This window comes from Aulonocara sp. 'chitande type north' Nkhata Bay, linkage group LG17, assembly GCF_057382095.1.
Source record: "Aulonocara sp. 'chitande type north' Nkhata Bay isolate Kocher_YH1m ecotype deep benthic linkage group LG17, A_spYH_male_GT1.1, whole genome shotgun sequence".
In the NCBI taxonomy this organism is placed as follows: domain Eukaryota; kingdom Metazoa; phylum Chordata; class Actinopteri; order Cichliformes; family Cichlidae; genus Aulonocara; species Aulonocara sp. 'chitande type north' Nkhata Bay.
In genome coordinates this window covers 215,717-359,895 of record NC_141360.1, presented here as the reverse complement: position 1 = coordinate 359,895, position 144,179 = coordinate 215,717, and the positions used below count along the sequence as shown (strand labels likewise).

General features: G+C 43.2%; 6 protein-coding genes and 1 pseudogene across 9 annotated transcripts; 4 read left to right on the top strand and 3 right to left on the bottom strand.

Moving 5' to 3' along the window:
- Nucleotides 1-67,324: 67,324 nt before the first annotated feature.
- Nucleotides 67,325-73,560, top strand: LOC147309369 (uncharacterized). Of its 3 annotated transcripts, none has more exons than XM_086269037.1 (4): nt 67,325-67,402; nt 70,575-70,967; nt 71,520-71,636; nt 72,146-73,560. In XM_086269037.1, exons 1-4 carry the CDS (start codon nt 67,325-67,327, stop codon nt 73,220-73,222), a joined length of 1,665 nt encoding a protein of 554 aa, XP_086125163.1. In that variant the 3' UTR covers nt 73,223-73,560. The 3 variants fall into 3 exon arrangements, with proteins under 3 accessions (XP_086125163.1, XP_086125164.1, XP_086125162.1); XM_086269038.1 differs by lacking the exon at nt 67,325-67,402 and adding an exon at nt 69,700-70,191; XM_086269036.1 differs by lacking the exons at nt 67,325-67,402; nt 71,520-71,636.
- A 14,537-nt stretch (nt 73,561-88,097) lies between these two features.
- On the top strand, nt 88,098-88,762 carry LOC147309368 (uncharacterized; annotated as a pseudogene).
- A 2,990-nt stretch (nt 88,763-91,752) lies between these two features.
- phax (phosphorylated adaptor for RNA export) lies at nt 91,753-93,712 on the bottom strand. The gene has a single exon (XM_086269053.1). The coding sequence runs from the start codon at nt 93,343-93,345 to the stop codon at nt 92,116-92,118; it is 1,230 nt and encodes a 409-aa protein (XP_086125179.1). The 5' UTR covers nt 93,346-93,712; the 3' UTR covers nt 91,753-92,115.
- Nucleotides 93,713-94,022: 310 nt separating this feature from the next.
- Nucleotides 94,023-102,594, top strand: pmpcb (peptidase, mitochondrial processing subunit beta). Its single transcript, XM_086269051.1, has 13 exons — nt 94,023-94,174; nt 94,472-94,609; nt 94,829-94,915; nt 95,124-95,253; nt 95,352-95,550; nt 95,644-95,723; nt 95,877-95,989; nt 100,502-100,645; nt 100,806-100,966; nt 101,066-101,151; nt 101,223-101,311; nt 101,946-102,021; nt 102,423-102,594. The coding sequence occupies exons 1-13, from the start codon at nt 94,091-94,093 to the stop codon at nt 102,485-102,487; spliced, it is 1,452 nt and encodes a 483-aa protein (XP_086125177.1). The 5' UTR covers nt 94,023-94,090; the 3' UTR covers nt 102,488-102,594.
- Nucleotides 102,533-111,594, bottom strand: dnajc2 (DnaJ (Hsp40) homolog, subfamily C, member 2). Its single transcript, XM_086269050.1, has 16 exons — nt 111,162-111,594; nt 109,708-109,898; nt 108,229-108,304; nt 108,039-108,137; nt 107,733-107,955; nt 107,580-107,645; nt 107,413-107,504; nt 107,164-107,285; nt 106,432-106,581; nt 106,260-106,348; nt 105,682-105,751; nt 105,409-105,587; nt 105,235-105,335; nt 105,033-105,143; nt 102,813-102,973; nt 102,533-102,689 (listed from the first exon to the last, which is right to left on the bottom strand). The coding sequence occupies exons 1-16, from the start codon at nt 111,214-111,216 to the stop codon at nt 102,621-102,623; spliced, it is 1,854 nt and encodes a 617-aa protein (XP_086125176.1). The 5' UTR covers nt 111,217-111,594; the 3' UTR covers nt 102,533-102,620.
- Nucleotides 111,222-115,856, top strand: psmc2 (proteasome 26S subunit, ATPase 2). The gene is made up of 13 exons (XM_086269052.1): nt 111,222-111,608; nt 111,707-111,778; nt 112,033-112,070; nt 112,161-112,242; nt 113,264-113,363; nt 113,543-113,674; nt 113,767-113,839; nt 113,920-114,015; nt 114,112-114,276; nt 114,366-114,453; nt 114,562-114,764; nt 114,845-114,941; nt 115,597-115,856. The coding sequence occupies exons 2-13, from the start codon at nt 111,709-111,711 to the stop codon at nt 115,752-115,754; spliced, it is 1,302 nt and encodes a 433-aa protein (XP_086125178.1). The 5' UTR covers nt 111,222-111,608; nt 111,707-111,708; the 3' UTR covers nt 115,755-115,856.
- On the bottom strand, nt 115,804-128,855 carry slc26a5 (solute carrier family 26 member 5). Of its 2 annotated transcripts, none has more exons than XM_086269048.1 (18): nt 128,703-128,855; nt 127,484-127,748; nt 126,329-126,468; nt 126,028-126,138; nt 122,443-122,624; nt 122,113-122,277; nt 121,798-122,033; nt 121,549-121,696; nt 120,970-121,083; nt 120,781-120,858; nt 120,596-120,691; nt 120,235-120,341; nt 120,055-120,124; nt 119,888-119,980; nt 118,391-118,495; nt 118,064-118,264; nt 117,887-117,941; nt 115,804-116,532 (listed from the first exon to the last, which is right to left on the bottom strand). In XM_086269048.1, the coding sequence occupies exons 2-18, from the start codon at nt 127,651-127,653 to the stop codon at nt 116,384-116,386; spliced, it is 2,220 nt and encodes a 739-aa protein (XP_086125174.1). In that variant the 5' UTR covers nt 127,654-127,748; nt 128,703-128,855; the 3' UTR covers nt 115,804-116,383. The 2 variants fall into 2 exon arrangements, with proteins under 2 accessions (XP_086125174.1, XP_086125175.1); XM_086269049.1 differs by having other exon boundaries at nt 118,064-118,225.
- Nucleotides 128,856-144,179: the final 15,324 nt, after the last annotated feature.

The following is a 144,179-nucleotide window of genomic DNA, read 5'->3' as shown; positions in this document are numbered from 1 at the left end:
CAGTATATGATGACCAATGACTGTGAAAGCTGCTAAATCTGCCTTCCTATCAGGTCTTATTTTGACTAATTGCCACAAGCCCGTGCCCTTTTTAACATTTTAACCCTGTGATTAATCCTTGTGCCATTGCATAAAAGGAGGCTTCTCTAGCCCTCTGTGAAAGTTTTTTAAGGAATTTTATTGATAAAATCACTACTTTAAGGGCCCCATTTTTATCAGTAGTCTCACATCAAGTTCCAGTTTCTAAATGCTCTGCTGTCTTTCAGCAGTTTGAGCCTGTGTCTCTTTCGGATGTAAAGGAAATAATTGACCACTTAACAATCTCCAACTCACATGTTATTCTTCCTGCCCGTATTTTTAAGGAAGCGCTGAATACTATTGGGTCTTATATTTTATTAATATTGAATGCATTACTGTCCTCAGGCTGTGTACTGACTGCCTTCAAGCATGCTGTTGTTCAACCCGTTATTAAGAAAAACTAATCTTGACTCCAGTGTTCTTTCAAATTATATGTTGATTTCTGGAAAAAGTGGTCTGTAAACAACTTCAGACCTTCTTAGATACCAAAGGTATTACTGAAAAGTTCCAGTCTGGCTTCAAGCCTCAACATAGTACTGAGACAGCTCTGTTAAGAGTTTTTAATGATGTCCTTTTATCCACTGATTCAGGTTGCGCTGTAGTTTTAGTCTACTGGATCTGACTTCTGCGTTTGACACAGTAGATCATAACATTCTATTATCAAGGTTAGATCAAATAGCTGGTCTTAAGGGCACAGCCTTATCATGGTTTAAATCTTATCTTTCAGAGAGCTCATTCTCTATCACTATGGGGCAATACTCCTCCTCCTCTGCTCCTTTTCTCTGTGGTGTGCCCCAGGGGTCTGTTTTGGGCCCTATGTTATTCTCTCTGTACATGTTGCCCTTGAGATCTATTTTCCAAAGATATAATATTTCTTGCCATTGCTATGCCAATGACATTCAAATTTCCAAACATTGATTCTGTTCATCTGGACGTAGCTGTCACAAACTTGTAGTAGGGACTCAAGAGAAGAGCGGTTTGACGTCTCCAAAAACTATTTACAGCACCAGTGCACGATATATACAGTGAAGGGAAATCCAAACTCCAGGGAATCACGGGGAAGCTCTCTCACACTCGCTCACGTCTTCTTGCCCAAACTTACACACGCTCACACGGCAGGGAGGTCACAGGTCCGGGGAGGAAAGTCTGAAAGGGAAGTCACTCACGAATCACAAGAATACTAGGCACAGGTTCACAGGAGCTGGGAGAATCACTGACGTCTGTAGTACAATCATCCAGCGACGAGAGGATCTGTGTACCAGCCTCAAATAGTGCTCCAGGTGATGACAGCTGATTGTTGTCAGGTGTGTGAGCCAATGGCGGGAGCCCACAGTGAGCTCCGCCCAGGGAGGGAGGGAGAGAGAGAGAGAGAGAGAGAGAGAGAGAGAGAGAGAGAGAGGGAGAAAACCAAACAAACACATGCAGCCTTGTGGGGCTGGCCGGGCAGGCACGGAAACCAAATTAGAGAAACAAGTATAATAAATAATTTCCCCCAGGGATCAATAAAGTATTCTGATTCTGATTCTGATCTACTGTGGTTAAATCTAGCTTCTATCAGCTACATCAGATTTCTAAAGCTAAGCCTTTTCTCTCCCCCAAGGACCTTGAAAAGCTTATTCATACATTCATTACCTCTAGACTGGACCATTGTAACTCCCTTTATTTAGACCTCCCTCACTCCTCTCTCTACCGTTTGCATTAGTACAGAACGCTGCTGCACGCCTTTATCGGGTGCCAGAATGCATGATCATATGACTCCGGTTTTAGCTGCCTTACACTGGCTTCCTGTGAAATTTTGCATTGATTTTAAAATTCTTTTACTCACTTATAAAATCTTAAACAACACTGCCCCTAGCTATTTAACAGAACTTCTTCATTTGTATAATCCTAAAAAAGCACTAAGATCTTCAAACCAGATGCTCTTAATGCAACCCAAGTCTAGGCTGAAAACAGGAGGTGATCGTGCCTTTGCTATTGCAGCACCTAGACTGTGGAACAATCTCCCTATTGCCATTCGCTCTTCTGAGTCTATTCAGTCTTTTAAATCTCACTTAAAGACTCATCTTTTCACTTTGGCGCTGACTTAAGATAGTTTGACTATCATTTGGTTGGCTTCTAAGTTTGTCTTGTCTTGTGTTGCTGTTTGGCAAATTTGTCTTATTTTATTTATTTCCTAAATTGTGAAAAACTTTGATCAAAACTGTTGTTTTTAAATGTACTATATAAATAAATTTCGGTTTGATTTTTGATTTTAATGTTGGGCAATTAATTATATAGCTACTTCTTCAAAAAAAGTTACTGGGTTTTGCAAACAACAAAGTTTTTTGCCGCTATTTACCTAAAAATGCAGCCAAGGTGTTTTTAAATAAACACTTCAAACTATTTACAGAACAATCAGCTGTTCTGCATCAAATCTGATGCCACTCAAATTATTTGTGCCACTCCAAAAAATAATTTCTGTCCACTATGAGATGAAGGAGAACAACAGCCTGATACCTGCAGGCCTGACAGCAGCAGATGTGTCACTGCTGTAACACCTGTAACACTCAGCAGTCGCCTCATTGTTCTGACACACACAACACTACTGACTACACTACACACTCACTACACACTAACTACACACTAACTACACACTAACTACACAAGATTTGCGCTAAACGTCGCAAATCTTTCACATCTCAAAACACCGCCGTCACTCCTAAAACTTCCCCCTCCCTAAACAACTAAATGCCATGTTGCCATATCATTAGTTGGGGGGGCCGTCCTGGAGGTTGACAGCACAGCACTTCATAGTTCAATGGGTCAGGGGGCTGACCACGTGGAAGGTGGCGAAGCAGGTATGGCTGGCCACACTCGAGCGGCTTGGCAAGCGGGTGGCTTGGCTGGCGGCCGTCGGCGACGTGGGCGAGACCCGTCGGGCGGCTTGGCTGGCGGCCGGCGGCGACGTGGACGAGACCCGTCGGGCGGCTTTGCTGGCGCCCGTCGGCGACGTGGACGTGACCCTTCAGGTGGTTTGGTGGGTTTCCGTGGACCGGATGTTTTGACAGGCCCTGGAAACAGCCATGCTGGACGTGGACGTGGCTTGGCAGGCGAGACGAGCAGAAGCAAAGCCGGACCATGCGTGGCTGAAGCCGGACCAGGTGAAGGCAGACCAGGCGAAGCTGAAGCCGAAGGCGAAGCTGAAGGTGTTTCTTCTTCACTCACTATGTGTTAATAGACCTCTATGCACTGAATCATACCTGTTATTAATCTCCGTCACTCTTCCACAGCATGTCTTTATCCTGTCTTCCTTCTTTCACCCCAACCGGTTGCAGCAGATGGCCCCGCCCCTGCCTGAGCCTGGTTCTGCCGGAGGTTTCTTCCTCTTTTTCCTTCCCACTTTTGCCAAAGTGCTTGTTCATAGGGGGTCATATGTTTGTTGGACAAAGAAGTGGATAAAGTCCATGAAACATTAAGCTAACATCTTATCAGGAACTTTAAAGGTGATGCTGTTGAGTCTGCATGAAACCTATTTTTGTCCACTTAGTTTCTGCTTTCAGTCAGCCAGGTGAAGGCTGTCTGCTTTTGCTTCTTTCGAGTTATCTGTGCTGCTGACAGACAGATTGCTTCAGGTTCTGACGTGGACTAGATGGACAGAAAGGTCAGTTGTCCACGACCCCATTGTAATACAATGATATCTAATAAGGAAAACAGGATTGCTTGCTTTTTCCCACAAAGGATGGGGGAAATGAAAAGTACAGACTGATGACAGTATCAGAGCTACAAAACCATTATCTCCATTAAATCCTCCCAGTGTGATCCACTGTGTGTGAGCTGGTAACCACGCCAGCCACAGAGAGAAGATAGGAGAGACATTATAGGACCAATCAACCAATTGCCTTCTCGAAGGCTTTTGTAGTCCTTTCATCAGATCGATTTGGCTGGCCCCTAGAGGCACAGCTCATTTGGCACATGATGCACCTACCGACTCTTCTCTACCTGTCATCATTTACATTTTGATAGGTCTCCGCTTATGATGAATACTGATTTTTGTCAAGGTCAAAGCAACAACACCTGCATGAAGATATGAGCAGGAAGGAAGAGGATAAATCAGTGTTGTTGGTGATGGAGGAGGACGGGAGGGGGCAGAGAATGAATGACCAAGTCATGATGAGTGGATAGCTGAAACTGAGAAACTGAGGTGGGATGAAAGGGATGAAAGAAGTAAATAAGTGGATGGAGCAAAGCCAATAAGCATGGAAGTCTAAGTTCTGTTGTACAAAGAAAGGACAGGGATCAAGAAAAAGATGCTGCATAATTGCTTTTGTTGATGACTCAGTTTATGGAGACAGTGATGCCAGATGCATGTGTGGGTCGTGATAATGAAAGCTGCTTTCCACTCTGCTCCAGTCAGCGAGATGAGTACTCTACAAGGTTAGTAGAACAATTTTTAAAAGCAACACCTACTCCTAACAAAACGCACCATGAAATGAACTTATAATAAAATTTGAGGAGGAGAGTAAAACAGCTTTTTGTATTTAGTAATGATCTTGATAAAGTTTGTCTGGTAAATGCAGATATATTAGACTTGAATTTTATATTTTTAAGGCTGATGTTGTTAGTTCAAGGAACCAAATGGTCACATAGTGTCATGGTTCTGGGTCGGTGACCCAGTGTTTTTGATCTTTGTACTCTTATTTTTGATATTATGAATTATGACAGTTTGTGTTTTGGTTTCCCAGTGTTTATTCTGTGCTCCCTCTGTTTTCCGTCGTCCCTGCCTGTGCATCTCCTCTACTGTAGTCAGGTCTCTGTGTTAAGCCCGCGTCTCTGAGTCTGTGTCTTTGCGTGTGTGTTTCCTGTTTTATTTTGAAGTTCTGTGTCTGATCTCAGTGTGTTCAGTTTACGCTTCCTTGTCTCGTCAGTTCTGATTTCCCCCAGCTGTGCTCTCCTTCTGTGTCTCATTCCCCTCGTTACTTCCCAGTGTATTTAAACCCTGTGTTTCTCTCAGTCAGCGTTGCGTTGTCCCTCTTGCTGTGTGGGGCTCCCTGTGAGTTTTAGTTTGTTGTGCCCCAGTTTAGTTTACTTTGTATGCCAGTTTTTCTGTGACCAGCAAATAAAGCTGTGGTTTTGAGTTCATCCCTTGAGTCTGTGAGTCCTGCACTTTGAGTCCTCATCTCCTGCCTGCCACACAGCGTTTCATGACAAATAGACTGAATGCTTGGTAGACTTTGTCCTTTTGATAAAGCTTATGGTTAGGGCTGGATCACGTGATCCTCATCCTTTCCTTAGTTTCACTGTGGTAGGTCAAGGCTGCTGGGGGCTCCCATGGTACACTGACTGTTTTTACTTCGCTCCCCTTTTTTCTCTTACGGTGTGTTTGTACACTCCACATTTAATCATTGGTTTTATTAATCTCGGCCTCTCGTCCACTGTGTCTTTTTTCTTGTCTCCCTCCCCTCACCACTAACCGGTGAGATGGCTCCCCCCTCCGTCAGGCTAGTTCTACCGGAGATTTCTTCCTGTTAAAAGGGAGTTTTTCTTTCCCGCTGTCACTGAGTGCTTGCTCATAGGGGGTCGTTTGACTGTTGCGATTTTCTCTGCATTATTGTAAGGTCTTTACAATAAAAAGTGCCTTGAGGCAACTGTTTTTGTGAATGGGCAATATATTAAAAAAAATTAATTGAACTGAAATTACTCACAGACAGCAGCAATAAGCACCTTTATTTCTGATTTGCCAATGGCATCAAAAAAAGTGTGAGCCAATCGACAGCAAGAGGTTTTATGACACAGAGTCAAGTGGATTTTTTTGCTGAAACTGAAGTATTGTCAGCTCTTGTATTCACATTGTGTGAAATGACATCTTTGTATGTAATCGTGGCACCAGAAGACTTTGGTGTTATGAATGCATGAAGTTAGCCTTTGATAAATTTATAGGTAGAATCTGAATTTTGCATCTGTTAAGCAGTGGCCCGATGGGTCTCGCCCACATCGCCGCCAGCCGCTTGCCAAGCCGCCCGAGTGTGGCCAGCCATACCTGCTTCGCCACCTTCCACGTGGTCAGCCCCCTGACCCATTGAACTATGAACTGCTGTGCTGTCAACCTCCAGGACAGCCCCCCCAACTAATGATATGGCAACATGGCATTTAGTTGTTTAGGGAGGGGGAAGTTTTAGGAGTGACGGCGATGTTTTGAGATGTGAGAGATTTGCGACGTTTAGCGCAAATCTTGTGTAGTGTAGTCAGTAGTTTTGAAATTTGATTCAGAACAGCTGATTGTTCTGTAAATAGTTTTAAATGTTTCTTTATAAAACCGCCTTGGCTGCATTTTTAGGTAAATAGCGGCAAAAAACTTTTCTGAAGAAGTAACTATATAATTAATTGCCCAACATTGGTCATCAGTGTTGGGAAGGTTACTTTTAAAATGTATTCCATTACAGATTACAGAATACATGCCCCAAAATGTATTCTGTAACGTATTCCATTACGTTACTCAATGACAGTAACGTATTCTGAATACTTTGGATTACTTAATATATTATCATGCTTTTTACAACAACATGAATGTACTATTGCTGTGTGATTTATTACTATTACTGAAGGTCCGCGACTCCGAACCGTAGTAAAGGGACCTCTGACTAATACGGCGGGGTCCCTGTCGGCTCGTAGCCGAAAAATAGCTTTACTTTGTTGTGTGGGTCAACTTTTCTTGCGAGAGACAGAGAGAGGCGTTGAAAGACTGCTCCAACGGAACTTATTGTTTTCAGACGAAAACAGGAACACGGTGTACAGTCGAGTCTTAATAGCTTACTTACAACTGGGCTCGTCAGGCACTCTTCTTGGCTGCAGTGGTTATTATTATATTTACATGCTTCCAGCTCCCGTTTTTCCTCGATGACAACTCGTACCTTTCCACTCCCCTTTTTCTCCCTCCTCGCTCACAGACCCATAACGTGTATGGCAGTCCATTCTCCCAGCAGCACGGACTACACTACCCATGATGCTACATTCTTTAGAGCTATGCTTGTAGCATTCTGCCTGTTAGCTTAGCACAACAACAACAACAACAACAACGAAAAGGCGCTCTCTCACCCAGGAAACACACAGTCGCAGAGAGAGAGAGAGCATCGCCCTGTAACCATGGCAACCGTAACGCTGCCGCCTGGAACAACAGAACGTAGCTGTCAAACAAAACCCAAACAGTCCTGACCCGCGACAAAATGAAACAGGAAAGTACCGCAGTGTAATCCATTTATTTCAACAAAGTAACTGTATTCTGAATACCACCTTTTTAAACGGTAACTGTAACGGAATACAGTTACTCATATTTTGTATTTTAAATACGTAACGGCGGTACATGTATTCCGTTACTCCCCAACACTGTTGGTCATCATATACTGTATTTTGCTGACAGAGTTACAGGACTCGCTCCCAGACCACAGACTCATAATACAAGTCAGAGGTTGTTATTTTTACTTCCAATAGTGTTAACATACCACACAGGGTAGACAATCCAATTTTATTTGTAAAGCACTTCAAAATACCCAGCACAGGCCCAAAGTGCTGTGCCGAAAATAAGTTAAAAACAATAGAATTTTAAAAAACCCAGCAAAAATAAATAAATAAAACACACAGTACATAAAAATTAAAACAGCCCTATATTTAAAAAAACAAAACAAGATAAAACAGCATAGAACTAAAAACAACTAAAATAAAACAAAAAAATAAAAACCATCATCTCACGTGGTGTCAAAGGCCAGGGTAAAGAGGTGGGTTTTCAGGAGTGACTTAAAAACAGGTAAAGAACTGGCCTGTCTGATCTCTAAAGGAAGCTCGTTCCACAGTTTCGAAGCTGCTAGAGCAAAAGCACGATCTCCTCTAAGTTTACGCCCAGTCCTGGGTATCTTCGGGAGCAGCTGATCAGCTGACCTGAGAGAGCGGGTGGGTGTATAAGGCTGTAGCAGCTCAGAGAGATAAGATGGAGCTAGGCCATGGAGAGCTTTAAAAGCAAATAAAAGAATTTTAAAATGAATCCTAAAAGAAATGGGCAGCCAGTGATGTGAAGCTAAAATAGGGGAAATGTGCTCAAACTTTCAAGTGCCACTTAAAAGACGAGTTGCGGCATTTTGCACCCTCAGTAAATTAGTAATGTATGAAGCACTGATCCCTATATAAAGGTCATTACAGTAATCCAGCCGAGTGCTAACAAAGGCGTGGATCGCTGTCTCAAAGTGCTGCCGTGAAAGAATTGGCTTTATTTTTGCAGCTGCCTGAGCTGAAAGAAGCTAGATTTTACCACTGCCCTAATCTGACTGTCAAACTTCAGTTCACAGTCCACTTTGACCCCAGGTTTGTGACAGCTGGTTTAACATGCTGGGCAAAGGAATCTAAATATTGGGGGTCTCAGCGGGGCTACCAAAAACCATCACCTCTGTGAGCACGAGGAGAGATCTGAGCCCTTGTGGAGGAGACCTTCTCAATAAATACTCCTGGTCTGATTGGGGAGGGGACCAGAGAAAACTACAGAGTCCCACATTGTTTTGGCAAAGTTGCACACCGATTCAATATTGATTTTAGTGACCTCCGATTGGCGTAACCGGGTGTCAACCACGGTAACCACGAGTTCTTTCCACTTCTTACTCCTGTTCTTAAACCCTGGAACACTTGAAAACCCTGTGAACATTTTATATATAAATCGTTTGTTATCCATCTTATGCTTCTTTTAAAGAAGTCTAAACTGATTTTTTTTGGCGTGATGCTTTTTCAAGTGGCAATTCAAACCCTTGCTGAAGCTTTTATAATGGAAATTCGAAGATTTGTGATATGGCTCAAGAAAAAGGTCAGTTATTCGGGAGGCTAATCATCATAGGCAAATTTTTTTTATTCTGTGCAAAACAATAATTTATGCTTTCTAAATAAAACTAACTTCTAAACTGTGTTTAGAAATTATATATTGAAAATCCCTTTCTCTGTTAAAAAAAAAAGCACTTGGGAAAATAACAAAGCAACAGAGATTTTTCTGTTTTGCCAACTCACAGGATTGTTAGTGAGCTGCAGCTGGGTAAATTCGCCTGCAACAGCTGTAATTATAGTCAGTGAAAGTAAGGATCAAAAAATAAACTTTTACACTGCTAATCATGATTAAAATTGCTGCTCTGGGGTTTTGGAAATTATACTTTTCTGAATTTAGACTCAAAAGTGTTTGCAACCCCTGTCACGGTCGGACGGCCCTTTCCGGACGACCCTGCTTGTGTTTATGTTTTCTGTATATGTGTTTGCTTCTCCCTCCCTGGCCCTCGGGGTTGTTTACGGAAGTGCGCGCCGTGGGAGAGGCGTGTCCTGGCGACTGTCGTCATTGGGAGTCCCCCTTCGCTGTTGCCGGCCCACCTGCAGCTGATTACCTGACCAGTGGTTGGTAATCATTCCTCCAGGCTAGAAAGGGGTATTTAACCTGGACTCACGGCGACAGTCGACGTGGGATTATTACTCCGAACTGGTACAGTCTGTGCGAGCAGTGTGAGTGTGTTATTCGGCTAGCGTGTGGCTAACGCTGGATTTTCCTTCTTCCTCCAGGAGGGGCGAGCGGAGAAGCGAGTTGGGGAGCACACACACGAAGGGAGTTACTACACGGAACGCACTGGGAGCAAGGGACGAGCACGATTGGAAAATTGCACTTTTGAATGGATTGTTGGACTTGTCTGTTTCACTGTAAATAAACGCACTGTGTTTCTGTGAGCAAGAACCGCGCCTGGGTCCCTCTTTTCCGTGACAACCCCAGAGCATTGGGGAGCACTTGGTTTATCACATTATGGCTCATTAATTTGAATCACCAAAAATTATGAGGAAATTTCACCTGTAAGTAACTTTCATCTTAACACCCACTGCTTCCTAATATATATTCCAGTGCTTTGATGAATATGCACATGATATTATAAATATCTCATCACTGCTTATCTTTATTGCCTGCATATGAACGCACATTAAGAGACACCTTCAATTTTTTTGTGCATAGTTTAACAACAATTGTAACCCTCGTGATAAATATCAACATTTTGATGGATGTTGTAGCTGCTATTATCATGAAGAACAATAAACACACACACATTTATCCACACCCTCCCTGTCACTGCATAGCCTTTAGTTTGATTGTGTAATCTAGCTCCATTACAGTCTCCTGCTGTGGAAGTCATCTCAAGGTCTTCTTTAAATTTTTCCCCTTCATTAATTGTAGCGTCCATGTGAAGACCCGAGTCAAGTCCCCAACAGTTCGTTTCACAACATTTAACAGCCGCTGTGTTCCAGTGGCTGATTCTGCTATTACGCCTCTTATGTTTTTGTCATTACAGCTGGAGCACTGCAGCGGGAGGACAGCAGGACTCTTGTTATGCTGCAGGTCTGGTAAATATAACATGTAATATTCCAAAAAGACTGGAACACATTTTTCATAGCGAAATGGACTGGTTCTTTTATAGGGCGTTTCTTCTCTATCTGAGCACTCAAAGCGCTTTATACAACTAATCATTCACCTAATCACTTTTTCTAAACTATTAAGTGCTTATTGTCTAACATTCATACATATTCACACTCCGATGGATCGGAGAGCAATATGGGGTTTTATTGCTGTGACAGCTTCAGTTCAATTCAATTTAATTTTACAGGGAGTGCAGAATTATTAGGCAAATGAGTATTTTGTCCACATCATCCTCTTCATGCATGTTGTCCTACTCCAAGCTGTATAGGCTCGAAAGCCTACTACCAATTAAGTATATTAGGTGATGTGCATCTCTGTAATGAGAAGGGGTGTGGTCTAATAACATCAACACCCTATATCAGGTGTGCATAATTATTAGCCAACGTCCTTTCCTTTGGCAAAATGGGTCAAAAGAAGGACTTGACAGGCTCAGAAAAGTCAAAAATAGTGAGATATCTTGCAGAGGGATGCAGCAGTCTCAAAATTGCAAAGCTTCTGAAGCGTGATCATCGAACAATCAAGCGTTTCATTCAAAATAGTCAACAGGGTCGCAAGAAGCGTGTGGAAAAACCAAGGCGCAAAATAACTGCCCATGAACTGAGAAAAGTCAAGCGTGCAGCTGCCAAGATGCCACTTGCCACCAGTTTGGCCATATTTCAGAGCTGCAACATCACTGGAGTGCCCAAAAGCACAAGGTGTGCAATACTCAGAGACATGGCCAAGGTAAGAAAGGCTGAAAGACGACCACCACTGAACAAGACACACAAGCTGAAACGTCAAGACTGGGCCAAGAAATATCTCAAGACTGGTTTTTCTAAGGTTTTATGGACTGATGAAATGAGAGTGAGTCTTGATGGGCCAGATGGATGGGCCCGTGGCTGGATTGGTAAAGGGCAGAGAGCTCCAGTCCCACTCAGACGCCAGCAAGGTGGAGGTGGAGTACTGGTTTGGGCTGGTATCATCAAAGATGAGCTTGTGGGGCCTTTTCGGGTTGAGGATGGAGTCAAGCTCAACTCCCAGTCCTACTGCCAGTTTCTGGAAGACACCTTCTTCAAGCAGTGGTACAGGAAGAAGTCTGCATCCTTCAAGAAAAACATGATTTTCATGCAGGACAATGCTCCATCACACGCGTCCAAGTACTCCACAGCGTGGCTGCAAGAAAGGGTATAAAAGAAGAAAAACTAATGACATGGCCTCCTTGTTCACCTGATCTGAACCCCATTGAGAACCTGTGGTCCATCATCAAATGTGAGATTTACAAGGAGGGAAAACAGTACACCTCTCTGAACAGTGTCTGGGAGGCTGTGGTTGCTGCTGCACACAATGTTGATGGTGAACAGATCAAAACACTGACAGAATCCATGGATGGCAGGCTTTTGAGTGTCCTTGCAAAGAAAGGTGGCTATATTGGTCGCTGATTTGTTTTTGTTTTGTTTTTGAATGTCAGAAATGTATATTTGTGAATGTGGAGATGTTATATTGGTTTCACTGGTAAAAATAAATAATTGAAATGGGTATATATTTGTTTTTTGTTAAGTTGCCTAATAATTATGCACAGTAATAGTCACCTGCACACACAGATATCCCCCTAAAATAGCTAAAACTAAAAACAAACTAAAAACTACTTCCAAAAACATTCAGCTTTGATATTAATGAGTTTTTTGGGTTCATTGAGAACATGGTTGTTGTTCAATAATAACATTATTCCTCAAAAATACAACTTGCCTAATAACTCTGCACTCCCTGTATTTATACATCGCCAAATCACAACAACAGGTGCCTCAAGGCACTGTATATTGTAAGGTAGACCCTACAATAATACATACAGAGAAAGCCCAACAATCATATGACCCCCATGAACAAGGACTTTGGCGACAGTGAGAAGGAAAAACTCCCTTTTAACAGGAACTTATTTGTTTGCTGTCTGATTTTGTTGTAGTCAGTTATAAAATTTTGTAACCTTGGAATAAGCATTTCTTTCCATCCACAGAAGTCTACCTGACTAAATAAATGGGAAAGAGACACTCTATTGAGTACAAAATGATATAAAAGCTTTTATATAAAGAGTGTTTAATAGTGTGCACCACCATCCTTAATATTCTGGCTTTTGCACTTGCCTGATGTGGTTTTCCACCTGGAGTTTGCCTCAGGTTGTGGTTGTGTGCAGTGGAATCCAGTCTAGGTTTATTCACTTCAAAAAACAAAAGAACATAGGCATTGAAGAAAAAGGTCTTAAAACTTAAAACTCAAATGAAGTAGCTTAGAATATTGAAGAAATGATCTGGAGGACCACACGGGGAGGACACCGTCACCCTGTCTGTCACAGAGAGACCACCCCATTTACATTCTGTGTTATCTTTACCATAACAGACCAGCATTTGTGCAGTGCATCACCGCTCACAAGTGCACAAATCCACAGCACTGTCCACTTGGCTTCGCTCCCACAGAGAATTGAACCCTTAGGACACCTGCTGCACGTGGTGGGTCCACAATAGGACGGGACTCTGTTGCCTCTCAGTTTGCTCCCACCAAGGCCCCATGAACTAAGGACCAGCCACCAGTGGGGCCTCAGTAACCTTCTTTCCCTAACCCTTCTTTTGCTCCTCATATGGCCTCTTCCAGAAATAAATGGCCTTTGAGATTCTACTTAACTCCATAAATAAATAAGATTGAACTGATTTGAATCACTAAGGCACACAAGCACCTCCAACATGGTTATGTGGATATTTGCAGTATATAAATATACAGAGATAATAGATCTAGCACTATTGTGACTAACTGTCATATTGGGACAGCATCACAGTAATCGTGACTATGTCTATGAGGCAGCTGCCTGTGAACCCTGTGGTGGATTTACTATTTTCTACAAGGTCGACTATATAATCATACAAATGATGGCTATTTTCCTGATCATCATTTTAAAACCCTGTGAATAAGCTACTGCACACAGGAAGGATAAATGACAGGATGGAAAGTGCCGTGAGGTAAAGACATCACTGCACTACACGGGAGCAGTGTCATTTGCATCATGCATCTCTATTGTTTGCTTCCAGTCAGCATTCATCAGTCATGCCACAGCAGCCTTCAAGCTCAATAGAAAATGAAGGGAGCAGAGATTACTACAGAGTTTTGCAAGGTGCTGATAGGACGTAAACAATGTGAAGGGAAGAGGACTGAGGAGGAGGGACGGGGAGTCAAGTCATCACCCTACCATGTGCTCATGTATGCTCAGATAATTGTTTCTGTTCTGGGTGGAGTTTAATAAAACAATGAGTCTAAAAGTCTGATTATTTTTATCAGATGCATAAAGTAATATTTAAAGAATTGGTTCTCAAGTAGCACTTTTTGTATTCAACCACTCAAAGCGCTTTATACAACATGCCACATTCACTTTTGTTTCTACCTCTAAATGATTAAACCACCAAATTTCTGATTAGAAGATGACCTGCTCTACCTCCTGAGCCACAGCCAATGCTAAAGATAAAAGTGAGTAATATTTCTTTCTTTTCCCAAGGTAGAACACTGCACAGGCACACGGATGCATATAAACAAAGCTTAGCATATCAGCATCTTCAGTCAGTCAGCCAATAACTTTTAGTATTTCCGAATTAAACAGCTGACGAGGTTGCGTCATTGCAGCTCTGAAACTCTGGAACAGTCTTTTTTAGAAGCCCGTTTCCACTATTTTAAAAAAAAAGTATCCATAATTCAAAATTTAAAGTTATTTTTCTCGAAATTTCAACTTATTAACTCAAAATTTCGAGAAAAGTAACTTGAAATTTCGAGTTAGCGCTGCTAATCAGTAATCTATGTGAATGACGTAATTTACTTGTTACTGGAAGGATATGGCGCAGGGGAATGCACACTGAAAACCGGATCGTGAGCTACCAATGTACAGCAACAAAATGGAGAGTACGTTTGTTGAAAGTAACGCCATGTGATTCAGCTAGCAACACATGGATTTCAGCATTTGTGAAGCCATGCTGAAAATACTCAGCAATTTGTGCATTCATGACTGGCTGTATTACTGGTAGCTTAGCTGTAGCATTTGTAGCTGAGGGCTTCAGCTTCTGGGTAACAAAGAAATTACATCATTCACGTAGAATACTGATTGGCAGCGCCAATGGATCCTTTTTTTTGTGGTGGAAATGGGCTTCCAAAATCTTTCCTTATAGATCAGATCAGATTAGATTAGACCAGATTGGATTAGATCAAGTTCAATTGACAACTGCATCCTCTATAAACATGACTCCAGTATATCATTAAATAACTGTGAAACAAGCCCAACTCATCACCCCTCCTCCCCCATGTTTGGCAGTTGGTATGATGGATTTGTGCTGATAGGCTATAGTGCGGTGTGTGGGACCCAAAATAAAGTTTTCTTCGCTTGCAGGTGAGTGACTTTTGCTAGCAGTGTGAGCGTGGTTGACACTGGACTGGGACAAAAAATGGGCCCGGGCATTTTGACTAGAGACCAGCCCACCAGGTATTACAGGAAAAGCCATAAAGCCTTTGAATGAAAACAAACGCTGTTGTGACAGTGATGTACAGTCTTGTTGGTACATGTCTGAACTCTATACATTTTACATCAGATAAAAACTTTGGTTGTAAGATTCAGATAATTATTTAATAAAAGCTAGATATTTTAAATGAGAATAAGAAAGAAAAGTATTTCCTTGTCCCCCCCTTTCCCTGTTAATGCCCTACCTGCCCCCCTGGCAACACTTTGCTAGACCCGCCCCTGCACAGTTACCAGCTGTCAGCTACTGAGAAAAGGATCCTGGTGTTATTTGTCTCTCAGAAACAGTTCATAACTTCAACTCATTCATGTCACCTAAAAGGTAAACCTGTTTCTCCATCACCTGTTCAGCTCTGATGATCCAGTAAGGACATCTCCTGGTTTCATCTTCATGTTTCCCTCTCACCACATAACCAAACCGACATCATGACCAGCAGCTTTACAGCTGTGGCTCCAGCAAACATCAGCTGATAGTAGAAATTAATGTTAAATAAATTCTGACAATAGCTGATCAAGCTTAAACGTGCTGCTGTTGTTTAACGCGACAACCACTGGTTTCCTCTTTCTGGCGCAAAGTGGCGATAAACAAACAAGAGAGAAAAGCCGATCAGCTGATCATTGATCAGTTTCATGATTGAAGTAGAAACAGGAGAGAGAGGGTGAGAGGATGAGAGAAGAAGAGGCAGCTGTGCAGCAAAGACACAGAATAACTCCAGCTTTGTGTCTTTTTCATTGTAGCTGAAGTCCGGGACAAACTGTTCCTTTTCAGCTCAATACGCAACGCGTAATATTTTCTCTGAATACCAGACGATTCCATTTTTTACAGGACGGTTGGCAACTCTACTAACTAACCTTATGAATAAATCAAGTTCACTATCAGCAACATCATAGCACCCACCCAGTCATGCTAGCTAGCACGCAGTACGAGTTATTGTAACTGACTGTAAAAAGTCAGCACAATGAAAATAATCTCCACCTAAACTTGGTTCATATCTGACCCAGATAGACTGCAGGTCATAACTTCTTACCTGAAGTTCAGTTCACCTGACACTCGGACCGGCGGCCGCCTCGGGTCTCTCCTCCTGCCTCATCCACCTGCTGGCCTCCACCACTTGCTAATGTTACTGAATCTGTGGAAGCTCCGCCATAGCCTCCACCAAACAAATGAGTTATTTTTACACATCTGCCAGCATCTGGCCAATGCACAACCTTTCACTGTTTATACCGTTACAAAAAAACAAAAGAAACCCATCGACCCACCAGGCAAATGCCCGGTATGCCCAATGGCCAGTCCAGCTATGGGTTGACATATGACCTGGTCGCTGGGTTTTTCCTGTTTCCCTGGACATTACATGTTCTGTCCTTGGGGTGAATTTGTTGGAACCCCTGGAAAGATTGTTTCCCACTTGTGAATAATCCTTCTCATTATTGGAAGATGGACTTTAAATTGTTTGGAAATGGCCCAAATTGATTTTCTGAAATCACTGCTAATGTTTTGTCCTTGGGATTGTGTTAACACGTCAAAACACGTCCAGATCAGAAAACTGTTGTTACAGAGAGAGTCCGATTTACTGATTATCCCTGTTGTTATAACCTCAGGATAAAAATGCTCGGAAACTCACGTGCCAGTTTTAGGACGTTTACTGACCACTTTTAGAAACAACCACAGCTAGTCGCACACTTACAGGAAAACTCCGGCAGGGAGAACCCTGAAAATCCTCTGAAGGTTCCGGGGTGCAACGCCCCCAAACATACATTAACAATAACACTGTCTATAACACCTGTAAGGGTATATTCTGATACTACGTACAAGAGAATACGGTGTCCTTTCTGTTTACCATGACTGCAGTTTGAAGCACCGCCATTTTTTGCTTTCATAACAGCTTTGGATATTTTCCTAATCAAAAATACAAACAAACTTGACAAATAGGTGGATCCTTTATTACTTAATAATACCTATAATGAACGTATTACAGAATATGTACAGGCCCCGCTGACTGGTAGTCTTGTTCTGCCTGGTAGTAGAGGTGGGAATCACCATACATCCCACGATACGATATTATCACAATACTTAATGTAACCGGTGTGATTCTGCGTTGTGTCTGATAAAAAAGGTAAAAGAAAGAAAGACCTCCAAGTAAATAATTTGCCCACTCCAGCTCCTCTCCCACAGGGGAATTGTAGGAAAAGGCGGGCTGGCATTTATTTTTACATTAAACATAAAATATGCATTTACACGTAACATATTTGACATAAGATAAAACAAAAACAACAACATGAAATCCGACATACCTGATAAAAAAGGTAAAAGAAAGAAAGACCTCCAAGTAAATAATTTGCCCACTCCAGCTCCTACGACCAAATACAAACAGTGGGGAAGAGGGTTAGCTCAACCCACCACAGCTCCCAAGCTAGCAAGGAGTATATATTCATGCCAGTATTTATGGCGCCTAAAACACATTTATGATACACACATACTACACACTTATAACATCTTACAAAAACAGGCTTAATAATGACAATAACTGAACTAACATCGCAATCATAAACATCAGGGTGGCTAAATATGAATTATGTGTGTTTCAGGGTGTTGGAAAGAAATGACACCCACCTCTCCCACAGGGGAATTGTAGGAAAAGGGGAGAGGCAAAAGGGGTACACTGTATTTATAGTATTGCACCAAAGAAGAAGAAGAAAAGAATGAGGAGGGGCTCTAACTGATAATGAACACAACTACAGGCTTGGAGGTCCTAAAAGTCAGGTATAAAAGGAGCAGTTTGGGGGTTTAGAACACATTTTGTGTAATTGTAAGAATGTGATTTATGACTCTGTTACATTAACGCACGATAGGGCTGGGCGATATGGCCTAAAATTCATATCATGATATAATTTGAAGCATGTGCGGTAACGATATATATCACGATATATTCTTTTCTTCTGTATAACGTATTTTCCACACTATAAGGCGCACTTAAAATCCTCTAATATTCTCAAAAATCGAGAGTGTGCCTTATGTATGAATTCTGGTTGTGCTTACTGACCTCGAACCGATTTTGGCGTGCAGAAATTTGTTAAAAATGTTTTAGTACAACTTTGGTAAGCCACACTGCTTGATGGATTGTCAGAGCATTACGGCTGCTGTGGTGAGGAACTTCGCGGAGTAATCTGGGTCCAAAACTTCGTCCGTTTCAGGTCCCAAAGTCAAACGAACACTGAGAGTTAAAAACGGTCTAAATTATTTCATCTTTAATTAAATCATCAGCGTTCTGCTCTACCAGGTGTAACAATTAAGTTTAACATCCAGGCATCCATGAAAACAGAATTTATTACATTTAACGGAGTTAGAAGTTAGCAGGAAGTTAGCTCGCTAGTTTCCACCTAAACATTTCATAGCATGTTCTGACAGAGATTTTTGAAACTAATTCAAACGTACAGCTCTGCTGCCACTTCCAACATAAATGAAGACAGAAAACTAAACAGCAGTGGCGTTTGCAGGGTTACTGAAGTTGGACTACCTGGCATATAATGATGTGCTACGTGATTGCTAGCGACACAGCTATGTTAACATAACATTAGCACAGTGAACCTGGAGGATGAACGCCAACTTTTTTTCCACTCGATAAAAGTTAACGTGAGGGATTCTGGTGGTCAGGGACAAATGCAGTCGCATAGCAGGATGCTGTACACGGGCCAAACTTCAGTCAGGAGAACAACTGAGATTATTCATCCACAATATGAGGTTAGTCATTCATATACTGCAACAACATGGGAATAGAGCAGCTGCGAGAGAATTAAACATTAATGAATCAATGTTACCGAGGTGGAGGAAGCGCAGTTTTTGGCTTCCCCCATATTTCAAAAGTGCTTCATCTCTTTGCTATGACTGTCGCCATAATTTGCAGATGATAATGGTTTTAGCCGCTGCAATGCTTTCGACCAAAACAGGCGCAGCTTGATGACATCATGCACTATCGCGATAGAGCGATATAGTCTAAATCTCTATTGTTGGCCAAATTTATAACATTTCTATTGTATATCGTTTATATCGCCCACCTCTAACGCACAATACGATATTATTGCAATATTTAAAAATATTTTGCGATATTCAGATTCTGTACATAAAGGTAAACTTGATCAATATTCATTTTATCTAATATCAAAGTCTCACACTCAGTCTTTCTCTCATGTCAGTCAGTTTTATTGTTGACAAACTGAACGGTTTGTATTACAGTCTAGTCCAACTTAACTGAATGCAACCATCTGGTACAATTACAGCTATTCTGAACTATGCAATTTATGAAAACTATGCAGCCCATTCAGCAACTGAAGAATTTGAAAGTAAATTAAAACAAAATAATTTTACAATAAATAAAAAAGTTTTAAACTTAATTAAAATAAAACATGTCTTATATTAAAATAAGTAAACTGTCATGTTTATTGCTGCCAAAAAAACCGTTAAACACATTTGGACAGTGAAGGAATGTCAGGATTCTTGCTCAGAAAAAGGATCAACATGCTCTGAAGTCAGAGCATGTTCCAGTCCACGAAAAAATTGTTTGTAACAAAATATCGATTTCTGCCGTCCCTGTATCGATACATTATTAGCAAACAAAATATCACGATACTACACAGTATCGATTTTTTCCCCCACCCCTACCTGGTAGCAGGTTGGGCAGGACAGAACAAGCCCCACGAGGCCTGCTTTTGGCCATTTCGAGTGATATTACATTTTAATGATTCATATTTTGCCACAGATATAATGACCACCTCTCCCATAGTGAACCCGGGGCAGTTGCCTTTTAGAATAGCATAACATAAGCAGACATTTTGGATAATTCATATAAGCCATGCCTGTAGCAAGAGAGTCATGCACAAGGTCAAAAATCTATTTAGATGTTCCCTAGCAACTGGGCTGCCATGTAAAAAAAAAAACATACAAGAGTTACCATTAGGCTAAATAAATAATAAAAATGCTTTAAAATCTTATCTAGCTGCTAAAAGCTAAAAGAATTTCCAAGAGCTCTGTCTGTTTAGTTGGAGCTGGAGTGGGAATAATTTATAGTCTGTACGAGCAGACATGCTGATAAAAATCCCAGTCAGTGTTCTTAACTCTCCTCCAAATCAGGAACGCGAGTCTAAAGGAACACGAGCAGCTTGTCAACACTCTTCATTTCTGCCTTTGATGTCTCCCAGTTGATGAGCGGCGCGCTCGTCGGCTGCGATGACCCCGTCTCTGCTAACCTCTAAATGACTCTGGCGATCGCTGAGCTTCATCTAAAACGCAGCAGCAGCTGCATTAACACTGAAGAAGTCCTGAACGGTAATCACAGAAACACAGAGCTTCTCACTGAGAACAGATGCCTGTTATTCATCTTGGTCAAGTGATTCATAATCAAACATCACTGTTTAAAGGATTTGTAATAACAAATACTAATCAAACATTATTTGCCATCACCACATTATTGACCATAATTAAATCTCAGACCACATAACATCAGGACCACTGACAATGAACAGCAAGGTCATGTGACAGGCTGGCTATAAAGACAGTATGTGCAAGTCTGCCAGAAGCAGGCAGACCAGGAGAGGGCTGACTGAAGCCCTTTATGCCCTTGTCCCAGATTTTGCACCTTATTTTAAAGCGTTTTAATCAGACACAGATGGAAGGTGGGATAAACATGGATACAACTGCTTTCATACTCTATTCATAAATACTTCCTGTTTTATGCGACAGCAGAATAAGAGGATAGAGGTGGCTTTAACAAATACATCACATCTCATTCATGTCATTTTACTGCACCTCCCTAAACACCAGCTGAATCAGAATTTGTCTTTCACGCCATTCTTGTTCCTCATTTTCTTCCATGAGGCAAAATTACTACAACTGTCTCAGGTGAATAATGATTTACTTATCACCATGGCAACGCTGACAAATCGCAACAGAGTGTTAAAAATACAAGTTGCATGTAGGTCACATGCTTCGACACGAGGATTTCCCAGATCCCAGTGGCCCACGTCGACACACAGACGCTTTCCTGAGCAGCTCGTGCTGCTTAGAAAAAACACCACAGACCTGAGTCACACATGATGGAAAAACTCAGACTGTTTGCACTCTCTGCATGTGTGCTGGTTGGAGATGTGATGAAAAAAACAAACATGTCAGCGGAAGATAAGAAAGTGAATTTCAAGGCAGCTGATGCCATCAGACAAGCAGGCAAATGCTAAAGCAGCATGAAAACAGGCTCGTAGTGCTGCTGATAGACAGGATAAGGGCAGCTGTGTGTGTGTGTGTGATTAGCCTGCTCAATCCACTCACCTCTCTGTCCCCACCAACAGCACATGCAAGACAATGAAGGGAGAATCTGGGGGCCAATGATGGCGCCCCGTTACCATGCCAACCGGAGGCGGTGCTTTTCTATAAAAAGCCAGTAGTTATTTTACATAATTCCAGTCACTTTGGGTTTTCCACCCTGCTCCTTGAGACTAAGGAGCTACGTTACCGAAGCAGGTTTAAGGAGGCACGTCCAATTGCAGCAACCACGATGCCAGCGGCTCCAGCGTCAGCAGCCGTGTCATCTCCACAGGAATGGTAAATGCACTGATTCTTATACAGCGCTTTTCTACTCTCCCGGAGTACTCAAAGCGCTGCATACAACGTGCCTCATTCACACAATCACACCCATTATCTATACGTAGTGCTTTCTAAGTACACACACATTCATACTCCGATGGATGCATCAGAGAGCAAGTTGGGGTTAGTATCTTGCCCAAGGATACTTAACATGCAGACTGGAGAAGCCAAGGATCGAACCACCAACCTTCCGATCAGTAGGTGACCAGCTCTACCTCCTGAGGAGCCTTTTCATCTTCATTCTGTTTGTAGGTGATGACTGGAGACATAGCGCTCTGAAATCACATCGTACCCACCTCAGAAACCACAGGTCAAAAGTTACCGTATGGCTACATGATGTACGATTTGGGGCAGGCGGTCACAATTTATTCACTTCTGAGTTCGAGTTGACCACATCTGCATTTTACTTGTAAGATGGAGAGGCCTCAAACAGAGAAACAGCTGTTCTTCACGGCTTTGTTTGTTGTGAATCTTGTAAGTTTGCCTGCCTCCACGTGTTCAGTCATTCTATCAAACAGACTGTTTTTGATATTTACACTTTCATTTCCCTTACTTCATTTAATATCAAGAGGATTTAACTGCTTGAGCAACTTTGTGTGTCCAGAGGCAACATGCAAGCTGTTACCATTCAGGTCATACGTGGAGAGAGAATGATGCTGCTAGTCTTTGCTGTAGGAGCGACCATGACTTTCACAATCACAGCCTGATTATTCTTTGAGTCACAAGACAAATTTTAGTCTTTATAGTTTTTACTTTAAAAACACTAAAAATTCCTTCAAAGTATTTAAATGTTTCAAATCCATCCAGGATGGGTCTGTGGTCTTTTGAGTTCTCAGAATTGGCTGTTTGGGCAAAAGAATGAAAACACCAGCAAGTTTGATACCATCATCGGGAAGCTCACGGTTCTCCAACAGGAGATTGAGAGACCAGTGTCGGAGTGTTAAGGAACAGCTTGAAATTCTCATGAGTTGTCGCAAAGAAAGAAAAATTACCATCATAATCCGGCTACCCCTTCGGCGCCAGCTGTGGGCTCAAGGCTGGAGCTGAACAAAAACTCCCTGATAACGACTGTGTTTAGACTATTCTTCCCATCCCATGCAAGGCCACCTGGGTTGGCTGGAAGACTGTTTACTTAGCCTGGCAGGGCGAAGGACACTGTCTCAGCTGAACTATGGACACGCACACACATACACATACTGATAAGCACTCACTGACACATCACCCTCCCTACCCCGGATCCAACGCCACCTCCAACGCTTACCTCCCCCATGATGTGGACATCGGGTCAGTTGGAGGCGCAGTCGAAAGATTGCAGGACTGGAGCTCTTTCCCATGTTGCTGTCTGTGTTTATTGTGCTATGGTGTGTTGATATCTGTGCATTCCTGTATTATCCTGTTGTGTTACACATTTCGATGTTTTTCTTTTCCTCGCTACCTAGCCTGACCCGTCTCCCCAATGTGATGTTTGTGTATTGTATGTACGGTCGGCAAGGTCTGTCATCTCAGTTGTGGGCAAAAGACCTAAAACTGACAAATAAAGGCCATCTCATCATCATCATCATCATCACCACATCACTGTGACGATTTTCATGCCAATGCTACTATTTTCATCTACATAGATGACATGTCACTAAGGCTGCGTTCACTCTGCAGGTCTTGATGCTCAATTCAGATTTTTTGATCAAATCCGATTTTTTGTCTGCTTGTTCACACTACAAATAAAATGCGACAGCAAACGCGCTCTAGTGTGAACGCTCAAAGCGGCCGCATGCGCAAAAGAAGACGTCACACACAACGCGCTCTGTTTAGACCCAGAGCAAACAGTGTTGTTTGACTGATGGCCTTAATATAAAGATTTCGGACTTTACGTTTCCCAATTTTGCTTTAAGTTATTTTGTTATTTACATTTGGCCTAATAATGATCCTATAAATATGTACGGTGGCCCCTAGGTTTGGCTGAGATTAAAGTTATTAGATTAGATTAGATTAAATAAAACTTTATTAATCCCCCGGGTGTGTTCCTCCGGGATTTTCACACAGCTGAATAAACGTCAAACAGAAAACTGATTAAACAGAAGTGTGAGACGGTCGAAAGTTTACTCCAGTGTCCTGTTATATTTTAGATAGCAAGGAGCAGACGGCTGAGTTTATTAAACTCCACCGAGACAGCGGTGACGCAAATCTGAAGGCTGGATCGTCCAATTTCCCCAGCCTACCCAACCTTCTGAGGACCCGGCCCACGTAGACCGCGAAGGCCGGGTCCTCAGGAGGATGCAGCCCATGAATTTGGACACGACCATTGATTGCAGGGTCAGTCCGTATAAAAAGAAGCTGGCGTTCTCTTGGATTATTCCTCCCGTGCGTCTGGCGAAAAGTAGCAGTTAATGCTAGCACATGGCTGCAGATCGATCAGTAAGTGAGCAGATTGCATGACAGCTACGGGTAGTAGTGATGTGCGATACCACTGATTTTCTTTCCGATCCGATACCAAGTAATATTTAGGGTGGTATCGACGATACTGATCCCATACTGATACAGGACATCAGATTACTTGTTCTTATCACTTAATAATGCAGAGTTCATCATATAGAAATAAAAAACTGAAGTTGTGCTATTTGAACACGTTGCCTGCCTGCAGCTCTAAAGGACTCCGTGAGAGACGTCTGTCTCGCCCTAGCAGCACCTGTCCCTCTCCTCCTCTTCAGTTCGTCTCAACATAAGCCCAGCAGGATTACAGCACAGTCGGCAACCCTAATAGACAATATATTTACTAATGAAATAGAAAATAGAACCATAAGTGGTCTCCTAATTAATGACATCAGTGATCATCTACCTGTTTTTATAGTGCATAACAGCAATTACAGGAAGGTTAAACAGCAAAACACAATAAAATACAAACGAGTGAGAACAGAAGAGTCAATAAACGCATTCAAAAGTGATTTACTCAAGCAAGAATGGGAGATGCTGTATAAGGAAAAAAATATTGATAAAGCTTATGAGATTTTTTTAGGAAAATTTAAACTGTTATATAATAGTCATTGCCCAGTAAAGAAATATAGTAAAAAACAAAAATATGCAGAGTGCCCATGGATTACAAAAGGATTGCAAAATGCATGTAAGAAGAAAAATACCTTATACAGAGAATTTATAATGAACAGAAGTACAGAAGCTGAAAATAAATACAAGAAATATAAAAATAAATTAACGAGTATTTTAAGGTCATGTAAAAAGGAATACTATGAAAAATTACTGATTATGAATAAAAATAATATTAAAGGGATCTGGAAAACATTAAATACCATCATCAAAAAGGGCTCGGGGCAGGCAGACTATCCTTCGTATTTTGCAAATAATGATAGAAATATTACTAATATGAGAGATGTGGTAAATGAGTTCAATAAATTCTTTGTAAGTGTTGGGCCAGACTTGGCTGAAACAATTCCTGATATAACAGATTCTGTAGAGAAAGAAACTAGACTCATTGATCGCAATCCTCATTCAATGTTCTTAACGGCAGTAGAAGAAAAGGAAATCATTGATATTGTTGGGAAATTACAAACAAAAAACTCTACAGACTCTGATGACATAGATATGGAAATAGTCAAGAAAGTGATAGAGGGCATTTCCAAACCCTTAACACACATTTGCAATTTGTCCTTACAAACTGGTACATTCCCAAAACAAATGAAAACAGCTAAAGTAACACCACTGTTTAAAAATGGTGACAGACATCAATTCACAAATTATAGGCCTGTCTCTCTACTTTCTCAATTTTCAAAAATACTGGAAAAAGTCTTTAGTAATAGACTTGACAAATTTATAGATAAACACAAAATAATAATGGATAGTCAGTATGGTTTCAGATCAAATAGATCAACATCATTGGCATTAATGGAACTGATCGAAAATATCACCAACAATATAGATAAAAGACAATGTATAGTTAGTGTATTCATTGACCTAAAAAAAGCTTTTGACACAATTAATCATGACATATTACTTGATAAACTGGAGTACTACGGCATTAGAGGAGTGGTGTTAGAATGGGTAAAGAGTTATTTGAGAGACAGGCAGCAATTTGTGAAAATTGGGGAATATCAATCAGAGTGTATGGACATTGTTTGTGGAGTTCCGCAGGGGTCAGTATTGGGACCAAAGCTGTTTATCCTCTATATCAATGATATATGCAGAACATCAGATATACTACAGTTTATTCTATTTGCAGATGATACAAATATTTTTTGTACTGGAGAGAACTTACAGCAGCTTTTGGAAATTGTCACACAAGAAATGATTAAACTGAAAACATGGTTTGATAGAAATAAGCTATCATTAAATTTGGAAAAAACTACATTTATGTTATTCGGAAATTGTAAAAAAGATGCAGGAGCAAAATTATTAGTAAACAATGTTGAAATAGAGCAAGTTTCGGATACAAAATTTCTGGGTGTGATAATAGATAACAAAATCTGCTGGAAACCTCACATAAAGCATATACAAGCCAAACTGTCAAGAAGCATCTCCGTACTAAGTAAAGTTAAATATTTTTTGCCTTCCAAATCACTCCGGGTACTTTATTGTTCACTTATATTGCCATATTTGGAATACTGTGTGGAAATTTGGGGAAACACATATAAAACTGCACTTCAACCAATATGTAAAATTTAAAAAAAAGCAATCAGGATGATTAATAAAGCAGGATTTAGAGACCATACTAACATCATGTTTTTGAAATTAAAAATACTGAAGTTTATGGATCTTATAAAATATAAAACTGCAAAAATTATGTACAAGGCCAGATACAATATGTTACCAGGAAATATACAGAGGATGTTCTATGACAGAGAAGGAGACTATGAATTGAGGGGGAAATTGAATCTAAGGATTCTTAAAGCACGGTCAAAGGTTAAAACCTTTTGTGTCACTATTTATGGGGTAAAACTGTGGAATAGTTTTACTATAGATCTACAGCAATGCTCAGGAATTAGTAAGTTCATGAAAATACTTCGAAAACTGATTTTGGAAGAATATGATACCGATAAAGATGATCACCCATTGTATGTATAAAAATATCAAATTATATCCAAATTATATCAATCACGGTAGCCAAGTTTATATAGGTTCTCCTCGTGTATCGTGTGGAGTATGTGATGATGGGAATTAGGTGAATTATGTGGGATCAATAAGATGTTGAGCAGGGGTAGGAATTAATAAGTATGTTCATACTTCTTCCTACTCCTTTTCAGACCAAACATTGTTACATTATGTCAGACGATTTTGTTTTATTTCATTATATATTTTTTGTTTATCTGAACACATACGTGTGTGTGTGTATATCTACATATATATTCGTATCTGTAAATGAAAATATATGTAGTGTGTATATATTGGTTTTTGTTTTATATGCCTGAAACAAATAAAGATACAATACAATACAATACAATACAATACATACGCTCGTCATATTCTGTGATATGATTTACTCTGAGGTGTTTGACAAGGTTAGTGATGTTGCCACAACCATACATGCCAACCCTCCCGATTTTCCGGGAGAATCCCGAATTTCAGTGCCCCTCCTGAAAATCTCCCGGAGCCACCATTCTCCCGAATTTCTCCCGATTTTCCAGGACAACAAAATTGAAAAACCATGTTGCAGAATTCATAGCGCGGCTCAGCCCAGCCAATTCCAGTTTCCAACAACGGCGGCAGCTACTTAGTTTTAATATCACTCTTATTTCTCTTCCTGGGTCACAAAAAAACTTTTAACATATTTTTAGGTGAGAATGTAGCTGTGTGAACTTCAAACATCTGAGCCGACACATCGTCTTCAAACCCCCACGGTCTTTCACTACTCGGGTTAAACATGATATATAAGTCACTTTGATAACTTAAAAATGTTATTGTTTGGCTTTTTCAGTGTTTTATTTGTTCATGAGTAAATCGGTTTGGCTGAGATTAAAGTTATTAGATTAGATCAAATTAAACTTTATTAATCCCTCAGGAGGGTTCCTCCGGGTTGTCACACAGCTGAATAAACATCAAACAGAAAATGATTAAACAGAAGAGTTTACGTCAGCGCCCGGTTATATTTTAGATAGCAATGAGCAGACGGCAGAGTTTGACTCCACCGAGGAAGCACATGACGTACCACCCGGCTTTAGACCGCGAAGGCCGCGTCCTCAGGTGGAAGCAGCCTCTGAATTTGGACACCCCCGCTGTTTCCGGGCCGGCCAATAATAACGGTGACATTTAACGTATTTTATCCGATAAATAAACCCTGTAAAATGTATTTACCCCCCGCCCCCCGCCCCCAACAGCCCTTTTGAATGTCTCCCTAACGCATCATTCAATCAGAGCTCCCTGACCTGCTGTCCATCTACACCAAGCGGTGCAAGTCCAAAGCTAGGAAGATTATGATGGACCTCTCCCATCCCAACAATGGACTCTTCTCACTGTTGAGGTCTGGGAAGCGCTTCCGCTCCCTTAAGGCCAAAACAGAGAGAATGAGGAGGAGCTTCTTCCCCCAGGCTATTCGGGGCCTGAACCAGGTGTAGGACTGGACTCTCCCAAACACGTCACTATAAGACTGGACTCTCACACACGTCACCACCACACATTTCCTATAATCCTATAATTCCTATAATTTATAATCCTTATCTTTATAATCTCTTCTGCTATTTGCACATTCTTTACTGTAAATTCCTAAGTTAATTTGTAAATTTTTGTAGTAAACTGTAAATTGTAAATATTGTAAAACTTTTCTTCTGTCATTTAATGGTCGGGCATTGTACAGCTACAAGCATTTCACCCCCATGTCATACTGTGTATGGTTGTGTGTGTGTGACAAATAAAATTTGAATTTGAATTTAGTATGGCCACAACACCTCACTCTTGGAGCACTTTTTTGCCACATGTATCGCAAACCATGTCTCAGCTGTTTGTGGAGGTAAAATACGTCCGCACATGACTCCAATTACGCTCAGCCATTGTTGTGAGTGCGCACGCCAGCAGCTGCGACACATTTATACAGCTGTATTTCGCACATGACTATGAAAGGCGGAAGAGGAAGTAGTTCCTTTGAATGTAAACAATCCGAATGTTATAGTTTCTTTCCACTGTGTTCCTGTTAATGATTAACTACAGATTTACTCTAAATTACTAAAATATCGATATTTTAATGTGAGAATCGATTCTAGAACATAAATGAGTGGTATCGGAGGAATCGATATTTCAGGATCGATCCACACATCACTAACAGGTAGGCTCTCGCTTGACCTCAGAGTGTCGGAGTTTATAGTAATATAGTGGCGAACCGTCCTACCTTTGTGAATGTGACCTACAAGCATACTTTAACAACTAAAATTTAGTGGCAAATTGTCCTACCTTTGTTAATCTGAGCTAGAAGCATACTCTGACGGGTGAAATTAAGTGCCAAACCATCCTGGCTTTAAGAATATGAGCTACAAGCATACTCTGATGGGCAACGTTAAGTGGCAAACCATCATACCTACTTTAATTTGTGCTGGAATTACTCTGTGACAGCAGAAATGTGCAGAAACTACCTATGGTAGGACGTTTTGCCAAAGTAGGATGGTTTGTCAGAAAACCGGCCCCGTTGTAGCGCGGCCGTTTCTTTTTCACTCCACTGTCGCAGAGAGAGCTGCTCGAATGATTTCCGCCGGTGCAGTATAGCGCCTCCGGTCCTGGGGTAAGCTGTTCAAACTATTTTTATTAGCACTCACAATTAGAGGAGGCTGAGGTTATATTTATCCTTTGTTTTAGGGTTTGATTGCCACCTTCACCTCTCCGTGGCGAATCGCCCGACCTTTTATTGGAGAATTGAGACGCCTGCCTAGTCACTGTTTGAGGGCTCCTCCTCAGTGGAGCTGCTGTCTTGTCTTGTTTCCAGTTTTGTTAATTGCCGGGTGAACTGTTGTGTTATTTTGCTCCTGCTGTTTTTGCCTTGCCTCGTTGGATTTTTTTTTTTTTTAATTGTTGTTTAGGGCTTACCTTTCTTGGTTTGCCTGGTTTTATTTAGTCCATTCTGGACTATTGTCTGCACCCCTGCTTCTGTGGCTGGCTAGAGTGATCTTCAAATATTGCCTCCGCTGGCTTCTCCCAGTTTGCGGGGAACTACACCGGACTCATCCAGGCTTGGACAATTATAGCCAGCAAAAGCTGTGGTTTGATTAGAGCTGGGCGATAGAACGATAACGATATGTATCGCGATATAACTTTTACTCGATAGAGAAATTAAACTATCGCGATAGGAGATGAAAGCAGCACAGCGGGAGGTGAAACGCTGCCTGAGGGAAGCAAAGGACACCTACAGGAGGAAGGTGGAGCAGAAGTTGGAGAGGAACAATATGAGGGAGGTCTGGAATGGTGTGAAAACCATCACAGGCCACAACACCAAGAAAAGCACAGTGGGGGGGACTGTGGAGAAGGCAAACGAACTCAACAACTTCTTCAACAGGTTTGACCAGCCCACAACCCCCCCACCCTCACCCTCACCTTCACTACAGAGTCCTCTCCCCACTCTCCTGCCTCCCTCGCTTCCCCCCCTTCCTGACACCATGACACCCCCCTCCTCCAATCCCTCTCTCAGCAGCAAGACATCTCCCCCCCTCCCCTCCTCCCAAACATCTCCCAGTGTCACAGTGGATCAGGTCAGGAGGCAACTCAGGAAGCTTCGCCCCAGAAAGGCAGCAGGCCCAGACAAGGTGTGTCCTAGGATGCTAAAGGCGTGTGCTGCTGAACTTGGGGAGCCGCTACAACGAATCTTCAACCTCAGTCTGCGACTGGGGAGAGTGCCCGCCCTATGGAAGACATCCTGCATCGTCCCGGTCCCTAAAAGGAACCGGCCCAATGAGCTGAATGACTTCCGACCGGTGGCACTGACGTCACATCTTATGAAGACTCTAGAGCGGCTCTTCCTCAACCTCCTCCGACCACAGGTACAACATGCCCAGGACCCACTACAGTTTGCATACAAGGCGGGTGTCGGAGTGGAGGATGCCATCCTGTACCTCCTACACAGAGCCCACTCACACCTGGATGGGGGAAAAGGCACGGTCAGGATCCTGTTTCTTGACTTTTCCAGTGCCTTTAATACCATCCGGCCCTGTATGCTTCAGGAAAAACTGAACAGGATGGAGGTGGACCCCTGCCTGGTGGCTTGGATCTCCGACTACCTCACCGACAGACCACAGTACGTCAGGCTGAAGGACATCACGTCTGACACTGTGGTCAGCAGCACAGGAGCACCACAGGGAACTGTGCTGTCCCCTCTTCTCTTCATCCTGTACACCTCTGACTTCTGCTACAACTCTGAATTATGCCATATTCAGAAGTTTGCAGATGACACGGCCATCATGGGGTGTATCTGGGATGATCAGGAAGAGGAGTACAGAAGTCTGGTGAGGAACTTTGTCGCATGGAGTCACACAAACCACCTGCAACTCAACACCTCAAAGACTAAGGAACTGGTTGTGGACTTCGGGAGGTCCAGAGAAGGTCCACTGCCGGTTCAGATAGAGGGGGAGGAGGTGGAGGTGGTCAACAAGTACAAGTACCTCGGGCTGTGGGTGGACAATAAACTGGACTGGTCATGCAACACAGAGCACCTGTATAAAAAAGCCCAAAGCCGACTGTACTTCCTCAGGAGGCTGAGGTCTTTTAACATCTGCAGGAAGCTCCTGAGGATGTTTTACCAGTCAGTGGTTGCTGGAGTACTTTTCTATGCTGTGGTGTGCTGGGGGAGCAGCACAGCAAAGAAGGACTCATGCAGGCTGGAGAAACTGATCAGGAAGGCTAGCTCTGTGGTCGGCATGAAGCTGGACACTCTGGTGACAGTGGCAGAGAAAAGGACATTAAAGAAACTGATGGACATTATGGACAATGCCGGGCATCTTCTGCACACGGCCATAAACAATCAGAAGAGTCTGTTCAGTGACAGGTTGCTTCTCCCCAAGACAAGAACTAACAGACTTAAAAACTCCTTTGTCCCACACGCCATCAGACTGTTTAACTCCTCTCTGGAGGGGAGAGGGAGGGGAAACAGGAGGACAAAGGAGGGGGGAACAACTAAGCTGTAGTGCCTCTGCCTCTGCACCTCACTGTACAATACCTTGTGCAATACTTTTTGTAAATAGTCAACAGTGCAATAGACTCAATACTTGAAATGTGCAATTCACTTGTATTTTTATTTTTTATTCCTATTTATTCTATTTATCCCCTTTGTATATTTTATTTATATTTGTCTCTGTATTTATATGTGTGTGTGTGTGTGTGTGTGTGTGTGTGTGTGTATATATATATATATATATATATATATAACAATTCTGTAACTGTAACTTTGGTCGTTGCTGTGCTTTTTTTTGGAAGTCGAATTTCCCAGAGGAACCCACCCGAGGGATTAATAAAGTTCTATCTTATCTTATCTTATCTTATCTTATCTTAGACCTCGCCGCTCTTGTCCTCTTAAAAAAAAAAAAAAAAAAAAAAAGGTCAACCAATCTAAATTAAGTAGCGCAGAGCCGAACCAATCACAGCCGCCGCGTCACGTCGCGTGACTTGTTACGTACAGCACAAGTGCCAAGCCGCACGTGTGTTTGTTTGGGAAGCAGCCAGCGGGTAATGGAGGAAATGAGTGTGCCGACTAGAAAAATCAACCGAGCGTGACCGAAGAGAAAACAGATGACGGTTCCAACGCCGGAGAGATTGTCGAACGGAAGAGCCATAGAAGTTCCGTAGTGTGAAGGTATTTCGGCTATTTCAAGTCTGACAAAAAACAGAGTAGCGTGCACTGTAAATTGTGCCGAAAGCAAGTCTGGAAATACAATAAACTGGTGCATGCGTCACACTGTGCGCCACGTTATTGTTTCGGTGAAATGAATTTCTACAATACTGTTACTGTTAATTCTACTCTCTGCAGTGTTTAAATGCTTACATATACACACAGTTACTGTCCCTCCACACATACGACTCGGTTCTGCTTCTATGCCCCAGCTTTGTTTACTTTTTCCCACCGAGGCTTCTAGACTTCTGATTGGCCAACATTTCTGCACGGTTAGGAATCTAGCGCCACCTGCTGCTTTGGCATGTTCATAGCAGCGTTTTCCTTCATTTCTGCCTTTATGTGTGGACGGGATTATTTTTTAAAACGAAAACGGAAAATCTCCGTTTTCAAAAATACCCGTGTACGTGTGGACGTAGCCTCAGTCTCTGACTGGAAGCGCTAATTCGTCATTCGGCTTTTGTCAGACTAAAGTAACTGTTAAAACTGTTTGAAAAGCTCAGCTATACAACAAGGAGAGATTGAGAATTTCCTTTTAGTTCTCAGTTTATTTGATATTGACAAAAGTTAGTCAGTTTTGTCTGTTCTTCTGTAAAACAAACTAAGATTTATTTTTAGAATTAATATTTTGTTTCTAAGTGGAATTGACAGTTTAGTCTGTTTCGTTTGTTCTATTTTGAAACTTAAACGCTTTAGCGGCTGCCTTTTGTGTAGTTTGCAATATTTGCCTTTATTTATCTGAAAAAGTCTTGTGTTCCTTAAGTACATCTACCCTGTTGAACTTATTATGGGAAATAAATATTTAAAAACAAGCTGCTGATTATTTCACATTTTACTTGTGAGCAACGGCACATTTAAATCTTACAAATATAGTTATTTGGCTGATATCGTGATAGATATCGTTATCGCCTGAAATGAAAAAAACATATCGTGATATGAAAAAATCTCATATCGCCCAGCTCTAGGTTTGATTTAAGGGGTGCCAGTCTCCAGTTTGCGTTATGTGTGTGTGCGTAGTTTCTTTTATTAAAGCTATGTCATGGTCCTGGGCCATGTTGGCCCAGTGTTCTTAGTTTTCTTGTATGTTTGTATTTTGTTCCCTATTTAGGCCATGTTTCCTGAGTTGCCCTGTTGTGTTGTTCCCTAAGTGTTTTCCCTTCGTGGCTTTTACCCCCTGTGTGCCCCTCTGTGTATTTATGAGCCCTCGTCTCTCTTTGTGTTTTATTCTATGTTTTCCCCAGCCCGTTATGTCTGTGTTCTCCCCGTGCTCTCTCTCCTCCTGTCTGAACCTCTGTACTTCCTGTTTTACTTTGCCCGTCTCCCGTTAGTGTTGTGTTCACTCCTGCCATGTCTTGTTATGATTATCAGTGTCACGTGTGTTCCCCGTGTGCTCCCACTTCCCTCGTTAACCCTCTGTGTATTTATGTCTGCGTTCTGTGTCGCGTTCTCCCTCATGCTGTGTGGATTTCCCTGTGTCTCTGCGAGTGTTAGTTTACTTTTCCCAGTTTAGTTTTGTATTTCCTACGTTCTGCCGTTCCAGCATTAAAGCTGTGATTTTTGAGTTCATCCCCGTGTCTGTGAGTTTTTGCATTTTGGGTCCTCCTCCTGCCTGCCACACAGCGATCCATGACAGAAGAACGCGACCACGACATGGACCCAGCAACTCACAACCCCTCCGCTGAGCTCCGGGAGGATTTGATCTATACGGTGGAGTACCACTGTCAGGAGTGGGAGGCGCTGCCAGGAGACGAACACCGGGAGGTCGTAGCCGTCCGTCTACAGCGGATGGTGTCCGGACTCCCGTAGCTGTTCGGCGCGCTGCACCCCCACATCCGGGACTTCCTTGTTTCCACCGTAGGCGTCCGCCCGGAGCTGCCTCTCCAGTGTGAGGGGTCGGAGGACGTTCAGCCCGGTCCGCTGGAGGATTCGCGGCCCGGCTCATCTCCTCCCCCCTCTCGGCGAAAACGGCGCTCACGCCGCCGCCGCCCTAAAGTTTCTGAGCAAACTCCGGTGGTGAGTGACACTAACTGTTTCTTCCATGCCACTTCCAAGTCGGACCAACTCGGACAATATTCTGTTCCTGAGTCCGCAGTTTTTCACGTCTGTAACTCATCAGAGATGAACAGTAAGTTTGAAAATGACTGTGTTTCCAGGCCTCATAACATTTCTAAGTTCACCTCTGCACCTATTAAGCATGAGACTGAGTTCATTGCCCCCCTAGAGACTGCTGTTCAGGCTGACTTAAAAAACTCTGGCACTGTAGACTCTGTGTGCGTCATCCCAGAGACCGTTAACTCTGTGTCTGGTAATTCTGGGTCAGTTAATCCAGAGTCTGCATTACCTACCCTCACACCCATGTTTGAGAATGACTGTTTTTCCTTTGCTCCTCCCGGGTCAGCAGTAATTGACACACAGACTGATAATCCCACTTTAGAAAAGAAAAAGACTATTTTTGAGTTGCATACTTGTGAACTAAGTGTTAAAACAAACTGTCCTGAGGTTCCTCTTCCTGCTGAAACCAGAGGGGACCCCCTGGAAAATGAACAGTGTGTCTGCCAACCTCCAAAGGCTACACTTTCTGTTTCTCAGGTTGCTTGTGACCCTCTGCCACATTTAGCTTTTCCTGCCTTGTCTGTTAGCTCTGACTCTGTTTCTCCAGGGACAAAGAATGTTGCTCCTCTCGTGTTAACACTAGCTGATGCGAAGTCTGTTAACTCAGGTTTTGAGAACACTAAGACTGTGCATTCAATCACAACTGTTAAGGTTAAGTGCAACAAGTTACCGTCCGTCATGTGTAAACGGCTAGGGGAGCTCAGGTTGACTATTCCTGAGTTAGTTTCTCACCAAGTTGCCTTGGACACCGCCTGCGTTAACTCCCCAACTCCTGTACCTCCTATGTATAAGACTGTGGATGGTGTTTCTTCAGTCCTGAACTATGCTGCTCTCCAACCTGTATATTTAGAAACGGTCTGTGTGAATGCTCCTGTGTCCGCAACGGATCCCTTTGTGCTCGGTATTACTGACTCTGACTCTGCTAAACCTGGATCTTCCTGTGCTATGACTGTTTTAGAGACTGCTACTCCTAACATGGACAGCTTAAGGCCTACAGAGTTGCCAGGAGTGACTCGCCATGACTCTCTGTTCGCTAACACTGCTTTTAGCTCCACATCGGGGCGATCGTGGCTCAAGAGTTGGGAGTTCGCCTTGTAATCGGAAGGTTGCCGGTTCGAGCCCCGGCTTGGACAGTCTCGGTCGTTGTGTCCTTGGGCAAGACACCTCACCCGTTGCCTACTGGTGGTGGTCAGAGGGCCCGGTGGCGCCAGTGTCCGGCAGCCTCGCCTCTGTCAGTGCGCCCCAGGGTGGCTGTGGCTACAATGTAGCTTGCCATCACCAGTGTGTGAATGTGTGCGTGAATGGGTGGATGACTGGATATGTAAAGCGCTTTGAGGTCCTTAGGGACTAGTAAAGCGCTATATAAATACAGGCCATTTACCATTTTACCACTAACTCGATTTTCCCTGTGTCTGTTTCTGTTCCTGTGCTTCGCTCTCCGCCTCCAGTTCCTGTAACCAGGGCAGCGCGGGCCCAGCTTTCCCTTGCTCCCGTACCAGTTCCTCGAGAGAGGGTGGCTGAGGTCCAGCTGGTCCCTGCTTCTGTCCCCAGCCTGGCAGAGGCGCCGTTCATCCCGGCACCCGTACCTGTTCCTCAGGTGGGGTTGATGGACACCCTGCCTTTGCCTGCTCCTGTTCCGGTTCCCCGGGTGAGGTCAGCCGTGACCCTGCCGACTCCTGCACCCGTCTCAGTTCCTCGGGTGGGAGCGACAGAGGTCCAGCTAGCTCCTGCACCTACACCGGCCCCCAGGGTAAAGGCAGCCAGAGCCCAGCTCGTCCCTACACCCGTATCTGTTCCTCGGGTGGGGATGGCTGGTGTTCGGCCAGGCCTAGCACCTGTTCCTGTTCCCAGAAGGAGAGCAACCCAGAGTCAGACACCTGCTCAACCACAAGCGCAACTACCACTTCAACTGGCTTTACTATCCATAACACAGTCTGTAGCTCAGTTGTTTACGCAGTTTCTTGTTTTGTCACCAGTCCAGGCTTTAGCACAGTTAGCAGCTCCATCTCCTGTTCAGTCATCGGTTCCTCTACCTGCTGTTTCGCCATCACTGCGACATGCACCCCTGTCTTTAGCGCAGCCATCAGCTCCACAGTCTGCTCAGTCATCCGCTCCGTTACCGCCTCAGTCCTTTGCCTCATTGCCTGTTAGTTTGTCAGCTCAGTTATTGTCTCTGTCACCAGCTCAGTGCTTAGCCCAGCAACCCGTTCAGTCACTGCCCACCTCAGCTGGAAGCCTTTGTGAGCTTTCTTCACCAGCTGAGGATTACGCGGTGCTGACACACTTTAAACTGACTGTTTGCCCTACACAGCCCCAGCCGTCGCATCCTAAGCCGGCTGCGTGCCCTGTGCCGCTACAGTCAGCGCCCGCAGTGCCAGAGGACCCCGCACCCGCTGGCTCTGCATCCGTCTCAGTTGGGGGTTCAGGAAGACCCCTCCAGCAGCTCCTCGTCTCCGCTGGCGGCTCTGCCCAGCCCGGCCAGCACCTCCTCGTCTCCGCTGGCGGCTCTGCTCAGCCTGGCCAGCACCTCCTCGTCTCCGCTGGAGGGTCCGAGGGGCCCGTTCAGCCTCCTGTCTCCGCTGGAGGGTCCGAGGGGCCCGTTCAGCCTCCATCAGCCTCTGCAGCTCCGCCTGGTCCAGCCTCAGCCTCTGCAGCTCCGCCTGGTCCAGCCTCAGCCTCTGCAGCATCCGAGTCTTCGTCCTCGTCTGGTCCAGCCTCAGCCTCTGCAGCCTCCGAGTCTTCGTCCTCGTCTGGCCCAGCCTCAGCCTCTTCAGCCTCCGAGTCTTCGTCCTCGTCTGGCCCAGCCTCCGAGTCTTCGTCCTCGTCTGGCCCCGCCTCAGAGTCTTCGTCCTCGTCTGGCCCCGCCTCGACTGGTCCTGTGCCCACCGGGCCTCGGCCAGTACGCCTGACACTGGAGAGCCGCCGCTGCCTTCCGCGCGGCCGGCCCCCTGAACTGCTCCGTCGTCGCCGCCGCTGCCTTCCGCGCGGTCGGCCTCCGGACCAGCTCTGTCACCTGTGCCACCCGCCTGGTCGGCCCCCCGACCGTGTGACCCGTGAACTTTTGTGGCGGTGGGCTCTGGGTCGGCCCCCTGAACTTTATTTGAACTATGGTCTTGTGCTCCTGTGTTTTCTGTTGTTCGTTTTTTGTTTCCTGTTCTGGTCCCTCCGTCCTGGTCCCCCGCCTCCCGCCCTGGGTGGGTTGTTTTCTGTTTGTCTTGGTTCTCGGGTTTTGGCTGTCGGGAGCCAGCCCTTGTGGGGGGGGGGGTACTGTCATGGTCCTGGGCCATGTTGGCCCAGTGTTCTTAGTTTTCTTGTATGTTTGCATTTTGTTCCCTATTTAGGCCATGTTTCCTGAGTTGCCCTGTTGTGTTGTTCCCTAAGTGTTTTCCCTTCGTGGCTTTTACCCCCTGTGTGCCCCTCTGTGTATTTATGAGCCCTCGTCTCTCTTTGTGTTTTATTCTATGTTTTCCCCAGCCCGTTATGTCTGTGTTCTCCCCGTGCTCTCTCTCCTCCTGTCTGAACCTCTGTACTTCCTGTTTTACTTTGCCCGTCTCCCGTTAGTGTTGTGTTCACTCCTGCCATGTCTTGTTATGATTATCAGTGTCACGTGTGTTCCCCGTGTGCTCCCACTTCCCTCGTTAACCCTCTGTGTATTTATGTCTGCGTCTCCCTCAGTTCTGTGTCGCGTTCTCCCTCATGCTGCGTGGATTTCCCTGTGTCTCTGCGAGTGTTAGTTTACTTTTCCCAGTTTAGTTTTGTATTTCCTACGTTCTGCCGTTCCAGCATTAAAGCTGTGATTTTTGAGTTCATCCCCGTGTCTGTGAGTTTTTGCATTTTGGGTCCTCCTCCTGCCTGCCACACAGCAATCCATGACAAGCTATTAAAGATTGAAGTGTTAGGTTTTTATTTAGTTTTTTTTTTTTTTTTTTATGTAGCAAGCTTGACGCTCAGTGACCTTTTATTCTTTTAACGTGTTGTTCTGTGTTTTATTTCAGTGAACGGAAGACGTGCCAGCAGCCCTGGAACCTCAGGTGGTGGGTCGTTTTCACACTACAGCCGGCACCCAGTTTACAGCACTGGGTGCCGGCTGTAGTGATTTTCTTTTTCTGTGGTTTTTCTTTTGGGTCCATGGCTGCTGGTAAGCCAAAGTTCCATGATTGTTTTATTGTACCTTTCGGACACTGTCAACAACAACATTACATTTCTTTTTCTTAATATTTTACTCGTTATTTCTTCAGCTATAAATAAAACTGTATTAATATTGGAGCCAGCCTGCCTCAGTGTGCATCCTTGAATCTGTGCGGCCTCTTTTATTTGCGTTTATCTATTTTTCTTAAATATATATTTCCTGGGGGTGAAATTCCCCTAGGTGGCGTTGCCATTTTTATTAGTTTTTATCCAACCCCACCGACCACTTGGTCACAACTGCACAACACAAGGTCCATAAAGACATGGATGAGCAAGTATGGAAGAACCTGACTGGCCTTGTGTCCAACATTAGTATCTGACCTGATATTATAATTCCCATGTTTCCCAGTGCTGTCTGACAGAGCTGTAAAACTTAATGTCATGAAATTAGTATTTTATCCTTTGCATGAAAAGAATGACAGTTTAATACAGTGAAGCTCAGCGTCCTCTCCAAGTCACGTTGTGCAGCTCTGTAAAGTCTTACAGTATTCCCACTCAGTGTTTTGGGCTTTTAGTAATTTTCTGGGGGAGGAAACAAAAGCAATCAGCGGTACTTGTGGGACTGTAGTGGGAACCAATGACTAATATAGCACATAATCCGTCTTTCTTCCAGACTAATATGCTTGCTCTACAGACTATTTTTAGCCCAGCACAATGATTCATTGGTGAATAAAAGAATAATATTTCTCAATATTTCTTTGACCTCACACTTCTAATTCAGATTAACTGAGGATGAGTGCGCTGTAAAGTTTAATTGGGAGGCGTTCTTACCTGCATTCTTCATCAACGGCCAAACTGCAGCTCCATTGAAGCCGTGAGGATTTCTTCACATCACAGCTTATTAATCTCACACTGGTGTTAGCCTGCTGGCACTGACTTAATGAGCCAATTAATGTTAAACAGAGAACTCGAACAGATTAGGGGCAATTCATATAAATGATTCCTTAATTGTGTTGAACATGTAGATATCCTGTACACGCTCCATTCTTCCATTACAGTCAAACTTCTTTGGATGTTTTATATCTTTTCGATATAAAGGTTTATGCTCTAAACGAGGAAAAGATTATATTTCCTGGCAGTGCTTCTACATAAGTAAGAAAAACATGCTGACTGAGCTTATGGGATGTCTCAGCTACTGGTCAAAGTTGCTGAAATCCCAATGTTGGAATATTGTTACTAAGAAACGGAACATCAACAGATTGTGATAAAAGAAAATGTAGCTCTTGTTTTAACACATAGTGTATATTACAAGGAGCTTAATGATATAAGATGGGGAAAAAAAGACAAATTTAAACCAAGAAATGCAAAACTCGGTTTGCAAATATAACTAAAGGCTTAATACAGAGAGCAGAAAATAAATCTTTACAGGTCCTCTGGGTCTGGGATTCGGTTCCCTCTGGCACAGCTGGCTGCCGGCAGAGCCCGCGGGCACGCCACTGCAGCCCCCTCTGGCTTCTGCTCCATGGCTGCTGGGTGACCCTTCGTCTGGGGCTCACCTCAGCCCTTCCCAGGAGGGTGGCACGGATGCCCCTCCAGTGGTCCTCCTTGGGCTCTCGCACTCTGGGGCCTCTGGATGTCCTCCATGCCTGCTTCATGCCCTGGGGGACGGGGCTATGGCTCTCTACACCCTCTAGCAGATCGTTACATGGAGAAACCTTTGGAATACAAGCGCGCTGATGCACACAGGTGTGCACACAAGAGTTCACAGACCCAAACTACACCTTTCTTAGTTGCTACCTCAAAGCGCTGTCGGTCCTGCGTGCTGCACAACAACATTCAATATTTAGTATTTACTGTTAGTTACATTTATTTAGGTTATTGCAATGATTTTGTGTGTAATATGTTGCTCTCTTTTTTTGATTTTTTTTTCTCTCAACAGGTGATCGCGCAGATTTGTTTTTTAAATTCTCTCGCTCCCTCTCCCCCCCCCCCTTTCCGATACCCCAGTCATGTCTGTCCCGTCTGTAATACCTTAAAATAAATAAATAATAATAACAAAGGTGAATCAAATGGACCGATACGGCAAGGCCGTGATGATCCACTTGGTAAAGTGAATCCGTTGGGTATCTTTGTTGGCCTTCATTAAACAATTCTGACGGCTAAAGAACCAAACGGTACAGGCAAAAGAATTACAACGTCCAAATCTTTTTCTCTAAATATAAATATATTATTTATGGAATTCATTTTGTACTCACATTTTTGTACAGGGCTCTGGACTAACTTTTTGCCACGCACCCATATTTTTCTACCGCATTGCTTAAAAACGCAGGTTTACCTGTGCACTTTTTGGGGTGGAAGATTGCTGTCCATAAAGACAATATTGATTTGTAAATGATTAACTAACAATCTTGTGAACACAAAGTTTTTTATTTGGAGCACATTTCTACAAGGAAGTCAAGTTACTGAAAAAGTGCTTGTGCTAAAAGTGCTTTGCACTCTTTGGTAATATTGTAGACAATGTTAAACTTAATCATTACATCAGCCTCCTCTGACGACCTGTTTGCTGCTGCCTGCTGCTGAAAGGCAGTGGGGAGAGGGGACACTTGGGCAGTGCATTTATAGCAGCATATAATAATAATAATGGATTGGATTTATATAGCGCTTTTCTAGGCACCCAAAGCGCTTTACAATGCCACTATTCATTCACTCTCACAAACTGGTGGAGGCAGCTACAGTTGTAGCCACAGCTTCCCTGGGGCAGACTGACAGAAACCAGGCTGCCATATTGCGCCATCGGCTCCTCTGACCAACACCAGTAGGCAAAGTGTCTTGCCCAAGGACACAACGACCAGGACAGAGAGCCCAGGGATTGAACCGGCGACCTTCCGGTTACAGATGCGATTCCCAGGCCCCTGAGCCACGGTCGCCCCGTAATGCGTTTTCTGGATACACTGCTGCTTTTTCAGCGTTCAGCGATTGATGGCACCATGTCAGAGCTGGCTATGAATTTCAGACAGATCAGGCCTTAACTTAACAAATAATGTATCAATCGTTCTTTTCATCTTTTCTCATTACCCACAGCTACATCCACTTCTGTCAAGTGGACCCGAGCTTGAAGGATAAACCGCCCGCAGGGGCGTGCTGGGTGTTTTTTATACATATGTGTATATATATATATATATATATATATATATATATATATATATATATATATATATATATATATATATATATATGTGTGTGTATATATATATATATATATATATATATATATATACATATATATATATATATATATACATACATATATATATATGTACTACGGGCAATACCTACAACCACGATTACCGACACTAACAAGCTGATCTACAATACGGCAGCAGTGATCAGTGAGATGCTTGGCTACAAGTTGAACAGCCACAAGGGGCAGTACCCTCCATGGAGAAGGAGGCTAGAGGGCAAGATCAAAGTAGCACGGAGGGAGGTTAGCCAACTAACGGAGTTGCAGAAAGGTGCGACAAAGAAGGTGCATAAGAAATACAGCAAGCTGTCCATACCTGAGGCCTTGGAAACTGCCAAGCAAAGACTCACAGCCTTGGCCAGCCGCTTGAGGAGGTACACCAGAGAGATAGAAGGCAGGAGAATAAACCAGCTGTTCTCCACAGAACCAGCAAAGGTGTACTCTCAGTGGCAAGGGAACAATAAGAGAACAGCACCACCAAGGCTGGAGACGGAGCAATACTGGAAGCGCATATGGGAGAAGGATGCAACCCATAACGGCAATGCTCAGTGGCTAGAGGATCTGAGGGCAGACCACAGCAACCTCCCTGAACAGGGTCCAGTAACCATCACAGTGGCAGATATCCAAGAAAGGGTCTCCAGTATGAAGAGTTGGACAGCACCAGGGCCCGACATGGTTCACGCCTACTGGCTAAAGAAGCTGACTGCACTCCACGAGCGTCTGGCAGCACAAATGAACCAGCTGCTAGTTAACGAGAGACACCCAGAATGGCTAACCGAAGGTCGGACGGTCCTGATCCCCAAGGACCCCAAGAAGGGACCGGTCCCCTCCAACTACCGACCAATAACCTGCCTCAGTACTACATGGAAGCTCCTGTCAGGCATCATATCGGCTAAGATGAACAGGCACATGGGTCAATACATGAGCGGGACACAGAAAGGAATTGGCAAGAATACCAGAGGCGCAAAACACCAGCTACTGGTAGACAGAACAATCAGCCGAGACTGCAAGACCAGACTGACCAACCTGTGCACTGCCTGGATTGATTACAAGAAGGCCTATGACTCAATGCCACACAGCTGGATACTGGAATGCCTAGAATTGTACAAGATCAATGGGACCCTAAGAGCCTTCATCAGGAACTCAATGGGGATGTGGCGTACAACACTAGAGGCCAACTCCAAGCCCATAGCACAAGTCACCATCAAGTGCGGGATCTACCAAGGAGATGCTCTGTCCCCACTGCTGTTCTGCATAGGCCTGAACCCCCTCAGTGAGATCATTAACAAGACTGGCTACGGATACCGACTACGGAACGGAGCAGTTGTCAGCCACCTCCTGTACATGGATGACATCAAGCTGTATGCCAAGAGTGAACGAGACATCGATTCACTGATCCACACTACCAGGCTATACAGCAATGACATTGGAATGTCGTTCGGACTGGAGAAGTGTAGTCAGAACTGAGGGGATTGAACTACCAGAAGGCAACATTGCAGACATAGAGGACAGTTACAAGTACCTGGGGATCCCGCAGGCCAATGGGAACCATGAAGAGGCCGCTAGAAAAGCTGCAACCACCAAGTACCTGCAGAGGGTCAGGCAAGTCCTGAGGAGTCAGCTGAATGGTAAGAACAAGATCCGGGCCATCAACACGTACGCCCTGCCCGTGATCAGGTACCCTGCTGGGGTAATAGGCTGGCCAAAGGAGCAGATAGAAGCCACTGACATAAAGACAAGAAAGCTCCTTACCATGCATGGAGGGTTTCACCCCAAGTCCAGCACCCTGAGGCTGTACGCTAAGCGGAAGGAAGGGGGCCGGGGACTGGTGAGTGTCAGCACCACAGTCCAGGATGAGACAACGAACATCCAAGAATACATTGGGAAGATGGCCCCAACTGACCGAGTGCTCAGTGAATACCTCAGGCAGCAGAAACCCAAGAAAGAGGAGGAAGACGAGGAACCATCATGGAAGGACAGGCCCCTGCACGGTATGTACCACCGGCAGATAGAGGAGGTGGCTGATATTCAGAAATCCTACCAGTGGCTGGACAAAGCTGGACTGAAAGACAGCACAGAGGCACTAATCATGGCAGCACAAGAACAAGCTCTGAATACAAGATCCATAGAGGCTGGGGTCTATCACACCAGGCAAGACCCCAGGTGCAGGCTGTGTAAAGATGCCCCAGAGACAATCCAGCACATAACAGCAGGGTGCAAGATGCTAGCAGGCAAGGCATACATGGAACGCCATAACCAAGTGGCCGGCATAGTGTACAGGAACATCTGTGCCGAGTATAACCTGGAAGTCCCGAGGTCAAAGTGGGAGATGCCCCCAAGGGTGGTGGAGAATGACCGAGCTAAGATCCTGTGGGACTTCCAGATACAGACGGACAAAATGGTGGTGGCTAACCAACCGGACATAGTGGTGGTAGACAAACAGAAGAAGACGGCCGTAGTGATCGATGTAGCGGTTCCGAATGACAGCAATATCAGGAAGAAGGAACACGAGAAGCTGGAGAAATACCAAGGGCTCAGAGAAGAGCTCGAGAGGATGTGGAGGGTGAAGGTAACGGTGGTCCCCGTGGTAATCGGAGCACTAGGTGCGGTGACTCCCAAGCTAGGCGAGTGGCTCCAGCAGATCCCGGGAATAACATCGGAGATCTCTGTCCAGAAGAGCGCAGTCCTGGGAACAGCTAAGATACTGCGCAGGACCCTCAAGCTCCCAGGCCTCTGGTAGAGGACCCGAGCTTGAAGGATAAACCGCCCGCAGGGGCGTGCTGGGTGTTTTTACATATATATATGTATATATATATATATGTATAGATATATATACATATATCTATACATATGTATATATATATGTATATACATATATATATGTATATATATATATATACATGAGCTGTAGCTCAGGTGGCAGAGCAGGTCAGCCACTAATCAGAAGGTCGGTGGTTCAATCCCAGGCGGCATCCTGGCTGCATGTCAAATATCCTTGGGCAAGATACTAACCCCATGTTTGCCTACTGGTGGTGGTCAGAGGGCCTGGTGGCGCCTGTGTCCGGCAGCCTCGCCTCTGTCAGTGCGCCCCAGGGCAGCTGTGGCTACAATGTAGCTTGCCATTGCCAGTGTGTGAATGTGTGTGTGAATGGGTGAATGACTGAATGTAGTGTAAAGCGCTTTGGGGTCCTATGGACTAGAAAAGCGCTATACAAATGCAGGCCATTTACCATATATATATATGTATATACATATATATATACATATATATAAAAAAAACACCCAACACGCCTCTGCGGGCGGTTTATCCTTCAAGCTCTTCTTCCTGATATTGCTGTCATTCGGAACCGCTACATCGATCACTACGGCCGTTTTCTTCTGTTTGTCTACCACCACTATGTCCGGTTGGTTAGCCACCACCATTTTGTCCGTCTGTATCTGGAAGTCCCACAGGATCTTAGCTCGGTCATTCTCCACCACCCTTGGGGGCATCTCCCACTTTGACCTCGGGACTTCCAGGTTATACTCGGCACAGATGTTCCTGTACACTATGCCGGCCACTTGGTTATGGCGTTCCATGTATGCCTTGCCTGCTAGCATCTTGCACCCTGCTGTTATGTGCTGGATTGTCTCTGGGGCATCTTTACACAGCCTGCACCTGGGGTCTTGCCTGGTGTGATAGACCCCAGCCTCTATGGATCTTGTACTCAGAGCTTGTTCTTGTGCTGCCATGATTAGTGCCTCTGTGCTGTCTTTCAGTCCAGCTTTGTCCAGCCACTGGTAGGATTTCTGGATATCAGCCACCTCCTCTATCTGCCGGTGGTACATACCGTGCAGGGGCCTGTCCTTCCATGATGGTTCCTCGTCTTCCTCCTCTTTCTTGGGTTTCTGCTGCCTGAGGTATTCACTGAGCACTCGGTCAGTTGGGGCCATCTTCCCAATGTATTCTTGGATGTTCGTTGTCTCATCCTGGACTGTGGTGCTGACACTCACCAGTCCCCGGCCCCCTTCCTTCCGCTTAGCGTACAGCCTCAGGGTGCTGGACTTGGGGTGAAACCCTCCATGCATGGTAAGGAGCTTTCTTGTCTTTATGTCAGTGGCTTCTATCTGCTCCTTTGGCCAGCCTATTACCCCAGCAGGGTACCTGATCACGGGCAGGGCGTACGTGTTGATGGCCCGGATCTTGTTCTTACCATTCAGCTGACTCCTCAGGACTTGCCTGACCCTCTGCAGGTACTTGGTGGTTGCAGCTTTTCTAGCGGCCTCTTCATGGTTCCCATTTGCCTGCGGGATCCCCAGGTACTTGTAACTGTCCTCTATGTCTGCAATGTTGCCTTCTGGTAGTTCAATCCCCTCAGTTCTGACTACCTTCCCTCTCTTTGATACCATCCGACTACACTTCTCCAGTCCGAACGACATTCCAATGTCATTGCTGTATAGCCTGGTAGTGTGGATCAGTGAATCGATGTCTCGTTCACTCTTGGCATACAGCTTGATGTCATCCATGTACAGGAGGTGGCTGACAACTACTCCGTTCCGTAGTCGGTATCCGTAGCCAGTCTTGTTAATGATCTCACTGAGGGGGTTCAGGCCTATGCAGAACAGCAGTGGGGACAGAGCATCTCCTTGGTAGATCCCGCACTTGATGGTGACTTGTGCTATGGGCTTGGAGTTGGCCTCTAGTGTTGTATGCCACATCCCCATTGAGTTCCTGATGAAGGCTCTTAGGGTCCCATTGATCTTGTACAATTCTAGGCATTCCAGTATCCAGCTGTGTGGCATTGAGTCATAGGCCTTCTTGTAATCAATCCAGGCAGTGCACAGGTTGGTCAGTCTGGTCTTGCAGTCTCGGCTGATTGTTCTGTCTACCAGTAGCTGGTGTTTTGCGCCTCTGGTATTCTTGCCAATTCCTTTCTGTGTCCCGCTCATGTATTGACCCATGTGCCTGTTCATCTTAGCCGATATGATGCCTGACAGGAGCTTCCATGTAGTACTGAGGCAGGTTATTGGTCGGTAGTTGGAGGGGACCGGTCCCTTCTTGGGGTCCTTGGGGATCAGGACCGTCCGACCTTCGGTTAGCCATTCCGGGTGTCTCTCGTTAACTAGCAGCTGGTTCATTTGTGCTGCCAGACGCTCGTGGAGTGCAGTCAGCTTCTTCAGCCAGTAGGCGTGAACCATGTCGGACCCTGGTGCTGTCCAACTCTTCATACTGGAGACCCTTTCTTGGATATCTGCCACTGTGATGGTTACTGGACCCTGTTCAGGGAGGTTGCTGTGGTCTGCCCTCAGATCCTCTAGCCACTGAGCATTGCCGTTATGGGTTGCATCCTTCTCCCATATGCGCTTCCAGTATTGCTCCGTCTCCAGCCTTGGTGGTGCTGTTCTCTTATTGTTCCCTTGCCACTGAGAGTACACCTTTGCTGGTTCTGTGGAGAACAGCTGGTTTATTCTCCTGCCTTCTATCTCTCTGGTGTACCTCCTCAAGCGGCTGGCCAAGGCTGTGAGTCTTTGCTTGGCAGTTTCCAAGGCCTCAGGTATGGACAGCTTGCTGTATTTCTTATGCACCTTCTTTGTCGCACCTTGCTGCAACTCCGTTAGTTGGCTAACCTCCCTCCGTGCTACTTTGATCTTGCCCTCTAGCCTCCTTCTCCATGGAGGGTACTGCCCCTTGTGGCTGTTCAACTTGTAGCCAAGCATCTCACTGATCACTGCTGCCGTATTGTAGATCAGCTTGTTAGTGTCGGTAATCGTGGTTGTAGGTATTGCCCGTAGTACATATATATATATGTATGTATATATATATATATATATATATATATATATATATATATATATATATACACACACATATATATATATATATATATATATATATATATATATATATATATATATATATATATATATATATATATATATATATATATATATATATACACATATGTATAAAAAACACCCAGCACGCCCCTGCGGGCGGTTTATCCTTCAAGCTCGGGTCCACTTGACAGAAGTGGATGTAGCTGTGGGTAATGAGAAAAGATGAAAAGAACGATTGATACATTATTTGTTAAGTTAAGGCCTGATCTGTCTGAAATTCATAGCCAGCTCTGACATGGTGCCATCAATCGCTGAACGCTGAAAAAGCAGCAGTGTATCCAGAAAACGCATTACGGGGCGACCGTGGCTCAGGGGCCTGGGAATCGCATCTGTAACCGGAAGGTCGCCGGTTCAATCCCTGGGCTCTCTGTCCTGGTCGTTGTGTCCTTGGGCAAGACACTTTGCCTACTGGTGTTGGTCAGAGGAGCCGATGGCGCAATATGGCAGCCTGGTTTCTGTCAGTCTGCCCCAGGGAAGCTGTGGCTACAACTGTAGCTGCCTCCACCAGTTTGTGAGAGTGAATGAATAGTGGCATTGTAAAGCGCTTTGGGTGCCTAGAAAAGCGCTATATAAATCCAATCCATTATTATTATTATATGCTGCTATAAATGCACTGCCCAAGTGTCCCCTCTCCCCACTGCCTTTCAGCAGCAGGCAGCAGCAAACAGGTCGTCAGAGGAGGCTGATGTAATGATTAAGTTTAACATTGTCTACAATATTACCAAAGAGTGCAAAGCACTTTTAGCACAAGCACTTTTTCAGTAACTTGACTTCCTTGTAGAAATGTGCTCCAAATAAAAAACTTTGTGTTCACAAGATTGTTAGTTAATCATTTACAAATCAATATTGTCTTTATGGACAGCAATCTTCCACCCCAAAAAGTGCACAGGTAAACCTGCGTTTTTAAGCAATGCGGTAGAAAAATATGGGTGCGTGGCAAAAAGTTAGTCCAGAGCCCTGTACAAAAATGTGAGTACAAAATGAATTCCATAAATAATATATTTATATTTAGAGAAAAAGATTTGGACGTTGTAATTCTTTTGCCTGTACCGTTTGGTTCTTTAGCCGTCAGAATTGTTTAATGAAGGCCAACAAAGATACCCAACGGATTCACTTTACCAAGTGGATCATCACGGCCTTGCCGTATCGGTCCATTTGATTCACCTTTGTTATTATTATTTATTTATTTTAAGGTATTACAGACGGGACAGACATGACTGGGGTATCGGAAAGGGGGGGGGGGAGAGGGAGCGAGAGAATTTAAAAAACAAATCTGCGCGATCACCTGTTGAGAGAAAAAAAAATCAAAAAAAGAGAGCAACATATTACACACAAAATCATTGCAATAACCTAAATAAATGTAACTAACAGTAAATACTAAATATTGAATGTTGTTGTGCAGCACGCAGGACCGACAGCGCTTTGAGGTAGCAACTAAGAAAGGTGTAGTTTGGGTCTGTGAACTCTTGTGTGCACACCTGTGTGCATCAGCGCGCTTGTATTCCAAAGGTTTCTCCATGTAACGATCTGCTAGAGGGTGTAGAGAGCCATAGCCCCGTCCCCCAGGGCATGAAGCAGGCATGGAGGACATCCAGAGGCCCCAGAGTGCGAGAGCCCAAGGAGGACCACTGGAGGGGCATCCGTGCCACCCTCCTGGGAAGGGCTGAGGTGAGCCCCAGACGAAGGGTCACCCAGCAGCCATGGAGCAGAAGCCAGAGGGGGCTGCAGTGGCGTGCCCGCGGGCTCTGCCGGCAGCCAGCTGTGCCAGAGGGAACCGAATCCCAGACCCAGAGGACCTGTAAAGATTTATTGTTAGTGTCGGTAATCGTGGTTGTAGGTATTGTCCGTAGTGCTGCATTAACATCATCTAGCAGACCTTTTGAGGGTACTTCACGTAATCTTGGTAACCGGCTACGGGGGATACAGGTTTCAAGCTTGGCCATGATCCTATTTTTCAGGTCAGTTCCTCTCGCACTCAACGATCCTTCTCCTATCGCACTTGGGGCTATGTACCCAATCTCGGGTGGGGGTGATGATATCTCCCCCCTGACCTGGCGTCCTGACTCCTCCTTGCCATAGCATTTGTGTTGTACCTCGTCAATCTCTAGCTGTGAGAGCAGTCCCTTCTTTCGAATGTTGGAACACTGAGCTACTAGTTGTTTCGCCGTCATTGTGGATGTTGGATATCGAAGAATCCATAGGTCCCGCATCCTATTCATGTAGCCCCTGCTGCCGGGGTTACTTGCGTAGTAGCATTCCAACAACACCCTGTTTTCGTCTCTTGCCCACCGATGCCTTCTTGTTCCAGTAGCCCACTTTCGTCAGGGTGCCCTGGTTCCTCAACACCTGACGCGGACCTTGTTGATCCGGGCGACGTCCGAGCCGGCATGCCTTCATATTTATCTGTCTCGCTCATGTCTGCGGTAGGCTCACTTAGCATAGGGGGTCTAGCCTTAGGACCCTTAATGGATACAGACGCCCCAGGCAGGAATCGAACTTGCGATTCCTCTGTTCCAAAGTGCCAGACGTGTTCCGCTGCTGAAGCCAGTGCATGTCCAGGCCCGTCTGAAGTTTGCCAGAGAGCACATGGATGATACAGCAGAGGATTGGGAGAATGTCATGTGGTCAGATGAAACCAAAGTAGAACTTTTTGGTATAAACTCAACTCGTCGTGTTTGGAGGAAGAAGAATACTGAGTTGCATCCCAAGAACACCATACCTACTGTGAAGCATGGGGGTGGAAAAATCATGCTATGGGGCTGTTTTTCTGCCAAGGGGACAGGACGACTGATCCGTGTTAAGGACAGAATGAATGGGGCCATGTATCGTGAGATTCTGAGCCAAAACCTCCTTCCATCAGTGAGAACTTTGAAGATGAAACGAGGCTGGGTCTTCCAACATGACAATGATCCAAAACACACCGCCTGGGCAACAAAGGAGTGGCTCCGTAAGAAGCATTTGAAAGTCCTGGAGTGGCCTAGCCAGTCTCCAGACCTCAACCCCATAGAAAATCTGTGGCGGGAGTTGAAAGTCCGTGTTGCTCGGCGACAGCCCCAAAACATCACTGCTCTCGAGAAGATCTGCATGGAGGAATGGGCCAAAATACCAGCTACTGTGTGTGCAAACCTGGTAAAGACCTATAGTAAACGTTTGACCTCTGTTATTGCCAACAAAGGTTATGTTACAAAGTATTGAGTTGTATTTTTGTTATTGACCAAATACTTATTTTCCACCCTGATTTATGAATAAATTCTTTACAAATCCTACCATGTGGATTCATGGATTTTTTTTTCACATTCTGTCTCTCACAGTTGAAGTGTACCTCTGGTGCAAATTACTGACCTCTGTCATCATTTTAAGTGGGGGAACTTGCACAATCGGTGGCTGACTAAATACTTTTTTGCCCCACTGTGTATATATATATATATATGATCAAGCTTAAACGTGCTGCTGTTGTTCAGCCGCTGGTTTCCTCTTTCTGGTGCAAAGTGGGCCAAAAACAAACAAGACAGACGGACTCGCGACAGAAAAGCCGATCAGCTGATCATTGATCAGTTTCATGATTGAAGTAGCAGCAGGAGAGAGAGAGAGAGAGACGCAGTCGCTCCATATATCGGTTGTTAGGCTTAACGCTGGAATGATTTACAAACATTCAGAGATGAACTTACACACTTGCTTTACTTCTCTCTGGGATCACTTCCTCAGAGATGAAATGCTGGTGAGGCTACAAATACACACAGCCGCTCTATCACGTGACCACACTGCTCCCACGTGCTACGGTTATGAGCCGAGTTACGCCGTGTTGCAAGTTTTGTGAGGTGCTTTTTTGATATTTAATGGATCGGATTACATTTTTTATTTCTCTCCGATCCAGTAATTTACGTCAGTATCGGACCGATACGTAATATCGGATCGGTCCATCCCTAATATATATATATATATATATATGAAAGAAAAAAATATGATGACAACATAACAAGAGTTACAACACTGCCAAGTTACACTCTTAAATCCTACTACTTATTCCTGCGTCTTTTGTGATCTTACAAAGCTTCAAACGAGGCGTCGACTATTAAATCAGTCATCGACAATTTTGATAGTCGACGTAATCGTGACTAGTCGACTAATCGTGGCAGCCCTAATAAACAGTGCCAGCTTTGCAGACTTAAACCCGTTTTCTGTTATTTGGATGTCATCTGCAAATTGCACACTGGCCTCCTACTGATACATCCACTGGTGTAAATTACAGTTTCAGGTGAGCAATTTTAGTTGTTTTAAAAAAGAGAGAACTAAAATGTGCTTATTACTACTAGTGAGGGCACCATGCTTAAGGGTGGTATGGTGCAACAGTGGTTGGCGCAGCTGCCTCACAGGAAGAAGGTCCTGAGTTGAGTTTCACCACCAGGGTGGGTTCTCTCTGGGTACTCTGGCTTCCTCCCACAGTCTAAAGACATGAAGTCAGTGGGGTTAGGGTAGTTGCCCCTAGGTGTGAATATGAATGGTTATCCATTTGACTGGTGCTTCTTGCCCTGTGATAGCTGAGATAGGCTGCAACTCTGATAAGTAGAAGAAAGTGGATGGATGTGATAAGTAAATAAAAATGCAACTAAGAAATTATGTTTCTGGAGCTTTCATGTAAGCCATATAAAACTGTCATTCTGAGCAGTCTTAACTAAGACAGTAGTACATCTAACTTAAAATAAGTCCTCTATACAGTTTTATCTTGTACTTAAACTTGTGTTTACAAAAAACCCACAAAAAATCCTTTGTTAGTATAACATACAGTTCATATTCCACGTTTTTAAGGAATCAGTTTGCATGTTTTTGTCTCAGTGACGTTGACTAGTTAGAATTCAGTGTCACATCAGAGTTGCTAGTTCCAGCTTTTATTTATGACTATATGCTTTTGTCTGACCGACTCAACTTGTTTCTCGTGTGCTGTCCCCCTCTGTCTCTTTTCATGCACACGTGTGCTTTTGAAAGCCTCTTGCAGAGCTTACCTGAGGAGGTGGACAGTGTCCTTTCACATATTTGTTAATCACTTGGAATTTGGTCCCCGATCATGCTAAATGAAGGAAGTGATCTTGAAAGGAAACTCACCATATAGGTAAAAACGGTCAGATAAGACAGATGGACCCTGGTAGGCATAGAAAAAAAAATCTACAAAACTCAAAGGGAAAAAAAATCATCATCATCATGTCATCTTTTCATACCGCATAAACGTGCCATTAGTGAATACAAAACCAGCTTTGAACTTAACAGCTAAACTATGGGTGGTTCTTGTTTGTCTGGAGCCAGACCAGATAAAATTTCAGTTAGTCTTCTTCGGCTGTGGATTTAAAAGCAAAGTGATCCCTCTGTGGTCTTTTAATGCTGCCACCTTACAAACAAACATTACTGGGAAAAAAGAGACAACACCAATAAAAAGTCATCATTTTATAGGTCAGACACACTGGAAATGGAAACCATGAAGTTTACTTTCTGTGCCATCTCACAGCATGCATCACAGGCGACCTATATTCTCACTAATGCAGGAGACAAATGTGAGGCATGTGCACTGCCCAGAGCATTACACAAACCATGATGGACCCAAAGCAATTCTGTGAGTCTGGGCGATTACACACTGGTCCACATAATAGAAACCCATTATCAGAGGGCCAGAGAGGAATGACAGGGGAGGGCAAAGTGGCCCAGCAGATTAATGAGATTGCCATCCAGTTTGAGGACACTACCCTCTGGTCCAAGCACAAACATTTATCAGAGAGCAGAGAGGAAAGAGAGACGTCAACAGACTAATGGCAGACAAAAACACTTTCAAAAGGTTTTATAGTTTAAAAACCTAGATCGATAGATAAAGCTACTGCTATGTTTGAGAATGCACTCTAAAACCAGTTTGTAAGACTTAAAGATCAAATAAGCAGACTCGTTTATCTCATGGTTAGAGATTCATTTGAAACTCTTCCTTATAGGAGTTTACCACTTCAGAAAGTTCTGTTAGCTCCAGTTCTGCATTCTGCTTCTGAAATTCTGAGCAGCCCAAAAAGCTTTTCAAGTACATCCATCTTTGTTTCTGTCCTGAGTAACTTTCAATTCAATTTTATTTTATATAGCGCCTAATCACAACAACAGTCACCTCAAGGCACTTTATATTGTACAGTAGACCCTACAATAATACATGCAGAGAAAAACCCAACAATTATATGACCCCCTATGAGCAAGCACTTTGGTGACAGTGGGGAGGAAAAACTCCCTTTTAACAGGAAGAAACCTCCAGCAGAACCAGGCTCAGGGAGGGGCGGGGCCATCTGCTGTGATTGGTTGGGGTGAGAGAAGTAAGACAAGATAGACTATATTGTCTATACACCCTAAAAAATTATTCAGGGGCTTAGTAAATATCATTATAATTCTAAGTTAGATGACCTTGATTAAATCTTTGAAAATCACAAAAGTGTTATCTTGAGTTGAAAATACTGAAAAGAATGCTTAAATTTTCAACACCAGTTTTTGAGTTGAACTGAGCTCTTTTGTTCAAGTTTATTTAAAAGAAAAAATTCTGTATTTGAAACACAGGGTGCATTATTTAAATCTACTCAATATATCTCATAGAAAGTACTCATAATAACTGAGACACTGGTATTCATACTTATCATTGTCTTTAACTTTAATTATTAATGGTTCAAAATCAATATAATTTTGTCCCCCAATACTAACTTAAAACTTCGAGTAAGACTAATGACCTTTGGCATGTACCGCGCGCGAGGAGCATGGCCTCATGGGAGATTTTCTGCACGTTGAACGAGACAGACACACATCCACTGCAGACTTGGTAACGTTTTCAGGTAAGTGACCAATTCTTACATTAGCTGTCTTTATCCACACCGTTCTTTTATAACATGTTCTGAAGAAAGCGTTTGTCATGGTGGCTCACTTTTCGCAGCGTGTTTGTGCACGTTAATTTAAGTTTTCAACCCGTCTTCCAGTCAAGGTGGCGGGAAACCGCGCCCTTTTATCCTTTTACGTTCTGAGTCGCTATCTGCGTTCCGGGTAATTTGACCAGAATGTCCCGGTACCAGCGACCTGACCGTTTAATCGGGGGCATTTTAGGAACCACGTGAAAGCAGGTGTGCTCAGACATTTCTAGAAAATGGCCCTGTTGAGTCGCGGTGCGGGAGCTGCGGTAGTCACGCGGCCTGACTCACTCTGTCAGGAGATGAACAGACGTCATCAATGGCTTTGGTAACTAAGAAGACCTGCCCGCGGAACAGTTCATAGCAGCAACCATGCTGCTTAGCTTTCTTGTTCTATGTGGGGTCTTTCAGAGCATATAAGACGCTGCTTTCAGCTTTGTCCCGAACAGAGCCAGTTTTTGAGAGAACGCTGAGAGGACCGCCCGGGTCAGCAGATTACCTCATCCAGGGCCGGTCCAAAGTACTATGGGGCCTTTAGTCTAAATTTAGACTCGGGGCCCTACTTCCTTTCAGATCCCAGAAAATAATGAAAAAAAAAAAGCTTTGGTCCTTTGGGTCAAGCCAAAAGTACCATCATTTCCAGTATAGTTAATATATAGTTAATTAGTATAGTATAGTTCCAGAAACACTCAGTTTATTTAAATCCAGGTTGAAGACTCACCTATTCTCAGCTGCATTTGAATAAAGCACCAAATCCACACTTTTAAGCTTAAATTTCAAAACTTACATTTAACTACTGATTTTATCTATTTTGATTTTATATACTGTTTTGTTTGTTTGTTAGTTTGTTTTTTTGCTTGCTTTAATCAATTTTAAATCGTGCTTTTTATTTGTCTTTGTTTCTAATGTCTCTGTGAAGCACTTTGAATCACCTTGTTGTTGAATTGTGCTATACAAATAAATTTGCCTTGCCTTGCCTAGTTACTCCCAATTTACATAAATAAATGTTTATTTCAATCCAAGCTAAAATTTATTATAAGAGATGTTGTGGCAGATTACTCAGTGACATGTTTTGTAATGATAAAGTTTTGATTTGTATTTTTTCAGCACCATCTTCACCACCAGGAGAAAAAAATCTGCATCAACTACAAAGTAAAGCAGGTAATTTTACACAGAGGACTTGATGTGTTAAATTTTGGAATGATATGATATTGTTTTATACAAGCTGAGTAGTGGATGGTGATACCACCTAAATATTTATACTGGTTTTGTGGTGGGTTATTTTAGTCATACAAATGCCAAATCTAAATTTTGAGAATTTTTCAGTTCGGTAAATATATTGATGAGTTCATGGTCTGTCATCCAGTGTCACCATACAATCTTTTTATTTATACAGCATGGTGATGTGATTCAGATTATTTCAATGTGGTTAAGTATTGTACTTTGTTCCATGTTGACTTATTTGTAAGTTGTATCCTCCACCTGAATTGGTAGTGAGTATTGGTTATTCAATCAGTTAATCATACAAAAACTGTGTAAATATGGTTATACACCATTCTGTCATCTTCATACTGTGAGACATATTTTCTCACAATTTTTTAGGTCACAGGTGATGAGATGGCAGTGTAAACTCTGCAAACATGAGGAGTCATCAAAAGTGTCACTACTCAAACATTATCGAGTGAAACATGGTACATTTGGTCATGGCTATTCCCAGTGTTGGGTAAGTTACTTTAAAATAGTAACTTAGTTACATTACTAGTTACTTCTCTCAAAAGTAACTCAGTTACTTCAAGTTACTCGTTACTTTCAAAGTAACTAGTTACTAGGGAAAGTAACTTTGGTTTTACTCAGAATTCTCTTGTTAATGTGTTTCTTCCATAACTTTGCCAGTCTTCTAGCTTGCTTACTTGCCACAGTGCACTGTGCCACCTACCAATAGAAAGGAAAAGATAATGTGCATATTTCCACGAGAGAAATCCCACGCCTGGACCGTCATTGACTGCTGCCATGATTCTAGCCTACGTCACAGCGTCATGTGCGCCTTTTACATCCAACACAAAAACTGCAGTCGTGGTGCTTTCGATTGTACTCAGAACTCAGAAATTCTGCCTTCTGAACAGGAAGATGTAGGTAACACCACACTGCAGATGAGCTGCATACAGGGCTGGACTGGGACAGAAAATTGGCCCAGGTATTTTGACTAGAGACTGGCCCACCATTATAGGAAAAATCATAAAGCCTTTGAATGAAAATAAACACTGTTGTGACAGTGATGTTCACTGTTTTGATGGTATATATGCATCAATCTATCAATCGTTTGTTGTAAGATTCAGATAATTATTTTTTAAAAGCGAGACATTTTAAATGAGAATAAGAAAGAAAAGTATTTCTTTGTGCCCCCCTCTCCCTGTTAATGCCCTACCTGCCCCCCTGGCAACACTTTGCTAGACCCGCCCCTGCACAGTTACCAGCTGTCAGCTACTTAGAAAAGGATCCTGGTGTTATTTGTCTCTCAGAAACAGCTCATAACTTCAACTCATTCATGTCACCTAAAAGGTAAACCTGTTTCTCCATCACCTGTTCAGCTCTGATGATTCAGTAAGGACATCTCCTGGTTTCATCTTCATGTTTCCCTCTCACCAGATAACCAAACCGACATCATGACCAGCAGCTTTACAGCTGTGGCTCCAGCAAACATCAGCTGATAGTAGAAATTAATATTAAATAAATTCTAACAACAGCTGATCAAGCTTTAACGTGCTGCTGTTGTTTAGCGCGACATCCGCTGGTTTCCTCTTTCTGGCACAAAGTGGACGATAAACAAACAAGAGAGAAAAGACGATCAGCTGATCATTGATCAGTTTCATGATTGAAGTAGAAACGGGAGAGGGAGGGGGGGAGAATGAGAGAAGAAGAGGCAGCTGTGCAGCAAAGACACAGAATAACTCCAGCTTTGTGTCTTTTTCATTGTAGCTGAATTACGGGACAAACTGTTCCTTTTCAGCTCAATAAGAAACGCGTAATATTTTCTCTGAATACCAGACAGGACGGTTGGCAACTCTAATAACTTATGAACAAAATAAAGTTCAACATCAGTAACATCATAGCACCACCCAGCTGTATAGAAACTCCGTCATGCTAGCTAGCACGCAGTACGGAAAAAGTCAGAATAACGAAAATAAACTCCACCTAAACTTGGTTCATATCTGACCCAGAGAGACTGCAGGTCATAACTTCTTACCTGAAGTTCAGTTCACACTTGGACCGGCGGCTGCCTCGGGTCTCTTTTCCTTCTGCGCCCCTTTCCCTCCTCCACCTGCTGGCCTCCACCACTTGCTAATGTTACTGAATCTGTGGAAGCTCCGCGATAGCCACCACACGAAGTAACGAGTAACGACCCTATCTAAATCCCAGTAACGACTAACGCGTTCCTCATTTTGGCATAATAACTAGTTACCGTGCTCGTTACCACAATAATAACGTAGTTACTGTAACGCGTTACTTAATAACGCGTTAGTCCCAACACTGGCTATTCCATACCCTGTCTTCATTTGAATTGTCCTTGATCTTTTAAGACATGGGGTGCCTTACGCTCACACTTGTCTAGGTCTCACAGTTTGCATGAAACGGAAGAGTGTGAGGTCCTTCCAACTATTAGATGTAAAATCTGTGACTCTTTTTACCCAAACACAAAAGACTATTTTCAACATATAAATTCCCATTTGAAAAGCCATGAAACCATAGAGTGTGTTTTTGATGGTTGAGAGTTTAAGACAAACATTTGTGGGACTTATGCGACTCACAGAAGTCGAAAGCACAGATTTTGTTCATGGAAGCACTTTAAAACTAGCTTGATTTCAAAGCAAACTGTCAGTACATCTAATGAAATCTTCTTACCAGCACTGGAATTGAAAGATCACGAGGATTTGGATGTCACCATTGAACTTGGTTGTGAAAGGGAAACAACAAATGAAATTTTGAAAAATATTGGTGTGCTCTTGTTAAAACTGGAAAGCATCTATAATGTTTCTGGTAAATGTGTGGATGACTTGGTGGAACAGCTCAGTTATATCTGCACATTATCACTTCAGTATATTCCAAAGTCGATAAGTGATATTCTTATTAAGAATAACTGTAATATTGATGAGTCTTTTGTCAGTGAATTGACTGAAAAAATATGTCACTGTAGTCCTTTATGTGCAGCCCTTAGTCCTGATGGTCCCTTTGCTTCAAGATATAAGAGACAGAAATATTTCAAGGAAAACTTCTGTGTTATTGAACCAGTAGAATACTGTTTGGATCCAGAAAAGAATTCCACTTTTCAGTATGTGCCTATTCTTCAGTCCTTGCAGCTGTTACTGAGTAAAGAAGATGTTAACAGTATATTAACTAGACATTTGAACACTTCACAGTTATCCTCTTTCCACGATGGACAATATTTCAAGCAAAACCAACTTTGTGCTATTGAGGACTTAACTATTTCCCTTGTTCTCTATGTGGATGACTTTGAAATTTGTAATCCACTTGGGACTTCAAGAAAAAAAACACAAAGTCACAGCTGTGTACTGGGTACTTGCTGATATACCAACTGAACTGAGATCACAGCTAACATCAATTCAATTGGCTCTCCTGTGTAAGGCAAGTGATGTTAAAACTTTTAGCTATGAAACTGTTCTCGAGCCACTTTTAAAGGATCTCATAACATTAGAGAGAGACGGGATTTTTTGTTCACAGCTTGGTAGATATATCAGGGGCACTGTTTTTTGTGTTTGTGCTGACAATCTTGGCGCTCATTCTCTTAGTGGACTCGTAGAAAGCTTTTCTGGACATTACATCTGTAGATTTTGCCTTGGAGACCATTCGGACTTTCAGCAAAAAGAAGTTCGTTCAGGAGCTTTTCCACCAAGAACAAAAGAGAACTATGATCTACATGTCCAAACCATAAAGGAAAATTCCTCCTCGGTTCATTTTTGTGGTGTGAAGAAAGGTTGTCCATTAACAGGGAAATTAAAATATTTCCATTTTGTCACAGGGTATGTTAATAGGAAAATTGTACTTAGTAGTCAGTATAATCTTTTAATGATATAAGTTTGCATATGGTAGAATGCTGCATGTAATTATTTGTGTGTAGAAGTATATAGTTGGTGGCATATTGAAAGAATGTCTCATCCTAGGAGGTCTGTAACATTCTAGGGTGTTCACCCCCACATCCTAAGAGCATGAGAGAGGTCGTACCTTGTCTTATTGTTTTACGGTAGGATTAACGTAGCTATGTCAGTTTTAGTTTAAGTGCTTCTTTACATATAGATGAACTGTTGGATTTTCCAGGCCAGCAGGTTAAGGGAAGTCGTTTATGGGGCCACACTCTGACCCCACACACACACACACACACACACACACACACACACACACACACTCCAATGTAAGGAACAAACGCTCACTGAAGTATAAATAAAGACCGGGGCAGTTTCTCAGTGCGAGTCTCTCAGTCTGGAGGCTGCCCTTGCTAGCAAGAAGTTCTGTGTGTTTCTCTTCTCTGAGTCTTTACTGAAGAAGTGTTTTAGAATATATTTCTTCACATTATTTGGTCCTTCGTAGCTGGATCAGAAAATATCAGAACTGTTATCTGTGACTCTGTTCCAGGATCCAGCACTGATTCCTGACGCCGTGGGGAGCCAGCACCGAAGCCTGTGCACAGCCCTCTTGGACGAGGAGAGAGCCCCAGGACGTTAAATTCGGGTCTGGGCCGGTGTTATAATCTGGTCCACGGCAGTGGGATTCAGTCCGATGATCTGAACCACCAGTGAGACGTCGGAGAGTGAGAAATACTATTTTGGTATATAAGACGGCCGCAAAGGTTTAAAGAAATGTGATAAAAAAGGAACTGTGTTTCGACCAGTTTTAGAGGTAGCTGAAATTATCTCGTGACAAATTAAAATATGTTTAAGTAAATAAAAACAAATATAAAACGGCCGCAAAGGTTTAAAGTAACGTGATAAATTAGGTTGGGTTCGCCGAAAGGAGCTGAATTAGACTTAGGTTTTAGAGGTAGCCGAAATTACTTCGTGACAAATTGTAAAAGCGCGCAAATGTCTATATGTGTGTGTGTGTCTGGAAGTAAGTTGATTTTACAGCACAATACGCTGCTGAACTACTTCCATTTTTGTTTTCTTTGCTGAGGCTCACGTACTGGTGACAAAGGAGAACGGTTGAGTTTCATCTCATAAAACTGATACCGCTTCACCGTTAGGGTGAAGTTGAAGGCCGTATCAGTAAACCACTCTGAAGTCAAGCGTGCCAGCGACGGCCCAGCAAAATCTTTGAAATTGGGTGATAAACAAGTAAAATTAACAGCTGATGAGGAATGGTTAGAAAAACAACAAACCGGAGCAGGTAAAATAAGTGCAAATAGGTGGAGAAATCCACAAAAAGCAACAAAAAAAACCCAAAACAAAACAACAAAATGCAGATTCTTTAGATTGCCCTGATCAACAACAGCCGGTGCTCCAGACCATTAATTTAACCAGTTGTAAATAGAAATCTGCATTGAGCTTAGGGTTGCTCAAATTCAGTATAATGACATGTGAGATGAAGTAAAATAGGTAAATATTTAAACTAATGATGTGCATAGAGGCATTTGACCTGTTTGAAAGACTGTCGTCGTATTATGAGCCATGGTCGAGATATAGAGCACACCTGTGAAAACAACTAATATGTTGAACCCTGTATGAAACATCTAAAGGTACATGATGGAGAAGCTGAATTGAATATGAAAGTGCAAGACTTTGCCACTGTGGGGCAAAGCACGCGACCACTGTGAAGTTGCGTTGCGGTCTCTTCTGAGCTGATGAGCAAGCTACACATCATCAGATCGAGATCTGGCTGAGAACTCCTCAAAGAGAGGGAAACAGAACTATGATAACTGTGATAACTGGAGTGTGCAGAGTTTCCGTGAGCAGTTTTCCTGCATCTTGACTCATGTGTGTAGAGTGTTCATAGCATCAGCATCATGTTTTTGTTATTTGTTTTGTTGGGTTGAAAAATAGTTAAATAAACTTGTGATCATGCCTATGGATCACCATGGCACATATCATCAGCCATGTGATTTATTTACACAGATTAAAAAGTGAGTGTGAATGTGTCTGACGTCACAGTGCTTCTGTGCACTGTGTAAAAGTAATTGCCTTTGATTATGAGAGCGGTGATTCTGCAGGTCACCAGCTATTTTAAAAAATAAAAAAAAGAGTTCAATGATCGCGCACATCAATGCACTGTTCAGTCAGCTGCAGTGACTAACAACACTGCCTTGCTAGCGTTTGTCATCTCCAGGAAGGTGGAGGAAGCAGAGCTGCCAGAGGAGCTGAAAGGTTTTCTCTGTAAAGCCGCTGACGCGATTCTGAAAATGTGCGCCACTTCAGCAGTGTGTTCCTCTCGCATCGCTGCCTGGCAGACGATGGTTCAGAGGGCAACCTGGCTCCGCCTCCACCTCTGTAGAGGCCCTTCCACTAAAAACGGCTTTTCTTAGGTTTCTGTTCAATATCTTAGCTCCACAGATGTTCTTACCTTGATGGTGGGTGTGAAAACAGGTCAACAACAGAAAAAAAATAGTTATGTTTAAGCTAGAAATGGTAAGTCATGTTTTAAATGTGCAAATTTTGCCTCAGTTGAGACTTCCTGTTTTACAGAGTGGAAATTCCATCGAGAAAAAAAGAGAAGTCATCATCAGATGTCTCATTGACCATCTGGGAGAGGATCCAAGTGCCTTAATCAAAACCTTTGAGGTTGGTGCAATAAATCTGTTTTAGGAATATTAGTAGTTTATTTTAGCTTGTGAGATCATAGAAAAGTTTTAAGATACTGTTCTAAAGAAAAAAAACACTTCAAAGCATACAAAAGAATAGCATTTGCATTTGCTATTGCTATAAGATTTTGGAGCACAGTGTCCACATATTATGAGTACCGGTGATGTCATACAAATGAAACTTTTTGTTTCAATGTTTGGAAATATGTGCGCTTAAAACAGTTGTTTCTCTTTTTAAAGGACGGTGCTGATGCTGTCTTTGTTGAAGAGGCTTTGGCTGAGGAGGTGATGAAGATTTACCTGCTGCAGAATCAAGACAGGTCAGGCGAACCTACTGATGTGGGTATTGTTATTGAAGGCGTTACTGTTCTGGGCAAACTTGGGAATCTGAGCAAAGCCTGTTGCTATCTTTTGGGACTGTGCTATGCTCTGGATCTGAAATACCCCAAGAATTTCAAATGCACATTTGAAGCATTTCAAAAAGTGTTCATGGAGCTGGATCCAGGAAACCTTTCTGTCAAGGTTCAAAGACTGAAAAATGACCTCTGTTCATTGTAGACAAAATTTCACAGGGCTGTTCTTAAAGTGTTAGACTTGTTAAGTGACATGTAATGCTCATCAAAAGGTTCAGTTGCGGCATTACATTGTGTTGACATTCCTGTTCATAAATAATGTTTGTACCATAAACTGTTTTTGTATTAACTTTCCAGATTCACATTAAGGTGTAAATGGGAGAGTATCTTCTGTATGTTTTTTTTTTTTTTTTTTTTTTAGTGCAATCCTTTTTAAAACCTTTTTATTTAAATTATGGATGTTTTTTGGTCACTCTTTAGTTATAATCTTCCCAATTTTTTGGAATCAAAATAAGATGTTCAAAAACTATGTCACAGTGCAAATGTTTTTTTTTTTTCAGGATTTATATTTTTTTGGGATCTTAATTTTATTTTTGTCATTTGACCTTTTCTGAAAAGGTAAAGCACTGCGTTCACTTGAGCCACTTTTATTCTTTGTATGGCAGGTACATTTTTCTTGTTGTTAGCATCAATATGCCAGTTTTACAGAGTTTTATCAAGCATGCCAATTTGGATGCAATTTTATTAAATAAGGCTGTTGTGACTGAAATTTTATCCAAGTTTTATCCACTGAATGTAGAACAGATTTCAGCTCACTGTGTTCAGAGAAGGAATCTGCTAAATGTGTGATTCACAAAAAAGCTGTTTAAAATAAATCATTGTGAACAATGTTGAACTGACGTGGTTCTTTTTTCCTGTGTGTGTGTATAAATAAAATAACCACTTAATTGTAATTAACGTTTTTGCTTAAGTTAACTTAAAAATATTAAGTAAATTGAACCATTATTTAAAAACAAATAATTGTAATGGTGTAGGTTAAATGTGCCAAGCATTTCAGCATTTCCTAATTAATATTTTATGTAGTTTGAACTTTTGGTTACTGTTGTTTTTGTCATGGTCGCTGTGTGGCAGGCAGGATGAGGACCCAAAATGCAAACTCACGGACTCAGGGGATAAACTCAAAATGCAGCTTTATTGCTGACAGGTGACAAACGAAAGCAGTGATACCAAAGCAATACAAAACTAAACTACACTGGGAAAAGCTAATTGTAACATATACCAGAAGACACGGGGAGAACCACACACAGCATGAGGGAGAACGCGACGCCGAACAGAGGGAGACGCAGACAGAAATACACAGAGGGTTAACGAGGAAAGTGGGAACACACGGGGAACACAGCTGACACAGATAACCATAACGAGACAGGGCGGGGTGAACATAACACTGACGGGAGACGGGCAGAGTCAAACAGGAAGTACAGAGGTTCAGACAGGAGGAGGGAGAGCACGGGGAAAACACAGACATACGGGCTGGGGAAACATGGAATAGAACATAAGGAGAGACGAGGGTTCACAGATACACAAAGGGGCACACAGGGGATAAAAGCCACGAAGGGAAAACACTTAGGGAACAACACAACAGGGCAACTCAGGAAACATGGCCTAAATAGGGAACAAAATACAAACATACAAGAAAACTAAGAATACTGGGCCAACATGGCCCAGGACCATGACAGTTTTAACTTACATTTTCAATTGTACTTACTCAATTTTGTATGTTACTGTAACATCTTTAATTGTTCATAACAACTTATTCCATTTTAGTTGGATTTACTCAATTAATAAGGTGTATTTAAGAGATGTGATTGTTTTTGCATTTACTCATTATTTTTGAGTGTAAAAGTGTTGCACCAAAATATTTAAGTAATTATCAGTTTTAGTTCTTAGAGTGTAGAGTGTGCTGTAGCGTACAGTGTACGCTGTAAACTGACTGGTTTCCTTTGCATCAGTCTGCATCTCCCAGTTACTTTTTGTGTTTCCCACACATTTTTTCCCCAGGTGGCAAAAAATGTGCGTTCTCTTTGCAAGCTCGTAACCAGCGCTCTCTGCTGTCAAGGGTGAGTATTGGTTAATGCTCATCATGTGACTGATGCAAGGCGGCTCCTTCTATTTAGCCAAACTGTGATTAATATTTAAATGTTTTTGTTGAGGAGCATCAAAAAAAAGGCATTGGGGCTCCCATCAGGAAAGAAGCAGCTGCTTTTCTTTATCTATCTGCTCACATTCTTTGAGCCAAACAGCTCATCGCTGTTCACACACACACTGTGATCCGTCTCTGCGTGTGACAAAGGATGATTATTTTCTTTGTTCCCTGATTGCCAAGACTCTGGAGAATAATCATTTAAAACCAAAGGTTATTCTAATAGCAAAGGGTTTGGCTTAGGCTGATCCCAGACAATGACTGAGTTGACATTTGTTGCTGGGGCTGTTTGAAAGAGTAACTCTTCTTCTGGAAGAATAACGTGAGGTATGCTGGTTTCGTCTATGAGCATAGTCACCACAGGTTGTGACTAGGGGTGGGTTTTGATTATCAATTTATCAATTAAAATCAATTCTGGCTTGGATAACGTGATATCGATTCATTAAAATCCTGAATCGATTTTTTAATATAAATTTATTTTGCCCAAAACGCCAGAATCTCAGGTTAAACCTCACAAAATGTCAACCAGGGGCGGAGCGTGGGGGTGGCTTACTGGGCTTAAGCCCGGGTTGTTTTGTCAGAAGCCCGGGGTCTTTTGGAGTGTAATTTTTTCATAGTTAGATGCCTGGCTGACAACTGTATAAAACAAAAAGTACACACAATATTCGAAGCACATAATGCACACTGTGGGAATTTACGACTGTGCGTGAATCCCCCCTGATATTGGTATGATCCAAGCTCCGGCACTAAGCGACTGAGCGAGGGGGCGGGGCTGCAGCCAGGTGCTCTTGTGCCTGTGAGTGCGCTGTTGGAGAAACGTAGCCAGCCATACTAAGGAGAGCTTAAGTTTGACCAGGTACCAAAGCAAATCATTCGTACCGTACAAATGACGGTGAATCACGAAAGATTGATATCAAACTGATCACTTGACCAATATTACGTTACTCGCTCTTCAAGTGAATCAACAAATGGCGAAATGAAAAGCCGAACAAATGCTATTTTTTTAGAGTCTTAGCTTACGTGTGTTTATTTCATATTTTCAGTTCTTACCCTCCCTGACTAAATCGGTTTCAGTTATGTACTGAAATATAAGAATGGACATTCGAGGCTTCTTTCAAAGAAAAAACTCAGGTAAATGTTATTTTATATATTATGCTTTGTATGTTGTTCAGTATATTTCTATGCAAAACAAGAGGGTACACAGCAGGATATTCACATTTGTAACCAGATATTTACACTTTAGGGAGAAAACATTTTTACTGTACAACATCAATTTGTTTTAGATAAATATTGAAATATCTTTTGAATTAGTTAAATGTCAGAATAAAGAGAGACAGAGCTTCTATTTTTTATCACTTTCATCAAATTTAGGAGCACATGTACACTAAGTTTGTTAATTAATAAGAAACTCCAGACGATTCCATTCTGAGCTGAAGAAGCTTCTGATAGGTTCGTAGAGTCCATGTGAGTAAACTGGTGGCACAGCTGTGGATGCATATAAGGCAAAACACAGAGCCTGTTTCTGTGACATGGGAACATCAAGAGATGTCAACCAAAACACCAGGAACAGAACTGTGGAGCTCCATAAGTGTGGCTCAGTTTGAATACAATTTGGTGCCATTTACAATTAAGAAATACAGATAGTTTCTCTCTTTACTTTAAAGTTAACAAATATGTTTTTATATTTATCTAAAAAATAAACATTTAGTCTGATTTGATGTTACAATTAAAAAAGTGTTTGTGTTTTGATCTGAAGAGTACATTAATATGTGGTTTCAACTGTATATTTAATGATTGTCAGCACAAAGAGGGAGAGAGAGGAACAGAGAGGGAGATGGAGAATGAGGACAGAACAGAGATGAACAAGAGCAGGTGAGACACACATGTTAGTCAAATGGTTGTTTACCAGAAGTATCACCGTATCACAGGTCCTCATGTATCTCGTACCTAGTGTTTCTTTTTAGGTTTGTTATTTTTCAAATTCTACATTTATTAAGTTATTACGGAGCCCCCCAGGGGACATGGGAGAAAAAAAAATTAGGGAGGGGAAAAAAAAAAATTAGGGAGAAAAAAAAAAATTAAGACGGACTTTTGCGAGATCTCGCAAAAGTATTGCGAGCGCTCGCAAAAGTATTGCGAGATCTCGCAAAAGATCCCGCTGCTTTTTGATAGCGTTTCAGTTGAAGGGTGCGGTGCTACGGTACGGGGCTCCATACGGTGCGGACATGGAGGAGGATTTAGAACATTTCCTGCGGTCAAGAGAGGTCCCACACGACGACATCATGCACATGCAACAAGACAAAGTACGTATAAACAACAAAGCATTAAACACCGCGGTTCAAAAGGCGAGTAACTTGTTGAAAAACCGAGGTCGTATATGCAGGCCTTTAATGTTAATTCTTGTAAATATGTTCAGGTTCATTAAACATAACTCGTTAAGTGCACATATGTTTTGAAATTTCAAATCGTGTCCAAATTCATGGGCTGCATCCTCCCGAGGACTCGGGCTTCGTGGTCTACGTGGGCCGGGTTCTCAGAACGGCTGGGGAAATTGGACGTCTAGCCTTCTGATTAGCGTCACCGCTGTCTCGGTGGAGTGTAATAAGCTCGTCCGTCTGCTCCTTTCTATCTAAAATATAAGACGACACTGGAGTAAATTCTCGACCATCTCGCACTTCTGTTTAATCAGTTTTCTGTGTGACGTTGATTAAGCGCTGTAAAACCAATGTGGAACCCACCCGGGGGATTAATAAAGTTTTATTTTATCGAATTTAATCTAATAACTTTAATCTCAGCCAAACCGTTTTACTCACGAACAAATGAAACACTGAAAAAAGCCAAACATTAACATTTTTAGGTTGTCTAAGTGTTTTATATATTAAGTTTAGCCTGAGTAGCTAAAGTCCGCGGTGATCTGAAAATAATATGCCGGGAGTTGTGCCGTTCTTGGCGGCTTTAGTGACCCTTGAGCTCTCGGCTACCTATCGAGCTGGTGGGTAACAGACATCAAGGAAAACGTCGAAGCACTTTTGCAAATATGCGATATCTTGATAAACCGAGAAGATATTTCAAGTTTATACACCCACGTTCTCCCCTGAAATATGTTTAAAAAAATTTTGTGACCCAGAAAGATTAATAACGGTCATTTTAAAACTTATTAACGGCCGCCATTACCGGAAACTGGAGTTTGGCTGGGCCGCACTTTGAATTCTGGGATATGGGCCACGAAGCACACACCGGACCCATCCTTCAAATTCGGTGAAAAGTGAATGTAATTCTTTGTATTACACCCCCTGGCATATGTTAATTTTGTTCTGGTTGTATACATGTTCTGTATACTGTTTCTTAATAAAGTTCAATAATTAAAAAAAAAATAGGTGAAAAGGAGGACGCATTTGTCTGCTGCATTCGGAGGAGTTTACGAATTTAAAATAGAATCTTTGTAGAGATTGCCAGAATTGTTGTACATTTCTGTGCAAATAAAAAAAGAGGAGTCTACGAAATTGGATAGCCTTCGGTGCATCGCTGTGACATAATCGGTCTACAAAAGCGTCCTCAGGAGGATGCAGCCCATGAATTTGGACAATGTGATAAATACAGTTTAAAAAAAAAAAAAAGAGGTTGCAGCCCATGAATTTGGATGTTGTTATCTGGCTGTGCCATTACCATGGTAACATGGACAGCATGGCACAAAATACTTGGTGGAACTTACCTTACTTATACCTTACTAGCAAAATATTTTTTAGTAACGTAGTATATTGCTACAGGAAAAATGATTCTATGTTTCTTTACCTTCTTTTAAATGTACAAAGATGTCCTTTGTCTGTGGTTAGATTAGTTTAGAAGTGTCTTTTTAGACTTTCCCAGCAAAGACATATTGTTTCGGGGACATATTGTTTTATCTCTCCCAGCTCTCAGCTGACGAGACTAGCACCATATATGGAGTTGTTTATTTTATCTGTTTATTATTTTCTTATCCTGTTCTCACTGTCTCTGTGATTTGTGCCAATAAAAATGCCAAGCCACTGTCCATGGTTGTGGGTTGTTTCCAGCAGCTCACCCGTGTACACGTTAAGCATAAAAAAGTAACTTTGTCTCATTGTGTCTCTATTCCTCCTGGGTTTATTTTGCAGGGTTTTCTCCCAACATATATAAATATCTACTACTATTACTATACTAATACTAACACAGCAACAGTAAAGTAATAAGACAGAAGTTGACAGAGTAACTTTTGATAATGATCATGAACAGTGATTAAGAACTCTATTCTAATACAGTTAGTATTCCATGTGTGCTAGTGTGGCTTCCTAGAGTAAAAGTATATTAATACCATTTCTCTAATGTTTTATGTCTGCAGGTGGATAAGGCAGTGCTGTCCGTCATGACTGATGGACAAATGGCAAAATACATAAGGACATATGGTGACAGACTAGCTGTCCAGTCCTTCTGTCAACAAACTAAGTAAAGCACGGATAAAGAGACTGTTCTGCAGAACCTAAGAGATAAAATTGCGGCACGGAAAGTAAGATCAAAAACCAAAGGAGTGCTGTGTGGTTCATCAGGTGTGTTCCAAAAGCAAAGTGAAGGGATGGCAAGACAGAGAAATACTGCAGCAGAGAAGACCTGCAGAAAAATAGAAATCGGATGGCTTCATTTAAGCAGTAATGAATACCGTCAAGTGAGAACCAGAAATGGTGGAGGAACAAGACATGCAACTGTGGAAAAAACTACAACTGTAGCTAAGATTTTGGAAATGGGAAAGGACCTGTTTTTTTCAGATGGGTACTCGCCAAAAGGGAGAGTTGAAGACTTTGTCATTGATATCTGTGATTTTAAAAGAAATCCGATTGCTTTAGATGACACTGTTGGCAAACTTTATGAACAAACCAAATTGAAGCTCCTGAGATTTTACATTTGCACGAAAGATGAAACATTGTTAACAGTTCAGTCCTCATCTGAAGAGGATTTTTCTGTCAGCATAACTGAAGAAGATTCACCGGTGACATTACTTGGATTTGACAGTGAGACAGATGATTTTGTCCCAGATCTACTTGAACATGGGGATTCATCTGACAGTGACACTGGCAAACAGGTTTGTTAAAATAAGAAAGTTATTATTAAAAATAATGATCACTTTAAAGTTACTGTATTTTGTTGTGTTTAGTAGTGCTCGGTGGTAACATGCGACATTTTCTAATTTTGTTGTACTATTGTACTATTGTACTAGGTTTGACTGTGCAACTGCAATAAAGAGTTGTCTTATTCAAGTGCTTTATGTACATCTACGAATATTTGCACTTCTGAAGGATGAAATTATTCCAGGAATTTGTTGTTGACTTGTGTGGTAAGGTACATTTAATGCATCTGTGAAAGACTTACAGCTTTTTATTCATTAACATGTACAAAATGACTGGCTGCTGAAAAAATAATTGAATTATTTTCGTTTGTGTCTTGTGTTTGTTTTCTGGTTCACAGATTCACAATTTCCAGATGGAACCCAATCCAAAAAAACTGAAATCACTCTGTGAGGCAGTGACAACACAAAGTCCAGAAAAATCCCATCATATGCATTCAACCCCAACAGACATTAAAAACACTGTCGTGGGACAGCGGCAGCAGACTGACTCAAGTGATCATGATTTCCCTGACCACTGCTCTGAAATTATTGATCTGACCAGTATAGTTCCTAACAAATCCTTCAAACTAGAGTCCTGGGACAAACTTCCAGAAGATTTGGAATGTCGTTTTCCACACATAGACGAAGCGGATACGGTTGTATGGAATCCTGAAGAGGATCTTGTCAGAGCAGATGGTGATGACACAGTCGTGATAACCCTGAATTATGTCAACAGTGAGGATCTCAGACAGGTAAGACCATGGACAGTTGTGGTTGATATGGTTCAAGTGTGACAAAATATGGAAATTTATTAATAATCAAATTCAGTAACTTGCATAGTTCTGATTTTAAAAAAGCTGATCATGCATTCCTGCTTGGACAAAATTTAAGCATGTGTGTTATTTTCTGTAATATTCTTTTGGATCTTAAAAGAAATAACTCACAGTACTGTGAAAGAATTGCTCAATTTCTATTAATCAGAATTCATCTCTTGTTTGTTTAAAACTTGATTTTTTTTGCAGCAGTAATACAACATTTTAAGTAGCAATAAGTACATCAAGATCTGATAAAAACCTGTGGGATTCCACTGTAATATGTCTTTTTACTCTTGTAAGTGAGACATGTAGGCTGAAAATAAAGTGGTGTATTTTTGTTCTATTTCTTAATACCTATTGACATATTTTGAAGACTTTTTAAGAACATTCATGACTTAGAATAGGCCAAGGTAGAAGATTGAAGAAGAGTCTTCTAATCTTGAAGGGTTAAGGTGTCTGTTGTCAATTAATGCAATACTTCCTTCTCAGAATGCCGACACAAATGGATTACCTATGGATGGTTTCCTGCTACCATTGTCTTCAGCTAATGGCTTGCCCACACCCCATATGCAGTCAATACAAGAGGAAGCACCCCAGATTGCACAGGTAAGATGGATCAATTCAGGCAACCATAAACACCTACCTTTACATACTGTAGAGATGCCAAAAATGTCATGCTATTTTCTGAGGATATGGCAGTTTGTGGGTCTATTTGAATTAAAAGGATATTGTCAGTTGAGAGACAATTCCAGTGTTTTACATTAACATAAGATTAAACAGGAAATTTAGTCTTGAAATCAAGTTATTTACATAACACAGCAGTGAGACATTGTTTTGGTGTCACTATTGTGTTCTCTTCCTATTTTGCACATAAGTGAGTCTTCTCATACATGTAAAGAACACTTGTATAATTTTCTGTGAGGCATACAAGGACATCCATCAGGCCACAATGTTAATGTTATATATAAATTGTCAGTGCAACCATGGTTTGGGAATGTACAGCCCACTAAAATTAGACAAATAAATTTCAAACTTTTTCAGAACATTGATATTGTGTAATCTGTACAATTCATTTGCATTTCTTATAGAATGTGCATGTTTTGTCTTTTACTCAGGACCATGGACTGAATTTCATTGCACAAGGTTTGCGTTTAGATTCAAGCAACCAACTTTCCCCATCAAATTCAGGAGACCCACAGAGCCCCCTACATGTATCAATTCGCAGGATAAAAGTTGTTGATGATCTTTTGGCTGTATTTATAGACAGTCGCATTCTGAATGTGACTTTAAAGATGAACTTTGTAAATGAAAATGCTGTTGATGATGCTGGGGTGTCAAGGGAGGTTTACACTGCATTTTGGGAGCAATTTTTGGAACAGTGTGAAGGTGAAAATGAACGAGTTCCAAGGCTGAGGCCAGACTTTAGTGAGGCTGAATGGCAAGCAGTTGGGCAGATATGGGTGAAAGGCTTACTAGACCATGGTGTCTTTCCAGTGAGGCTGTCAAGGGCTTTCATTTTAGCCTGCATCCACGGAATGGACTCAGTTGATGTAGACATTCTGATTGCATCGTTTCTCAACTATCTGCCTCCTGTTGAGAGATCAGCTGTTGAGAAGGCTCTCCAAGGCACAATGGATGAAAATGATGAAGAGGACCTGCTTGACCTTTTTACAAGGATGGGTTCCCACTTCCTACCACCTAAGAACAACATGCAGCCTGCCATTGAAACAATGGCTCATAAGGCCATTCTCCAAGAGCCAAAGTATATAATGGATTGCTTCTCCACACCCATGGCACATCTGCAGCTGAAACTGGCAGACAAGGAAAGTGTGTTATCTCTGTATGAGACAAAGAAGGCCACAGGCAAAAGACTAGTGCAGCTATTTGAAGCAACAAAAATCATGCTGTCTCACGGAGAACAAACAACGTTTAACCATCTTCAGCGTTATGTTAAAAACGCTGATGAAACCAAAGCTGAAAAAATCCTGCGCTTCTGCACAGGATCTTCCGTGATATGTGTTGACAAAATTTTGGTGTGCTTTAATGCTGAAACTGGGCTCAACAGAAGGCCTGTTGCTCACACCTGTGGAGCTACCCTTGAAGTGCCATGCACTTACAGTTCTTATCCTGAATTTCGCACAGAGTTCGACAATGTCCTTTCCAGCAATTACTTTGAAATGGACATCATTTGAACTTGATGAGTGTACTAATGGTTAGAGCTGTAATTTTTATTTGTATGATTATCCTTGAGTTCATAAATTCTGTCTTGTTTCATTTTGTCATTGAAGCATTTGATATATTCAGCCGTATAACAAGCAGTCACAAATTTAATTTTCTGATGGTTTAGTTGTATGTTAGGTCAGATTTCACAAGGACTCTTTATTGTTTAAAATTCTTTGAAAATGACCACATCTTTAACTTCTGTTGAAAACAAGGTTTGTGTTTAGCGTTAGAGGGACAGATCACATCAAAATTTGCTGTACACATTGTCATTATTTTCTTTTACTCCAGCCATCAGCCAGAATAAAGGCTCGCTTTTGTTTTAAGTTGATTGTCCTCTCTCTCTCCTTGTCTGCTTTTGGGTACGTTCTCTCAACACACCTGCATACCCCGCAGTGACACACATTGGCTTGCTGTTTATCCATCTAGAATGTTTTGTCGTGAGTTGCCTAGTTTTGGGAGATATTAGCTGTAGAGATCTCTTCCTTGTTGAAAAACAACATGAAGCTACATAAGGACTTTGCTACTAAGCATTAAGTACCATGTGAAACAAGAGAGGGGTAGGCTTGTACAGTCAATATCTCTAAAATTGGGCAACTCACACTAAAACAGTGTGGATTAAGGAATACTACAGCTAGCGAACAGAAAAATTTGTAAATTTGATTTTAGGGTGAAAAGTCCATTAATGTTAGTAAAGAATGTCACTATGGTTGCGAAAGAAGTTATTGAAAGTTAATGATAAGACCCTGTTTACAAATTCTTAAAGCTGATGTGGCCTATAAACATCATCTTGTAACAATAAGTCCTATTTTCCCTTGATTAGCTTCCAAAATGTTTACTAGTTGTTTTGTTAAAAATCATATTGCCATCACAAGTTGTTTTTTTTTTTTGAAAGGACTTTGCCATAATGTGACATACAGATGATTCACAATTCTTTATACTGTCTTATATAATTACAAATTAACAAGCAATGATAATCAGATTTAACAGTTTCTAGGATAAACAAGATTGTAGGCCAGGATTTCTAATTAGATTAAATAGTATATATGGTTAATTATAAAGTATTGCTACATTTTTGACAGATTATGCACTTCTGTCTACCCTTCTCTGAAATTAAAGTGCCTGGGAACACAGGCAGTCAATACACAGATGTTGTCGATATGCTTTTGTCATTTGCAATTTTTTAGTTGTCTGTACTACATAGTCCAAAAATAATTAGAAATTGATTAGATTTCAGTTTATTTGTCCGGTAGTTCAACAACACATATCATCCTTTCAGAAGTGGTGAGTTTTGCAAAAATAGCATTCGAATGAAATTGCTGTTCATCAACAGAACAGGTGGGTGCAAAGAATTTGTTATTCAGCTGATAAAATAAGCTTCAGATAAATTCAGTGACAAAAAAAGAATGTTTATATCTATTAGAAATTCTAAGAGTTCAAAAGGTCTCTATTTAGTTCTTTATTTTTTCAGTTTTGTTTAACCAACATTAAAAAACTAAATGCGTGAGTGTTAATTTAAACATTGATCTAGGGATTTCCACCCATTTAACACGTTATTTATTATATTTTATTTTATATTTTATACATTTTATTTTGTGATGTGATGTGAGCGCAGGTGCAACCCAACAGGCCCCAAACGTTCCTGGCAGCAAGTAAAAATGAAATATAAAAATATAGTCCAAACAGGTAAGGTGTAATTGTATCATGGGCCATAGTGCTTGGTCTGTTTGTCCGATGTAAATCAATTGCAGTTAGAGGCTACATTAATTGTCTTTCTGTAAGCACTTATTGAAATTATCTGAGCACATTACAAGTACATATTTGCTTACTCTGTATGCTCAAATGTGACCCGTTATGGCCACTAGAAAAAAAGCGGAGGCCCGAAAAAAAAGATGGGGGTCCTCCACCACCACCACCACACAGAGGCTGAGCAGTTGGCTTCCACATTTGTGATAATGGGAACACCACAAACGAGTACAGGAGACGTTTCACTTCCTCAGTTTCCTTTATCTCTCACTCACACACGCATGCATCCAGGCACGCAACAAAACATATTTTATTAACTCACCTGGATGAGTCCCATGCAACAAAACTGAAGGAGGTTTTTGTCCAGAAACCCACCATCAAAGTACCCGTTGTCTCTGATGTCTGCAAATAAGGATAACCAGAACTCCAGACACTGGCTGCGAAGAAAACGCCACCAGTATTCAATCCTTTGATTGGCGGTACTTGCTCCCTCCAAGTAACTCTCAGGGGTGTCGTTAGGAGCCACGGGCACAAGGAAACGCTGAAAGCCTCTAACATGGCCATTTTCAGTTCCAAGATCGCCCCTCACAACTCTAGGGCAGCCCTTTAAACGCTGCACCGCTTCTATGTAATACCCCCCGATCACTTTCGGATTACTATTTGTTGTGTATGCATTAAGCCAGATTATTTTTCTCGAGAAACCGTCAATACTACCATTGATACAGATGCCATATGGCTTCAGTTTGTCGTAGGAGTCCATGTGCCAGATGAAATTCGGCCCTTTTGAAAAATAGTTCCTCCGCCTGAAACGTACTGCTTGCCTCAGTGCGACGCCTCGGGGATCCAGCTCCTTCAAAACCAAGCGCACATCCTCTTTCCTCACGCGTAGTCCATGTTCCCTGCATTTAGCGTACATCCATCGGTATCCGTGAAGCTGCCCAGAGTACTGCAATTGGTTGTCTATAAATTCAACCAAGACGGCCAGGTCAGAGTACGCTTTGTGGCAATACTTTTGCGAGCGCTCGCAATACTTTTGCGAGATCTCGCAATACTTTTGCGAGCGCTCGCAATACTTTTGCGAGATCTCGCAAAAGTCCGTCTTAATTTTTTTTTTCTCCCTAATTCTTTTTTTTTTTCCCTCCCTAATTTTTTTTTCTCCCATGTCCCCTGGGGGGCTCCGTAAGTTATGCAGGCTTGTTTGCACAACAAGGCTAAATAATTATATAAACTTTTCTCAATCTAAATAGTGGACTTTGGTAGAATTAAAAAATAAGTGTAGTGCAGGTCTATGATGATTTTTAGTGCTACTATCATCTAGTTCTGATTCTGGTTCTGTCTTGGTTAAGTCCTCAGTAGTCCTGATTTTGAACTGTTGCAGTCCTGTGTTAATTCCGGATCAGTTCTGGGCCTGGTTGAATTGGGGTTTAGTCCTCGTGTCTTGATGCAGCCCCGACTTTGTTCTGCCTCGCTGCTTAATTAAAAAACTAGTCTAAGGTGTCCTGCACATGTGATATAGATTTTTCCCTATATGAAGTCATTCTTTTTTGAACAAAACTCAAAACAGAGCCAATTAATCTTTCAGTCATTTCTACCCCCCCCCCCCCCCCCCCCAAAAAAAAATAAATAAATCCCACATGCATACTACCCTTTAGGGCTAAGCCCCGGGTGTTTCAAATGTCTGGCTCCGCCTCTGATGTCAACAACCACCAAACAGCTAAAACAGTAAAAGAGAGCAGGAACACGGATTCTGCACGGAGACGTAAACACAAAGCTCGGACCCGCCGACAGATCAGGATCAGTGAGATGTCGCCTTTCTCACCGACGGCACGGACACAGTCGGGGCTGAAAGCCGACAGCTCGCTGATTCTGATGTTTCGGCGGTTTTGTGTTTACGCCTGTGTTTTTTTGCTGATTCTAAAGCTGTTAGTTTGATCTCTCTCCAAACGGAACCAGCAGCAAAAGAAGATCCAAACTACGCTTCACATAAACATCATCATGAACTCACTCTTAGTGATAGTAGTGATGTGTCTGTTGCGAACGAAACGGCTCTTAGTTCTGACTCTTTGAAGTGAACGATGCCAACTCCTTATTGGGAGCCGTGGGGGGGTTCTCACCCTCTCTCTCGCACTTTTTTCCCGCTTCACTCCTCACGCAGTCTTGTGCTTTGCTGGGCAGAGGGGGGAGGGGCGGTAGTTACACTGGCAGTAGCACAGGAACAGAGCGGGAGGGAGAGAGAGAGAAAGAGCCAGGGACAACAACGTCACATTAGAAAGGTATAGAGATTGAAAATGTGACGTCACTCAGGGGTAAAACCGCAAAGAATTCTGGGAACTCGTGGCAAGAGGTACTAGCGCACGCAGGCTTTTAATTGAAATCAGTCACACAGCGATAAAAAGAAACACAAAAATGTCAAGAAGCCGTTGTATTATTAACTGCAATAGCCGGTCGCATGACAGCCACGGGAAGCCGACGGGTAAAGAGATCGGTTGTTATCGGATTACGTTGTTGAAGAGAAATTGTTCGAGCCATGTTTCCGAAGTAACAAAGAGGCGACTGGATTGCAGCCATTCAAAGACCAAATATAACGTCCCAGAACACTCCAGCTCACAGGTTAGTCTGCTCCAAGCATTTACACGAAGGTCAGTCTGCTGTTGTAGTTAATGCGTCATTTTCATAACATAATTGGTGATATAGGTTACAAGCAAGTCTGGCGCTGAACAGAAATTGTCGCTCCTTTGTTTATTGTGCATAAATAGTGAATTGTCCTGACACAATATTGTGTTTCGCTTCTGTTATTATGGTACATTGACAAAAACATATACTTTTATTCACAGGGTAAAACAGTTGTTTTGTATCACTAATTGCCCAGTACGATTACAGCATACAGTATTATTGTCACTGCTACATTTCTGTGATGCTACCAGAAATTATTTCCACTGCTAATTAATTACCGTTGAGCTCAAAGGTCCTATTAATAAACGGTTAACGAATCTGTATTTATGACGACGATTTGTGAGACTGGTAAACTTATGATGTGTACGATGGTCTTTACTTTCTACACGGTGCATTTCAAGGTCCTGCACCCATCCGTCGGTAAACTGTACCTGGGCTTGTTGCAGTGACCTGAAGTTACTAAACTTCATGAGTGTATGCACTCACTCCAAGAACCGTATAATTATAAATATGAGCGTGGTGAAAGTTGGGCAGCACGCTAACGTATTTTGTCCCTCTGTGTGCTCGTAAGGGTCTAACACTTTCACTGGTTTGATTTTTTTTCCTCGTATCTTTTCTTTGACTTTCATCAAGTCTGTCTTTGTACGGACCGGCATTGTTCTCCTTCGTTTTGTACATAACTTTTTGGGCGGCAAAGAAAAAGCAAGAATTTATTGGAACCGAAGAATGAACGTTTTGCGGTGCTGCAAATGCTTGCATTTGATGCAGGTACTTGGATTGTTTTGCCACGAGTTCACGGCATGCAATGAGCGAAAGTCACGTGGTCTGTCAATCTCTATAGTAATCATCCACAGCTATTTTCAGTTGCGGATGATAAAGGATTCAGAAAGTTTATTCATGCAGGCCCATATGACAGAGAACATGCATGTTCTTTTTGTTTTCATATTTTAGTTTATATTTAATTGTGTTGTGGTTTGCAGTGTTTTGTGTTGTTTCACTTTAAATTTGTTTAAAAGGAAAGAGCTGAAAATTTAAATAGTTAAAAGTTGAAATGTGAATAGTTGGTTTTTGTATTATATGATTTATTTATTAGATTTTATGTGGAGTGAATAAATAAAAGTATATTTACGGTGGCTCCTACAGACAAAACACGTACAAAACACAACAGAAATGCTCCAGGATGCTAGGGGGCAGTGTTGAGCTTTTGTTACCTCGTGGCTACACAAGCCAGGAAGTACCAACGACCGGATTTGGTGTGTGGTAATAACAGGTAAATGAACATTTTTTTAAATTATTTGAATATATATGAATGCTTGTGTATAAATACACAAACAATACACATATGCTTTCAATTGTGTAATTTAAGTGATCTAGTAGCTCTGTTTTGAAGTTCAGTTAACGCTAGAAATGTGTTTTGTAGTTTGTACGTGTTTTGTCTCTAGGGGCCACCGCATATATTTATATATAAACATATATAAATAAAACCACTTTTTTACATTAGTAATTCCTTTTGTGCATAATTTAAAATTATTGTTAATAATAAATTAATTAAAGCAACAAAACAACCTGAAGAGCCGGTTCTCTAAAAAGAGCTGGAAATCCCATCACTATTCCCTCTGACTTTTCTGTTTTGCTTCCACCACAATAAAATTACACTTCATGCACAGCTCTCTCTCTCTCTCAGTGTCATGATCCTGGGCCATGTTGGCACAGTATTCTTAGTTTTTGTGTGTTTTGTGTTTTGTTCTTTATTTATGTCCTGGTTTCTAGGTTGTTCTGTTAAGTTGTTCCTTATTTGACTTCCCCTTGTGACTTTTACCCCCTGTGTGCCCCTCTGTGTATCTGTGAGCCCTCGTCTCCCCTCCTTGTGTTTTATTCAATGTTTTCCCCAGCCCGTTATGTCTGTGCTCTCTCTCCTCCTGTCTGAACCTCTGTGTACTTCCTGTTTTACTTTGACAGTCTCTCGTCAGTATGCGTCATGTTGCGTTCACTCCTGCCCTGTCTCGTTACGATTATCTGTGTCAGCCGTGCTCCCACTTCCCTCGTTAACCCTCTGTGTATTTATGTCCGCGTCTCCCTCTGTTCTGTGTCGCGTTCTCCCTCATTCATGGCCGTGTGTTTCTCCGTCTATTACGTTATAGTTTCCCAGTTTAGTTTGTATGGTTTTGCTCTCCAACAATAAAGCTGTGAATTTTGAGTTAATTCCTGCCTCCGTGAGTTTGCGATTGGGTCCTCATCCAGCCTGCACACAGCCGAATCATGACACTCAGTGTACTTCAAGAACAGTTTCCCGTCTAAAAATCTGTTTTCTGCATTATTAACTTGCTTGTTACACAAGTCTGCCGTTGTTTACAGGCTGTCGGCCGCTGTTTTTTTCCTTTTACTTACTTCCAACAAACCCTAATTTCTGCTGTTCAATAGGCTACTGATCAAATGTAAACTTTTTAAATTATGCATAATTGCAAAACTCTCAGCTGTGTCTCTAATCAAACCTCTGTAACTTTGCTCTGCTTCACTTCAGCAGCATCAGGTAATGTTCATGTGTTGATTCATGGTTTTCTTTCTTTTTTGATCTAATGCAGAATCTTTTTATAAAATCCAGGCCAGGAAAATCACCTTCATGTTTTTCTGTTTTATCTTCAGCTACTTTGACACAAAGGCATCTGCTGTGATGCTCACACCTTTGATAAAGTCTCACCACAAGTGTCAGCTTTGTTTCTATAGATACAAAAATATGGAAATGTACTGATGCATGATCTGAATTATAATATTTCTGACTGTTTGAGGCAAAATTTCCCAGATTCGAATCGAATCGAATCGAATTGAATCAAATCGAATTGTGGATCAAATCGATTCAGGACCTTGTGAATCAGAATCAAATCCATCCATCCATCCATCCATCCATCTTCATCCGCTTTGTCCGGGGCCGGGTCGCGGGGGCAGCAGCCTAAGCAAAGAGGCCCAGACCTCCCTCTCCCCAGCCACCTCCTCCAGCTTATCCGGGGAACACCAAGGCGTTCCCAGGCCAGCCGAGAGATATAATCTCTCCAGCGTGTCCTGGGTCTGCCCCAGGGCCTCCTCCCGGTGGGACATGCCTGGAACACCTCACCCAGGAGGCGCCCAGGGGGCATCCTTGTCAGATGCCCGAACCACCTCAGCTGGCTCCTTTCCATGTGGAGCAGCAGCTGCTCTACTCTGAGCCCCTCCCGGATGGCCAAACTTCTCACCCTATCTCTAAGTGACTGTCCTGTGCTACAGTCCATGTGCCTGGTCTCTCACACGGGACTGCTTGTGTGTGAGGTACAGTTCCATAATAGCCACTGATCTTTAGTTAACTGTGGGAATTTCACTCACACATCAGACCCATTCACACTCAGTGCCCACTAATATACCTCCACTCATATCTGAATACGAAGCTGCAGCTGTAATCAAACTGCTGACCTCGGCTGTGTCGGCTGTGTTCTTCCAACTGAGCGACACCCGCCCAAAACCACCAACTCAGATTTCCTTTCTTACACAAATCAAGAGAGATATTTTTGTCTTGTGAAATTGTAATTTAGGTCTTCCCATGACACAGCAGAAGTGTTGACCCACTGTATGTCTGAGTATTCAAGTCAAGCCTTTGATCGCAGTTATGTCGCACATGTTTGAAGCTTTGTAATGAGACAGTCATAAATAGCACTGATATAGTTGGCTGCTTAAAAGAGGCCTCCCACGTCACCCCTGAGGAACATCACTGAAAGGAAATGCATCAGAAGATGCCAGTAACAGCTGATCAATGGCTGCATGAAAGGACATCAGTGCAGAGGTGGGACCAAGTCATTGTTTTGCAAGTCTCAAGTAAGTCTCAAGTCTTTATCCTCAAGTCTCAAGTCAAGTCTCAAGTAATGTCAGGCAAGTCAGAGTCGAGTCTCAAGTCACTGGTGTAAAAGTCCGAGTCAAGTCACAAGTCTGAAACTTTGAATTTCAAGTCCTTTCGAGTCTTTAAAAAAAAAAAACGAAAAAAAGCATGTTGCAGTTATGCTAAATGTAAATATTAGACCATGTAATTTTAAAATCTGTGTTTTTCTCAACACATGACAAAATAGTGAACTTAGAAAATATACACAAATTGTGAAATTGCACCTCTTTAAAATGCAGCTCAATTAAACCTAGCTCCAAGAATAATTTTCACCGACAGTTCTGAGATACGCTGCATGTTATTCTTGGATGCGGTTGTAGGACCGGCTTTAAAATCGCATGACAAAAATATCATACACATTAAAAAAAACTGTATCACCAACGTAGCCTGGACAACATTTGCTAGTTAGATGAAGTCAGCTATCTCATCGTAGCATATTTATATGCATATTTATAATTATACGGTTCTTGGAGTGAGTGCATACACTCATGAAGTTTAGTAACTTCAGGTCACTGCAACAAGCCCAGGTACAGTTTACCGACGGATGGGTGCAGGACCTTGAAATGCACCGTGTAGAAAGTAAAGACCATCGTACACATCATAAGTTTACCAGTCTCACAAATCGTCTTCATAAATACAGATTCGTTAACCGTTTATTAATAGGACCTTTGAGCTCAGCGGTAATTAATTAGCAGTGGAAATAATTTCTGGTAGCATCACAGAAATGTAGCAGTGACAATAATATTGTATGTTGTAATCGTACTGGGCAATTAGTGATACAAAAAACCTGTTTTATCCTGTGAATAAAAGTATATGTTTTTGTCAATGTACCATAATAACAGAAGCGAAACGCAATATTGCGTCAGGACAATTCACTATTTATGCACAATAAATAAAGGAGCATAGCGCGACAATTTCTGTTCAGCACCAGACTTGCTTGTAACCTATATCACCAATTATGTTATGAAAATGACGTATTAACTACAACAGCAGACTGACCTTCGTGTAAATGCTTGGAGCAGACTAACCTGTGAGCTGGAGAGTTCTGGGACGTTATATTTGCTCTTTGAATGGCTGCAATCCAGTCGCCTCTTTGTTACTTCGGAAACATGGCTCGAACAATTTCTCTTCAACGACGTAATCCGATAACAACCGATCTCTTTACCTGTCGGCTTCCCGTGGCTGTCATGCGACCGGCTATTGCAGTTAATAATACAACGGCTTCTTGACATTTTTGTGTTTCTTTTTATCGCTGTATAACTGATTTCAATTGAAAGCCTGCGTGCGCTAGTACCGCTTGCCATGAGTTCCCAGAATCCTTTGCGGTTCTACCCGTGAATGACGTCACATTTTCAATCTCTATATAATATGTATGTTAAATTTTATATTTGGGGTAAAATATCAAGTCTTTTCAAGTAAACCGGTTCAAGTCCAATTCAAGTCCCAAGTCATTGGTGTAAAAGTCCAAGTCAAGTCACAAGTCTTAGAACATTTTTTCAAGTCAAGTCTAAAGTCATAAAATTAATGACTCGAGTCTGACTCGAGTCCAAGTCATGTGACTCGAGTCCACACCTCTGCATCAGTGACACTGGAGTTATATCCACACAAAGCGGCTTTGTACTCGCTCAAAAATGTGTTCTCAGGCAGCATTATTATTATTATTAAAATTATATGAAAAGTGATCCTCTTTAGTTTTTTGCTGGTTACTGCTGATCCAAAAACAGACACTCACTCACTGTGGCCAGCTCAATCAACCTACAAAACTGGTCAAATTCACTTATGACCCCCCAAAAATGCTTAAATACACTTAAAAATGCTTGTGACAATAACTAAAGATTATTGAGAAATAAGGAGCGCGAGTGTGAAGCATCTGCTTTTTCACAGAGATGTTTGCAGAGATAAAAGGATAACACTGCAAAGATCATATTGAATATTTCTGTATGCACATGATTGGTTGTATACAGTGTTGGGAAGGTTACTTTTAAAATGTATTCCATTACAGAATACAGATTACATGCCCCAAAATGTATTCTGTAACGTATTCCGTTACGTTACTCAATGACAGTAACGTATTCTGAATACTTTGGATTACTTAATATATTATCATGCTTTTTACAACAACGTGAATGTACTATTGCTGTGTGATTTATTACTATTACTGAAGGTCCGCGACTCCGAACTGTAGTAAAGGGACCTCTGACTAATACGGCGGGGTCCCTGTCGGCTCGTAGCCGAAAAATAGCTTTACTTTGTTGTGTGGGTCAACTTTTCTTGCGAGAGACAGAGAGAGGCGTTGAAAGGCTGCTCCAACGGAACTTATTGTTTTCAGAGGAAAACACGAACACGGTGTACAGTCGAGTCCTAACAGCTTACTTACAGCTGGGCTCGTCAGGCACTCTTCTTGGCTGCAGTGGTTATTATTATATTTACATGCTTCCAGCTCCCGTTTTTCCTCGATGACAACTCGTACCTTTCCACTCCCCTTTTTCTCCCTCCTCGCGCTCACAGACCCATAACGTGTATGGCAGTCCATTCTCCCTGCAACACGGACTACACTACCCATGATGCTACATTCTTTAGAGCTATGCTTGTAGCATTCTGCCTGTTAGCTTAGCACAACAACAACAACAACGAAATGGCGCTCTCTCACCCAGGAAACACGCAGTCGCAGAGAGAGAGAGAGAGCGTCGCCCTGTAACCATGGCAACCGTAACGCTGCCGCCTGGAACAAAAGAGCGTAGCTGTCAAACAAAACCCAAACAGTCCTGACCCGCGACAATATGAAACAGGAAAGTACCGCAGTGTAATCCATTTATTTCAACAAAGTAACTGTATTCTGAATACCACCTTTTTAAACGGTAACTGTAACGGAATACAGTTACTCATATTTTGTATTTTAAATACGTAACGGCGGTACATGTATTCCGTTACTCCCCAACACTGGTTGTATACTCTAAAGGTATCGCAGCATGAGAGCTGATGAGTCCAATAGTCTCTCTGTTCTAAACTAACCGCTAAACTGTGATGGTATATGGAGTCTGCAGTCAGCTGACCACTGAAACCTGACTACTAAGTGTCTGACACTGCAGGCTGACCAAGACTTCACTCCACACTACCCATCAGCTGAGTCAGTGGATCCACATGGATGAGACTGGATCCAGATTAGTTCGTGTCATTTACTCAAACAGCATCAGGAAATGTTTCCAATTGTCTTCTTCTATTATTTTGAATGTATTTTGTAAAGTTATGATGTCAAATGTGTGGTGGAATGAACCGGCAGCTTTTCCAATCTCACTATTGACTGAACATGCTTTAGAGCAGCGGTCCCCAACCCCCGGGCCTCGGACCGGTCCGTGAGTCGTTTGGTACCGGCCGCGAGAGTTGAGGCTCAGGTGTGAAATGTATAGTTTTCAGGGTTTTTATCGGTTTTCAGCGTTATTTTGTTATCGTTTTTATCGTTAACTCGGTTTTCCTGGGTCTTTTCAGTGTGTTATGAATAAATCTTCTTTTTTTCGGTACCGGTACTAGTTTTATTTTGTTGTATTTATCCGCGACACCTTAAAGGCCGGTCCGTGAAAATATTGTCGGGCATAAACCGGTCCATGGTGCAAAAAAGGTTGGGGACCGCTGCTTTAGACTACAGGCCACAACTACATTCATACGGTGCCTGAAGTGGTTGTATGCCTGGTATCTGTGGCCAGTTTGGGATCACCACGTAACCTAATGTGCGTGTTAGGTTACTGTGAGAGGAAATCAGAGAACCCAAAGGAGACCAGGAAGAAATTTCAAATTTCACACAGAAAAGTCAGAAACCCTCTTGCTATGAGCTGACAGATATCGCCCCGTTTCCAAGAGCTTGCTCAGGTGGATCATTGGATTGTTGTTGTTGTTTTCTGTATTATTGTAAAATATAAAGTGCTTTGAGAAAACTGTTGCTGCAATTTGGCACTATATAAATAAAACTGAACTGAACTAAATGATGCTTTTCAAACTTATACTTTCATTGGTTTGATACATCAACACTAATTTTACAGCACTTCAGATAAAAACACGGAAATGTAATTTTGGTGACAAATCCACCTTGTCCTGTACAGTCAGGACTCTCTGATACTAACATGCCTCCCTATAAATACAGCTCTGTGTAGGAGTTTAACTGCAGACAGACAGGTGGACATACAGATGGATCATAGTTAAGATTACAGACTGGATTTTCAAAATAAAATTCACATTTAGAGGGAGGCAGGTTTCATGTAGGTTGAGCAAAGTCTTGGATGGACGAGGTTTGGGTTTCACGTCAGGGCCCCTGATGTGGCACTGGATGAGGTTTTTAATAAGGAGGTGCATGGCAGGTTAAGCTTCTGTAGAACAGCTCATCTGCTCGTCAGAAGGTTGGTGGTCCAGTCCCCAGCTGCTCCAGGCAACATATAACCCCAAGTTGCAAGTTGCTAGAAAGCACGTGAGAATAGAAAATCTGAAAATCGTTGCCAGTTACTGTGAACCCCGCATGAGGTATGAATAGAAAATAAACTAGTAATAAACCATGTGCAGAATATTTCTCAGTAATCAAAGAGGAAAACAGAATCATATTTGGAGAGAAGCCATCCTCAAAGCTGATATACACATGTAGGAATGTGATCCATTGTCTCTTCACCTTTGCTTCAGCCAAAGTGTTGAGCCACTCTGATCACGTTATCTAATTTACTGTCGTTAATTAAAGGTTTGGATAGCTCAGTAGGTAGCGTGGTCGGCCCATGATCGGAAGGTTGGGGGTTCGAATCCACTGAACGGGCACCTGATATACCCCTGAGCAACTGTTAAAGAGTGAAGGTGAAAATTGTAGCCACTGTCTGTTAGACTGAGAATGTCCAACAGAGGAATGGGACGGATGATGGCAGATCCATGGTGTAATTGTGGTTGTGGCATTTCTGCCTCTCCATCAGCGTGTCCAAAATTAGCTCTGATAAACACAGACTGCATTTTACTTCTGGTCAAGTGATTAAAGAAAGTCTTTGCATAGCAGGCAGGGAGCCATTCATTCATAGCACAGCTGGATGATTGTGGGTGGATCTCAAAGACATGCTAATATGCAGCACTCAACATTTCATTTGCTGGAGTGACAGTGCTAACATCACACAGCACTTCCACCCCAGCCTGTCGTGAGATACAGGTCTTTCAATCCCCGTCCTGTTTAATCCAGTGGAAACAGCGTGTTGTATCCAGGCAACAAGTTTGTTGCCAGGTGACAGATACAGAGGTCCCGAGACCAGAGACTGCATGTAACAATTCCATATGAGTAAGGCTTTGAAAATCATGCTTTGATCAGCTTTACCCATTAAACCAAACGATGCATTCACATGCTCCGGCCTGCCTGCGAGCAGAAGAAGTGGCAGTAAAAGTCAATGGCAGGAAACTGATCTCTGCACCTTCTGTGAACCCTTATCTGCTTGCCTAATTGCCACATGGAATCGTGATGTTCGCAGTGACAGCTTATCAGAGGAGATATATCTGCCAGCAAATATGAAAACAGCCATAAGTGGTGGGATTATCAAACATGTTTCTGCCAACACACTGGGCCTTTAATGTGGCAGCCACAAGCAGAGATAATGATCATTTCCAAGAGCTTCAGCTGACAAATCCACCACCACCATTAAAGGCTTTCATTCTTGCCCAGAGCTGTGTGGGGAGACTGTATACTTTTACTTTGATTTAGATGCAGCTGCTTTAGCGGGGGCCATTTGTTTCCTCAGGCATGTTTATGTCAAGTAAGAACTCGGATTTGTTAGGCAAATATTGGAACTGTACGCTAGTTTACTGCTCCTTCTGTAGGTGAAACACCTGCTTTATTAAGCATATATTCTGTACACATATACACAGTACTATGGAACCTTTTAGACTCTTTTATCTTATTGTTTTGGTTTTTCACATTTTTGCTTTCAGCCACCTATTTTTTCATTCCAATGAAAATCCCGTGTGCTGTCAAAAATTTAATTAGCTGGAAAATCCTCCAAAGAATCTGGGAATTGCTTTGAAAAAACAGGAAAGATAAACAGGAAAGACTAAGATTGATCATGACTTTGAATGAATGAGTACTAACATTTAAGCACAAGTGTTAAGAAAGCAAGACTCCTCACTCAGCAGCTACAGTCATGAAAAAGGAAGTTCTCACTGAAAAGCTACACTACTCAAAACTTTTAGAAATCCTCAATTTTTCCACTTTTTTCAAATTGAAAATGGTGCATTTTAATGTCTAATTAAGATAAGATAAGATAAGATAACCTTTATTAGTCCCACACGTGGGAAATTTGTTATTTTAATTGCACTCTGAAATGAAAGCATAGTACAAATAAGCAGTTGGCATTAAAATAGAAACCATGGAATCAATTTATAGGCCAAAGTGTACTCTGATCTTTGACCCATCAGTAGCACCTTTGGCAGATATATATATATATATATATATATATATATATATATATATATATATATATATATATATATATATATATATATATATATATACGAAGGATTGTGTGTGCAATGAACAGGGCAGAGCAGAAATAAACCGGCTGCTAGAGGAGAACAGACTGCTTCAATCACAGTTGCAAAAGACAGAGCTGAATGAAAGTTTCTTAAAGGATGATACTGAAAAAGTAAGATATTACACTGGACTACATTGTTATGCTGTCTTAATGTCCCTCTTCAACACTGTCAAAGATTTCCTGCCAATATCGAAGAAACTGACAGGTTTCCAAATGCTCTTACTCACACTAATGCGTCTGAGACTTGATCTTCCAGTCCAGCATCTTTGTCATCCATTCGATGTGTCCCACAAAACACTGTCTTTTGTCTTCACCGATACCATTGATGTTTTGTATGCCCGCTTAGGAGCACTGGTGCACTGGCCTGAGAGGCACTGTCTGCAGGCGACAATGCCTCCACAGTTTACTGAAACTTTTGGAAAACGAGTAGCCATCATTGTTGACTGTTTTGAGATTCGAACAGAAAGACCATCTAATTTAAAGGCACGTGCACAAACATACTCTCATTACAAGGGTACACACACCATAAATACCTCATCGGGATTACACCCCATGGAGCTATTTCTTTCATTTCCAGGGGATGGGGGGTCGTGCATCAGATAAACACATCACAGAGAGATGTGGCATTCTTCAAAAGCTGTTACCAGGGGACGTAGTATTGGCTGACAGAGGCTTTGACATCAGAAATGCTGTAGGAATGATGTGTGCGGAGGTCAAGATTCCAGCTTTCACAAAAGGCTACTGACACTTGATGCAAGGGACGTTGAACAAACAAGAGCAATTGCCCACCTGAGAATTCATGTTGAGCGAGTAATAGGTAGTTAGCGCAACAAGTTCAAAATGTTACACACTACAATGCCAATCCGATTACTCTTATCATGTGAGGCTGAAGACAACACTTCTTGATAAGATCGTTAAGGTTTGCTGTGTTTTGGTGAATATGTGCCCCAGTGTTGTTGTCAAACCAGGGCCAAATGACACTTGCTCCTGTTGAGTATTCTTAAAGCTGTTTTTTTGGATGTACAGTACATTGTAAATAGTTGTACTTTGTGTGAAGTTGTTTTAATAAAACAAAAAAGAATAGTATATTTGTTTGTTTGTTTTATTCTTGATCTGTTCACATGTACTTAGCAATCACATAAAAATGAAATGCAAACTATTTACATGGTAACACACAGCTGGCATTAATCTTGAACCACAAAATGAAACATTACAGGTTATTTAGAGCAGCACGTTGTTTGGAGAAGTATTTCCCAACAAGTTCAGGAAGGCACACTTTACGAAAGAAGTCTTGTGCTTGCTTTAAGCGCGGTTCCCAGAAATCCACATCAGGGAAGATGCATATCACAGCAAGGTCTCTCTGTGTCCACACAACGCGGTCACAGTGGTCGTCTGGGTTTCCACTACACTTCCTTATTTCATACGGGTCCACATTACGGATGCACGCAATTTTTTCAAAGTACCGTCTCTTGGCGTCTGGACACAATCGGTCGCGATACAGCCCCTTACAGCCCCAGTCTTTTGCGCTGATTTTGAGCATGGTTCTGGCAGTCCCGATTCCAACACTCCAACACTGTGCGCTTGTTCTGCTTCCTGGCCTACTGACGTGGCGCCGCGATCCCACAGTGCACTGCGGCGTGACGTCAACTCCAAAACCCTATATATATGTATATATATATATGTATATATATGGCAGCACAAGAACAAGCTCTGAGCACAAGATCCATAGAGGCCGGGGTCTATCACACCAGGCAAGACCCCAGGTGCAGACTGTGTAAAGATGCCCCAGAGACAATCCAGCACATAACAGCAGGGTGCAAGATGCTAGCAGGCAAGGCATACATGGAACGCCATAACAGAGTGGCCGGCATAGTGTACAGGAACATCTGTGCCGAGTATAACCTGGAAGTCCTGAGGTCAAAATGGGAGATGCCCCCAAGGGTGGTGGAGAATGACCGAGCTAAGATCCTGTGGGACTTCCAGATACAGACGGACAAAATGGTGGTGGCTAACCAACCGGACATAGTGGTGGTAGACAAACAGAAGAAGACGGCCGTAGTGATCGATGTAGCGGTTCCGAATGACAGCAATATCAGGAAGAAGGAACACGAGAAGCTGGAGAAATACCAAGGGCTCAGAGAAGAGCTCGAGAGGATGTGGAGGGTGAAGGTAACGGTGGTCCCCGTGGTAATCGGAGCACTAGGTGCGGTGACTCCCAAGCTAGGCGAGTGGCTCCAGCAGATCCCGGGAATAACATCGGAGATCTCAGTCCAGAAGAGCGCAGTCCTGGGAACAGCTAAGATACTGCAGGACCCTCAAGCTCGGGTCCTCTACCAGAGGCCTGGGAGCTTGAGCTTGTTTTTTTTGTACATATATATAGGGGGGCTGGAGCCTATCCCAGCTGTCTTAGGGCAGGAGGCGGGGTACACCCTGGGCTAACACACAGAGACAGACAACCATTCACACTTAGAAGCGAGACTTTGTAAAACAAAATGTTAGTGAACCTCAACGAAGATTTGTGTCTTCAGATTTCAGGTTTTGGGCCTTTGCAGATGTTGAAAGCACAGCACAGGTTTCACAAATTCTAAAAAAACAAACATATATTTGATTCCTCTGAATCAAACGTGTTTGGTTTTTGCATAACTGTCAAACTAATTTTAATACTAGACAAAGATAACCTGAGTAAATATAAAGTGCAGTTTGTAAATGGTGTATTCATGTATTAAAGAAAAAAATGCTATCCAAACCCACCTGGTCTTATGTGAAAAACTAATTGCTGACGTGTGATCATTGTACTGATGCATGACCTAAATGTGCTTCAGCTTCAGGGCGTGAGCCGATGGTTTTTCAGGATTTTCTTGTAGAAATCATCATTCTTCAGCTGACATTTAGGATTCCTGTTTAAGACACCACTCGTTGAGTAGTGGTGTCGCAAAAAAAAACCCCAAACAAAAGCAGGAACTGACATTTTCATCAGTGCAGAGATGTTTAAGTTGGAGATGAGGATGTCATTTACGAGTACACTCTGTCCTAACCACCTGCATAAAGAATGACAAATGTGAAAGGTCTAACGTGGTGGACGTTTATCATTTGTGGTGCTCAATGGATGAATATATTTATTTTTCATTGTAAAAACAGAATTTCTCCTTTACATTTTCATAATCACGTGTGCCTGATTCTCGCCCTCAGGCCATATGTTTGACACGCCTGAGCCAGGCAGACTGTGTACATTTGTACCAGAGTTATACAAATTAAACAGGACACCTGTGACCTGGTAGTTTAACCTTTACTATAGCAGGCAGCACTTCATATGCATGCAGTTTTGCATTTTTCAGTTTAATTCTTGAGTTATTCTTTTATATTATACGTTTTTATATATGCTGTACGGAACGGTTAAGGGTTCTTTCTATACAGCCTTGGACTAAAAGGGCTCTCCACTCTTGCAGAAGTTGGAACATGGCTGCCATCTAGTGGACACTTCAGCACTTTTACATCAGCCATTCAATGCCTTTGTTTTCTTTGAGAAGCCCCACTTGGTATGAATGTCAGTACAGGAATCCTGATCTGATGATACTAAAACTCACCTTATATAACATTTATGTTATTTTGTGTTTGGAAGTGAGTGCACAAAAAAAGAACCCTACAGTTTTTTAATTCTTTTACCTGAGTCACCACTTTTATTATTTTCCAGACCGAGGTGCATCCATGAAAGTAATAACTCAAGACCTGTTTGTATAATGACACTTACAGCAACAAATGGTTATGAATTTGACTCTCACAACATCATTTTGTTGAGAAGGACTGGTTTTAAAAGGCAAAACAACATTTGAACGGCAAAAGCTCCAATCAACATGTTCATGCTGTAACTATTTGTTAACAGAAGCGCTGCTTTTATTGCTAAGGTTTCAAACAAAAAACAAAAAAGGACACCAGTGTGGATTTTGAATCAATCACATATTCAGTGCTTTCAGTGTTTCATTAACATCGTTGTTCAGACAGCAGGCTATTTTCAAAACACCTCCAGGTCTGCAGCGTTGTAGACCACTGCTGTCTCCTCAGTGCCCACAGCAGCTTCCTCTTGAGCCTCCTCGTCTTCTGCAGCTTCCTCCAGAGACTCCAAAGCCTCGTTGGTATCACTGGCAAAAGTCTCTCTGGAGACGTCATCATGCTCCTGCAGGTTTAGGGTGCCGATGGCCTGCTTCATCTTTTTGGCCACCAAATGTCGCCTCCTCTTCTGGGCAGCCTTCTTGCTCTTGTACTCCTTCACCTGTTCCTCAAAGAATATCTGCTTGATCTGGGCCTTGGTGATACTGGGGGTGTTCTTCAGCAGGTTGAGATACACCCCACCCGGTGTCCGACGCCTGCTGCCGTCCATGGTGTACACACCGCCACTCTCCTCCAGGGTGGCAGTCTCTCCGAGAAGTTCTATGGCTTTTTTCTTGCCAACTACTTTGACAACTCGAGTGATCAGCTCCTTTTTGGGCTCCTGCAGCCTGAACGCAATCTCCTCTATCACCTTATCATCTGGGTCACCTTCTGTGATCTCATAGCGGCCCTTGATGTCCATCTCTGCTCTGGGGCCCAGCCGCTCCTTTGCAGGTCTCTTTCTCTTTGCATCACCTCCTGTGTTCTCCTCTGACCCCCTACCCTTCATGTACTCCTCCAGCTCAGCATCCAGCATGCTCACTTCTCCTCCTTCCTTTGACTGTGCCTCCATCTCCCTCTCCTTCTCCATTATCTTCCGAGCTAGGACGAAATTATAAGTCTCCACATTCCTGGTGGACATGCCAACACCATCCATGCCAAATATGCCAAGTTCTGCAGTGATAGCGTCCTGGCACTGCTCTTGTACTACAGAGCCCCAAATGTTATTCACCTTGCGGCCACCCGTCGTCCCCTGGGCGGGCACAGGGGTCGGCCCTAGCCGGGCGCTGCATGCAGGCGGCTGTGGAGCACTGGACACTTTCTGGCGTTTCCGGCGCCAAACAGCCGCCTCCTCGTCAGAGGACTCCGGGTCACTGTCACTAGACTCTGCCGTCCTACCTGTGCTGCGATAAGCTGCGGCTGGAAGTGTCTGAGCATAGGCTCTGTTCTGGAAAGACTGGCCGCAGAAAGCCGGGGGAACCTGGGGTCGAGCTTCTTGTGCTGCTGTGGCTGGTCCCATCTCAGTATCCGAGCTGGACCCAGAGATCTCTCCATCTTCCAGGTCACCGTCCATGAGATCTCTGCCTCCCGCCATTTCTTGTCTGAAAGCCACACCGAAGCTAATGGCCGTACACTCCTGTTTTATTACATCGGCTAAAGTTGAGGCCACTAATTAGCGTGAACAGCTAACGCTGCACCGTTAGCGGCTAACGACACCGTTGAACCCAACAGAGAATTAATTAAGTCCGGGTTACAGAGGAAATACCTCCAGTGCAGGCTACAGCAGCAGGCCTTCTGCTCTGTATACAGCTGGACTTCAGCCTTGCTCTACTATTTCAGTCACACACTGAACTGCTAGGAAGAAGCTGACAGACCAACTTGAAACTCACAGAAAAAAAATCCGCGCTAGGCTAAACCGACACTTCCGCCTTCAAATTCTGACACCCTTTCAAAATAAACAAAAGCGATTAAACGTTAGAACGTTCGTTATAAACGAACCACGTCAAATATGGTTGAGAAGTATCCTAAATGTAAATATATATTACTTCAATACTTTATTTACAGCTAACGTGCAAACCAATAGGTCACATAGGCAGTTAGTCGTGTGGCAGCAATTTTCATATTTCCATATAATAGGTTGATCAATGTCTGAAATATAAAGTTATTTGTTCAGGTGTGTTTATCTCTGTTTTTTATTGGTTTAAGGAGAGTGTAAGAATAGATTTCTTTGTGCGGTTGTCATCAAATCCTGTGATATTTTTTCCCTACTATGAAAAAAGTAAGTCGTCATCTCCGGCGGATGTTGCGTCAGCAGAACGGCACCGTTACAGATAAACAATATGGCAATGTCCGTACAGTGCCTCACGTCTGCTGGGAGATTTTTCTTACAAAGACATTTACTGAAGAAGAATTCGATAAGCAGGGTAAGAAGAATTGATTCATAGTCATGTTTGGAGTTTCTCATTTAATTGATATGCCCGTGACAGCTGCCAGTGCTCAGTGTCATAGAGGAAAAGCTCTGCGCATGGCCGGCTTGTTTGCGAACAGCTATTTAAGCTAGCTTAGCTATCACGTGATCAACTCTTACTGTGATGTTTGGATGTCCCTGTGTAACAGAACCGCCAATGGGGCAGATTCATTCATTATCGCTGACTGGTAGCAGCAAACGTAACGCTCTAAGTTTTGAAGCGTCATGGTGACTGGCTGTCCTTCTCCCGTAGTTCACTGCTGGACCGCACAGACTCTTGGTTACCCAAGCTGCTCACCAGGTGGCGCTAAATGTTCCTGAAACCAAGGTGACTGCTTTAGAGAACGGACTCCGGGTGGCATCTGAGGACTCGGGGCTCCCCACCTGCACAGTAAGCTGGAAGTAAACAGTTTAAAACAGGCTGCTTTAATACATGCACGTAAATATGTTGTTAAAATACCATAACCATTGTGAAGCAGCCAGCCAAATGTAATAGGCATGACAAAAAATGTTAGCATCTGCTAGCTTTGCCACTACAGGCTGAGATGTGGGGTTGTGGTACAGTAGCAGCAGTTTGTGGAAGCGTATATTAATTCCTGCTTTGTTCCAGGTGGGCTTGTGGATAGATGCCGGGAGTCGCTATGAGAACGAGAGAAATAACGGCACAGCGCACTTTCTGGAGCACATGGCATTTAAGGTGAGATGGCAGCTACGCAGCAAAGTTTTTAAAGCAGTGGTCTTTATTTGAATGTATCTGGCCTATGCAGAGAGGGAAGAATGCATTCTAATAGTTCACAGCAGTATAATAACAAAATAATGACATAAATGTAAAAATTCAGAGTTTCTTTATAAATGAAAGTAACATTCAAGACTTTGTTCACTTTGTCTGTATAAATGTGTGACAGGGCACCAGGAAACGCTCTCAGCTTGATCTGGAGTTGGAGATCGAGAACATGGGGGCTCACCTCAATGCCTACACATCCCGCGAGCAGACTGTTTACTATGCCAAAGCTTTCTCCAAGGATCTTCCGAGAGGTACGGGAGGGCAGAGGGGCTGAATGTTACATGGCAACATCTCAAACGAAAAACCTGGAATGTGTTAAAGCACAATAAAATATCTCTCTGTGTCAAAGCTGTGGAGATTCTGGCTGACATCATCCAGAACAGCACGCTGGGAGAGGCGGAGATCGAGAGGGAGCGAGGGGTGATCCTTCGAGAGATGCAGGAAGTGGAGACCAATCTGCAAGAGGTGGTCTTTGATTATCTGCATGCTACAGCGTACCAGTCCACAGCGCTGGGAAGAACCATCCTGGGCCCCACTGAGAACATCAAGTGAGACCAAACACCTAAAAAACACAAAGTACTCTGAGGTTTGCTGAAAGCATCCTGCACAGCTTAGCTTCCTGCTGTGTGTTTGTGACGCAGGACCATCAACAGAGGAGACCTGGTGGAGTATATCACCGCTCACTATAAAGGACCCAGAATAGTGTTGGCTGCTGCTGGAGGTTAGAGCTGTTTTCTGCTCACGTTTCGTTAACATTTTCTGTAAACCTGCAACAAACAGTCACTGATGCATGAGCACTGCTCAAAGTATGCAATAAATTCTGAACCAGAGTAAAGTTGATCTGATCTCCAGGACTCGCTCCCTCTCTGATCAGGTGTCTGTCATGACGAGCTCATCGATTTGGCCAAGTATCACTTTGGAAAACTTCCCAGCAGACATCAAGGCGAAGCCCCGGCTCTTCCTCCGTGCCATTTCACAGGAAGTGAGGTAAGGCTAACTTTAGTTTCTCACTACTGCATAACGGGGCGTCACATCAGCACAGAGCAGCTACTGTGTTATTTAAAGAATGAGATCGAGTGTATCAGAGTAACACGGTTGTCTCTAAGGTGGATGCAAATGAAGGGTGATGGCTCAGACATGTCCACGTCTTGGAAAATGTTTAAAACACACATATTACTTGAGATGCCTTAAATCTAGTTCAGATGGGTCTACAAGTGAATATGACTTTAGTCAGATGGTACGCGAGTTTCTGCACATTTTTTTTTAATATATTTTTATTAGGATTTTGTTCATAGTAACAGACAATGACAAAAAGAACAAGTACACAAGAACCAGAACAGAACTTAGCTCAGGCAATACAAGATTCTGAGGCACATACAAACCACAACCTCTCCAGGAATCAAAGCAAATCACAGTAAGGCAAGGCAAGGCAAGGCAAGTTTATTTGTATAGCACAATTCAACAACAAGGTGATTCAAAGTGCTTTACAGAGACATTAGAAACAAAAACAAATAAAAAGCATGATTTAAAATTGATTAACACAAGCAAACAAACAAACTAACTAATTAACAAACAAACAACAAACAACAGTATATAAAATCAAAACAGATAAAATCAGAACAGTAGATAAAATCAGTAGTTAAATGTAAGTTTTGAAATTTAAGCTTAAAAGTGTGGATTTGGTGCTTTATTCAAATGCAGCTGAGAACAGGTGAGTCTTCAACCTGGATTTAAATAAACTGAGTGTTTCAGCTGATCTGAGGCTTTCTGGGAGTTTGTTCCAGATATAAGGAGCATAAAAGCTGAATGCAGCTTCTCCGTGTCTGGTTCTGACTCTGGGAACTGATAAAAGACCGGATCCAGATGACCTGAGGGATCTGGATGGTTCATACTGGGTCAGGAGGTCATTGATGTATTTTGGTCCTAAACCATTCAGAGCTTTATAGACCAGCATCAGAACTTTAAAGTCTATCCTCTGACGGACAGGCAGCCAGTGTAAGGACCTCAGAGCTGGACTGATGTGGTCCACTTTTTTGGTCTTAGTGAGGACTCGAGCAGCAGAGTTCTGAATGAGCTGTAGTTGTCTGACTGATTTTTTAGGTAGACCTGTAAAGATGCTGTTACAGTAATCAAGCCTACTAAAGATGAATGCATGGACTAGTTTTTCCAGGTCCTGTTGAGACATCAGATCTTTTATCCTTGATATATTCTTGAGGTGATAGTAAGCTGACTTTGTTATTGTCTTAATGTGTTTTTCTAAGTTTAGGTCTGCATCCATCACTACACCCAAATTTCTCGCCTGGTTTGTGGTTTTTAGATGTATAGATTGAAGTTCTCTGGTGACCTGTAATCGTTTTTCTTTGGCGCCAAAGACTAAGATCAATAAGATCAATAGTCAGGCAAATGAATTCAGACTGGGAAAGCCTCTGCACACGGTTTAGATTTTCAGTCGGACTTGGATCATCCAGTGTGACTGCATCATGCAGGTTCATGCAGGCTGTGCTTTCTAGTTCACACGGCATCAGGCTTTCATTAATGGAAACCTTTTAGATGAAGAAGGCGATAGATGTGTCGGATATTCCCTGAAATGAACGATTATACTGCAGCTGGACATGCTCGGGGAGACGGTGAGATATCGTTTAGAGGAGTAACCAGAACAAGTTTGCTTTCAAGTTGTATTTAAAGTGGTTTAAAAGACGTGTAAAAACAGTCATGAATTCAGTTTCTATATACACATATGCATCCTGTCGTCTGCTGCTCGTCTCACAGATTAGATTTGCTCTTTAACCCAGCTCTGCCTTCAAAACAAAAGCGTTGACAGTTCCCCACTAACTCCTGCCGGCCTGTATCACAGCACTGAGAACTGTAGATACTTCCAGTTAGGGCTGGGCCATATTATACCGTTCACGGTAATACTGGTATAATGTTAGGCAACGATAGGAAAATGAAATATCGCGATAGAATATGAGTAAAACGCGCATGCGCGGTGCCTTTGTTTTCATACGCACATGGCCGATTGTTGAGTGAAACAGATGAACCAGAATTGGTTTGTAAAAATGGTGCAGCTTCAGTGATGTGAAACTGGTTTGGTGTTTGTCCGTCAGATACACGACAAAGCACATTTTTTTGCAGAACATGCAAGCGGCCGTCGTTATTGTCGTATTTGTCGGACTAAGATGCTCTTAAATAGGGATGGGTACCGGTGTCCGGTGCCATGATGGCACCGGTTCTGACAAACGGTAGTAACCAGACCGAAAAGCAGCGCACATTTCGGTGCTTTATTTCGGTGCTTTTTTTCCCTGAGCTGTGATAGACTTCTAGCCAATCATTTTACGTTTCCCAGGATAGTAGGCGGGGCCAGGTACGAACGTTCAGTTAGAGCAGAGCTACAGATTAAAAATGTCCAAGGCGAAGCGGTCAAAAGTCTGGCTGTACTTCACAGCAAAATATGCAAACTCAGCAGCAACAAGTGCTTTAAGCTGATACTGTGATACTGTCAAAGGAGGTAACTCCTCAAATCCGATGAAACACCTGGCGACGCATAGTGTTTTTTTTTAAAGCCGAGAAATGCGCTGTATTTGATAGCTTGCTGCGAGACCTCACACTGTGCACGTTGGGTGGGTTGCCAGTTATCGGACCCGGAGCAACATCCCCCAAAAACCCGAAGAATAGAGTCCTGGCCCCTAGCCCTGCCAGTGTAGCAGAAATGATGAGGATGATGATGCAGCAGCAGCCGTTCTTCTCTGCGTGAGTAGCTTCATGTTGTTCGTGTGTAATTTACGTTGAGTAGGCTAACCACGTTATTACATTAATGCATGTAAGGTGAACTAGCAAACATCATCATAGCTACATGCGGCTGTCTTCTTGTTTGATGGCAGATGCTCCCTTCACCCTGGCCAAAAAGGCTAAAATGACCAAAGAAAAAGTGGGAAACAGCTGAACATGAGAGGTTTTTGGACAAAGTTTGTGTTTTTTTCCATTGTTTAAGCACTGCTTCCAGCCAAGAGTATATACCATATATGCCCCATAGCTGCAGAAAAGGCTAACATTGTTATCTTTTTACAAAAAAAAAAAACAGCTGAACATGAGAGGTTTTTGGACAAAGTTTGTGTTCTCCATTCTTTAAGCACCGGTTCGAGCACCGTTTAAGCACCGGCACCGTTTCAAAAGTACCGATTTGGCACCGGTATCGGATAAAACCTAAACGATACCCATCCCTACTCTTAAATCTGGGAGTAATCTGGGTCCTAAACTCCGTATGCTTCAGGTCAAACGACACTGCAGCATCACTGAGAGTTTAAAAACTGTCTAAATTCTTTCATCTTTAATAAAACGATCAGCATTGCTGCTTTACCAGGTGAAACTATGAAGTTTAACTTCCAGGCATCCATGAAAACAAAATGTATTACATTTAACGGAGTTAGAAGTTAGCAGGAAGCTAGCGGAAGTTAGCTCGCTAGTTTCGCTAGTTACCTAAGCATGATATAGCATGTTCTGACTGAGAGATTTCTGAAAAAAATCAAACGTACAGCTCTGCTATCACTTCCAACATAAATGAAGACAGGAAACTAAACAGCAGTGACGTTTGTAGGGTTACTGAAGTTGGGCTAGCTGGTATATAATGATGTGCTACGTGATCGCTAGCGACACAGCTATGTTAGCATAACATAAACAGTGAAGCTGGAGGACGAACACTAACACTTTTCCACTTATAAAAGTTAACGTGAAGGTTCTTCATGGTTAGAAACAAATGCAATCGCATGGCAGGATGCTGTAAACGGACCAAACTTCAGTCAGGAGAACAACTGAGATAATCCATCCACAATACCAGGTTAGTCATTAATATACTGCAACAACATGGGAATAGAGCAGCTGCCAGAGAATTCAACATTAATGAATCAATGGTACAGAAGTGGAGGAAGCAAGAAGAATGAGTTTAATAAAGTTTGATTTATCTGACTGCTTTGTTTCGCTTAATGTGCCTTATAATCCCGTGCACCTTATGGTCCAAAAAATACGTACTGCACACTGCAGTTTAATGTTGCAAAGCACCTCTTTTTAACTTCAGTGGATATTATACATGGTTATGCTCAGGATATGTCAGCCCATTTCTACTGGAAATGCCTTTTGGTTAAACTTTCAGCAAGGAATTTGCATTTGCACTGTTACATTTTTATAAAGCTTTAATGTACATAAAAACCAGCTTCTTGTTTACGTAAAAATAAATGGAAGGTTGTCTTTTTGTGCTAGTAATGTTGTGGAGGTGTATTTTGTCTCGCATCAATTATATCGTCAGTTATATCGTTATCGCAAAGTTTCAAATATATATCGTGATAAATATTTTTGGCCATATCGCCCTGCTCTACTTCCAGTAGACCTCAGTTAAGTATTTGTGTGCTTTCTATCATTCGTTGACTGTGAAACTGGTGCAGTTTCATTTCAAGTTATTAAAAAAAGCTTTAATTTGGTGAATGCTTCAGGACTCTGTTACGGTTTCAGATCAGAGTCCGTGACGACAAAATGCCACTCGCTCACATCGCCATCGCCGTGGAGGCTGTCGGATGGTCTCACCCCGACACAATCCCACTCATGGTAGCCAACACGCTCATTGGAAACTGGGACCGCTCGTTTGGTGGAGGCGTGGTGAGTACTGAGGAAACCTTGGATGTGGCACGTGTTGTTTTCTCTGTGCTGCTGCTAAATGCTCTTCCTCTTCTTCGCCATCTTTAAATAAAAACTGACCACACATACGTGCTCAGCATTTATTCAGCGAACCGTTTGTTTCTATGTCCTCTGAGTTTAGAATCTATCCAGTAAGCTGGCTCAGATGGCCTGTCAGGGGAACCTGTGCCATAGCTTCCAGTCCTTCAACACCTGCTACACAGACACAGGCCTCTGGGGACTCTACATGGTGTGTGAACCCGGCACCATCAACGACATGATGCACTTTACTCAAATGGAATGGTGAGCGCGCTCAGATCAGTTTAGTCGTCAAAGTTTTAAAGAAGGTTAAACCTGCTGACTGAACGTGTTTAACGCTTGTGTGTCGCTGCTTCCTGTCAGGATTTCTCTTTGTACCAGTGTGACGGAGAGCGAGGTAGCTCGGGCCAAGAACCTGCTCAAGACCAACATGCTGCTGCATCTGGACGGTAAGGCAGCGTGACTGTAGAGCGTGCAGTCGTGCGGCGCCTGGTTTCACGTGTTGATCTGCTTCCTCCAGGATCCACCCCAATCTGCGAGGACATCGGCAGACAGATGCTGTGCTACAGTCGCAGGATCCCTCTGCATGAGCTGGAAGCCCGCATTGATGTGAGTCGACAGGTTCTTCTGCTCTGTCAGTAACTGTTACCGGAAATCCAACTGAGGGCTGCGTTTTGTACAAGTTCATAACTCTGTGTACTCTTAGTATCCAGCAGCTACGGTTGGCTCTGTTATTGCAGCTCAAACTGAGGCCTGTACTTCACTTTTTATTTACCTGGTAACCATGGTAACCTGTTTAGACAGATTATAGTGGTGAGACTGCGTCGCGTCTCCAACACCTCCACGTTGATGCGTCCTTAGCGCGTGGTGTCGCAGAACGTCGCAGCTGAATTCCACCTTTGTGACTGTTGAACGTAGAAAAACTGCAACCAGAGGAGGAAGTGAGATCCCAGGAACGTTGAGCTTTCTGGCACTCGTCACGTGTGCTTATTTGCTGCTTCCATATTTAAAGTTAAAATGCATCATAAGAGTATATTTTTTCATAAGGCCAGGTTTCTTTACATTTAAAGCAGTAAGACCAGAACAATAACAGAGTCACAGTGATAAACTGTGTGAGGCTGAGAAAACCTCAATGTAAATCTGGTAACGTCCCAGCCGGTGTCTTTAAGCACGACCTGAAATAATGTTTGAAAAGCTCTTTTTGCCCTGATCCTCCACCATGTTTGTCTCTGGCTCTCCACAGGCCATCGACGCCAGCACCATAAAGGACGTGTGCACCAAATACATCTACAACAGAGCTCCTGCCATCGCAGCTGTCGGTACGTTTTCAAACACGGGACGCCTGCAGAGGCTGAACCTAACGAAACTCGGAGTGTACGATAAAAGGAAGCCGGCGGCTCAGTGTGGGGAGTGAATCCCAGTTTGAACTCTGCTGGTGATGCAAGTGATCGTCACTGTGACGGCTGAACTATGCAGACTGATGTTTTAGCTTTTAGCCCTGATTTACAATTTTAATCAGTTTTCTGTCGCCTGTAAAGAAAAGAATGGTTTATCAGAACTCTGGGTTTAAATCTTGAGCCAAAACAGGAAGTGAGCGTAGCTTCAAGTGTGACGATGCAGTCAGTCAAAGATCAGAGCGTCTCTGGAACTCAGTCTGTGTTCAAACTCGTGTTTCTGCCTGATGTTAAAGCAGATAAGCAATAAGTTTGTTTGTTCTCAGGTCCAATCGAACAGCTGCCCGACTACAACCAGATCCGCAGTGGGATGTTCTGGATGAGAAGCTGAGCAGGACACGCTGAGGAAGTGGACAAATGCAAAATTTAAGTCGTGTCACGTTATTTTTTCCTTCTTTTTATTATAAAATAAAGACCAACACAATAATGTTAAAATAACAGATTCTATTAACGCGTGGTTCTTGTCATTTTTTATTTTTGGCTGCCACTTGTTCCTGAGCAGCTTTCTTGGCTTTGACCATCTCCACCAGTTCCTGTCAGAGGAAAAAGGAAACGTGTTAGTTCCTCAGTTTGTCGCTGCAGAGTTTCACGCTGCAGTAAAAACACTTTAATGCAAAACACGAGCCTTCTGAGCACAGACCACGGCAGCAGCATACCTTATACCTCTTCATACAGTCCTTCTTGCTTCGTCCACGCACAGCAGCTGCGATCTTCTCCCAGCGCTCAGGCGTGTTGACCGGGTAGGTCTTCAGGGCTTGTTCTAGAAGTTTCTGCTCCTCTGTGGTCCAGGGGGCAGCATTCCCATCACTGCCTGAGGCTGAGGGGCCACACGTGACAACACAATCGTCAGGAACTCTCAAAAGCTCACAGCTGACGACTGAATGTTTTCATTACATCAGCTACTAAATAACGACTGGGACAAAAACGAGCCATCTACAGTAGCTGTGCCCCAAATAGAGACCAGCTCAGCTGCAGTAGGTGTGGTCTAGGGCCGCCACAAACTATTACTTTGATAGTCGACTAATCAGATCATCATCCATTGGACGTACAACGTACAGCTTATTGCACCAGCAGCATCTGCTCTTATTTAACTATCATTAGCTTACAGCTTTAAGTGTTTAAGGTGCTAACTAAAAATAAAGACAAGATGATAGTTTATTAAATTTTAATGAAATCTGCAGATTGTTTCGGTGAAGTTTAATAAACTCCTTGCTATCTAAAATATAACAGGACACCGGAGTATATTCTGGAGCATCTCACACTTCTGATAATCAGCTGTCTGCTTGACGTTTATTCAGCTGTGTAAAAACTATAACTTTAATCTCAGCCAAACCGATTTACTCAGGAACAAATAAAATACTGAAAAAAGGCCAAACAATAACATTTGAAGACGATTTGCCGGGAGTCCGGTGTTCTCACGGCTCTAGTGGGCCTAGCCCCCGGCTAGCTATCGAGCTAGTGGGTAACAGACGTCTCCGAAGACGTCGGAGCGCTTTTGAAAATATGTGGTGTCCTGATAAACTGAGCAGATATTTGAGGTTTACACAGCTACATTCTCGCCTGAAAATATGTTAAACGTTTATTTTGTGACCCAGAAAGAATAATAAGAGTAAAGTTAAAACTAACTAGCTGCCGCCATTGTTGGAAACTGGAATTGGCAAGGCCACGCTATGAATTCTGGGATAGGTGGGCCACGAAGTATACACCTGACCCATCCTTCAAATCTGGGGAAATGAAGGCCGCGTTTGTCAGAGTCTTCGAATTTGTGCAGCCTTTGTCGTGTCGCTGTAACATAATCGGCCTACAAATGCGGGCACAGGAGGATGCGGTTCCTGAATTTGGACGCTGTCACTACCGGATCCGTACCGGAAACCTGATCAGTACTCCGCATGCGCAAATCTTCCGTCACTTCCTCTCGTTGCCAACATTGCGAGAGTTAATGTATTTAAGTGACACGGTTAGCGCCCAGTTAGCTCTTAGCATTTCTCAGCAGCTCTGCCTGCTTTTCGACTGCCCGGGACATTTAAACAATGGAGAATCCGTTTACAAACAAATTCATGCTTTTCTCGTCCCCCGATTGAGCAACAGCGCCGTAAAATAGAAAGAATGGCGCCTACTTACAGACTTAATACTGACTTAGTAATGTGTCACGTGAAGATTCATCAGCCAGATGAAGTGTTTACTGACAACTGACAGTGACAGCGCACATCATCATCACTATTCCAACAATCCTCTCCTCACAGACGAGCATAAACACACTCGACTGTCACTAAATCAGATTTAACACGCGCTTGACGCTAATTCAGTTTACAATAGGGTTCATTCGCTCGGTCAGCAGGTGGCGGTATCCTCGTACCCTGTACTGCACGGTCCAACTTTGCACAGGCGCAGTAAGGATCGGGGAGTCCTGATCCGTAACTATCGTGTTATTTTTCGTTTTTGTCTACATTATATTGAAATGCTTCATTATTGCAAACAATTTAAGAGATATTTATTATTCTTAAAATCTTGAGAGATACTTTGACCCGTAACTATTGTAAAATTGGCTCTGATATGGTGCAGGAAAATGTACAGGCATATTTAAAGTTCAAAGGATGTTAGTAAGATCACCGACTCGTTACACTGTAACATCGTGTTTGATCACAGCAAGCATCACTGGGATGTGTGGTAGCCTGTGTGCTTATGCAGTGAGCTAATGTGTTTCAGTCATTTCACAGAAGCGCTGACGTGTGCGTGTAATCTATTACTGACACGATCAGCACAGGGAGGAGACGTACTTGATAACATTTGATCCACAGCACGTCTTTGACATTCTGCTTGGTGATGGAGCCAATCAGAATCGATCAGGTGTGTGTGTCTACCCCAGCCTCACTTACCATCAAACCTCTCTGAGGGCACAGCGTTGTCGATGGAGGGCGGCACTGATGTGTGCTCCTTCTTGAACTTTTCAAATGCTTTTCTATTTATTTCATCTTTCTGCACCGGATCTGTGGATGAGACCGTAAACAGCAGCAGGTCAAAGCATCCATGCGCCTACAGATAAAACCGTGGTAAGCTGAGGTTTCTTTGTGAGCTTACCGAGTCGTTGCAGGTTCTTGGCTTTGTTAATGACGTCTTTGGCCGTCCTCTTCATGCCGCTGGTGGAGTGCGTGTTCATATAGTCAGCAATAACCTCCCACCTAGGAAACACGAAACAAGCTTTATTGACACACAGTTCCCCGATTGACGCCGGCTGTAATTCCGAGCGCTCACCTGGCGTTGGTTCCAGCAGGGAACAGGTTCACTGCTTTTATGAGCAGCTGGAGGTCCTCTTCGTTCCAGCCCTTCCCCCCGCCTGCTCCCCCGCTGGCCTGCTCAGAGCTGCGAGCCGCCTGCCTGGCCTGGATCTCAGCCTCCCTCTCCTTCTGCAGCTGAGCATTCACCTCCTGCACCTGAGGAAACAGCAGCAACCTGTTTGTCGACGTGCTGGCTCCTGATGGTCTCCGGCTTCAAACCTGAGGCGCTACAAAGAAAAAGTTCCTCTACCTGCTTTTCTACTGCTGCCTTGTTCTCCTCTTTAGAGCCCGAAGCCAACTCTTCATTGAGGGACTGTAGGCTGGAAAGAAACAACACACATGCGTCACATCTCATCAAATGCACTGCTGAAGCTTTATGAAATAATAATTACACTAAATCTTAATTCAAGCCTGTAGTTTGGCACATCATGTCAAACCACCAAGTTCTTCACACTTGTAATGAAACCACAGGCTCTTCTGTGTGCCAGAGAACTGCTCCTGCCTGCAGCTGCAAAGGGTTCCTCTCCAACACTGAAAGCTTTCAGCTGCAGATGAGCAAACCTGACCTGATGTTTCACAGATGATATCCCAGGTCATTCCTTTCATTATATGGTAAGCTGTTTAAATGTAACCAACATTATCAACAGCTTTACGCTCATCCAGGATCATCTCATGGTGGAAACCTGAATCCAGTTTGTTTCTTCAAAGTCGAGCAAGAAAACAAAAAGCATCACGCCCTTTGGCGACGGCGGCCCTTTGGCGACGGCGGCCCTTTGGCGACGGCGGCCCTTTGGCGACGGCGGCCCTTTGGCTAAAACTGACTCGTACCTTGTTAGTTCCAGGCGGTCACAGAGTTTCTCCACTTCCTCCATCATTTTCACACTGTCAGCCTCGTTGTCTGCAAAGTAGTTCCAGTTCTGTGGAGAGGAACAGCATCAGATAGTGAAAATGCACCAAGCAGCAGCAGCACACAAACACGTCTGACACTGTAGGCGCTTACCTTGCACATGGTCCTGAGTTTCTGCCTCTCCTTCTTGATGGCCTTCTTCTGGATCTCCTTCTCTTTCTTGGCCTGCTGGGCAGCCTGCTTGGCTTCCTCTTCCTCCTTCTCCTTTGCCAGCCGAGCTGCCTCCAGCTCCGCCCGCCGGGCCTGTCAGACACGCAGAACCTGAGCCTGTGACCAACTGAAGCTCAGCATCTTCTCACAGCATGAACTGAGCAGCTTTAAGAAGCTTCTTTGACTGGAAATATGTGTATTACCCACAGTGTGAAGCACTGAGTGGTGTTTTTGTCCAAACATGACAATAAGAAAACCAAACTGTCCAATACTGTCCACTGCTCAGATTCTGGTAAACAGAAGCGAACACTATCCACTCTTTAAATTTCATAACAGCTCCAGGTTAAGCTGCTCCTTCGTGATCCAGGTCACAGAGAGGATGGAGGAATTACAGCGCCTGAACCAGGACAGGAAGCTGTGTGAACATTTGTCCTGCAGTAACCCTCCTTCATTTATTGATTTATTTTCCCTTTGTCACGTCTGCACTGGCAGGAATAAACTCAGCATGGATTGTTTTAATCACCTTGTCTAACTAGAGGAGCAGCTAATGTAACACGAACGTCGCAGCTAACAGCACCAACCCAATGAGATGATTCTATGCTGCTAGCTTTACCGTTGGACGTAACAGTCGCACCTTTAGGCCAATCGACCTTCCCCGCCGTGAGTGACACCTACCCTCTCCTTCTCTTCCTGCTCTCTCTTCTTGGCCTCAGCTTTGGCTTTCTTCTCAGACTCCTTCCTGGATTTTTCTTCTTCTTTGAATTTCTTTATTCTAGGGTCGCAGCCGTAGGCAGTATCTGCAGTGAAGCATGACAGACGATGAGTCACACTGCAGCCTCTTTTTACAGACCATCTCTGTACGTGCAGCAGCTATTTGCTCAATACTTCAGGGCTTTGTGTTGCTAATGAAGTGTGTGACTGTACCAACTAGTGTTCGTATTCTGTTCATCTCCTCCTTCTTCCTTTGAGCCCTCGAAGCTCGGTTCTGCTTTTCAATCCATCTCCTCTCATCACGACTACACGGGGGGAGAGTTGACGCGTTAGACGACAGAGGGCTAACACCTGCTTCATCAGGGCAGACGGGAGCTTACCATTCAGCCTTCTCCTTTTCTTCTTCATCCAAGTATGAAAATTCCCTCCAGGAGTCAAAGTTGTACCTTTAACCAAAGAGAAAAGAATGAACCTTTACCCTGTGTTTGTCTCGTTTTTTCATTCAAAGGAGCATCTCTCACTCTTCCACTTACCAAAAAGAGTAAAAATTATCCACTTCTTCAAAAGAGGACTCCGCGGTTCCAAGTTTGGGCACATGTTTCTTGGAAGACCATCTGGCATTTCTCTCAAAAACGGGAGCAAATCCCTCAAAAAAGTTCTCTTTCCCTTCACTCTTGGAAGGCACAGAATTGTCGAAGGTAGGATCTACACTGTCGAAGGCTCTCCTCTTCACGGGGTCGGACAAGATTTCCACAGCTGAGGTTCAACAGGTGGGTCAGTTAGTTCAGCAGATTCCAGAAACAATGTCTGTGTTGACGATTAGTTGCAGCACTGCGTACCTTTAGTGATGCAGGTGAAGTAGTCATTGTCTCCTTCCACGATCTGCTCCCCTGCAGCTTTCCTTTTGTCGGGATGGTGCTTCAGCACAATCGATTTGTCTGCAGATAAACGGCAGAGACTTGGGATCAAACTGCGTCATTACAACAAACCAGAGACATGAAACACGCGTGTAGGTGGGAACATACTCACGGGCAGCTTTGATCTGTTTCTGTGTCGCCTTGTACCTCAGGTGTGGGAGCCCAAGCACAGCATAGTGATCTTGATTCTGACAGGTTACAGGAGAGTATGCTGTGTCACATGACAGTAACGCTCAACGACATTATTGCAGCTCTTAAACTCTTTGGAGTCCCTCAGGGTTCCTGTTCCCCTGACTCTGTTAGCACCAACAGCTACACCTGTTATCAGATCACCGCTTCAAATAATCACTTAGTCCCAACACCGTACAGTAAATATGGGTTTACTTTAAAACATTACATCTGCACCGTCTTCTACAATCCACGTGCGGCCTTTTCGTTCCAGATAAACTCTAAAGTCAAAAGAAAAAACTCGCCTTCACATGTATCCGTCTACTTGTAACTAACGCTTTATTTTTAACGTGGAATACATTTCACTACAGGAAGTGCTCACTGTCGTTTGTAGCGATGAACCAAAACCGTTTAAGTTTGCGAGGCATTTCAGAACTCACCTGTGATTGGGTTTTTCAGCTTCATCTTAATGCAGTGAATCGAAGTCTTAGTGGCACTGACTGCAGGATCTGGCACAGGTGTTAACACCTCACCATGAGATCATTAAACTAATGTTCTGTGACTCACAGATTAGATGCACTACTGCGCTGTAAGCACACGGCACCGTAACCACTGAAACGTCAGGTCAGACTGAGAAGCACAACCAGAAAAGCTTGAAATGGATAATTGTGTGTTTCAGAAACATGACTCAAAGGACTTCACGATGAACCACATTTTAATCTCAGACAATTAAATGAACGACACTGGAAATGCACGCTCCGCTGAGAGAACGAGGCAAAAGCAAGTCCAGCCCTGACGGGGCCTGATGACGTGCTGCATGTGCCTGGTGTGCAACAAACCCAAAGCCCTGAAACAGCAGAAAGTAAAGAGTTCATCCATCAAACTGGATTATTTTCCTCTGTTTGGAAAGCACAACACCGTTAACTGATTCAAACAAAGCAGCGGTTGCTAACGTGAATTATCATCGACTCAGGCATCATTAAAGCACGTCTGTGCAGCGTGTCAGTGCATCCATCAAACACACACACACGGCCAAAGATAAGCGTCCACAGACAGTGAGTATCGAAGGCTTTGGAAAACTGGCTGTGCTGCAAAACACGCACCATCACCGGTTCAACTGAATAGTTTTTCCAGACTGTAAACACATCACAGGGAAGTGGAGAGGGCTGTCAGGAACCTCACTCTGAAATTCCCAACACATTCTACTTTGCTTACAGAGCATGCCCTCAGGTCAGCTGAACAAACTCCCCATCATGTTTTAATAAACAGGATCACAGCAGAACTTTGATGATTTCAGTTTTTGTTACATTTCAGTAAAAATGTTTCATCCATATTTGTTTGTCTTCTAAGACAGAAGAACCGTTTAGTACCGATGTGAAAGCAGGGATCTCTTTGCAAACAGCTGAGATGTATTGTCACATACCTTCCAGTCTTTAGGATCAAGTTTTCGGAGCATGGAGTACTCCTCCAGCTGAAACTCCTCATCTGCAGACTCTTCTGAGGACTCCTCCTCTTCCTCCAGCTCCTGGAAGGAAGACGACACATTTCTGTTTCTCCTCCTTATGTAGGCCTCGAACCACCGACCCACGGGCTCCACCTGAACCTGTGCAGAGGCTGTGAGGAGGAAGAGACATTTTGGTAAATGAAGCATCTTTGCTCCCTTTTTTGTTACTACGACACTGTAAAACTAAGTGTTTCAGTACTTCGAATCATTACTTATCTTAAACTTGAACACTGCCAAGAGATTTTTAGCAAAGCCTCAGGCGTTAATTAGCATGTTAGGGCTAAAGCGTTTGCAACTTTTCAAAGCTTTACATTAGAAAGACTCCAAGGTGGAGGGCTCTGGCAGCTATGGCTGTCTTTTATGTACAGTCTATGATTGACGGCTGGGAAACTAAGAGGCTGTTTGGCAGCAAAGAGCTTCAGAGAGACTAAGCAGACTATGCTCAGAAAGGGTTTTACTGCCAATGTTGAGCAGGTTTACAACATTAGGAAATTGCTGCGGTACTTGGTGTGAAACATGCTGTAAGACAAACACTGAAACATAAAATAAAAATTGAAAGTGCTGAGCAGATTGGTATATACATGAATGCAGCTGATCATCAGTGCAAAAATGGAGCCGATGCAGAGAACACAGGACAGGGTCATATGCTTGAGGTGGGAACAGTCTTATGGTTATTGAAGAACTGAAGCAGAGCTGCAAGCACAGTGCGAGTGTCACAACCATCACTGCCCCAAACATGGTGGAAAGTCTCACTGCGAACTCAGGATCCTCCAAACAAGAACTCCCACAGCTGAGAGGTCCCAAAGGAAGCGCTCCCAGTGACTGACTGAACATGTCGCCTCTCTCTTGCTTTGTCATTTTAAAGCTACAAAAGTATAAAATGCATTATTACTGGAGATGAATCAGCCCTCACCGAGCAGCACCGACATGTGACACGCTGTGCGGCGACACAGTCACAGTTTAACGGCCGTCAGTCAGTAACAGGGAGCGCTGCGTGTGTCCACCTTCACGCCTGTCACAGTCGTTCAGCCCTTACGTAACAGCCAGGTACTGCTCCACATGAAAGGCTGTGAAATTCCAAACTAGTCTGTCATTAATAATAATAATTATAAGTAGAAGCCAACTAACCGGTGAAGCTGGTGAGACGCTCTGGCGGCAGCGAGTGAACCCGGCGACAAACGCCGTTTGGATAACCCGAGACACAACACGGCTAACTAATACAAACGCAGAGACTTTACCGAGCTTCAAATTAGCCGGCAATGTTAGCCTGCTGTGTGCTCTGTTTAGCTGCATGCTAACACGCAGAGCAGCAATCAGTGTGTAAGAGTGCCTGCTCAACTAGCTGCCTCCCTCTGACCTCCTTCAGTGCTTACCGGCAGCTGCTCTGTAGACAACCGTTTCGTCCCCATCCAACGCTTCCAGCAGCATTTTCAAAGCAGGTTACGCGAACATTCAGATGCCCGAATGATCAAGTGAGACCTTTAGAAAGTGCTACAGTCTGTGGCCCGCTCTCTACCACATGGGCCTCCTTGTGCCACTGCCAATCCGAGAACGAGCTCTGCTGTCACACCGCTAAAACCTCCGGGTGTCTCATCGCGCCTCGTCACTTGTAGTTCCGCCGTTTTTGTTTTGGTATTTATCTGTAGATTAAAACCTGGCCCCGCTAGCTAAACATGTCATACAGTTTCTCTAATAATTAGGATGTAAAAATGATACGCACAAGATTCCTGTAGCCCCCAACAGAACAACATGATAATATTATATTTTTTAAACCCGTAAAGCTGGTACATCCTCACTACAATTCCCGCTTGTGTGTTCCGGTAAGTTGCGCATAGCGGCGGAAGTCCAAAGCTGCTGTGTAATTGTAGAGTTTAGCAGTCCTGATTGTTCGTGACCAGACAGTTTGTTCACACGTTAGACATGCCGGACTATCTGGGAGACGACCAAAGGAAGATTAAGGAAGAGGAGAAGGGTGACTCCCCTATTAGAGGTATATCTAAAATCGTTTATTTTAAACCCTAAGATATTATTTCCCGAAAGGAAGCGCCGATATCAGCTAGCAACATTGCTAATGTTAGCTTAGCTCGTTGAAAACAGTTTGCTCCTGCTGAATGTATTTGTTACCATGTTGTTATAAATATGTGTTGATGGTGGAATAAAAAGTCTTGTGTATACTGCATCGCTCAGTCCGACAACAGTGTCGGAGTGCAAACGCATTCATGTGATTGTGATTCTTTTTTAAAGCTTTGGATGAAGGGGACATCGCTCTGCTCAAAACATATGTAAGTATGGCTTTCAAACCACGACACCAAGCAAGTGTCAAGGAAATGATTCCACAGTGAGTGAATGTGTTGCTTGCTGTTCACCACCAGGGTCAGAGTACCTATTCCAGGCAGATCAAACAAGTGGAAGATGACATTCAGCAGCTGCTCAAGAAGATAAACGAGCTGACGGGTGAGCGACGAATTCAGAAGTACATTTGTGCCACAGCAGGGCAGTAAGATGTTCTCAGTAAGCTTCTTACTGGGCTTGGTGATTAAACCGGACATAAGCAATAAAACGGCATTTATTTGAAAAGCTCATTTGCCGAACTAACTTTCTAAACCTTCAAAAATTCCAGCTTAGGAGGCCACTTGTGTCTGACCAGATTTCAAGTACTGGGTCAAACTCAGGGGTTTTACTCTGGCTTTCTTAGATTTTCTTTACTTGGAATTCACCATTACAACTTATAAATGTATTCAGATATTCTCAGTTTCATTTCTAACAACCAACAGTAGTACAGGAAGTATTGGTAGCTCCATAGAAGTGGTTTACACATTAGGCTGACAAGTGGAAGGTCGCTCGTTGATTCCAGCAGGAGACGCAAATCAGAAAAGGCTTCTGAACTAAAAAGCCTGATCCTGAATGAATTTTGTCGCATCCAGAAACGATACAAAATCAGCAAGTTTAGCAAATTGTGCGTCCCAAGTTACAGACACAATGATAACTGCAGCTGCATGGTCCTGTGCATATTAACTGATTATCCTGCAACATGCACAGGACTCAATAACACTGTTGCACAAATACATTTGGACATTTTAGTTTCATTAGGTGCCAGTTAAATCTCATGTATTTTCACTCCTTGATTTAATTATTTGGTGCTTGCACGGCCTGTCACTTCAGATGCAGCTGTCTAGCTGGCCTTTCCCAGCCACCCAGTGCCAGCCTGTACTCTGGGCTAGTTTAACACACAAAGAGAGATCACCTTTTCTACCACAACCCACAGCTATGGGGCCAGTTTAGATTTTAAAAAGGCATGTCTAGTTGACTTTAACTCCAAAAAATGCAAAGGGCTGCATTGTTGTTGAAAATGGATCATCTTAAATTTGGAACGGTTGTCCAGCTTTATCAGAGGAGTATATATGGACGGTTTTGGTACTTTGGAGGGCTGCACAAGATGCTTTGTGTCTGATTTGTTTTTTTTTTAATTGCACAGGCATCAAGGAGTCTGACACAGGCCTGGCTCCACCGGCTCTCTGGGATCTAGCTGCTGACAAGCAGACACTGCAGAGCGAGCAGCCGCTGCAGGTAGCAAGGTAAATGTTCGACTTTAACATCACCAAAATGTAAAGTGTGGTGTTATATCGCTGATCTTCCCTTTGGGATGTTTCGAGCGACATTCCTGTTAATCTGACGGGAATATTCTTAGCTTTCCTACTTCCTTCCACAGCATTTCCATTATGTAGCTTCATGATTCTTTATTTCTTTCTGAAAGATGCACAAAGATCATCAATGCAGACTCTGAGGATCCCAAATACATCATCAACGTCAAACAGTTTGCCAAGTTTGTGGTGGACCTGAGTGACCAGGTGGCTCCAACTGACATCGAGGAGGGCATGAGAGTGGGGTGAGGCAGAAACATGATTTAGAGGTGTTACATAGTTTCCAGAAGGTTCCGTCAGCCGTAAGCTAAGTTTAGTGTCCTTTCTGTTTTTCCAGGGTTGACAGAAACAAGTATCAGATCCACATTCCTCTGCCTCCGAAAATCGACCCCACTGTCACCATGATGCAGGTTGGGAGGCGAGGATACTCTGTGATTGTTTGGTTATCTGTCTGCTTGCATGTGATAACTCCTTGGCCCACTTGCTTTAGGTGGAAGAGAAGCCTGATGTGACCTACAGTGATGTTGGTGGATGCAAGGAGCAGATTGAGAAGCTAAGAGAGGTGGTTGAAACTCCGCTGCTCCATGTGAGTGTTCCAAAGTTAGAACCACCACTGAGGCACGAGTGAAGCAACTGTCTTCTGCACATGGGAGCTCACTTGTCGTCTTTTTCTTCTCACCAGCCTGAGAGGTTTGTCAATCTGGGAATTGAGCCTCCTAAAGGTGTGCTGCTATTCGGGCCCCCCGGAACCGGAAAGACCCTGTGTGCCCGGGCTGTGGCCAACAGAACAGACGCCTGCTTCATCAGAGTCATCGGCTCCGAGCTGGTGCAGAAATACGTGGGAGAGGTGCGCTCACGAAAAGAAAGATTAGCTGCAGTTCAGATCAGGAAGGTTGATTCTCGTAAACGTCTGACTTTTCCTGAACTCGTTCACAGGGCGCCAGGATGGTGCGTGAGCTCTTTGAGATGGCCAGGACCAAAAAGGCCTGTCTGATCTTCTTTGATGAAATTGATGCTATTGGAGGTTAGTCTCATTACTTAAAAAGAAAAACATCCACTGACGTGCAGCAGCCCTTTTAATCCAGCGTGAAGAGAAATCCATTCTGAGCGTGTAACCCTCTGAACCTGCCAGGTGCTCGTTTTGATGACGGCGCCGGTGGAGACAACGAGGTCCAAAGGACCATGCTGGAGCTCATCAATCAGCTGGATGGTTTCGACCCTCGAGGCAACATCAAAGTGCTGATGGCCACCAACAGGCCGGACACGCTGGACCCGGCCCTGATGAGGCCCGGACGTCTGGATAGGAAGATCGAGTTCAGCCTGCCTGACCTTGAGGTGAGTTTCAAACTGGACTGTGTTACACTTCTCCGATGTAGCTCTGTCCAATTCAACCATCTTTAAACCCGCCGTTGCAGGGTCGCACCCACATCTTCAAGATCCATGCCCGCTCTATGAGTGTGGAGAGAGACATCCGCTTTGAGCTGCTGGCTCGCCTCTGTCCCAACAGCACCGGTAAGACTGCAGAGCAGACGTTACTTCCTGTCGAGTCACAGTCTCCCTCAGCTGCGTCTTTATCTGTTTTAGTGTTTCCTGCTCGTGTGGGTGTGGCATACATCAGCTGTCCTTTCCTTCAGAATGCCGTTGTCATAGAGACACTAAACCAGCGGTCCCCAAATCACGGACCGGTACCGAGCCGTAAGAGTTGAGGCTTGGGTGTGAAATGTTTGGTTTTCCCGGTGTTTGGTACCAGTACTGGTTTTATTTTGTTTTACTGATCTGCGACATCATAAAGGCCGGTCTGTGAAAATATTGTCAGAGATAAATTAAAACTTGGGGACCGCTGCACTAAACTTCCAGTATTTTTCCAATTTGTTTATCGACTTCTTGTTAGTTTAGAAGAGTTCAGACCTCTTAGTGTAGTACTGATGTATGACCACACGGGGGCAACCTGTTACTTGGAAAGGTTTCTTATTGCCCTTTATAAACTTGGAAGTATGTTATGTTAAAGTAGATGAGAGTCTGAGTCTTGGCTGTCCTTTAACACGATCCTGTATTTCAGCCAAGTCAAACTGTTTTGAATGGCTTGACAGCGTGGGATAAAGGTCGTCTACAGGTTTAATAGCTCTCTGAAAGTCTGAGCACTCTCTTAAATCGTGCTTCCTTTCAGGTGCCGAGATCCGCAGCGTGTGCACCGAGGCAGGAATGTTTGCCATCAGGGCCCGCAGGAAGATCGCCACAGAGAAAGATTTCCTGGAAGCCGTTAACAAGGTCATCAAATCATACGCCAAGTTCAGCGCCACTCCCAGATACATGACCTACAACTGAGTGTGTGCTTGTGTCTGATTTGGCTTTGTCAAAAAAAAGAGAGTCAAAAGGATTTTGTTTTGTTGTTATTGTTGTTCACTAAAAAATAAAAGTTATTCCAGATTTCAGTTTCAGTGTTTAACAAAATAAGCACAGGGAGCTTGAAAGGCCTCCTGTGTCGTTCACTAACAGAACAATTAAAGCTGTCCACTGCATTCATATATGAGTCATACCAATGCAAGTGTACAGTAACGGCAACATGACACTGCAAACAGACTGGAAAGGTCATTCCAGATCAGAATAACAAAAATCATATTGACAGATTATAGGTAACAATTTGGTACCAGCGTGATAATGAGGTGGTCAGTATTACATGTTTACAACAAGGCCTCCAACAGTACCTGCTAACATCATGTAGACAAAGCTGCAGCTTTAAAAAGTACTTCAGCAAACAGTGAGAACTACAACATGACTAAAGTGCAGCATCAACACTGCAGAGAAATCAGGCTGGACGCCACATCCTGAAGGTTCTGATTAAAACGATGTTCTTGCTGCTTTGGAACTTTAACAAGACTGAAAAACACTCCTGATATTTCAGCTGAAAACAAGTTCACAGTGAGGTTGTGAGAGCGCCACCACGTCCCATCCTCTCAGGTCGTGTCGCTGACCGCAGCCACAGACGGGTGAGAGTTTGAGTGCTGACAGTGGAGCACGGCGTCGTGGACGGTGGGGAACAGGAAGTCTGTGGTCAGGTCCTTAGTGAAGAACTTCAAGGTGTCCAGTTCAGCCAGCAGGTTTCCTGCAGAGAAGCATGCAGCAGGCTCAGTATTTACATCAATGACAACAACCACTTTCAAACCATTTGAACACAAACAGACTTTAGTGAAGGAAAGACTCACTGCAGTGGGGCTAATAAACGTTCTGTGCAGACACTGACATTCCTGCAGTGATACCTTTGTTCCATTTACAGGGCACACAAAGCAACTAAAGCAACCTGCTGTGTTCACTTCTTGGACAGCAGCTTTGTTACAGTGTGAAACGAGCCGCTGCAGCTTCATCCCTGCCTTCTTCTGGCTAGCTGCCACTCTGAAAACATCCTGCGCGCTCGTGAGCCAATATACTGAAAGTGAACTGTAAATATATCGTGTGACATGTTTACCATTTGGTTCCAAATGATATCTTCTCATTTTCAATCCCAAATGTGCAGAACAGGAGCATCCTGTTTGTTACTGCAGGAATGGCTTCAGTCTGTGAACCACAGGCTGTGTTTGCACAGGTCTGTCAGGACCCACAGGCTTAATCATTCAAACCAAAACTTTCAACAGAGTTCTGTCATAGCGCTTGTTGCCTGTTTCCATCCTTTACATTATGACCCCAGTGTGTGGAATTTGTCTTTATTATAGGTCTCCACTTACAGACCTTATGTTCTCATTCATGCAAACATCGAAATCAGCCAATCACATGGCAGAAGCTCAATGCAGACATCAGCTGGAGTTCAAGGCGAGCATCAGAATGAACATGGCATGACTAGATATCAGGTGTGCTTTAGAAGTTCCCGGGACTTTCCAACACAATCATCTCTGAGGTTTACAGAGGACGGTCTGAACAAGAGAACGTAACAGGCGAGCAGCAGTTCTCTGGGAGAAGATGTGTCGAGCGTGACAGGAAGGTAAGAGTGACTCAAATAACCATGTGTTACCACCAAAGAGCTTCTCTGAATGCACCTCGTGTTGGAAAGCAGATGGGCTACAGCAGCATCAGACCACAGGGCGCCACATCGCCCAGCGACAAACAGAAACCTGAGGTTGCAGTATGCACAGGCTTTCTGTAGCAGACTTTGGTACAAACATCATAACAGCATGGATTCCTCCTGCATTGAATCAGTGGTGCTACAGTGTGAGGGATATTTCCACGTCCATGCCTTTCTGACCACAGTGTACCAACTCCTGCAGGACGATGTGTAACAAAGCACCAGTCCTCTAACTGGTTTCATGAACAGTTCATGGTCCACAAATAGTCCCCACAGCAATTTGTAAAGATAAGAGGATAGATGGATGGATGGGTTTTAATTGCGTTTTGTACGTAGTGCGTATAAAACAGAGCATGTGCACAGATATTTTCAGATCTAATGAAAAGTCTTAATAGTCACTTACTGTTGCAGCCAGCTATGACCACCCGGACATCTACGGCGGCATACTCTTTAATGACCTGCACAAAGAGATAATAGTTTTTAGTATTTGAGCTCTACACCATGAAACAGTGACTGGAGTTCAGTGAAAATATGCAGCTGGTGCTCCTGTGCAGTGCAGCGCTGGAGAAAGGGCCAGAACCTGTCTGATGGCTTTAGCTCCCACTGAGTCGATGAAAGTTGCAGACGTCCAGTCCAGGATGATGGAGTGGACTGTGCTGAAAGGCTCAAGGAAGACCGCCTCCTCTGAGTCGCCATGTCTGTCGCCAAACTGGCCGTTCTTCTGATCCTCCGCCACGTGGCTCTGGGACAAAACGTCATGAGTCACTGCCTCATCCTTGTACTAGAAACAAAGCAGCACCACAAAACATATTATATATACACACACACACGACCGTCACATGAGTGTGTATTTAACCTGTTGACAAAGCTCAAAGTTTGGATAGACAAAAGACAAACAGCGACCCACCTTGGCACAGATTTTCAGCGGAGACGACCGATTGCTGTTCGTCTTCTCCTTTCTTTTTTTTTGGGCTTTCCGAGCAGCTTGTAAGTGTTCAGGGTTTAGCCCCGTCTGTAAAGATCAACATAATCACAACAGAGCTGTTAACATCCAACTCAGCACGTCATTCTCCCTCACTCGTTTACCTCTACCATTACCTCACCTCTTATTTTGGCATTTTCTCTGATAATTATTCATATTACATTACATAATACACTTGTTATTAATCTCTGTCTCTCTTCCACAGCATGTCTTCATCCTGTCTTCCTTCTCTCACCCCAACCAATCACAGCAGATGGCCCCGCCCCTCCCTGAGCCTGGTTCTGCTGGAGGTTTCTTCCTGTTAAAAGGGAGTTTTTCCTTCCCACTGTCGCCAAAGTGCTGCTCATAGGGGGTCATATGATTGTTGGGTTTTTCTCTGTATTACTGTAGGGTCTACTGTACAATATAAAGCACCTTGAGGCGACTGTTGTTGTGATTTGGCGCTGTGTAAATAAAGCTGAATTGAATATGAAAAACAAAAATGAGAACTGAAACAATGTTTACAAAACAAACACATATCGACGTCTTTACTTTAACACAATAAGCATGAAGCACATGATCAACTGCTTTCAGTAACATCTGTGCTTCACCTGATTTGTCACAAAACAAGCGTTAATCTTGCACAAAGATAACCTGAGTAAAAGCAAAATGCAGTTTTCAACGTGTGATTTCATTGTTTAACCAACACAAGCTATCCAAACCTGCACCTAGGTGAAAACGTAATTACCCAGAATTCATAGTTTCATCAACTGTCCAAGCTCTGAAGCAGTAACGTAATGACCCTGTTACCCTTTGCAGCTGGTCGTGGCACCGTGTTGCTTTTTGAGCTCTTGTAGCGTCTCTTTGTGTTATTGAGGCGATCAGGCATGGCTGTGACTCGTAAACACTGAGCTCAGTCCATGGTCTTACAACGGGACTCTTTTCCCCTTTAAGGACTCAACATGCCACCACAGTAGCAACAGAGACTGATCCCTAGGAATCAGGTGTTGCTGGTAAAGCTGGCACAGTTACTCCTTAGGTTAAGACTGGGAGAGGCTGGGAATATTTCCCACACGGTGCTTAGATACTGGATAAACCTTTAATTCACACAGTAAAGTTAAAATGTATTCTTTGCTCTTAGTTATTTGAACACACAAAAAAGCAGAAATGACAAACGTAGAAACGTTTTCACTGAACTGTTGAAGCTTCAGCTGTAACGTGAACAGGCTACAACTGCAAACCTTCATTTGTAGCCAAGACAGTGAAAACACAAGCAAACGGATTCCTGCTCATCTCAAAGTAGAGCTCTGCTCGCATCTACCACCAGATGATTACACGCTCACGCTGCTCCTCTCAGACCGAGTCAGGTGATAATAAGTGCTTCACACATTTCCCCCACAAAAGGGTTTCTGTTTGCTTCCACACACTCAAACACACTGCTACCTTCTCCTTGAGGCTGTTCACATACAGGTCACTGTTAGCAAAGTAGACTGAAGAGTTGGAGTGGAAGATCTTAATCCCCTCATATTCAGCCGCCTGAGAACACAAACAGCCGGCTTGGTCAGTGTGGATGTTTCACACGGAGCAGGTTTCTCTCCTCACACATTTACCTCTTCATACTCGTCGACGTCACAGTAGAGCCCCGTGTTAGCGACGTGACCCAGGATGGAAGTTTTAGGGCTGGAAGAGAAAGAAAACAGCTCAGAGCACAAATCAAACCTGCTCTTTGAAAACTCTCACAGCTGCCTTTAAGCTTCAGTTCAAGGAAAAACACATATTCGAATCATTACCTCTGTGTCCTGTATATGACTGTCAATATGGCGAATGTGACGGCCACCAGGAGGCCGTAGTCCAGTCCCAGCAGCACAGAAGCGATAAAGGCGATCACCCAGATGGCCTGAGAGGACAAAAAAGAAAGTAACATGAAACTAGCATGAAGAGGAAGCGTTTTGCAAGACCAAAGCAGTTTTTACATAAGCAAATGTCTTCAGACGACGTGCATTTATCTGATCGTTTCCACTCCTGCACATTATAGTCACACTTCTGTCTGCAACCTCAGCTTCTCCACTGTGTATTCACTCGGGTTCACATACACACCTCTCAGAACAACGGTGCACTTTAAGTCAGCTAAGCTTGGTTTTAAAGACTGACCAGTTCAATCTTGCTGGTCCTCCACAGACTGGGAATGTCTCTGAACTGCTTGAACATCCCTATGAGGTTGACCATGATGATGGCAGCCAGCGCAGTCTGAGAAACACAAGCAAACGAGAGCCAAAGACGACATTTAGGTGTGTGCAGGCTCACAGGTCACGCCCAAACATCAAACAGGAACTCACCTGAGGGAGCGGCTCGAAGACAAAGCCGACGGCCACCACCACCACCAGCACCAGCAGCGACGCCAGGAGCCCTGCAATCTAAAGCACACATAAAAAGCAATAACTCCATCAACACACCTCTCACTCTAACAACAGCTTTACAGCACCAATTTAGATAGTGTAATCACTCCTGCAGCTCGTGTGTGTCACCTGTGTTTTGCCTCCTGTGCTCTCCTGGACCAGACTCCTCGACATGGAGCAGGTGACGGCAAACGTTTGAAAGAAGGAGCTGATGAAGTTACACAGACCGAGTGCAATGAGCTCCTGAAAGTGGACACGTGGAGGAAAACCGTGAAAAAGAGAGGAAAGTCCTTCTGCAACAACATTTTCACACGTCAGCTTTGGACAATTTCAGGAAAATGCGACCCGTATATTTTCCACAGTCGTGCTTTGCTAAATGCGTGACCTGCATTTATTTGTCAGCTATGTGTCACTGGAGGACACGCTTTGCTCAGTCTTCAACGAATAGTACAGTCAGGCAACTACACAACGCTCCAAACAACTCAGTGTTCAATGAAATGAACACGTTCCAACAAACTGGAACAATGAACCTTTTTGTGAGCAGCATTTCCAATATCAGCGCGCAGGATAAAAATATAACTTTACAAGATTTGCAGCAAACAGCTAGAGGACGTCCCGTCATCCAGAAGACCCAAAGTGTCCTAACCAAACATTTAGTCACACACAGGCCAGAGGCTCATCGGCAGCTCACCCCGTGGACACACTCACCTGGTTGCCATCCACACTGTAGCCATGTTTCAGGGCAAAGATCTTGGCCAGCGAGACGTCCATGGAGAATCCTACAATCGCTATAGCAAAAGAATCTGTGACCAAATTGGGCAGCAGCGAGATGTTTGGGGCAGCAGGAGGGCGAAGCCTGTAACCAATAAGACAACATCTGTAGACCTCTGTCACATACGTGTAGAGAACACGAGCTTAAACCAAAAGACACTTAAACAAATAGAGTGTGCGGCCTACCCTGTTGGTATGTTCCCAACCACATGGACCTTGTACTCCTTTGATAACGACAAACCATAGGAGATGCCCGTGGACACGATGACCACAATGATCTCTCCAGGAATGGGAATGGGCAGCTTCTTCTTGAAGCGCTCGTTGAGAACTTTGATCACGTAAAGGAAGATGATACACCCGAGCCCCAGAAGGAAAGTGGCAATATTGGTGCTGGTGATTCTGCTGAGCACTGCTTTGACACTCTGCAGTGACAGAAAGGTGAGTGTTAGCGATTCATTGACCATTCTGGGAAGGAGAAAGACAGGGCCTCTCAAAACTCACATAAATAGCAGAGAGAAACCCAGAATAACGCTGCGTTTCCACCCCCAGCAAGTATTTCAGCTGGGAGATGACGACGTGCATGGATGCTGCTGTGGTGAAGCCTCGCACCAGGGGCTCGGTGAGGTAGATTGCTACAAAGCCAAACCTGAGAAGACCTAAAACAATCTGAAAGGAATGCAGAAGAAGAGGGGGGTCATTCTGTTTTTGAAAAACAATGTTTAATACAGAAACAGTTAAAATCGAGTTGATACATCAACAGTGATTCAGACATGCTGCTGCTGCTTTGGATAAACAGATTAGCCACGGCTGCTCTGCAGGTGGGAGGCTGACCTGGATGAGTCCCGCCAGGGTTGTGACCATCACGGCCACCTGGACCCTGCTCTTATCACGAAGCTCCACGTTGATGGCATCAGATGCGTTGGATCCAGTAGCATTGATATTCATAAACATGCTGTCTGGTGCCTCCCTCACAGCGACGCCCCCAATCATCAGACTTATGACAGCAAAGGTACCTGCAGGTCATCGACACAAACGCAGCGCTATGATAGGCTGGGGTCAAAGCTGATGTCGAGTACAACGAGCGCTCAAACGCAGCACAGAAACTGCAGACTTGTGCTCGCACCGGCCTTTCCTCTCACCACCCTGTGACGGTAAAGGCCGTCCTGCCTCTCGTTCTCTGTCATCATTCCCACAGCAACCTGATGTCAGGCCAGATTTTGGCCAGCAGTGATTTACAATCTTTGCAGATTAGCTCCTCAGCTTCAAAGGGTTGAGCAGGTCTAGTTTATTGGACCCATTTGTTGGACGGATTTAAACTGACAATCGAGACAAGCGTGACAGCGTTGGAGAAAAGAAAGCAGCCAGATTGGTGAGACAACTGAGGCTGGGTTTAATGAAATCTCAGTCCTGCTGCTTATGTCAGTCTTTACATAGTTAGAGGCAGCGAGTTTTACAATCCCAGTTGTGGAAGATGTTAGAAAGTGAAGTTTTACAACATCTGTCAAGCTCAGATTTTAAAAACCTTCCACAGGAGACACATTCTGAGGGGTTATAATGTTGCAGTTTTTGCTGTTTTGTTTTTACATTTACTAAACTTTCGAATTCACAAAAATGATGTGGGTACATGCTGATTATCATTCAGGCTACGTTCACACTGCAGGCGAAAGCGCATCAAATCCGATTTTTCTGACCCTATGCGACCATCTATCCAATCAGGGTGTGACAGTGTGAACGGCACAAATCTGATATTTTCAAATCCGACCTGGGTCACTTTCATATGTGGTCCTGAATCCAATACATCTCCGATGTTTCAGAAAGCGACTGCTGTTTGATGGTCATGTCGCATTAAATCCGTCTTTTACGTCACTGACACGAGACAGACGCCAATTATCAGCGCCGGAGAAGACATGGTGAACGCTTCCTGGCCATCCCGTGTAGATGTCAGTGAAACTGTTGGGAAGACAACGTTGGAGAAACGTGAACATTTAATTTGTTCTGTATAATCTGCAGATTCTGACAGAAATCTGCAGCTATCCTTTGAAGCACCACTTCTCTCTAAAACAGCAACAAGGATCATTATTAGGTTATCGACATTATTATGTAAATAAGAAAATAACTTAAAGCAAAAAACAATACTGTTGCTCTGGGTCTAAACAGAGCGCGTTGTGTGTGACGTCTTCTTTTGCGCGTTTGCTGTCACATTTTATTTGTAGTGTGAACGAGCAGACAAAAAAATCGGATTTGATCAAAAAAATCTGAATTGAGCATCAAGACCTGCAGAGTGAACGCAGCCTAAGAGACTAAAAACATTTAAACCTGCTTGGATTGAAACCAGAGCACAAGGTTAAGCCTCTGTGGGCAGTATTTACTTTAAAGGTAGAGGTCAAAGGTGACATTTGGATGCAGATGTGAGCCCCAGCATCACTTCCTCAATGTTAATCAGAATTTTAAAAACATTTTAGGAACGTTTGAAGATCAGGTAATAACGTCATATTTACAGTCCCCATAAACACTCAGTGAGAAGGAAAGCAGCATGTATACAGCACTGTCTGTATAATATCAACACACATGTATGAATGACAGTTTAAGTTAGAAGGTTCTGTCAGTTTTTAACCAATAAAATCACTAGTGGAGCTTGAAGACCTCGGTGGATGTCAGTCAAATATGAATGGAGTCTTAACATGACGTCACTCCACACACACACACACACACACACACACACACACACACACACACACACACACACCTCGTCTATCATGTGATAACGGGGTTTTCTTATTTGCTTTAAGAACCTGCACCTGTAGATAGAGTCATCCACCCTCGCGTGCACACAGACAGAACCACTACTGCAAACAGAAGGACAAACTGTAACCTACAAAGTAACACAGCTGTGACGGGATCATCTGCCCTGTGGGAGCAGAAGCCTTCGTCTGGAAGGCAGAAACTGAATCTCACTATGCAAAGTGTGAGAGACATGAAGCACTGTGTCTGAAAGGATGCTGGGTTTAGTCTGTGGGACCATGGAGCTCTTTCAGCTCTTTCTGTTCTTCACAGAGAAATATCCAAACCATCGCACATACGCAGAGGACCACGAAGGTTCAATAAAAGCACAGTTGGCTTTAACAAAATGAAACGTAATATTTTTATCGCACCTGTCCTTTTTCAGGAAACCCTCTCCCACACACAGTTGCACTAAACCAAACATCACTGCAGCACTTTGGTGCTGTTCATCAAGTGTGCGCTGTCATCAGGCTCATCTGTGTCTTACTCTGCCATAATGTGACATGTTGTTTCCTCACCATGTGACAGTTTTACAGGAACACTTCCTGTCTGCGAGGTGCTTCATTGGGTCCAACAGTCAGAGGGACTCATAGGTCACAGCTGGCATTTGAGACTTGGACCCATTTCAAGGAAAGGAAGCTGTCACAGGGTGAGGTCGCTGAAATGTCACAATCCTCCCGTGAAAGCTAAGCACACAGTTAGCACACATCCAAACATTTCCTCCACACCTTTCATCTCATAATCTGAATCACTGTGTAACCCAGTGCACCTCACAGTCACTACAGACACAGCTGTGTGGAAAGTGACTCGTCGCCTGCAAGACTTCGATGTGACACCATTAATGTGGATTAAGAAATCTATAAAAAGCTCAACCATGTAAAAATGACATCATCTTAACTACATTTGTCTTTTCTCTCAAAAAGCAAGCGAGAAAAGAAAACAGCTCGGTGCGTCTGAACGTCACCATCTTTTGAAAGCAGACATGAGGAACAGAGGTGGAGCCAATGAGAGACAAATTCTGGACAATGTCAGGAGAGTCAGGCTGGAAACAAATCAGCTATAGTTTCCTATCCTCATAATAGGCAGCAAAGCATTACTGGAAATACTGTTAGACGTGAGGAAGCAGCCGTGGCCGAGCACACAGCTGCAGTGAAACAGGAGCTGCTTCCATGGTTTCTTTATTCCAAACGAACATCACGCTGGAAAATGAAGAAGCCAGCAATCAGTGCCACATCCAGGAAGCAGCAGTTTCCTTCATATACAATCATTTTCTTCTTATACATCTTATTTAAAATCTTCTTTCTTGGCGAGAACCTTAACACCAACTTTACATTTAACACTAAACTGAAAGGAGACGTCAGACCGTGTCAGGGTGTGTCTGTTTGGATCGATTTCAAACAATAAATAAATATTTTGATAAATATTTAGGTCGGGGATCACTGTGGCGACGGCACCTTTAATTTCTCTCCTCTGTACAGAACATGAAATTTTCTGCTGTGTGTGTGTTGGGGGCAGGGAGTACATAAGAGGGCGGAGCTTATGGAACAATGACGAGCATATTGTAACTGTTTTCTTGTACGTGGGCAGAGCCGGTCACACAGGGCCATGAGGTCAGGACAGAGACGGCTCTCTCACCTACTGATATGTGTCTGGACGTGCCAAAGAAGGTGTACAGCAGGACCGGGTAGAAGGAGGAGTACAGACCATAAACAGGAGGCACCGCAGCCAGCATAGCGTAGGCTAGTCCTGTGGAGCAGGGAAGATAACACGTTTCCAAATAAACAATCCTGGAGGTTCAGTGACTCCATCACAGTGTCAAAGTGTCAGCGATGCCAAAACAGAGTCAGCATGAAGCAGAAACTGCTCCTCTGGAGCCGCAGCCGGCCCTGCTCGCAGCCTCGGTGCTTCACACGGCGCTGCTGCACAGTTCACTGACCTTGTGGAAGCTGCACGACTCCCGTGCTGAGACCTGAGACCACGTCTGAAAAGAGGTACTTCTTGACTGGATACGACGGCAGCCATGAGAGAATAGGCATGAAGCTCAGAGCTGCTGCCTTGGCCTTCTCTGAAGAACACCTGTGGATATTCAACACCAAGCAGATTTTTAAAAGCCTCCACAGACAAAGTTTTTCTGGAGTCACTTTCATGCTGCAGGATTCAAGAAGCCCCCTCGTGTTAGCTGAACTTTGGTATGACTCGTGCTTCACAATATCCCTCCTATACCTTTAATAGCAGCACCACGTGATTCACACTGGTTAACAGATATTTGTTCATTCTTACACCACAGAAATATCATTTCAGTGATGTAGCAATATTTGTTCTGCTGTTACAGATTTAAGCCCCAACATTCACCCTCACTCTGCACTACAGCCAAGAGTTATTTAAGAAACATCAATGTTTTACAACTTTATGACACGTTTGTTGTTCCCTCTGCAAGATGACAAGAAAGCATCTCTAGAAATGACTCTAACGTGTCACTGTGTCGGTTCCCACCCTGAGCTCTGTCACACCCCCTGCGTCCTGTGGATGGTTATGAGTGCAGACCCGTTCTTCACTAACTCCCGGGTTGCTCGCTGTACGCTTCCAAAGCACATCTCTGCTTTTGTATGAAGACCTCCTCCTCCTCAGCTCCCCTCAGTAAGCCCTCCCACCTGTCTCAGTCCCAAATTGCCAGTGAGCTGGCATCAACATGTCATTTCCCAGCCTTGTTCGGGCGACTTGTTTAACCCCCGACTTCTCCCCCTTTTTGCTTGCCCAGCTGCATCAGTTCCCAAATAGAAAGCAGGGACAGAGGATCCCGGGTTTGTGCAGTTTAGCTCTGAATAACTTTTTCATTTGTTTTTAAATGTTAGAATGCAACATAATCTATTTGAAGATCAGTGTTGGAGCTTTTTTGCAATGTAATGTGTTTAAACGTCTTATTTTTCCACTCAAATAAAGGACATTCGAAGGTTGCACATCAACTCCCACAGATTTCCCACTGGCTTCTGGCTTCAGTTTACACAGCACACTGGGATCTTGTGTGTGGATCTATGTCGATGCTGATCTGTTCAACGACATGTTAACAGGAAATGTCCAGAGAAAGACTTACTGGAACTTTTCTGCCAGCTTCTGACAATTTGTGGTGGTGTCTTCTTTGCGTTTAAGAAGCTGTGCCTGGATCAGAGTTTCATTGTAGACAGGACGCTCGATCCTGTAAATCAGCTGGGAGTCTTCATCCTCTCGAGCTGCTGCAGCCACCACTTCTTCTTCTTGCTCCATGGTAGAGGCCGGAGGGCTGGCGGAGAATCTATGTCCCGTGTAGTTTATTCTCTCCCGCTTTTTCTTCTCGGCTGGTATATCCTCATTCCTTAAACCTTTTCAGAGCAAGCGAGGACAAGACATGACAAGATAGTTATGATTTCTACAAGCATGGGTGACGATAATAAGAAAGCCCTTTGCTATGCCGACAAAGATTTCAGTTTGATTTGCAATGCTGCAACTTTCGAGTAAATATTTGGTCTCTGACCAGCTTATGTAATGGCTTGCATTAAGTCTGGTGTACTGGGGGAAAGGTTTGCTGAATAAATCATACGGCATAGAGTTTCCTCAGGGTAGGTGCGCAGTGTTTTACAGCTACAGGCAAACCTCTCTCCCAGAAGTCTTGCAACCACACGTCATCATGGACCACGATCGAGGAACAAAGCCATGCATGTGGGTAACGTTTATAAAAGAGGAACCACGTAGCTGGTCTGGTTAAGTACTTGGATTACAGCTCGACATGGTGCCTTCAAAGTCAATCCAAAAAAACAAAAAAATCAAATCTCTGTCTATGCAGATAAATAGTGAATGAAACTACTGTGAGAATAGCAGGCGACTGTTAGAAAGGTTAGAAGACAGTTCTGTATTTGATATTTACATTAATTATTTATTAAATCTATATTTATTATTTTATATATAATAATATGCAAATGAGTAACACTTGCTTGTTTTTCCCCGTGTGTGGAACAGGTCCTGAGCATTAACAGACTTATGTCACAGGTTTTATTTATCATGCAGAATCTCCTGTTCAGTCATTCTCGCGCCGACAGTTGAACGCCTCGCGCTTCTTCCCATTTCCTCTCCTGTGCTAGCTCGCTCACATCACATTGTAAAAAGCAGCTTTGATAAATTCAAAGCGGAGACACGGAATTTTAATTAAAGGGCCAATATGTGCTACAGGTACGACGGCGAGCGCAACTACAGCAGCTCCCGTGGCTGTGACAGAGGCTTTCACCTCCTCACAGGGAAACAAGCTAACTCAAAGATACTAGCAAAGACACTTCGCTCACCTCCATCCTCCTTGTTTCCCTCCAGCTGCTAAGATGCTGTCGGCTCAAGGAGAACACAAGTACATACACTGACCTCTTCGGTTGAAGTTTAACAAGGGCAACGTCCTTTCGAGCACCAAACGCTGACGATAAACCACAGATAGAATGTGCGGACAGGATGAGTCCCTCTGCGTAAAACTTTCTTGCAACTTCCGGTCCGCATGAACGGGAGTAGCTCTGCACGCATGCGTTGTTGTCTTTATCATCCCACTTTGTAGTCCTAAAACAAAGGGCAGGCCTACTTTATGTTCTTGCTATGCTTTAATATCAGTGCTAGAAGACAGAAAGGAAAGGAGACCTTTACATTTTAGCAGTTTTTGTCTAAAAGGTTTTCCAAATCTGGCATTTCCTGTTCTCTCTCAAGACAAATACCAAATATGGCAGGCACATTTATTACAGACACACAACACCGCTGTAGACACTCATCTACTGGAGTCAGAGTGGGAGCTCTCGTGTTTGGGGACAGGGGGTGGATGATGAAGCAGAAAGTGTTTGACGTGTGGCAGGCCTGGCCCCCTCCTCCCGGTGCCGTGTTGGTCACCAACACGTGCTGCAAGCCAGGATTCGGCTTTGGAGTGAGCACTCGTGTAAATGAGGAAAATGACTTTAGTTGAAGTTTATTTATGGTCTGTGTGAAATCACAAGACTGCAGTCAGAGAGAAAGAACTCTGGGTGGTAAACATCTCATGAACAACAGCAGAAAGTCACACAGCAGTCTGAGTATAACCAAATATCCCAGCTCCAACAGTCATGCAAAAAAAGTAGGTTAAGCAAAGTTTGTTTGTCCTCTGCTGCACAACCTCTGCACAGGGGTGTGCTTGCTCAGGTTTAACAGGTATTGGTCAACGTGAAATGGCTAGAGTGGCTGGTTTGGCTTCCACTTTCCCCTCATGGATTATGGAACTAACTCATGTTTAAAAGTGTATTTTTATATTTAAATGTATAATTATGAACAATAAAAGTAATGCATATTAATATTGTTGCATATATATGTATAGAAGCTCAGAGACCTGAAGTGCAACAAGCAAATATCCCTGATACCACAGCAGCAGCACCCTGATCATATTTTCATGTCATTTGTGCATAATTATAACTCTACTGTGAATGTTGCAGCACAAGTTGACACTCACCAGACTTTGCAACATTTTTCTAATTTTTTGCTATTTTGCTGAGCCCATATAAACTGTAGTCTCAGCTTGTTGCCACCAGGTGCAGTCTTCTGCTGCTGCAGCCCATCTGCTTCAAGGGTCCATGTATTGTGTGTTCAGAGACACTACTTTGGTTGTAACTGTAGTTTTTACTTGAATTACTGTTGCCTTCCTATCAGCTCAAAGGAGTCTGGCTGTATTCCTCTCAAATTTAGCAGACTGATCATGTCTGCATGCCTAAGCATACCGAGTTGCTACCATGTGATTGACACATACACATGAGTGAGCAGTTGAACAGGTGTACCTAATAAAGTGGCCTGTGAGTGTATTCTGTGCTATACTTTTGTTTACTAGTCCCGAGACAACAGAGACAGATACACAACAAGATTAAATCAGAGACAAGACAGAGCAAGACAAGGCACACTGGAAGTCCTACGTGACATGTACATGTATACACAGAAACGTACACACTGCATGTAAGTGTGTATACAACTGAATGTGGGTACTTTTGTGTGCATTTGTGGGAGGGGTGCATATGGGAAGAAAACAAACAACAGATAAATAATCATGCATAACCCTCACCTGTCGTGAAAATCGCCAATCAACTTTAACTACTTCTGAAAACCTGTTCTGACAAGATCATTTCCAGCATTTCATGGTTGCCCTCATTCCCATCCACAAAAGAAAGCGTTGTAATCAGCCTACACTCATTTTGTTTGAGGTAAAGGTTTCGTAGTGACAGTTTAAATATCAGTTTGATGCTTTGTAGCAGGATATTTGTTTAACCTGAAAGAGGTCAACGTTCCCTGCAATGATTAGGTGTCAAATTTCTATACAAGTTCTTAAATGTTTAGCAGACACAAAAAATCTAATGAAGTTTATGTGTAAGTTCAATAAGGAAGGTCTGTAATGACTCATATGCCTGCTTATCTGTTCTTCACATCACTACCACTTTCCCACGTTTTCACTCTCAACCATTACTCCAGGCCTCAAGGGCCGTTGTCCTGCAGGATCGAGCCGATTTAAATGGCTAAATGACCTCCTCAACATGTCCTGAAGTTCTCCAGAGGCTGGTAATGAACTAGTCATGTGATTCAGGTGTGCTGACCCAGGGTGAGATCTAAAACCTGCAGGACACCAGCCCTCGAGGCCTGGAGTTGGACACCTCTGCTCTAGTCCAATCTTCTTCTTGCCTGCCTTCTTTGAGCCAATCAGTCTCCTCATTCTCCCACTTAGACTCTCATTCGTGCAACCCACCGCCTTCCCATCTCCACCTCACAGACAGCTCAGTCAGAGCTCCACCCAAGCCTTTCATTTCAGTCAGTTGCAGTGCGGTGTGGGGTTTTTGTTTTGTTTTTTCTAACCACATGTGGACTACAAGTATGGGTTTTCTGGAGAGACTGGCAATGTAATTTAAACCCATCTTCTTCACAAAGGATCCACTTAGGATCACTGTGTACGATTTGAGAATCATTCTTCTCAATCAAGCACAGGCGACGGACATGGCAGCTGCTGAATGACTCATTAACACAAAGAACTGTGTTCATTCCAAGATAACCTCCAGTGAGCCACTGGACCACACACCTGCCCATCATACAGTAAAAACCTACGAGGCGATCATGGCTCAAGAGTTGGGAGGTCTCCTTGTAATCCAGGAAAATCACCTTCATGTTTTTCTCTGTTTTATCTTCAGCTACTTTGAGAGTTGGGAGTTCGCCTTGTAATCAGAAGGTTGCCGGTTCGAGCCCCGGCTTGGACAGTCTCGGTCGTTGTGTCCTTGGGCAAGACAGTTCATCCATTGCCTACTGGTGGTGGTCAGAGGGCCCGGTGGCGCCAGTGTCCAGCAGCCTCGCCTCTGTCAGTGCGCCCCAGGGTGGCTGTGGCTACAATGTAGCTGCCATCACCAGTGTGTGAATGGGTGGATGACTGCATGTGTAAAGTGCTTTGGGGTCCTTAGGGACTAGTAAAGCGCTATACAAATACAGACCATTTACCTCTTGGCTTTCAGTGGTTCCAGTATGACACTGAAACCATACTTGTTTGCATCTTGTACATGAAAACGTGATATCAGATTACTGAATTAAATGTAAAGTTTCTGAGAACAAAACAAAGACAGGCAGGCCCCGGCTGAGAACCAAAAAATGTGAACTTGGATCATGTTCAACTCTTATATGAGAAATCAACTGCGGAAAGAGGGAGAACCCAAATACAGACAAACAGAGGCAGGGAGTAACGATAACAAAGGCTGATTACCAAACATAGACGAAACAAGAAAACCAAACCAATGAACCAATGAAAAAAACCTAAACTGGAAAGACACTAGAAACTCGGTGCACGGAAATACATGCTCTGACCAAGGACTGAGGAAGACAAAGATGACACTGTGGGGTGAAGAGCGAAGTGGAAACACATGGGAACATGGCAGGAACAAATTAGACGTAACGAGACGGGGGAAGCAAAACTGAACGCACCGAACTCAAGAGACAGTCAAAATAAAACAGATGTACAAACACTGAAACTATGACTAAGATGTGTGGACTTGATTCGAGCAGACATGACAGAGAGACCTTGACAAAGACAGAGAAAGGAGAAGCAAAGCCTGAAACAAACACAGAGGACGCGACAGACTCTCACAGGAGACACGGGGATGACACAGAGGAACCTAACTGACAAGAGACCAGAAACACCCAAAAAGACCCCAAAAGAATGAAACCCAAGATTAACTCTGTAAAACTTGAACCAAATCATCTTCATTGTGCCAAAGAAAGATTCAAGACGTTGACACCTGAAACAAGTCAGTATGGTTTAACCCACCTACTCACGGTGCAGGAGTGCTTTTGGCTGGTCTGGCTCTCAGATCGCTGACTCTGAGCGAGCCCTTCATTTTCCTCACGTTAAGGTTATATACTGTTGTTCACAGGAATGTCTAAAAATTCAGCGCAGCATCATCACACAGATTAAACACAATGTGCATAGAAAAGGTTATTTATTTTTGTTTACTTATTTTTTATTTTTCTGGACAAACAACATAAAGGGGACGTGGCTGCTGACCCACCTGGTTCCATGGATGGTTCTCCAAATTGTAACAGAACTACAGCTGAGATAAGAAAACTAAGCATTAGATGCAAGAATGATGTGCAACCACATTATAGAAGAGATTATACAATATTTTCTCACTGGGTACTGAAAGATGGGGAATGTCCATGACATTCAGTCCACTTTTTGACAACCCTTGCTTTACACTTGAAGCTGCCCACCCTCCTCCCTTGGTGGCGCTAGTGTGCCCTACCTTGTAATTACCTTAGAAAAGACTACACGTCTCTCAACTGCATCAATATGTGGAATTTTTTGAGATTGTGATCCCCTGTTGGTGATGGAAGGAGATTACAAGCAATAGCAGGCGGGCCATTTCTTGACCATGGGCTAGCTAGAATATAGAGATTGAAAATGTGACGTCACTCAGGGGTAAAACCGCAAAGAATTCTGGGAACTCGTGGCAAGAGGTACTAGCGCACGCAGGCTTTTAATTGAAATCAGTCACGCAGCGATAAAAAGAAACCCAAAAAATGTCAAGAAGCTGTTGTATTATTAACTGCAATAGCCGGTCGCATGACAGCCACGGGAAGCCGACGGGTAAAGAGATCGGTTGTTATCGGATTACGTCGTTGAAGAGAAATTGTTCGAGCCATGTTTCCGAAGTAACAAAGAGGCGACTGGATTGCAGCCATTCAAAGATCAAATATAACGTCCCAGAACACTGCAGCTCACAGGTTAGTCTGCTCCAAGCATTTACACAAAGGTCAGTCTGCTGTTGTAGTTAATGCGTCATTTTTCTTAACATAATTGGTGATATAGGTTACAAGCAAGTCTGGCGCTGAACAGAAATTGTCGCGCTATGCTCCTTTGTTTATTGTGCATAAATAGTGAATTGTCCTGACACAATATTGCGTTTCGCTTCTGTTATTATGGTACATTGACAAAAACATACTTTTATTCACAGGATAAAACAGGTTTTTTGTATCACTAATTGTCCAGTACGATTACAGCATACAGTATTATTGTCACTGCTACATTTCTGTGATGCTACCAGAGATTATTTCCACTACTAATTAATTACCGTTGAGCTCAAAGGTCCTATTAATAAACGGTTAACGAATGTGTATTTATGAAGACAATTTGTGAGACTGGTAAACTTATGATACGTACGATGGTCTTTACTTTCTACACGGTGCATTTCAAGATCCTGTACCCATCCGTCGGTAAACTGTACCTGGGCTTGTTGCAGTGACCTGAAGTTACTAAACTTCATGAGTGTATGCACTCACTCCAAGAACCGTATGATTATAAATATGAGCGTGGTGAAGTTGGGCAGCACGCTGATGTCTTTTGTCCCTCTGTGTGCTCGTAAGGGTCTGACCCTTTCACTCCTTTGATTTTTTCCTCGTATCTTTTCTTTGTCTTTTCATCAAGTCTGTCTTTGTACGGACCGGCATTGTTCTCCTTCGTTTTGTACATAACTTTTTTGGGGGGCAAAGAAAAAGCAAGAATTTATTGGAACCGAAGAATGAACGTTTTGCGGTGCTGCAAATGCTTGCATTTGATGCAGGTACTTGGATTGTTTTGCCACGAGTTCACGGCATGCAATGAGCGAAAGTCACGTGGTCTGTCAATGTCTATAAAGATATAAGAACAAGCCAGTCAAGTGAACAACCAAATGATCTCACCTGCGCACTTGTTTGGTAATTACATAGCCAGAAAATAAGAACTTAAAAAGCGAATCACATGATGTCTAAGGTGTGTCATGTGATATGTTCAGTATTGTCACACATGTCTAGATTGTCCCTGATATCATAACTGCTCAAACACTGATGATTATATTTGAAGAATTATTACTGATGGCAGCAAAGTTTGAATGGAGCTCTCTGTCTGTGCTGATTTGTCGCCCTCTGGAGGTCAAAGCACAAACTGCATGATGTCACTGTAACCACCACAGTGACAGGAAGTGTTCTTATGACTGAAACACTGAAATGATGCTAACGGCTGTCGTTAGGCTCACTGACAGCAGTGCTGATGTGTTCATGTCAAACACTGGCTCAGGTCAGACTCCTTCATCCTTCTCCAACGTGAGGCCGCCCTCAGACCCACAGGAGCTCTGACCTTTGACCTCCTGACCCTAACCATTTTAGTCTCTTTGCATCTTTAAATGATCTTCTCCGCAGTTGTTATCACTCTCTGCAGCTGTTTGCGGTCCATAGCAATAGTGCTGCCGTACCATGCATTGATGCAGCTGGTCAGGGTGCTCTCCACAGTGCAGCTGTAGAACCTGCTGAGGATCTTGACCGATCAATTGATCAAATTTCCTCAGCCTCCTCAGAAAAGAGTATATAGTTAGTGTAGTATGTCAGTTCTACTACTAAGTGTCACAGTTGCCACAAAAAAGTCACCAACAACAGACTGAAGTGTAAACACTGTGGGAAAACAGGAGGAGTGATTCACCTCCTGTTTTCCCACAAAACAGCAAAACCAAGGACTCAGAACCACAATATAAAATACAAGAAGTTAAAATGCTGGGTCACAGAGACCCAGAACCGTGACAGACTTACCTTTAACTGCCCAAGACTGCGTCTGAATCTTACCTTTGGACCAACTTCAGGGATTAACTCAGTGATGTCATTTTTAGTAAGACAGAAAAGGTTTTCTTCTGTTGCTTTGTTAACTGTGATTAAATATTACATCTCAGTTATGGAGAGGTACAAAATTTAAAATTGCTACAGCAAAATCATATCAACAGAGTTTCTGTTTCAGTTTCTGTTTCAGAGAAACATTAATATTAAGATCTTTGTTTATCAAGGATTAGTAATAATAATTTACCTTCAAATTGTTCCTCTAATTTGGACCGGTCACATTTGAACAACCCCTTTCCACATCTGATCTCTGCTTTTGTTACAGTCACAGTTTCCAGGAAGCTCCACAAGTGTGGCGTGCCGGAGAAGAGGTTTGTTTGGCAGCATGACAATCACACACTTCACTAGTGGCCAATAACAGGTCTTTGCCTTATTACCTTCTCTTTGTCTTGAATGATTACTTGAAGAAAAAATTACATAACTAAAAGTTTAGATTAAATAACCTGAAAATAGCAAACCCAAAGCAACAAATGAGTTTTGCATCAATCATTGGTTTTTAATTTAAGATCTGGATATGATCAGATTGTGTCATGTTCAAGAATGCTAATCAAAAACTGCTAATGACGAATGCACCCTTGTGATTTTACCTGCACCCTGCGATTTGATTTTTAATCATTTTATCAGCAAACTGAAGAAAAGCCTTGACTCCGTTGCTCCACTCACCACCAAAAAGATTAACGTAAAGCATGCATCACCCTGGAGAAACGAAGAAGTCAAAAAACTCAAAAGAAATTGCAGGGCAGCAGAAAGGAGATGGAGGAAAAATAAAAATACTGTCAACCATCAAATATTTTGCGAGCAACTTAAAATGTACAATAATACATTAAGGAAGTCAAGAAATTCATACTTCGCCAAAAATAATCAGTAATAACAAAAATAATCCCAAGGTCCTCTTTTCCACCATAGATCATTAATTTAACCCTGATTTTAACAGCTCCCAAAGAAGCCCACAGACTCACTCTGTGAGCAGTTTGCAGACCACTTCAGGGGAAACGTCAGCGCCATCAGATCTGATATTTTATCTAATCGCGATAAGTTTGTAAACACATCTGAGGGCTCGATTGTACCTGAGGAGACACTGGACAGCTTTGTCCTGGTTAATGCTGAGAACCTTCAGAAAGTTCTCTCCACAGTGAGACCCACCACATGTCTTTTAGATCCAACCCCTTCTTCACTCTTTAAAACACTTTATGGATTTTTTGAGGCTGAGCTTTTATACATGATGAATTGCTCTCTTCAGTTGGGTGTCTTCCCTGCTGCCTTTAAAACGGCGGTGGTGAGGCCCCTTCTGAAGAAGAGCAATTTGGATTGTAATGATTTTAATAACTACAGACCTGTATCCAACTTACCATTTTTAAGTAAAGTCTTAGAAAAACTTGTTTTTACTCAGATTACTGATTTTCTGAATGATAGACAGATCCTGGAGATATTCCAGTCTGGATTTAGGGTGAACCACAGCACAGAGACGGCTCTCCTAAAGGTTTTAACTGATCTTAGATATAACTGGGACGCCCAAAAGCTCTCAGTCCTGGTGCTACTGGATCTAAGCGCAGCCTTTGATACAGTAGACCACGCTATTCTTTTAAACAGACTGAAACACATGGTGGGCCTCTCTGGTGCTGTACACAACTGGTTCACTTCCTGTCTCTCTGACAGAACTTTTATGGTGAGTATGGACACATGCTCCTCTAAGATCCATGAAATGACATGTGGTGTGCCTCAAGGGTCGGTTCTAGGCCCTGTACTTTTTAATTTGTATATGCTCCCTCTCGGCAGTGTCATCAGGAGGCATGGAGTGAACTTCCACAGTTACGCTGATGACACGCAGCTGTACATCTCCGTGTCTCCTGATGACACCAGACCAATGGATGCCCTTTTTAACTGTATCTTAGATATACAATCTTGGATGGCAGAAAACTTTTTACAGCTTAACCAGGACAAGACTGAAGTTTTAATCATCAGTCCCGAGGCTCAGAGAGAGAAACTCTTGTCTAAATTAGAGGCATTTTCACTATGTCCTTCACTACAAGTGAAAAACCTGGGTGTTATTTTTGACTCTGAGCTTGGTTTTATCCCACATGTTAAACATGTGACCAAAATTGGATTTTATCATCTAAAAAATATAGCCAGAGTCCGCCCTATTCTCTCTTGGGCCAACACGGAGATGCTGATGCATGCTTTTATTACCAGTCGCATTGATTACTGTAATGCCCTGCTCTCTGGTCTTCCTAAGAAGAATATTTCAACTTTACAACTCTTGCAAAACTCGGCAGCTCGTGTGCTGACGGAGACCAGAGGGCGGGCCCACATTACACCAGTTTTAGAATCGCTGCATTGGCTCCCCGTGTGTTTCAGGATCGATTTTAAAGTTCTTTTATTGGTTTTTAAATGTCTTAATGGTCTTGGGCCTTCTTATCTCTCAGATCTGCTTTTACCATATGAACCCTCGCGGACCCTGAGGTCCTCTGGTACTGGCCTTTTGATTGTCCCTAAAGTCAGGACACATGCTCACGGAGAGGCAGCTTTTCAGTGGTATGGTCCTTGTCTGTGGAACAGCCTGCCGGAGGAGCTCAGGGCCGCAGAGAACGTACATGTTTTTAAGAACAGGCTCAAGACCACCTTTTTAATTTAGCTTTTACTTAGCGTTTATTTATTTTATGCTTATTTATTCTATCCTGTTATTCTATTATTAATTTAGGCTTTACCTAATATTTATTGATTTTACTCTTATTGATTTTTTTCTTCTTACTCTATTAATATTTATATTTATATTGTATCCCGTTCTTATTTATTTTATCGTTTTACCCTGTATATATCCTATTGTGTCATATCTCTAATGTAAAAGAACCCACCCACCACTTTAATCACACTCTAGATCTTGTTTTAACATATGGCATAGAAACTGAACATTTAACAGTGTTTCCTGAAAACCCTCTCCTGTCTGATCATTTCCTGATAACATTTACAATAATTGATTACACAGCGGTGGAGAGTAGACTTTATCAAAGTAGATGTCTTTCTGAAAGTGCTGTAACTAAGTTTAAGAATATAATCCACCCACTGTTATCATCTTCAATGCCCTGTACCAACACAGAGCAGAGCAGCTATCTGAACGCTACCCCAAAAGAGGTCGATTATCTTGTTAATAATTTCACCTCCTCACTACGTACGACTCTGGATACTGTAGCTCCTGTGAAAACTAAGGTCTCTAATCAGAAGTATTTGACTCCGTGGTATAATTCTCAAACACGTAGCCTAAAGCAGATGACTCGTAATCTGGAGAGGAAATGGCGTGTCACAAATTTAGAGGATCATCATTTAGCCTGGAGAAATAGTTTGCTGCTTTATAAGAAAGCCCTCCACAAAGCCAGAACATCTTACTATTCATCACTGATTGAAGAAAATAAGAACAACCCCAGGTTTCTCTTCAGCACTGTAGCCAGGCTGACAAAAAGTCAGAGCTCTTGTGAGCCAACAATCCCTTTAACATTAACTAGTAATGACTTCATGAACTTCTTCACAAATAAAATTTTTATCATTAGAGAAAAAATTACCAGTAATCATCCCACAGATGTAATATTATCTACAGCTACTCTTAGTACCATTGATGTTAAGTTAGACTCTTTTTCTCCAATTGATCTTTCTGAGTTAACTTCAATAATTACTTCCTCCAAACCTTCAACGTGTCTTTTAGACCCCATTCCTACAAAACTGCTCAAAGAAGTCCTGCCATTAATTAATTCTTCGATGTTAAATATGATCAACCTATCTCTAATAATCGGCTATGTACCACAGGCCTTCAAGCTGGCTGTAGTTAAACCTTTACTCAAAAAGCCATCTCTAGACCCAGCAGTCTTAGCTAATTATAGGCCAATCTCCAACCTTCCTTTCATATCAAACATCCTTGAAAGAGTAGTTGTCGAACAGCTAACAGATCATCTGCAGAGGAATGGTTTATTTGAAGAGTTTCAGTCAGGTTTCAGAGCTCATCACAGCACAGAAACAGCTTTAGTGAAGGTTACAAATGATCTTCTTATGGCCTCTGACAGTGGACTCATCTCTGTGCTTGTCCTGCTAGACCTCAGTGCAGCGTTCGATACTGTCGACCATAATATCCTATTAGAGCGATTAGAACATGCTGTAGGTATTACAGGTACTGCACTGCAGTGGTTTGTATCATATCTATCTAATAGACTCCAGTTTGTGCATGTAAATGGAGAGTCCTCTTCACACACTGAGGTTAATTATGGAGTTCCACAGGGTTCAGTGCTAGGACCAATTCTGTTTACATTATACATGCTTCCCTTAGGCAGCATCATTAGAAGACATAGCATACATTTACACTGCTATGCAGATGACACCCAGCTCTATCTGTCCATGAAGCCAGATAACACACACCAATGAGTTAAACTGCAGGAATGTCTTAAAGACATAAAGACCTGGATGGCCGCTAACTTTCTGCTTCTTAATTCAGATAAAACTGAGGTTATTGTACTCGGCCCTTGAAAATCTTAGAAATATGGTATCCAACCAGATTCTTACTCTGGATGGCATTACCTTGGCCTCCAGTAACACTGTGAGGAACCTTGGAGTCATTTTTGACCAGGACATGTCCTTCAACGCACATATTAAACAAATATTTAAGACTGCGTTCTTCCATTTGTGCAACATCTCTAAAGTTAGAAATATCCTGTCTCAGAGTGACGCTGAAAAACTAGTTCATGCATTTATTACTTCCAGGCTGGACGACTGTAATTCATTATTATCAGGATGTCCTAAAAACTCCCTGAAAAGCCTTCAGCTAATCCAAAATGCTGCAGCAAGAGTCCTGACAGGGACTAGAAAGAGAGAGCAGATTCCTCCTGTTTTGGCTTCCCTTCATTGGCTTCCTGTTAAATCCAGAATTGAATTCAAAATCCTGCTCCTCACATACAAGGTCTTAAATAATCAGGCCCCATCTTATCTTGATGACCTTGTAGTACCATATCACCCTATTAGAGCACTTGGCTCTCGCTCTGCAGGCCTACTTGTTGTTCCTAGAGTATTTAAAAGTAGAATGGGAGGCAGAGCCTTCAGTTTTCAGGCCCCTCTTCTGTGGAACCAGCTTCCAGTTTGGATTCGGGAGACAGACACTATCTACTATCTATCTACTTTTAAGATTAGGCTTAAAACTTTCCTTTTTGCTAAAGCATATAGTTAGGGCTGGACCAGGTGACCCTGAATCCTCCCCTAGTTATGCTGCAATAGATGTAGGCTGCCGGGGGATTCCCATGATGCATTGAGTTTTTCCTTTCCAGTCACCTTTCTCACTCACTATGTGTTAACAGACCTCTCTGCATTGAATCATATCTGTTATTAACCTCTGTCTCTCTTCCACAGCATGTCTTTATCCTGTCTTCCTTCTCTCACCCCAACCGGTCGCAGCAGATGGCCCCGCCCCTCCCTGAGCCTGGTTCTGCCGGAGGTTTCTTCCTGTTAAAAGGGAGTTTTTCCTTCCCACTGTCGCCAAAGTGCTTGCTCATAGGGGGTCATATGGTTGTTGGGTTTTTCTCTGTATATATGAAGCGCCTTGAGGCGGCTTTTGTTGTGATTTTGCGCTATATAAATAAAATTGAATTGAATTATCTCCAGTGTTTCCTCGGAGGGCGCTCTCTGCACCGGGGCTGTGATCGACCCTGGCTGCTGGGGCTCTGGGGGTCCTCTCTCTCTCTCTCTCTCTCTCTCTCTCTCTCTCTCTCTCTATATATATATATATATATATATATATATATATATATACATATATATATGTATATATATACATGCTAGCATCTTGCCAGGGTGCAAGATGCTAGCAGGCAAGGCATACATGGAACGCCATAACCAAGTGGCCGGCATAGTGTACAGGAACATCTGTGCCGAGTATAACCTGGAAGTCCCGAGGTCAAAATGGGAGATGCCCCCAAGGGTGGTGGAGAATGACCGAGCTAAGATCCTGTGGGACTTCCAGATACAGACGGACAAAATGGTGGTGGCTAACCAACCGGATATAGTGGTGGTAGACAAACAGAAGAAGACGGCCGTAGTGATCGATGTAGCGGTTCCGAATGACAGCAATATCAGGAAGAAGGAACACGAGAAGCTGGAGAAATACCAAGGGCTCAGAGAAGAGCTCGAGAGGATGTGGAGGGTGAAGGTAATGGTGGTCCCCGTGGTAATCGGAGCACTAGGTGCGGTGACTCCCAAGCTAGGCGAGTGGCTCAAGCAGATCCCGGGAATAACATCGGAGATCTCTGTCCATAAGAGCGCAGTCCTGGGAACAGCTAAAATACTGCGCAGGACCCTCAAGCTCCCAGGCCTCTGGTAGAGGACCCGAGCTTGAAGGATAAACCGCCCGCAGGGGTGTGCTGGGTGTTGTTTTTATATATATATAAAAAAAAAACACCCAGCACGCCCCTGCGGATGGATGGATATATATATATATATATATATATATATATATATATATATATATATATATATATATATATATATATATATATATATATATATATACCAGCTGTTCTCCCCAAGACCAGCAAAGGCAAGGGAACAATAAGAGAACAGCACCACCAAGGCTGGAGACGGAGCAATACTGGAAGAGCATATGGGGGAAGGACGCAACCCATAACGGCAATGCTCAGTGGCTAGTGGATCTGAGGGCAGACCATAGCGACCTCCTTGAACAGAGTCCAGTAACCATCACAGTGGCAGATATCCAAGAAAGGGTCTCCAGTATGAAGAGTTGGACAGTACCAGGGCCCGACATGGTTCACGCCTACTGGCTAAAGAAGCTGACTGCACTCCACGAGCGTCTGGCAGCACAAATGAACCAGCTGCTAGTTAACGAGAGACACCCGGAATGGCTAACCGAAGGTCGAACGGTCCTGATCCCCAAGGACCCCAAGAAGGGACCGGTCCCCTCCAACTACCGACCAATAACCTGCCTCAGCACTACATGGAAGCTCCTGTCAGGCATCATATCGGCTAAGATGAACAGGCACATGGGTCAATACATGAGCGGGACACAGAAAGGAATTGGCAAGAATACCAGAGGCGCAAAACACCAGCTACTGGTAGACAGAACAGTCAGCCGAGACTGCAAGACCAGACTGACCAACCTGTGCACTGCCTGGATTGATTACAAGAAGGCCTATGACTCAATGCCCCACAGCTGGATACTGGAATGCCTAGAATTGTACAAGATCAATGGGACCCTAAGAGCCTTCATTAGGAACTCAATGGGGATGTGGCGTACAACACTAGAGGCCAACTCCAAGCCCATAGCACAAGTCACCATCAAGTGCGGGATCTACCAAGGAGATGCTCTGTCCCCACTGCTGTTCTGCATAGGCCTGAACCCCCTCAGTGAGATCATTAACAAGACTGGCTACGGATACCGACTACGGAACGGAGCAATTGTCAGCCACCTCCTGTACATGGATGACATCAAGCTGTATGCCGAGAGTGAACGAGACATCGATTCACTGATCCACACTACCAGGCTATACAGCAATGACATTGGAATGTCGTTCGGACTGGAGAAGTGTAGTCGGATGGTAACTAAGAGAGGGAAGGTAGTCAGAACTGAGGGGATTGAACTACCAGAAGGCAACATTGCAGACATAGAGGACAGTTACAAGTACCTGGGGATCCCGCAGGCGAATGGGAACCATGAAGAGGCCACTAGAAAAGCTGCAACCACCAAGTACCTGCAGAGGGTCAGGCAAGTCCTGAGGAGTCAGCTGAATGGTAAGAACAAGATCCGGGCCATCAACACGTACGCCCTGCCCGTGATCAGGTACCCTGCTGGGGTAATAGGCTGGCCAAAGGAGGAGATAGAAGCCACTGACATAAAGACAAGAAAGCTCCTTACCATGCATGGAGGGTTTCACCCCAAGTCCAGCACCCTGAGGCTGTACGCTAAGCGGAAGGAAGGGGGCCGGGGACTGGTGAGTGTCAGCACCACAGTCCAGGATGAGACAACGAACATCCAAGAATACATTGGGAAGATGGCCCCAACTGACCGAGTGCTCAGTGAATACCTCAGGCAGCAGAAACCCAAGAAAGAGGAGGGAGACGAGGAACCATCATGGAAGGACAGGCCCCTGCACGGTATGTACCACCGGCAGATAGAGGAGGTGGCTGATATCCAGAAATCCTACCAGTGGCTGGACAAAGCTGGACTGAAAGACAGCACAGCGGCACTAATCATGGCAGCACAAGAACAAGCTCTGAGCACAAGATCCATAGAGGCTGGGGTCTATCACACCAGGCAAGACCCCAGGTGCAGGCTGTGTAAAGATGCCCCAGAGACAATCCAGCACATAACAGCAGGGTGCAAGATGCTAGCAGGCAAGGCATACATGGAACGCCATAACCAAGTGGCCGGCATAGTGTACAGTGTGGAGCAGGGAAATTATTTTACTGCTATTGTTAAATAATTGTCATCATTACCATTGCATTAATAATATAATCTGGAGTTTATATTGCATTCAGGGGTTAAACAGTGTCTCTTTCAGAAAGACTGAGTTGCAGGCTGACAGGAAGTTGTATGCAGAAGTGAAAGCAGGAAGTTATTTTGAGCA

Coding starts and splice junctions, on each gene's coding strand:
- psmc2 (XM_086269052.1), top strand. CDS start 111,709: ATGCCGGACTATCTGGGAGACGACCAAAGGAAGATTAAGGAAGAGGAG. Junction 111,779..112,032: donor GGGTGACTCCCCTATTAGAG/GTATATCTAAAA, acceptor TCTTTTTTAAAG/CTTTGGATGAAGGGGACATC. Junction 112,243..113,263: donor GAAGATAAACGAGCTGACGG/GTGAGCGACGAA, acceptor TTAATTGCACAG/GCATCAAGGAGTCTGACACA.
- dnajc2 (XM_086269050.1), bottom strand. CDS start 111,216: ATGCTGCTGGAAGCGTTGGATGGGGACGAAACGGTTGTCTACAGAGCA. Junction 105,144..105,234: donor CAAGAACCTGCAACGACTCG/GTAAGCTCACAA, acceptor TCTCATCCACAG/ATCCGGTGCAGAAAGATGAA. Junction 102,690..102,812: donor ACTGTATGAAGAGGTATAAG/GTATGCTGCTGC, acceptor TTCCTCTGACAG/GAACTGGTGGAGATGGTCAA.
- LOC147309369 (XM_086269038.1), top strand. CDS start 69,853: ATGGGAAAGGACCTGTTTTTTTCAGATGGGTACTCGCCAAAAGGGAGA. Junction 70,192..70,574: donor ACAGTGACACTGGCAAACAG/GTTTGTTAAAAT, acceptor TCTGGTTCACAG/ATTCACAATTTCCAGATGGA. Junction 71,637..72,145: donor AAGCACCCCAGATTGCACAG/GTAAGATGGATC, acceptor TCTTTTACTCAG/GACCATGGACTGAATTTCAT.
- pmpcb (XM_086269051.1), top strand. CDS start 94,091: ATGGCAATGTCCGTACAGTGCCTCACGTCTGCTGGGAGATTTTTCTTA. Junction 94,175..94,471: donor AGAAGAATTCGATAAGCAGG/GTAAGAAGAATT, acceptor CTTCTCCCGTAG/TTCACTGCTGGACCGCACAG. Junction 102,022..102,422: donor TCCTGCCATCGCAGCTGTCG/GTACGTTTTCAA, acceptor GTTTGTTCTCAG/GTCCAATCGAACAGCTGCCC.
- slc26a5 (XM_086269048.1), bottom strand. CDS start 127,653: ATGGAGCAAGAAGAAGAAGTGGTGGCTGCAGCAGCTCGAGAGGATGAA. Junction 122,625..126,027: donor GTCCAGACACATATCAGTAG/GTGAGAGAGCCG, acceptor GATGACCTGCAG/GTACCTTTGCTGTCATAAGT. Junction 121,084..121,548: donor ACAGTGTGGATGGCAACCAG/GTGAGTGTGTCC, acceptor GTCCACTTTCAG/GAGCTCATTGCACTCGGTCT.
- phax (XM_086269053.1), bottom strand. CDS start 93,345: ATGGCGGGAGGCAGAGATCTCATGGACGGTGACCTGGAAGATGGAGAG.